At 40.9% G+C, this 144,179-nt stretch overlaps 8 protein-coding genes across 19 annotated transcripts in view; 5 read left to right on the forward strand and 3 right to left on the reverse strand.

Moving 5' to 3' along the window:
• Positions 1-18,137: 18,137 nt before the first annotated feature.
• Positions 18,138-20,049, forward strand: LOC133157806 (POU domain, class 3, transcription factor 4-like). The gene has a single exon (XM_061284372.1). The coding sequence runs from the start codon at positions 18,141-18,143 to the stop codon at positions 19,230-19,232; it is 1,092 nt and encodes a 363-aa protein (XP_061140356.1). The 5' UTR covers positions 18,138-18,140; the 3' UTR covers positions 19,233-20,049.
• A 5,092-nt stretch (positions 20,050-25,141) lies between these two features.
• rps6kal (ribosomal protein S6 kinase a, like) lies at positions 25,142-40,168 on the reverse strand. Its single transcript, XM_061274960.1, has 22 exons — positions 39,851-40,168; positions 37,635-37,694; positions 37,445-37,561; positions 37,276-37,357; positions 37,101-37,181; positions 36,132-36,211; positions 35,470-35,576; positions 35,198-35,235; positions 34,789-34,931; positions 34,399-34,469; positions 32,310-32,398; positions 32,013-32,077; positions 31,131-31,233; positions 30,861-30,985; positions 29,577-29,696; positions 28,663-28,752; positions 28,409-28,567; positions 28,162-28,323; positions 27,950-28,026; positions 27,699-27,816; positions 27,386-27,526; positions 25,142-26,593 (listed from the first exon to the last, which is right to left on the reverse strand). The coding sequence occupies exons 1-22, from the start codon at positions 40,079-40,081 to the stop codon at positions 26,468-26,470; spliced, it is 2,385 nt and encodes a 794-aa protein (XP_061130944.1). The 5' UTR covers positions 40,082-40,168; the 3' UTR covers positions 25,142-26,467.
• A 480-nt stretch (positions 40,169-40,648) lies between these two features.
• On the reverse strand, positions 40,649-51,437 carry hdx (highly divergent homeobox). 5 transcript variants are annotated; one of them, XM_061275008.1, is made up of 12 exons: positions 51,280-51,437; positions 50,471-50,620; positions 49,406-49,552; positions 48,731-49,300; positions 48,164-48,655; positions 48,045-48,095; positions 42,897-43,043; positions 42,541-42,742; positions 42,380-42,456; positions 41,736-41,834; positions 41,190-41,312; positions 40,649-41,101 (listed from the first exon to the last, which is right to left on the reverse strand). In XM_061275008.1, exons 2-12 carry the CDS (start codon positions 50,534-50,536, stop codon positions 40,853-40,855), a joined length of 2,223 nt encoding a protein of 740 aa, XP_061130992.1. In that variant the 5' UTR covers positions 50,537-50,620; positions 51,280-51,437; the 3' UTR covers positions 40,649-40,852. The 5 variants fall into 5 exon arrangements, with proteins under 5 accessions (XP_061130992.1, XP_061130984.1, XP_061130976.1 ...); XM_061275000.1 differs by having other exon boundaries at positions 42,383-42,456; positions 48,173-49,300; XM_061274992.1 differs by having other exon boundaries at positions 48,173-49,300.
• Positions 51,438-53,006: 1,569 nt separating this feature from the next.
• si:ch211-26b3.4 (connector enhancer of kinase suppressor of ras 2) lies at positions 53,007-107,659 on the forward strand. 5 transcript variants are annotated; one of them, XM_061288645.1, is made up of 24 exons: positions 53,007-53,418; positions 65,234-65,397; positions 70,654-70,856; positions 71,304-71,391; positions 73,462-73,503; positions 80,030-80,149; positions 84,907-84,966; positions 85,070-85,138; positions 89,766-89,912; positions 93,176-93,294; positions 93,369-93,580; positions 95,229-95,315; positions 96,073-96,281; positions 97,246-97,283; positions 97,368-97,404; positions 98,561-98,609; positions 98,904-99,076; positions 99,467-99,540; positions 99,657-99,728; positions 100,785-100,855; positions 100,938-101,038; positions 101,747-102,509; positions 103,392-103,654; positions 104,915-107,659. In XM_061288645.1, the coding sequence occupies exons 1-24, from the start codon at positions 53,355-53,357 to the stop codon at positions 105,122-105,124; spliced, it is 3,435 nt and encodes a 1,144-aa protein (XP_061144629.1). In that variant the 5' UTR covers positions 53,007-53,354; the 3' UTR covers positions 105,125-107,659. The 5 variants fall into 5 exon arrangements, with proteins under 5 accessions (XP_061144629.1, XP_061144639.1, XP_061144659.1 ...); XM_061288655.1 differs by having other exon boundaries at positions 53,008-53,418; positions 101,747-102,500; XM_061288675.1 differs by having other exon boundaries at positions 53,008-53,418; positions 101,903-102,509.
• Positions 107,660-108,121: 462 nt separating this feature from the next.
• apool (apolipoprotein O-like) lies at positions 108,122-119,219 on the forward strand. Of its 2 annotated transcripts, none has more exons than XM_061284406.1 (11): positions 108,122-108,192; positions 108,890-108,988; positions 109,080-109,199; positions 110,195-110,249; positions 111,069-111,167; positions 112,522-112,613; positions 112,708-112,812; positions 113,923-114,142; positions 114,277-114,534; positions 118,281-118,379; positions 118,699-119,219. In XM_061284406.1, exons 1-11 carry the CDS (start codon positions 108,181-108,183, stop codon positions 118,782-118,784), a joined length of 1,245 nt encoding a protein of 414 aa, XP_061140390.1. In that variant the 5' UTR covers positions 108,122-108,180; the 3' UTR covers positions 118,785-119,219. The 2 variants fall into 2 exon arrangements, with proteins under 2 accessions (XP_061140390.1, XP_061140400.1); XM_061284416.1 differs by having other exon boundaries at positions 108,160-108,238.
• Positions 119,220-133,094: 13,875 nt separating this feature from the next.
• Positions 133,095-137,164, forward strand: agtr2 (angiotensin II receptor, type 2). 2 transcript variants are annotated; one of them, XM_061286370.1, is made up of 3 exons: positions 133,095-133,250; positions 133,734-134,899; positions 136,994-137,164. In XM_061286370.1, exons 2-3 carry the CDS (start codon positions 133,778-133,780, stop codon positions 137,012-137,014), a joined length of 1,143 nt encoding a protein of 380 aa, XP_061142354.1. In that variant the 5' UTR covers positions 133,095-133,250; positions 133,734-133,777; the 3' UTR covers positions 137,015-137,164. The 2 variants fall into 2 exon arrangements, with proteins under 2 accessions (XP_061142354.1, XP_061142346.1); XM_061286362.1 differs by lacking the exon at positions 136,994-137,164 and having other exon boundaries at positions 133,734-136,451.
• A 1,906-nt stretch (positions 137,165-139,070) lies between these two features.
• Positions 139,071-142,395, forward strand: LOC133161231 (SH2 domain-containing protein 1A-like). Of its 2 annotated transcripts, none has more exons than XM_061289586.1 (3): positions 139,071-139,590; positions 139,721-139,784; positions 141,585-142,395. In XM_061289586.1, the coding sequence occupies exons 1-3, from the start codon at positions 139,569-139,571 to the stop codon at positions 141,805-141,807; spliced, it is 309 nt and encodes a 102-aa protein (XP_061145570.1). In that variant the 5' UTR covers positions 139,071-139,568; the 3' UTR covers positions 141,808-142,395. The 2 variants fall into 2 exon arrangements, with proteins under 2 accessions (XP_061145570.1, XP_061145564.1); XM_061289580.1 differs by having other exon boundaries at positions 139,094-139,590; positions 141,655-142,395.
• A 972-nt stretch (positions 142,396-143,367) lies between these two features.
• Positions 143,368-144,179, reverse strand: part of tenm1 (teneurin transmembrane protein 1) — a 166,236-nt gene continuing 165,424 nt past the window's right edge. Inside the window, exon 37 of the mRNA XM_061286297.1 lies at positions 143,368-144,179. This exon is cut by the window's right edge and continues 716 nt beyond it. Coding sequence (XP_061142281.1) covers positions 144,140-144,179 — 40 coding nt within the window. The 3' untranslated portion in view covers positions 143,368-144,139.

Consider the following 144,179-nt stretch of genomic DNA (forward strand, 5'->3'; position numbering starts at 1 on the left):
CTGACTCTTTTGTCATTAAAAACAAGATATTTTGCAGGTTAATATCCAGTATTTTCATTAGAAATGACTTGTGGTATATTTTATATTTTGTACAAAATCCCACCAAGCAGGCTGCCTGTCATACTTTTTTTTTTTTTTTATCTCTCATGAGAGATTTATTTAGCTCGTGATCCAATTTATATATGCGCATGTGCATCCAGCATACAACCACGTTGGAGACACAAAGTGGGGGATGGTCTGCGTGATCAGCAGCACACTAAGCAGATAAAAGAGAAAGCAAGTGTCGAATTGACAGCTGCAGTGTGGGCAGAGGTAGGACTGAAAATAGTGTAAAGAACACAGCTCAAATTTGAAGAAGAATTTGTTTGGAGGCGAAGGGCACAGACGGAGCTGTAATGTATACAAATAAGCAAAGCAAAAGCAAAAACAAAATCCAGACACTGGGCCTGCTGGGGCCCATTTCTCTCCACACACCAGCTCAATCCTCTTCATCGGCGTCACACTAATTTGAGAGATTAGACAGTGCGGATTAGACATCGCAAGCTTGCCTCTCTGAAGCGTCGCTTGTCTTTGTGCTCCATTCTTTCCACTTCTTTCATTTCATAAAAACATTATGATATGGAGTTGTGGTAAGACTCTCACGTTCACAATAACAGCGTCTCACTTGATTCACTCGATATGGCATATGTTCAAGTAATTATGTAAGAAGTAAACACTCGCAGTCAGTCACTGGCTGCTCCTCCACCTTGTGCCGGTATTTGCGTACATTGGTTGGCCTTATTCGATTCCTGATGCAACTACCACTGCTCTGATTAATGTACATAAACACACACATATACACACACTTGGCACGTGCTCGGAACACCGTCTTCCTTCTCACCAACTTAGCAGCGCTATTAGTAATGATTGAACCCTATCCAGTGGATGTAATATATTAGCAGGAAGATTATTCTGACGTTAAAACATGTTCCCTGTGCTGACAGCATCATCAATCACCCTCACCCTGCCTGTAGAAGACTCACTGGACATAATTGCTTCAGCGTGGTGCAAGAGAAGGAAGGTGGGGGGAGGGGGGGGCAAGGAGCACTGAGAGATTGAGTTTGGATTTTCTTGTCAGTGCACAGCTGACAATTAGGGAAACTGAGGTGAACTTGACCGTCTCGAAACTAAGCAAGAAAAGAAATAAATAATACAATTCTATTAATATATCGGATTTTTCAATATTTTACGTATATTTATTCCATTCATATTTCCGTGAAAGACACACCTTCTGGTTCAGAGGGGCTATCCATCTATTGGTATTTTTATTTTTGTATTTATTGCAGCAGCAATTCATATATTGCTCACGTCACATGGTAACACTGCCTTTTTTTTAGACTTAGTTAATAAATAATCTTCATACTGTATAGTTCATACAATGTGAATTCAGTGCAACATATCAAATATTGCTACACCCGCCGTTAAACATTAGCAAGCCTTTGTGAATGAACACAAAGGAAGGAAGGAAGGAAGGAAGGAAGGAAGGAAGGAAGATAGGAAGGAAGGAAGGAAGGAAGGAAGGAAGGAAGGAAGGAAGGAAGGAAGGAAGGAAGGAAGGAAGGAAGGAAGGAAGGAAGGAAGGAAGGAAGAAAGAAAGAAAGAAAGAAAGAAAGAAAGAAAGAAAGAAAGAAAGAAAGAAAGAAAGAAAGAAAGAAAGAAAGGAAGGAAGGAAGGAAGGAAGGAAGGAAGGAAGGAAGGAAGGAAGGAAGGAAGGAAGGAAGGAAGGAAGGAAGGAAGGAAGGAGCCAACGAACTAGCGAACAGGTGAACGAACGAGCTAACAAACGAGCGAATGAACAATCGACCAAACGAACAAACTAATAAATAAAAGTAATGCCCTGAAATTAACATTGAGGGCATTACTTGGCATTATTAATTGTTTAGGGTAGCAGTGGCTCATCCGTAACATTGGAAACAGAAGGTCATGGATTCAGTCCTGCTGCAAAGAAGAGACATTGCAACTAGAAAAGCTTTTCTGGCATGTGGAGGTTCCCTTGCAAAAGGAGGGTGTCATAAGTCAAGAAAGAGCTTGTTAGAGTTTAGCATTGACAACTTTTTATGTTGCACCAGCAGTGATTTGGCTTTTAGTCAGAAATATTCCTGACTTGTGCATTTGTAGTATGTGGCTTCTCAAAAAAGACCTGGTTCTGCTATTTACTGCCTCGGATTTTAAAAGTGAATGCTCCTGATTTCCAAAATTGCTTTTTTGTTGTTTTTGTTTTTTTGCATAAGTGCTTGATTAATATGCAGTATAAACTATTCACAAAAGTATTTTTTCATGTCTGTTGCTGGCTGAGATTAAGCTCGTTTACACTGACAGGTTAATTATTGGATTACGCCACCTTGGCCAGCGCCCAAAAAGCACAAGTGTATTTCTGAATTGTCGATGAAAAAGAAACCAAATGCATTATAGATTATTGACATTTGAACTGGACTGTCTTGTAACGGTTTCTATCCAAGCCATTTGGTATTGTGGACCTAAAGTGCAAAACACAACAGTAAATAACAAACACAAGGGCGAAATTGAAAAACGTATGAGTCTGATTTCCCGCTCTAGTACTTAGCTACCTCTCCTAGTAGGCATGCATTCAGGGGCCACCGTAAAACACAACAACATTAATCTACCAGAAGCGGCAGGTAAATGGTGGCGACAAAGAGATAAATAACCACGAGAAGAAGCCTTGGCTGGTTGAGGACATGCAGACTAAGCCGCCATTTTTAACTGGGACTCCCACACCATCTCACCAGCATTTCTAGCATCTATTTATATTGACGTAATTTTGAGTTTCTTCTATATATTAATCACATGTCAAGGAATTTCAACACTGATTTGCTTGTTACTACACCAGGCATGTAGTTGTAATACACAACACGCGGGTGATATTATAATCGGGGCTTTCATAACACATTCGGTTCATGTTTACAGTCAAGCACCTTTGAGGTATAAAGACACTACAGTCGTGTGGGTTTTGGTTGTACCCCAACACATTTGCATTGCCTGTGTTGGTCATAGTCAGAGAGGACATTGAGGATGTGTTTCTGTAGGTGGATAATATTGAAAACACAACTACCCTTTTATATTACTTTTATTGGTTGCTTTTTATATAACCTGTAACAGTGTGACAGGCGAGCAGTGAAGTAACAAGAGAAAAAAAACATTGACACACTATCCAGCTGGGCTCAGTTGTCTGCATAGAGTCATTGCCATGGTGTCTGAAGCGACAGACTAGTTCAGAAAAAAAATAAACATGATTTATGTTGTCACTGGCTACTTTTATGTAATAATCCTCCTCACAACATTAGAAGGATGCGGGATTTGTTAGTAGAAAGCAGGTTTTCACCTGAACTGCACCTCAAGTTGAAATTTCAGAGGACTAGGGTGAACGTGTGTAGTTAGCGGTTATCATATTGTATTTGTTTGTAGAAGCAGGAAGTTATCGGGTATCGTATCTGCAGTAGAAAAACGACTGTATTTTGGGCATGACCGAACCCACCAAACACTTGAAGACTGTGGGCTGGGCTGAAAACCCTATATTTTCATGGGAGAAAGTGGATTTAGTTCATTAAGATTTCAGAATATGTTTCTGACTACATCACGAGGTTTTGTACAAATCCTTCTCTTGTGTCGCGTCTTAATTTTAATCATCTTAGCAACTCTTCACTCAGAATTTGGGCTGTTTATAAGAAGGCAAAAGAAACACTGCCTTGAACCCCTACTGTAATTCTTCTGTTATTTAATAGATTATCAGATATTCTGCGATGTGTCTTCTTATTGCAGAGCAGTGACCATCGCCTGCCCTCTCATCTCTCCCTCCCTGGCTATAATGTTATCCAGTGATTAGTATTCTGCTCAGGCGTTAGGATGGAAAGCAGAGTGGCTGCCGAGAGGTGTCCTGAATCACATCACTCATATTCCACTAAGTGTGCGCAAGTGCGCGCGCGTGTGCGTGTGTCCTTATGTGTGAGCGCACACGGGTTTTGAAGAGTGAGTAGGGATTGAAGCAAATCAATCTCATATCAGCACCCAGTCCCTAAGTGTTATGTGTGTGTAAGTGTCACTGTGCATTGTTTAAACACACATTTGCCACCTAACAGAACTGCTGCACTGCCATTTGTCAGTTTCTCCCTGAGGGGAGTGTGTGTGTGTTGCTTTTGTGTGCTTGTGTTTGCACACACATGTCAAGGTCACCCGCGCCATTCTCTCTCCTGGCTGGTAGAAAGAAGATGTGCATGTGCATACCTGAAATGCATCTTTGTCATTCACTATGGAGACCAAATCAAGGTAAATCATTTTTAAAATTCTTCCTTCAAGCATCATTTGAACAGTTTTTTGTGGGGGTAATTTGAGTGGTGTATTAATAGTATTCCTACTGAGCAGAGGTGGGCAATGGACCATATGCACGGCAGCTCATTCCATACAGTATTTCCGAGGGAAAGATTTAGAGGTATACGAGGTTCGAGTCACCTAGGATCTGTTTGCCACGAGTGATCCTGCCAAAACCAAGTTCCTAAAATCATTGCGCCACAAAACCCCCTCCACCACAATAAGTTAAATACTTTTTGGGGATAATACTTGTTGCTGTCTGGGGAACTCACTTTTGAAAAGAAAATGACATCAGAAGTACAAACACACAACTATATTTTATTGTAGTACGGCCAAAAAAAAGCATTGCACCTGACCAGAGGCGTAGCCAGGAATTTTTCCAGTAGGGGTGCACGCCCACAGGAAAAAAAATCGAACATCACCCACGCCGTTCGCTGATCGCTAAAACAACATCCGGGTCCGGGAGGCAAACGGTGAATGGATAACATCGCGCACATAGAATGGCGCAAGCACATTCGCGCAAGACCGAAAGAAAAAAGCGCCATGAAAATGAAGAATCGAAAGAGCTCGATTTTTTTCAGCTGGGGCGCAGGGAGTCCTAACCGGGGCGCCGCCCCGGCTTGCCCCGGTTCGGCTACGCCTCTGCACCTGACCCCAACAGGGAGCGTTATAAAAATGCAAGATAGCCTGTCACTTGGTCAGGAAGGGATACTTTTGAACTAAAGCAGCTTGATTAGCTTTATGTGCACACTGGGCCTCAGGAAGGTATCTCAAAAAGAACCCCAACTCTGTGTGGCGATCATCGCTTTTGGATGAAGTGATCAAGTCGAGCAGGCATGTCCAAAGTCCGGCCCGCAGGTCAAATCCAACCCCTGCTCAGATTTCATACGGCCCGCAGCTTCGGTCTTATAATGTATTATCTATGGTCTGCCTGCACTGTCAAACTGAATAAAAAAAAAATCATGAAACTTGAAACTGTAAATCCTCCGATTACCAAAAGGTGGCTGCACCACCCCTCTCCCCTCATTTCTGCCATGGCGACTGCAAAGAAAACGAGGAAAGTTGACGTTGAGGGCCGTCGCTTTCAAGAGAAATGGGAATTACAATACTTCTTCACTGAAAATCAAGGCAATTGTGTTTGTCTAATTTCTAAAGAGACACACGGTTGCCTTGTTTAAGGATTTCAACCTAAAGAGACACTATCAGACTAAACATACTAACACATATGACAAGCTAACAGGGAGTGACCACGCTGATAAAGTGAAGCAGCTGCAAGCTAAACTGGCATCACCACAGCGATTCTTCACGCGGGGCTGTGAGTCAAAAGTAAATCAGAATTAAATATTACTTAATATTAAATATTAAGAAGTGGCCATGTTAATACTGTTGATATTATGAACCTGTAGACGTGACACAAACTATTACTTTCTGAAAGATATTGTAAATGACAAGAGCAAAATTCACTTGTTTTAAGTTTTAACAATAACAGACAACTTTGCATTACTTATAATTCCTGTTTAAAATGTTCATGAGGCAAAAATAATTTTAAACTCATGTAAATTTAAGGTATTTCATACAGTTTGTTCAGTGTTATCTGACTCTTCAGATATGAATGAAAGGCAGAAGTTCTGTTTTTCGAGTTGTTCACATCTGCCTGAGTGGCTTATATTTGGGTATTTTGTCATTTGAAAAATAAAGACAATTGGGACAACGAAATTTGTTTTATAACAGTGTGTATTTGCATGAAAGTTTTGTAGTTAAAAAATGTCTGAAAAAACTATTGGCCCCGGGCCCCTTCACTTTATTAAATCTGGCTCTCCTTGCAAAAGGTTTGGAAACCCCTGAAGTAGAGGCACAAAGTATCAGTTGAAATAGACAAGGAGGGAGGGAAGAAAGAACAATGGGCACGACAAAAGCCATATCAATGCCAGCAACAGTAGGTGACACTTGTCCACTGCCAACACCATCGTCTCCCGCCTCACCACCGCTGATGACAAGCAAATAAATGTAAATGACCACCTCCAGAAGCATAGAGCACTACTCAAAAAGGTGATAGACAAAAAAAAACAGGTAACATTCGACATGAATGGTGAGATACGGATCCTTGACTGGTCACCAGTAAGTCACAGGGTACAAATAGAGAAGGATAGCCATTCACAATGTCGCTTAATGGGAACTGAACCCACTTCTGTATTTGACCCATCTCAGTAATGGACACAGCAGAGGGTTACTTAAGCACTTGGGGCACAGGTCTGTCTGATATCTGTCCCTTGCTCAAGGGCAGCACAGCCGTGTGTTTGGGGGGTGGAAGCGGGTGGTCCCCACAGTGGCAGATGATCATTTTTACTTTATTTTCATGAGCATAGATTGATTCATTTGAATTAATTTACTTTTTCTAATTGTTATTGTTTCGAGATATTAGTCTTTCAATTGGGCAGGTGAGCCCAATTTGATTGGTTAATGTGTCAGAGAATGTAGTGTAAATATTAGCTATAAACACCCTGAAGCTACTGTACAATAGAGCTAACTGAGGTGAAACACAGCAGCTCAGAGTGCACATTTTAATTAGCCTTTGCAAAAAGGTTTGAACTTGCCACTGTTTAGTCGGCACATTACCCTGCTAAATGGGACTAGCGGTGAATCCAATATGTGTGGTAAGTGAATGATTTACAGTTTTAAAAAGAAAAGAAAAAATTCACCATCCTTTCCTGGAACTGTCACTGCACAGTACATTTACATGCAGTCAATAATCCTTTAAAAAGCCAAATATTGGCAGTATTCAGGTTTTTAAAGTTTATTTAAACATGCGCGTACACCCTTAATCAGGTTTTTAAATTTTTGAATAACGCCCCTGGGTTATCTCTCTCCTAACCTGAATATCCCGGCTTGTCGCCCCGATCAGGTTACTTCCTTCTAACTGCACATGTAGTACAGAAAATACTTGTGTGTGCAATTTCCTTGAGCCACACTTAAAAACATTAATTTCTCTGTGGCGTTTTTAAATTATTTTCTGTTGCATTTTGACGTGATTTTCTGTATATTTATGTGTGTATGGGTTATTGCAAATGTTTCAGAAACTGTAATTTTTACCCCAACCCGAGTATTGACTGCATGTAAACATACTAACGGATGTTCAAGAGGAAAGAAGATGCTGTGCACAGGTACACAGCAAATATGTAAGAAAAGATAATGTGGACGTGACTATGGGTGGGAGTTCGAGGGAAGGTTCGTGTGTACGTCGGGGACAGAGTGTGTGTGCATGCATTAAAATAGGGGATTTTCTTGTCAGAGTGGCAGAGGTGGGGATTAGTTTAGGATCTGACTGAGACAGAGAAGAGGCCTGATGACTTTCACTTCATAAAGAGATGACGGCGCAGATATGGGCGCATATATACATCAATATCACCACCAAACACATTATAGCTGCACCCAAAAAAACAAAACACATACAGTAAAAAGCCATGCTAGATTTTTTTTTTTGTTTAATGCATGACTGAGAGGAGGAAATTAATATCAGTGAATTGAATCCGCTCCTATGGAAGATCTTCATGCTTGCCCAAACCTCAGGCTAACATGCCCAAATAGATGCATATGTGCACGCATATACACACACACGCACGCCCACACACACACACATACACACACCACTGACAGACAGGCACTAAAATAACCTCTGTTCCAGCTAGTGGACTGCTGAGGCTCCTGCTGGGCTCTTTTAATAGGGAAAATTAGCCAAGCAGAAAGGTGGATCCTGTTTGTTATGCTCCAGTGTCCCCCTTCCACACAGTGGGCCAAGGAGGCATCCTCTGTTGTCTTTCTCTCTTTCTCTTTCTCTCTCTCTCTCTCTCTCTCTCTCTCTCTCTCTCTCTCTCTCTCTCTCTCTCTCTCTCTCTCTCTCTCTCTCTCTCTCTCTCTCTCTCTCTCTCTCTCTCTCTCTCTCTCTCTCTCTCTCTCTCTCAGATCTCTTGACACTTTGTCTTCACCAGCTGCTGCTTCCTCCATACATCCCTATTCTGCTCTTATGCCAGGTATATAGACACGCACGCATCTGCTTTGTCCATACACGTCCTTGTTTGTCAGTGTTTGAAAACTCTGTTATTTACATCACACCCTATCTACAAGCTCCTTAAATGAGACGAGATGCTCCTAAGGTGAGAGAATGTCAAAGCATAACAGTGAGTTAAGGTAGGCAAGGTAGGCTCGTTTGCATGAGACACCAGTCAGGATGAGGTGAAGGATGGGAGAGGATGCAAAAGAGTGAAAAGAATCTTTGTTCTGGTTGCCCTTGAGACAGCTGACATCACCAAAATAAGACCTTCTTTCAGGGGGAAAGAGTGAGAGGGAGACAGCAGGATTTGGCATACTAAACTAATTGCAATGCAAGAGACGTGTGCGAGTGTGTGTGTGTGTGTGTGTGTGTGTGTGCGTGTGTTTGCGTGTGTGTGTGTGAATTTGTCAAATTCCAAATTCCTTAAAATGAAAGACAACACAGCTTTTCCTTTATTGTGTGTGTGTGTGTGCGCGCGCGCGTGTGTGTGTATGTTTTAATCTCACACCAAAATATCCACTACAAATGCATATGTGAGAGTCTGTCTTTTATGTTCTTTACATTTTTTCTCTCAGAATATTTATGTATAGATCATCGCACATCTACAAAGTGCACCAATGTGGTAGCTCACCAATGCTACAGTCGTTTTTTGGAGCCATCAGAATGACTAAACATGTCACAAACATCCATTAAATATCAGACAGTGGGATCTCCCATCTATCCAAGACATGTACCTGTCCAGGACCAAGAAACATGAAAGTGACATTTCTACAGACCCTTCTCACCCAGGTCACAGTCTGTTCGCACTACTCCCCTCCAGACGCCGTTACAGAGCGCTGTACGTCAAAACCAGCAGACACAGCTTCTTCCCCCAAGCTGCAGCTCTGATGAACTCACACCACTCATAGAGTGTCAGAGACATCACTGGGCAATAACATCCTGCTCTTGCTACTTAAATGTTGTCAGTCACCTGAATGTTGCTAGTCGCTTAAATGTTGTAGAGAGGCTGACATCAACCGGAGTCAAATTCCTTGTTTGGCATGCACAAACTTGGCCAATAAAGCTGATTCTGATTCGGAATGTCAGCATGCACAGTACTTACGTGCTAAATTATTCATATTGACACTATAAAGACAAACAGCACTGTGTCTGATGTGAGGACACATGCCAACTGCCATCGTCAGCAGTTAATGCAAAGGTTTTTCCAATGAGTGCCACATACATAAACATATAGGAGGGAGTGGGCCACTTCCCACATATTAGGTATTCTGCCTGAACTTTAGTGTATTCAAGTTAGAAAAATCAAATGAAAGTGGTCAAATATTTTATATGGTTGAATATAATTAAAGACAACACAGCTTTCCTTAAATTAATCTTTATTGATTTATTCATTAAAAAAAAAAGTTTGGTAGGTCCTTCTCGGAACAGCAGCCTCAGATGGTGTTACAATTAAAAAGTGCAATGCACTCAGGCAAAAGTTGAAGTGCCAAATTCTATTCTATTTATAAAATTTCTTGCGGGCCACTTGAAAACGAATGTCCCGCGGGCCGTAGTTTAGACACCACTAAATTAATGTGTCGCTGGAGGCACTGAAAGTAGAATGCCTGTGTTCCCTTCTCGCCCATGTATGCAAACAGGATATACACAGGCTCTGCCTCCTCTGCCTGCCCTAACCGCACGTCCCAGCACAATGGATTTGTACAAACCAGGTGCAGGAATTACAACAATCTGAAAATGTGAGCCCCCAAAAGTAATGAGACAAACTAATGATGGTTGATCAATAGGGATGGGACGGAACACAAATCCCATGAAACATAATGCCTTTCAAGATTGAGTCCACGAGATGAGGCAAGATTTTTGTAAGATTTCTAATGTACAATAATTATGAATAAAAAAAATTCAATTTTTTATCTTTTTATTAAGCAGGCTGTAAGAAAAGTATCTCACTCTGAATTGCAAATGTTAACATAAACTGGAAACACATGAACAAGTGTTTCACTTTTGTTACTGGCTCATTTTTCAAATTCTCTTTCAATAAGTTAAAAGTTGAACCAAAAAAAATACTTTATTTTAAAGTTCCTAACCAGAGGCGTAACAAGTTGTCTTGTTGGCCAGACATTTCATTACTCCCTTATAGTCTGGTAATCACAGAAGACAAAGGTCCTCTGTAAATTGGTGTTTTTTAAGATGAAATGCCAAAAAAATGATGTTTAGCAATTAGACCATGTGACGTAATCAAATTGATTTAACTGGTTATACCACAAATAGGTAAGTAGAGAGATACCAATCAGGATTTAATAAAAAAAAAAAAAAAGTTCACCCAATGTGGTAAAAATGTGGATATTTCTTTATTTGTTTTGTCCAAATTTCCTTAACAGACAAATGGAGTATGTGGTCAATGATGCAAAACTTTGTGAAAAGAGAGACTGGACTGTATCATTTGCATTCTGGAGGTACGGGGAACACATCGTAGCTCAAGCGGCAAAAATGAGTGTAAGCTTCTCATACGTATTTTTAGCAACACGGTATTTTCAATTGCACCAAAACTTCCTTTACAACCAAGTTTTACACAACATTTATCGTGATAAGACAGTAAATGTAAGAAACTTTTAAAGTAGCCCTATTAAAAAAAGAATGTAAAAGTAATAATAATTATGACAAAAATGTAAATGAATTAATAAATAAATCTTATTAGTATATTGGTATATATATAGTATATATATAGTATATATTAAAAAAATATGATTCGTCATTGGTCCACTTCAATTTTAAAATGTCAATGTTGAGTCGTAAAGTTGACTCACTGAATAATCAACGTGTTGGTTCAGTCCTAGTAGGGAGGTATGAAGAAAATGTTTCCTCTAAAATATTTGAAGAGATTTGCTGTGTAGTGTGCTCTTCTTTTTCATTTTGAGGCTCCATAAAAATAAATTATAACTATCTATTACTATTACCGTATTTTCCGGACTATAAGGCGCACCTAAAAACCTAAAAGTTTCTCAAAAGCCGACAGTGCGCCTTATAGTCCGGTGCGCTTTATATATGGACCAAATTCCTAAATTTAAACTGGCCCGAAGCATTGTGTCATGAAATCAATCATAAGTGGCCCACTGAAGACTATGAATCATCAATCAAAAAGACTATGGATCATTATTTTGTGATTATAAAGTAATTTGTTGCGTCTGAAGTTGAAATAAAAAAAATAAAATGGAGAATGATTTGATTTGGGTTAAAAATCTGACATGATGCATTAATGGTGCGCCTTATAGTCCGGTGCATCTTATATAAGGACAAAGTTTTAAAATGGGCCATTCATTGAAGGTGCGCCTTATAGTCCGGTGCGCCTTATAGTCCGGAAAATACGGTACTTGGTCTTTGGAGACCAAACCCAGGGTCACCTTTACCTACTCATAGGCCTCGGGGCTAAGCATCAAATATACAGTTACACCCCCCAACTCTAACTGGGACGCTCAACTCATTTTTAAACATTGAAAACAAATCAGCACACATATTTTTTCTGCCATTCTGATGGGCCTTTGACTGTGTGGCCCCCTGGGCCTGATCAGGCTTATAATTAAGAAATTGTTATTAAAGATTACCAAGTCAAACACAAGTTTTGGAGAATAAAAAGGTTTTCATGAATGCAGACAGAACATTCGAATCATGTTTTGCAAGCAGCCCACTATAATTGCTGCTGTTGGGTTTGTCACGTCCTAGACCTAGACACACCCGGGCTAGCACATAAATACAAATGTGATACGTAATGAGAAATGAGAGTGTTGGACGTCTTTCCCTTTCCACCCAGAGTTCCTGCCTACAGGGGGTATAAGGTCTCTTCACCCGTCTCATGCGTCCAACCCAAACATGAAAACCCACACATCACAACGTGCATGACCGCAATCGCAAAGAGCTCCACGCACTGGCAGCACAGCACATCAGAGGGGGTCCATTCATCCGAAAACCGCGTATCTGAATAAACATATTCTTCTGTATTAAATGTTTCCGATATTTGTTGTTCTTCCCTTTTGAGACCCCAGGTAGAATTGCTATGAAACCAAAAATCATGTGTGCCTTCCTTTGAACGAAAGAGTGGACTGAGGAAACATCTCGGATAGGGAACGAGAATTCCCTTTCGAAACTTGGAACAACATTTCTGCGGCTTCTTCCCTCGGCCTCTTCATCTAACAAAGAGCGCGTTGTGCTGGAGAGAAGTGGTCTGTTCCCCCAGTGCAAATCCCACCGCTACCCAGCATGCCCTGCAACATCAGGAAGCGCATGTGCTCAGCGGAGGTCCACCACTGGCACTGAATCGCACCTGATTGGTTCAAGAGGCGCCGAGGCTTGCAGGAGATGTCGCAGCCGGTATGTGTTGCTTCTCTGCAGTTTGACCAGAGACGGACGAGGACATCTGAACAGCAGACTCCGCCTCCGGGAGGCCTGGAGGAGAAGGTGCTGATGCTTCGTTCCTGCTCAATTATGCAATTAAATACAGACTTTGTCACCCTATCACATTCCAGATTATAGCCTGGAGCTAGCCAACCATGTGAGAAGTGTTATGTTGTAGTGAGAGCGCAAAGAGGCCATCTTGCAAGTCACCGTTGTAACATCATCTGAGCCGTAAAGGATAGGTGGAATTTTACCTGGGATCAGTTTATGACACGTTTTAGTACATCACAAATTAATGACCTAACTCACTTCAAGAGCAAAAGAGGCTCCTTTCAGGCTTGAGATGCTGCACTCTAAATATTAGCAGTCAACGCACCATCATGTCTGAGAATCCTGTGCAATCTGATACTCTTCGATGAGCTCTGCGTCTGCCCCCTTGCATGCTAATGCAGAGACGCACAATAGGATACATTGCTGTGTGTTTATTTTAGTAAAGTGTGAGGCCCAAACTTTGTGCAGCAGTAGGATGTGTTGTGGACAGTGTTTTTGCTGCTGTGTGTTTGACTCGTGCGTGTGCGTGCGTGTGGGCCCAGGAGACGTTGCTCATGCATAATCGCTGGATGTCCTTCTCATCTGCCTCTACCACCGGTACCCACAAAAATACACGATGAAGCAATTGTTAGAGAAAGCATAACAGTAAGGTTGCAGTGACTCAAGCAAACAAAGGCCATGGAGGTGTGTAGTTGACTTTATTGGTGTCAAATGGAGAACCAATACTTTTTTTCATCTCACATGGGTTGAGCTGCATTCACATGCAGTCTTTTACTACATACAGACAACTTTCAATACAATGCATTGGCACTTGGGCAAGATACCCATCCAGTCCATTAATTCATCAGTCTTTATCATTCACTAGCTCGGGAATCAAGAATAGATCAGATGTTGGAATGGTGCAATGCCACACTCACGCGTGCTCGTGTGTGTGTGCGTGTGTGTGTGTGCATGTGTGTATTCAGGCCTCCAGGGCTCAGTGGGCTAATTAATAATGAATCCCAGAGAGTCTGTGTTTGAAATGCAGATGTGCAACTGTCGACTCCGCCTGCTCCTTCAGAGGGACCTGTGTGTGTTTGTGTGCATTTGAGGAGAGGGGTTGATTTGTTTGGTGATGGTGGGGGGGGGGGGGGGGGGGGGGTTAGGTAGGTCGGTATGGGTGTTAGTTGTTTAGCCATGGCAGCAAGCTACCTGGTTTGTTTTTTGTTTTATTACCGAATAAAGTTGACCAAATATGTTTTTGTAATTTTTTTTCTTATTCAGAAAGCAATTTATTACAATTTTTCTTCATCAAATACACTTGCACACACCTTCATTGGTCCCAGCCCAGACCAGTGTTCTTTTCAGCTTTCAATGCAGGCAAAGAGAGGAGTAGATATATGGAAGAGGAGTTGAAGAGCTGCTGAAGAGCAGACATTATATGATTATATAGACTCTCTATTTTTCTTCATTGCTCTACGTGTGAGTGAAGTGATTTGGATTTTAACAGATGGTAATGTTATGTAGATTTTAACCAACAGAGGCTCCTTCACTCACACAGTAACAATAAACGTACAGCCACTTTGCAAACAGCACATGTAGCAAATGCACACACACACACACACACACACACACACACACACACACGCACACACACATATGCAGAATAATCTTATAATTTTATGATTAAAATTCTCACAGATGGGGAATATTGTTGTGACATACTCTTTTCTAAGCAACGGAAAGACAGTTTCAGTGAGAATAATAATAAAAAAGGAGTCCCTGACCTAGGGCAGTCTATTGTTTTCACTCAATTCAATTTCTAATTAACCACAAAGTCAAATAATTTTATGCTCGACTTTGCATCATATTGGAATACTAATGGAAAATACAAATGCAGTTTGAAGGCCTTGACGCTCTCTTTGAAGCTTCTCTTTGCAATTGTTTGAGGAAAAACATAATTACATTTTGTGAGAACTTCAATTATTCAAAACAACATTATCTAATGATTGGTTGTGTTTACTGTCACAACAATGCTACAAAATGTCACTTTGTTTACACCTGCATCCCTCACGTTAATTTAAATATCTCTAAGATCCTCAATCCTAACCTCGCCTCTGTTTTTATGTTCAACCTTTTAAATGTGTAACAACAGAATGGAACAGCCAATAACCAGTCAGTTGGAATTAACACTTGGTGAGTCATTTGGTGTGAGAATGTTACTAAATCACTGAGTTAAAAATACAGCTTGTGGTCCACATTTGACAACAATATCATTGCTATGCAATAATCTTTTTTAAAACAGTCTTAATCTAAAAAAGTAATATCAGGATTCAAATTATTAAACGTACTATTGATCGACATAAACCCAATTTCAAATTTTAATTCGGGAAACAAAAACAAAAATCTGCGGAAAAGCTATACATTTTATGCAGACATGATCAAACACAAGAAAAACTATAAACATGCACTTCAATTATTCTTGTTGGGAACAAAATGAAGAAATAATAAACATTTATGTTCTAAATTCGTAATGAAAACAAACACTGTATCAGCAGCGTCATGCAGATGACAATAGTTTGTATTTAGGGCTGAACTGTTTAAACAAAATTTCACTGTTCTCGACATCATGCGCTGATGGGGGGTTTTGATTATTAGTATTTTGTGGTCTGTCTGTATAAAGTATTATTATGTAATGTATATTAGCCTCTGCCACTTTAATAAAACACATACTTGCACACATATTTTGTTATTGCCTTCCAGTGTTCATTAACATAAAAAATAATAATTTCCATAATTAGCAGATACAATCTTTTCATCTTGTCCAGAGCTGCTGGGCTAAACTGAGTGCATTGAGATATTTCTCGTTCAACACATTAACACATATATGGGTTTGACTCAAAGAATCGAGGGGGTCAGTGCTCATGCGTGGGGAAAGTTTACAGAGGTCATGACACTCAGTGACAGGGTGAAGCCTGAGGCCCAGTGCTGTCTCAATAGCAGTCTGAACCTTTTTAATCTGATAGAAGTAAATCGAAAATTGTACCGCAATACATAAATAAATACACACATTCCGTCCTGTGGTGCACCATATTCATTTAGAACATTTAAAAGATTTTAATATCACCAATTATGCTGGAAATGTATTCTTGTAGGTGTCATGACGCTGTGACAGAGAAAATACATAAACCCTTTGTGGAAGATTTCGTGCAAAAAATAAATAAAAAATCAACACCACGGTGATTTCACGCCGCAGAAAACGGCCAGTCCGATTTCAACAACACTCCTACTAATGCAGCCCATAGTTCTGTTTTGAAAACACAAATATCTAATGTGGCATTCATTTCGAGAATTGTTGTTACGTCCCTGTTTGTTTTATTCATGCGGCGGTAAAAGTTACCACAAACGTCGCTTAAAACCACAAAACAAACAAACAGCAAACTCTAAACAAACTATTAATTCCGAAAGAGCAAATGAGAGAAATTATGAGTCATTAGCTTGTCTTATTGAGCAGTAATGTGCACCTCGGTAGGAGAGAGGCAGTGAGTGTAGCAGGGCTGTGTCGGGTTATCTGTGAATGGGCTCTTTATTGGAGGCGCGGAGCGGGGATTTGCCTTTTATTCGCCTCACTATGGAAACGAGCTCGACGGCAGAAAAATGTTGATGGGAATAAAAGGAATCAGCACGCGGAGCGTTTCTAGAGAAGCATCTGTTACACTTAGAAACTTAGACTATCGAGAGCAATACAGCCCCCTCTCTCAAAGCAGCACTCTTGTCCACTTTAAGCGCACCAAAATACGTGCTTTAAAATCATGGAGGCAGGTGCTATACGATTTATTAAAAACCGTCGAAATAAAACGTTTCTTTTTGCTTTGCAATATATCCCGAAGTAGGCTATTGTATAGGTAAAATAATGCATGCAATTTTATAACAGGATAATTGCTTTTTTTTTCTAAATTCATATTCGTAGCTTTTCTTTTAATAGCACGAGTTAAACTGAACTCCAACTGCATGCATTTTCGGGAGAAAAGAAAAACTTACATGGACTAAATTTCTCACATCTTCCACCGAACAATACCACCGGAGCAAACACGCGCGCGCGCGCACGCATGCGGACACATACACGCAAAAAAATTATAATAATAATAATTAGTAGTAGCAGCCTAATGTTATTTCACTTGAGTTCTAACGCATCTTACTCGGTCATCATCAGTCTTTGGTGCATGCCAGTTTCCGGTCACCGAGGTCGGTTGATGTCCAGCGGTCCTGCCAACACATCCTCCGCCGTTCGATCACCTGCTCCGGCCTCCAGCTTGGCTCCTCCACGGCTCGACGCTACCTAATGACTTTCTGCCGGCTCGAGGCTGCTTTTTATTTCTCCTAAATGTATGAAAATGTATGCAAATTTAAATCAAGCTTAACCTGGGAGCCCCACAATATATTTAATGGAATTGGAAAGCAATAAGGATGCTGGCACACATTCTTCAACTGGAAATTATAGTGAGCAGTAGTTAGATATGAGTAGAAATATCTTGATGAATTGTAACGAGAATGTTACGAGTCGAGAATAAATGTACTTGCATCAGAACATGCGCAATGTGAGAAGTCGATGACTTCCATATAGTAGCAGCAGAAGTGAGTTTTTCAGGGCTAATTTTTGCATTTTTGACAGATTTTTTCTTAAGGTGTTTTATCAGTTACATTCGTGTGTGTTGTGTGTGTGTGCGCGTGTTGTGTTGTGTGGAGTGTTCCACGCGCAAAAGTGCAAGATCTTGACGTGCAGGAACAGTCCAGAGGAAGTGTTTACAGAAAGTTAATGATTATCTCCTAGAAGCGGACCAGGTTTGATTGTATCCTTCTAAATTAAGTGTTGGCACGTCTGACAAATGCCACTGGAGCTTAAACCTCCTTCGCAGGCGCTCAGGGGTGACAGGAGCGTCATTAAACTTGCGCGTAAAGCAGTTGGAAACTTCGATTAATAAAGAGGAACTGCGCTCCACGCGCACATTGTTCCACATACAGACTCAATGGACCAGCACTCGGACTCACTTCCGGTTCGATCACCCTTAACCCTCTCTCTGGTCCCGCGCCCGGAGGTGGTCATGGTGCGTGTGCGCGCGCGTGTATGTGTGTGTGTGTGTGGGGGGGGGGGGGGCGTTGTCATTGGTGGAGAGGTGTCGCGGCTGCGGCGTTCTCGGCCGGTGAGTGGCGGTTGTTGCCGTCAGTCAACGCCTCACTCCAGAGAGAGGGAGATGTCAGAGGCTGAGCTGAAGCTCACTTTAGTATCGCCAGTGGGGTTCAGCAGCCAGCCAGCATGGCCACAGCTGCCTCCAGCCCCTACACCTTGCTCGGATCCAGTCCCATGATCCACCCGGACAGTCAGGCCATGCAGCCTGCTAGCCCCTTCAGAGGCCACCAGAAACTTCTGCACAGTGACTACCTGCAGAACGTCCAGAGCAACGGGCACCCCCTCGGGCACCAGTGGGCGAGCAATCTGTCGGATAGCAGCCCGTGGTCGGCCTCGATGGAGCAGCAGGACGTCAAACCGGGCAGAGAAGACTTGCAGCTCGGCATCATTCATCACCGTTCGCCGCACGTCGCTCATCATTCCCCACACCACAACAATCATGGGAACCACCCGGCGGCGTGGGGGACTCCGGTGTCCCACAACTCCTCCATCAGCAGCGGGCAGCAGATCAATATCTACTCCCAGTCGGGCTTCACCGTCAACGGCATGCTGGAGCACGGCGGGCTCACCCCTCCGCCCAACCCGCAGGGCCAAGCCATGCACCCGGGCCTCAGGGATACGCTCAGCCCCGAGCACAGCGACCTGGGTGGCCACCACTGCCACGACCACTCCGATGAGGAGACGCCGACGTCGGACGAGCTGGAACACTTTGCCAAGCAATTCAAGCAGCGGAGGATCAAGCTGGGCTTCACGCAGGCCGACGTGGGACTGGCGCTGGGCACACTCTACGGTAACGTCTTTTCCCAAACGACCATCTGCAGGTTCGAGGCTCTACAGCTGAGCTTTAAAAACATGTGCAAACTCAAGCCGCTGCTAAACAAGTGGTTGGAGGAGGCAGATTCGTCCACGGGCAGCTCCAGCAGTATAGACAAGATCGCAGCTCAGGGGAGGAAGAGGAAGAAGAGGACGTCCATTGAGGTCAGCGTTAAGGGGGTCCTGGAGACGCACTTTCTCAAGTGTCCCAAACCATCCGCGCAGGAAATCACGTCGCTGGCGGACACGCTGCAGCTGGAGAAAGAAGTTGTCCGCGTGTGGTTCTGCAACCGGAGGCAGAAAGAGAAGCGCATGACGCCGCCCGGGGAGCCGCCGCCGCCCCACGAAGCTCCTTATTCCCACGGCGGGAGCGCGGGGGACGCGTCGTCGTGCCACGACCTCTGACCGCCGCACCGCTCCGGAAGGGCTGGACTCTCGCGGTACGGCTCCCACCGGAACAGACTGCTCCAGACTCACGAGATCCAGCGCCGGAGATACGCGCTCAGCCTTCGCCTCTTTCGAAGCGCCACGAGGTCACTATTCCATCATTTCACCGCACTCTGTGGAGCCGGTCAAAATGTTTGGATATAAATACAAATATGTGCCTATAATCTACCAGCGCCTTTAGTTTTTTCTCACCATAATCCAACAAATGGGACTGCTGTTATAATTTTCCTCCTCTTTTTTTTTTTTTTTTCGGAACACAAATGATTCTTGTTTTCTGAGCTGATTTGATATTTCAGTGTTTGGGCACCACGTGTAATTTTATTGTCCACTCAGCTCACTCAATCCTCCCGTGTTATTATTTTGTAACACACTCGTACAACATCTGTAATTGCTGTTATTATTTTTTTGCTTATAAGCAAATACATTTGTTTATAAATATATTTGCCTATAGGCCCTCATTCCAGTGGTATGTTCTACCAACACAATAGCACTTGAAAACTTATTTTTTAATCCTTCCGTCGTGGCCTGTAGTTTACACGGCCACTCACAAGAGCAGTTATTTATAAACGTATTTTGTTTGATTTCATCCATCTTCGACCATTTAAACTGTGTAGACTCTGAAGAGGAGCCGTGAATAGAAAAAATGGGTTTGACGCTATTCACCTGCCTATAATTCTATCGTACGTTCACTATCCAAATTTTATAATATTAAATACTCCTGTTTTTTGGTTTATTTCACAAGTATTTTTTCGAATATTGTACAGTTTTATATATTACCATTTTGAAGTCATTAATTTAAACAAATGCTCTTAGTTATTCCTGCACTTAATTACCAATGTAAAAAAAAATATTTTCAGTATAAGATTGAACTGTTTCGGCGGTTTTATTCCAAATTTCGATGACAGCTCAAGTAATTATTTATTTTCAGTATAAAGCTTGTATTATGTTTCGAAATAAACTATGTATGTTGTAATAAACAGTTTCTTGTTACAATTGTTCACTGTAATAATTAAAGTTCGGCAATATTATTATTATTATTAACGTATTATTACGTTAAAGTTCTATTTAAACACCTCAAACATGAGACTATAACCCAATCTAGACTAACAAATTAAATAAATGATTCTAGTGTAATGTGTATTTGATACAGACTCCCCTTCAAAAGCAGCGTCTCCTTTTGCTTGCCATGTCCGAAATGAACCCCCCCCCCCCCCAATAGGTTTTGGTGTCCCCAACAGCTGTAAAAAGCCTACCGAGTGGCTCGATAGTCTTGGCTGTAGGCTGATCACTGAAAAAAGCCCGAGACGCATTCTGTATGCAGTTCCTCTGAAATGTTATTGTCGGGGCCCTATGCCCTCCTTGATCAGACATGCGTGATGTATCGCCTGGGCCAATGGGCCTGACAGCCCGCGCGTGCACACGCGTTGACACACGCACAAGCACGCACACACAGAGAAGCATGAATCTCATTTCAAAGACTACAGTTCCGTATAATTGGCGATGCAAAAGCAAACTAGAACTTGATTCCTGAAAAAAAAAAAATTTGTGAAGCTTGAAAATAAATGAGCGGTGGTTTTGAAATAACTAAATGCAGCACTGTTTAAATGATTCAAAAATAGAGCTGGAGAGGGCGAGTGAAGGAGGGGGTGTGGGGGGAGGGTGTTAGGGCCTTGCCTTGAAAACAGAGAGCCTGACTGGAATACTAATGTGTCTTGAATTTATGCATCTCCTCAGTCTGCGGCCCTGGGAGGGGGTTGGGAGAGACAGAAAGAGAGGATGAAGAAGGAGTGAGGATGGAGGTAAAAGGGGACGCCTACGACAATATGGAAGGAAGTAAAACAAAATATATAGCCATCCAACCTTCTTAGTTGCAAATGATGGGCGTTGAATGCGTCTGATGGAGGAGAGCTAGCAAATGAACAAAAATGTAGAGTTCAGATTAGCACACAAATTGAAGCGCTTTACTACTTTAGTGGCCCTAAAACATGTGGAGTCTGAGAGGAAGCACATTTTTAAAGATTAACTAATACTTGAATAACTTACTGGTGCAGAAATGATTGACTCTCGAAACACGTCAAGGGGCAAAAAAGAAACAGGTGAAAGTCAGCAAAATATATACAGTATATTGGAATTGTGTCCTCTAAAATGTTTGAGATTTGATGACTCTTGCAAGGTTACTGAGGCTCCGAATCAGATCCTGAGTCAGAGAGATGTGGTGGCTTCATGATGAGATAGAAAGACTCACTGCTCATCACAGACGCACACACACACGCATGCGCACACACACACACACACACACACATACACACACGTGTGTGTAAAGACTGTTTTTTCTGTTTCTATGGAATGAAATATTTTAAGTGATGCTTTGGGTTGTTCCCACACTTGTTGCACATGAATTATTGACCCATTTAGACAGGGTGTTCTCTTGTGGTCTGTGAGGCAGACAAGCATTGTTATATGCTTAATTAGAGAACTCCAAGAAGAAGCAAGAGTGCAAGAATGTGTAACACGCATCAGAAATCAGTTTTAAATGGCATCAAATTGGTCCCCGTATCTCTTTAAAAATCATAATCACATCATATATTTAGACAATTTGAGGGGAAAGCTCTGCTGCTCGTACAATAAAATGAAGAGGTATTTTCCCCCCTTTTAATTATTTCCTCTTCTGTACCTTCTTGGATCAATGCCAGCTCTTCGCGAGGAAGTCTCTTTTTATTCTCTCTCGTCGTTGCAATGATTTTAGAAAATAGTGGCGCTAAACCAGCCTCTTTGGTATTTTGGTTCTTTCACTTTGAAGTCTGAACAAATGCTTTGACACTTGAATTTGGCCACATGACACCTCGGCTGTGTGTAATCCAAATTATTGAACCACACTGTTCAACTAATGAGCTGTTTGTCGGCAATGTGGTCACTCTTTTGTGTACAAAGCGACAGCAGCCACATGATAAAGGGTGGGGGACAACAAATGGACAGAGGTGAATACACAAAGCAGTAAGAAATGGCTGAAAATGTGCTTGACAATATAGCAGAAAGTTATGGATGTGTGAATTTGTCTTTTCATTCAGAACAACATTGAAGTCCCTCTAAAAGTTAATATCAAAAGATATTTTAAATATAAATTTAAGGTAAGGGAGTGTTCCTCTACACCACATGTATCCAAACATCCTCATTGATTAGTTAATTGATTTAAAAAGCTCCAATGACATTATTGAGTCCCCAGTAACCTTGATTTGAAATAGATCAATGTTTTTTCAAAATACGGTACGTCTCTATAGTTGTTAGTTTTGAATCTAGACAGCTTCCAAATTTTAACGTTACTTTTCAGTCACACCGCAGCAGTGGCAAATACGAGGTCTTATTTCAAAACCTAGAGTCAAGCAGTATCTCCGCACTTCGAGGGGTGTTTTTGCCATCCCACTTACCCTAACAGCATGTCTAATGAATACACACAAGACACAGATAAGTAAGGGTAGGATGGCCTGTTTATAGCTGTGGGAGGGTAAATCACAGTGTGTGATATCTTCATTTGAGACTGATCACTGCTTGTCCTGCTTGTTCCACATTAACTCATTATCACACACGCCCGCTCCATTAATTCGCTTGCTTTTATTAGCAGCAAGAGTGAATGCAGACGCACACACGCACACACAGCGGACCAATGACAAGTATTGCCTCTACCTCATGCGACAGCTAATGGCTTCATTTGGAGCAGCGTGCTAATTGGCTGACTTGGGGGAGATTCTTGTTAATGAGGATAAATAGATCCACACCTGAATGGGGCGCTACCGAGTCACGGCGGCACCGTGGGAAATGCAGCTGACGTATACAAATGCGGGCTGCAACACAAGATCATGGAGACCAACTCACACACACCCTGTCCCTTTATACTTCCTCCCAGTCTGGACACAGTTATGTTTCCTTGCCAGGCAGACTTATTAGCAGACTGCTTGATTAGCACCAGGAGGCCAAAACAAAGAGCAGCATGTCAAAGCAATTAGCCTCAGTGTTTACCTCTCAGCTCCCAGGCTGCAGATGCATTATCCAGGAGAGAGAGGGGGGACATGGAGTCAACTCAGACAGCCACAAAGACAGAGGACAACAGCTGGTCCATAGGCAAGTGCGTGTGTGTGTGTAAAGATGGTAGCATTTCCTCATATCCATCTGCTTTTCAGCCAAGATTCCCAATCTTCTGCTGTCACACAAACACACAAAAGCTTTGTCAGACAAAAGAAGATCAAGAAAAAGTGGGAAAAAAAAGTGGAAAGAGTGGAAAAAGTTGACACAACACACTGGATCCAGAATAGAATGTGAGCGGCTGTCGGGGACATAATTTAGGATTATCACATGACAGAGACGCTCACACATACACAAGGCAGAAAACAGCTAAATTACAATTTCAACTGTAACACTTCCACACTACTGAAAATGTATTGATTGATTGATTGATTGATTGATATCTTTATTTCGAACATATTTTATACAAAGATAAAAAAAAAACAAATAACACTTTAAAGTGCCATATATAAGTCCATACAACAAACAAAATAAACAAACTAACAAATAATAAACCAACAAACTGAAAAAAAAAATCAATAAAGAATGCTCGAAAAGGAGTAGGAGGAAGGATAGCTTTTTAGAGTCCTACCCCTTCCTCACTTTACCCATTAAACTAATAATGCAACATAAATCTACAACAGAACACTACGGAAGAGGATTAGGGCCAGTGAAGAAGAAAAAAACGAGGGGTGACAGGATTCTGACTTTTTTCCTCAGAATTCTGACTTTATAGTCAGAATTCTGAGAATAAAGTCAGAAAGTCGGAATTCTGACTTTATTCTCAGAATTCGGAGAAAGTCGGAATTCTGAGAATAAAGTCAATTTTTGTGTAGCCATTTGGTATATTTTTGTACGTTTTTTTTAAACTGGTGGATATTTTGATACACCATTAATACGCTCTTTCAGTAATATGAAGGAATTGAGTAAACCGAGGGTATGGATTAACAAACTGGGGTAACAGACTATAGTAGATTGTTATATGGTTATGGATTGGTAATCTGAGGGAATGGCATATACACTCAGAATGTATTGCGAGCATTCAGTAGTGCGCGTGAGAAAATAATCTTGTGAATTGTATCCCTCCTGGGACCTCGTAGTAGAATGTGCCACAAAAGTCATACACTGATCAGTGTTACCACCCAGTGGCGTCTTTAGATCCGTGCACCGGTTGAGGATACAACATCAAATGGCAGACGTTTCGCTGTACTTTATTCGTCCATTTTCTATACCGCTCATCCTCAGGAGTCAATCGCACCTGGATTTGGAAAGAGGTTGGGCACTTCCGTGGGCTGATCGGAAGCCATTCACAGTGACACATACAAACGACCAGTGACGCTCACATTCACGCCTATGGACACTTTTGAATCTCCATTGAGCCTAATGTAATGTTTTACAGACCTGGGCGAAATTAGTACCCCCCCCCCCCCCCCCCCCCCAAAAAAAGACACCAGTACTCGGAGAACATAAAGACTTTGTTCAAGGATGGTCTGAAAAGAGATTTAAACCTCTGAACTTAAAGGCAGCGACTTTGTCTCCGAATGTAGATTTGACTGTGATTTAAAAATGTTTTTACTCTTAAGCACATCCGATTTTTTTATTAGCTATTATAATTTTTGTTTGTTTTTAAGTTTGAATTATATAGCTTGCACAATATAGATTTTTTAAAAATCCACCTGTTGCTGAACCCTTAATTTATAAATTTTACGAGGAAATAAAAGCATAAACTGATTTCAAAATGACTACGGATTGGTCTTTAAAACGTTTGTCATAATTCCACCTACAATACAAAAAGGTATGGTCAGAGTGAATGAATGTCAATAATGATCTTTAATGTCAATATATACAGAACTTGAAAGAAAAATAGAATCTTAAAAATCAAACAAAATAAATACAATATCATACAATTTCCACAATGTCTTTAAAAGAGATATCTATGGAATTTATGTTTTTTGATTCAGCCTCTCTGGTTTAACAGGTGCATTCCATTCCCCCAGAGAATTCCCAATACAGCTCCCACACGTGCTCTTCATCTTCAGAATCTTCACTGCATATATTAAGATACAATGGATGCAATCAATTGCAACTGTACTAGGTACAAACAGATCAAACGAATGTCAATAAATATTTTTAAGGACTATTTTGATCAGTTTTTCAGTCTCATTTTCAAAGGTAGAGGTTGACTTGCCGAAATTTGGTGCTGATATTTTGTCCATTTATAAAAAAATATAGATCATTGAGCATTTAAAGAAAACACAACCTCTCTGAAACAGATGCAGTCATAACCTTATGAGCAGAGGCCACTGTAGTAGTTTAATCCAGGTGTACCCAAATAAATTAGCAAGTTAATATGTATATGTGCAACTAAGAACTTCTCTTGTCACCACACTGTTTCACATTCAGTTCAAGATACTTTGTCCACCTGCAGCCATTTTGTAACCTCTTTAGATACATTGTAAGCATCACAAACATGAATTAAAGGTTAACAAAATACAGCATCTTTCCACACATGCATTTATACTGCCAAAAGTCCTAGAGCATGATTTTGATCTGTACGATTTAGCAGTATGTCAAAAAGAAGCATTTTGCTTGTGGTAAGCTTCCAGTCAGCAAACAATTTGTGGTCGTCTCTCAGTCAACATCATCTTGCCAGCACTCTCGCGCATGGACCTTTTACTCCATATTGTGGAGAAAAGAAGAGAGCGAATGCAATCAAGGAAGGAGAAAGAACCGAGGCAGATAGTATGGCAGAACATAGATGAAGAGCAGTGGGAGGGGGTCGGGGCACAGTTTAGCGAAGCAGCATTGTATCAACCAATCACAGTGAAGGAAAACATCAGCTGGTGCATTTCTTCCTGGAGAAGAAAGAATGAAAGGCGAGGAGGGCAAGTGCATATGAAAGCTGTGGAAATAAATACAAGTCTGTCTCCCCAGCAGTAACAGATACAAGTTTCTCGTCTTGCTTTTGAGCCCATGTCTTCGCATAGGAGCCTCATCAAGTGGGCATATGCACGGAGTCGTGCGTGTGTTTTGTCAAATAAATACGTTAAAAAGGGAGACGGTAGCTTTGACTGGCCACTTCTTCAGTCCGTATGAGTGAGGTCAAAATGGTAGCATAGGCTCCATGTGATGTGGTTCTACATGTCTGTTGAGGTGAGTTTCTTCATGCTGCGTCGCTGGGCTAAACTGGATGCGGCCACAGGTTCTAGCACGGGCTGGCTTGTCTTCTGGCTCAGCGCTGAATAAGTGGCAGCCATGGCTCCCTGTAAGGAAAGGACACTAGACATTAGCTACTACTCACAAACACTTCTCTATATTTTGGAAAACACGTATCCAACTGCTCAATGCAGCTCGATAGATTATGAATAAAAAGCACAGACTTCCACAAAAATACATATGCAGGAGCGGTGGGTTCATTTAGGTGAGGATCTGTATAGAGTTGCAGATAAATCATTTTTATTTTCACCACTCGAGTCACTATGGCTCTGATAAAACTGTTCAGCCCCTGATAAGAACGGTACCTGCCCTGTTAGTTTATTATCATGAATGAGAGAGAAGACTGCTTACCAACAAATAGATGAACATGCCATAAAAATGTTAATAATTTAGAGTTGGCAGAGGTGTGGGTTGAATTTAAGGAGCCGAATTACTAAGTTATAAATGGTCATTATGGCACACAACATCTCTAATGTCATGGTTATAGAGACCTTCACAGCCTACTTCACAATGATGTCACAATGTTAGCTGGAGGCAAAAGAAACTGACGCTGGAGGCAAGTGAACGGTAGCCAGGAGCAAACACTGCTACTGTTGTGTAGAAAATATATATGCCGTCGCGGCGGGCGGGGGAATGCTCGCGAGTCGCCGAGACTAACGTTGCCCGGCCAGCTGGCCGGCCGTTTCCCCCATATATAAAAAAATAATTTTCCAACGGATTTACACGAATCACAAAAATAATACTTTCGACGGAAAAAAACACAGAAATCCGCGGAGCCGTGGAAAATTCTCATCCCTGAGGAGGCTTGGCCTAGATCAGTGAGAGGATGTCCCCCTCACCTTGACGAGGTGTGGTGCATCATGGCGTGTAAGCTGGAAGTGTGGAAGTGCATCTCTGCAGGAAATCCAGGAATGCTTTAGAACTTGCTCTGCTGTGTATCGCTGATGGGGATCCACATGGAGCATGTGAGACAGGAGGTCCTGCAACACGTAAGCACACCCAGCTGCTCAAACAATCAGCCTTTAGAAAATGTTAGCACAAATAATACTAATAATAGAAACACACTGAATCCCTTACAGTTTTAACTTGACCCGTAAATGACACAAAGGGACATATTTACCAATGTAGTAGATGACAGAGAGACCATGTTACCTTTGAGGTGTCTGACACAGTATCCCAGTTTCCGCCTGTCAAAGAAAACTTTCCAGAGCCTATTCGAAGCAGAATCTCCTCTGGTGTGTCATTTGGCCCATTTGCAAACGGTGTGTACCTGACAAAAGGATTAATAAAGCATTAAGAACTTAATAAAAGCTATATTTAGAATCACAACTATTGTTCTTGTTGATGGGTTCTGTATGAGTGTCTTCAAATGGAGAACACTATGTATCCTGTTTCGGCCTTACCCAGCCAACATTGTATATAATAGAACTCCAAGACTCCATATATCACAGGCTGCATCATAACCTTGCCGCATTAGTACCTTAACACAAACACATGTAAAGACAATCAGAGACTGAAGTATTTCAGATGTAAATGACTGACTTCCTCATACACTGCATCCCATTAGACTACATTCTGAACAGCTCAAGTGGTAGTTCTCCTCTATCTGGCTCACCTCTGGAGCCACAAAGTTGGCGGTATAGCAAGGTGTGAGGAGTAGGCCGTTGCCCCCTCGAAGCTGCTTTGCAAAACCAAAGTCACAGATCCTGATTGAGTCTGGATTCCCAGAGTCGTCCATATACAGAATGTTGCTGGGCTTCAGGTCTCGGTGCACTACCTGACAAAGATGACTTGAAAAGATTAGATGATTGGTGAGCTTGTCACAGCTTGATGTGTGTGTGTGTGTGTGTGTGTTTCCTCACCCCTTGACAGTGGAGGTAATCAACTGTCTTAGTGATGGTGTAAAGCACGGCACTGGCCTCTCTCTCAGAGAAAAACTTCTGCCTGAGGATTTTGTCAAGCAGTTCTCCCCCCTTCATCAGCTCCGTCACCAGGTAAACATACCTGCCCTCATCGTACACCTAACACAATCACACGTAGCAAGTCCCTGTCACCATGTATGGCTAAGTATGACTTGTGTATGATGAAATACTAATACAACAAATATTGTACTGACATCCTTGAGAGTAATGATGTTAGGGTGTTGGCCGTATCTCATCAGGATTTCAATCTCCTCGGAGGGGTCCCTCTTACTTTTGTCTATAATCTGTGACATAGAAAAACAATCAAATAGTTTGCATTTCTATTATTGTTTCACGGGTGCCTGATGAGATAATTTGAACAGTTGTGCTGCCCTCTGCTGGAAAGCTGGCCTTGTTCATCAGATTTACAAAAACAACAGAGCGCAACATAAACCAAAACTGAACTTTAAGGGCCGGTTTAACCGAGGATACTTGAGGGTGAAAATGGCTAAATGTTCTAACGAATGTACCTTTTGCGGCACGTTGTACATGTGCTCCTTTTCATTTCATGCACGAAGCGCGTTGCAACACTCGCATTGAATTTTGTGCTATGTGCCTGCATTGAACCACTGGAGAAGATTCGCTGGGTGAATGCCACAATAACTTGGGTATTGTTTGTAGGCGAGTGGGACTAGTAATTATCGCGTTCTGAAATTATTAAAAGGATCGCTGCAATATTTTGCATTTTACGGACAGTAACTAATATGTTTTGTCAAGCTGTAGAGTGGCAAGGAAGATGTTTTGCTAATAGAATTCAATATATTGAAGCCGACCGACTGTTGTAATATTTGCTGCGGGCGTTTGAAGTTGACATAAGTAGAGATGTTCACAAACTTTTGCAATTTTATGGGGAAAGTATTAATGAATCATTAATGAAATGAGTATTAATGAAAATATCCCATTCAATTGTGTTTAGCCATGGCAGTGAATCTCCCAACTACTTACTGTAGGAGCACAAAACATGCAATGGAAAAAGATAAAAATGGATCTTAACATCTTATATGACTAAAGTTGATGTCTGGCTGCAAAATATATTTTGGCAGTAGTTTAAATGTCCGTGAATGGTCACCTTCACAGCATAGTCCATGGCAGAGACTCGGTGTACACAGCGTTTACAAATGGAGTAGGAGCCAACTCCGATGTCCTCCTGCAGCTCGTATAGATCCAAAAACTTGGACCCCGCATGCATCTGAAAGAAGAAAAAAAAAAAGAAAAGAGGTATTTACATCTCATTGGTTGGTGTACATGTGTTATCTAACTGTGATCAAAGGAGAATACTTTTTAGTGTCTTGTATCTAAACATGTCTGGAGTGCCTGCCCACTCAAAGTTTTGTGTCTTTCTTTGGCTTGTCTCTGGTCCAAAAGTATTTTTTATTCACCACAAAATATTTTTTCATAAAAAAAAAAAAAAAAAAAAAAAAAGGAAAAGTAAACAAAAATCTGTACTTTTCACTGCAACAGTAACTTTGTCAACACCAGGCACACAACTGACAGCGAGGCATTGAGGAATATATGCCTAAAGAAAAATAAATCGAAACTGGAAATGCATTGTGCCCGCGCATTTGTATATCCATTCACATCGGTTTACCTTCCTTTCCAGCATGTGTAAAAAAAATGGAGCAATGTTGCATTGTACACCTCTTAAAAACTTTACAAATAAAAAAATGAAACCAAAATAGATCATTCTCGATCATTGAAATCATGGCACAAACGTGTTATTACGACATCTGGGAACTTAGGAATTGTGAAAAAATGCAAAGCATGTCTACCGCAACACAATATTTTAATTTTGTAACTACAAGCAGTACAAGTGCTATTCATTTTGATAAGAAACACAGTTTGATCAAATGTTAAATTTATTGTATTGGTGTACATTCACTGTCGAGTATTTAAATCCAAAACGCATTCATCAAAGCTGAATGGATTTATCATGCTTTATAATATACCTTATTTGGTTTTGTATTACGTATACATGACCTGTATCTAATTTTAATTATTGTTTTACTTATGTTTTTTTATGGAGCGGCATGGTGGAGCACTGGTTAGCAAGTTCGTTTCACAGTTCAGAGGTTGCGTGTTCGATTCCACCACCCTGTGTGGAACTTGCATGTTCTCCCTGTGCCTATGTGGGCTTTCTCAAGGTACTCTGGTTTCCTCCCACATTCCAAAAACATGCTGGTAGGCCGATTGAGCACTGCAAAATTGGCCATAGGTGTGAGTGGGAGTGCGGACGCTTGTTCGTCTGTGTGCCCTGCGATTTGGCTGGCAACCAGTTCAGGGTGTCCCACGCCTTTGTGGTGTTCTCAAACCTCAAGACCCTTTTACGCAGCTATACAAGTGGGATTGAGTTTACCTGAACTATCGGGAGTATACTAAAGAGTGGGGAACTCTTGTTTTCATCCATCGGCGTTGGAGCAACAAAACTGAAGCCTTTGAAGAGCTGGTGGGCGTTTGCACTGGGAGGGATACCTGGGGAGTCTAAAAGAAAGAAGTTGCATAAAAAAAAAAAAAAAGACTACGAATACTAACACAATAAATTATGTAGTGACAAGTATAAACACAAAGCAGGACAGTTTTCAACCTAACAAGCTTAGACTGAGCGAGAGTGTATTTGTATATTTACCTTTAGGTGTCTTTGCAGTGAACTCTGGGTCGAAACAGAACGTGTCATCCGGTTTACCTGCCGCCGGCTTGAAGGGGGGCTGTAGCTCTCTCCTGTACAGTTTCTGATGGGGGCCACATTTGTCCATTTTAGATATTAGGGATCAAACCCTTCCCATAGACTGTTTGTAATGTGCGGCCATACGTGAATTAGAAAAATTACGTTTGGTTATTCGGAATGCACCAAAAATATACTGCCGGAGCAGGGGCTTCAGAGTGAATTTCCAAACATACTGTTGTTTTAAATCAACGCCCTCACGTGTTCATACGTGTGGAAGTGTACCCTTTAATTGACATGCTTATTAAATGATCATCCTGGAAATAAATCATTAGATGGTTCAATTTTTTTTCCATACCCCTGCCCCTTATTGAAAAATACTGGTCTTATGCATCATACAATTCTGTTTTGTAGATGTGCTGGTTTATTGTCTGGTCCATATTAAAGGTGAAATCTTGCCATTTTGGTTTAAAATATATATTTTGCTACACCAGTCCTGGAACCTTTCTGACACATCTGATACATAAAAGAAAGGCCAATATCCCTCATTATTGAACTTGCTCCCATTCCTCTACAATGGTGTCCAGCCACCAGCAGCCTGTTGGCTAATGAACACTCATGCAGAGCTATTAGTTCACACACAGCTAGAACTGGCCAAATGCCCAGATGCACACATACAGTGCTGGCACGGCCAAAATGAATGACAAAACTGAACGTTTGTGAAGTGTGAATCTTCAACAGAAGCTGCAGTTACATGTGTATTAGTGCGGGTAGGTGGGAAATGAAAAATGATTGTGTGTGTGTGTGTGTGTGTGTGTGTGTGTGTGTGTGTGTGTGTGTGCCCACATTCCAGTCGATGGTGGAGAAAAAAGCATGCCGTTTGATCTCCTCCACACCGTCAGGTCCGGCCCCTTAAGACAAAGCTCATATAAGCCTTCCGTAAAGCGGGCACGATGTAGCGGTACTCTTTAAACAGTATCAATCCTTTCACAAGTTGTTCTTTGTGCAATATTCTGCACATAACTGAAGTAAATGCCAGCAGTTAAGTTCATGTTTGAAAAGAAGATTTTTCTCCATGAGCGCAAAAAATAGTCAGGTGTGGTAGTTTTATAGGTTGATTGATTAAATTGCAAGATTACTTACCTAATCTGTTTGTTGGGTTACGTTTAAACAGCATCCTCAGCAAACTCTGGGCTTCTATACTAAGGAACTGAGGCATTCCTAACTTTGCTCTAAAGGGGGGGAAAAAAGAAAAAAGTAAATATGCCACCACTACACCACTGTCCAACAAAAACGGTTGACCTTTTGTCACCTAATTTTCCCTTAGGGTCGGGTGAAGCGCTACCATGTGTGATGTCTCCCCTCTAGTGGTGAATGGCATTATGACAACTTAAAACTGGTCTGGCACTGGCATTTTTACAAATGATCTAGGGGCCACTCTGATTGTGGCCAGGGCCACTAATTGCCCACTTAATAAGACTAATCTTTTACTAAAGATTTCAAATAATGGAAGCGACATTGCCTATCCACTATAATGGACTGTTCGTAACGTCGTCAACAGGTATAAAGTAGGGGTGTAACGATACATCGATACACATCGATTAATCGATATAATGCTCTACGATTTATTGGCATCGATGCTAAAGGTAAACATCGATTTATATCGCCGTGTTTGACCTCGGACATTAGACGCGACTTTATTTTGAAATCCAGTTCATTGTTGCTTGCTTCCTCTTTCTGGGAGCAGTGCGCCCGGCGTTGTTGTGTTGTGAGAAGAGCACGCGCGTAAAAGGGGAGGCGACAACTAGTACGCGGCTCCTGGGCTGGTGCTATGGCTAGTGTCCAAAAAGACGAGGAAATTTGCTCCCCTTTAGGCTTCAAGTCATTCGTTTGGAAGCACTTTGGATTCCAAAGAAAAGATGGCTCAACGGACAAGACACGTGCAGTTTGTAAATCCTGCCATGCGGTGATCAAATATTCAGGGAGCACAAATCTCGCCGCACATTTAAAGAAAAAACACGACATCAAAGTTCAGTGTTAAAGTAAGCAATTTGTATACTACAATACTCTTGTCATTTCCTAAATAAAGAGTTTGCAGTACCTTGTTGATTTTGCGTAAGAATTGTTATAAATCAGGATATTGTTCTATATTTTTTATTAAAAAAAAAAAATCGATCGTAGAGCACTATATCGCGATATATCGTGAATGAATCGCAGCAGGCTTTAAGATATCGGCAAATATCGTATCGTAGTTCTTTATATCGATATTAAATCGTATCGTGACAAAACCCTCGATTTACACCCCTAGTATAAAGGTGTTGGAGACCGCCATATGGAAAAGAGGATTTTGCACTTTAGGGCAGTTCTGATGATTTTTACCATTGAAAATCTGGAAGGGCAGCACAAATGAAGTTTAAATTGATGGAATTAGAAAGTAACAAAAATAAAATCTCTCTGATCATTTGGGGTAAACCAATAACTGCTGTTGTTTGATTCAATTAGTCACTCATGCATGCAATATGCCCATCTTGGGTAACACTGCATTTGAAACTTGGGATAACACGCCCAAACAAGTGCTCTGGGAGAGGCTGGTGCGCTGAATGACCCATAGACAAAGTAATGCTAAATTGATAGGAGTTTTATCTTAAGGGATATCGCAAGATTCCGTGACTGGCTTCAAATCAGATGATTCCATTTAGAACCTCAAAAATTGCATTGCTTTATAAACAATGTCATGATGATTTTTGTTTTAAATGAGTGGAAAAGGTTCTTGCCGCTCCCTCTCATTTTTTGCTTGCAGAACATTGGCATAATTCCTCGTGGCGGTGAGCACCTGTCTTTCAAAAGCGGCACTAGAAAATGCTAAGTTAGTCATCGCAATTTGTCGCAAGCAGTTTTCTCTATTTTTGGACCCATACAGAGGGCTAATTCAGAGCAAAATACAAAAATGCCTGCAATGTGTGAGGCAATGATTACTGTTAACTGCATCTGTAATGTTATCAAAGATTGGTCAAGATACCACTGCGTTAATATTGGGGGTGTTCAGAAAATGAGAATTTGCGGCCACTTGACGTTCAGGATCAATTCTTTTCCATTTATTGTGAATTAAGATCTGGTAGAAGTTATGCAACACTTCTGTTGGGAACACTAAATAGAACTGACATCATCTTATCATTGTTCATTGTTCATTGTTAGAGTTCTATTTGAGCAGTTGCATTAGTGTGTAACTCACTTGAGAATCATGTTCATGGTTTCATTGCGGTCTTTCCCTTGAAACGGTAACGTCCCCGTCAGCATCTCAAACTGCAAAAATAAGAGAAAGCAAAAGCAATAAAATAAGTGTAGAATAACTCAATGAGTAAAAACAAGTTAACTCTGCAAAACATCTTCGTTTTAAAGGCAGAACTGTGATTTTATTGTTCTTTTTTTGGTTTTGAAAAAGGGCATTTTGAGTCATTTGCTATTTGAGATTATCTTCTGTTGTGTGCTTTCACACTATTCAATGTTCAATATTTGATGCTTTGGCAATTAATGACGACATGTTCTTGGGCCCTGGTTAGGAATTGACAAGTCTAGTCAAAGATCATGAGCTCATGTTTGCGTATTGAGGGAGCCCCCATACCATTAGTACACCCAGTGACCACCAGTCGGCACTCTGTGTGTGTCCTCTCCTGTTGACCACCTCAGGGGCCATATACTCCACCGTACCACAGAAAGAATACGCCTTCTTGTCAGCATCCACTGACTCTTTGCTCAGGCCAAAGTCTGTACACAATGACATTCGATTATGTCTCATCGAAAAAAACTCAATCATGACAGCCCCCACATAAAAGTGTACAGGTTGTGACTATTTCCTTTTAAGAGCATTAAAAAATATTTGTTAAGGTAAAAGGGAAAAAACAGTGCACTAAATGACATTTTGACCATTTCTGTAAACAAGAATGTTTTCAAACTATTCTTATTTTGCGACATCCTACATACTAAATTCGAAGAGGATGCTTTGTTACACGGCTACACAGTGAAAAACATACCTGTTAACTTTACATGTCCAGCTTCATCAAGTAAGATACTGGGGGAAAGAGCACATTTTCCCATGATGGAAAGATACGAAACATTATTTTAACACAGTGAAAAGTGTTCATGACTGAAAATCCCCAGGTGAGGTTTTTGTCCAAATCTTACTCTTGAATTTTGGGGCTTGCGGTTATGAGGTTCTAATGCAACAAAAACACTCTGTGAATCTTTATGAAATAAAGGATAGGGTAAAAGTGCTTGTGTGTGAGAGTTCAGTGAGGTCTCGTACTTCTCTGGCTTGAGATCTCTGTAAACTATGCCCAAGTTGTGCAGGTGGTCAAGGGCCAGGGCCAGCTCTGCAAGGTAGAATTTCACATCTTCCTCTGTAAACATAACCTGTTAAGAACTAGACAGGTTTACTTTCAGAAATCAGATGAGGACAATTGTGTGGCAAACAGATACATATGAGTAAGTACCAACAAGGCGAGGAGTATTATTGTCACAGACTGAACATTTGAAGAAGGTAATTGCATTCTTTTACATTGCCGGCAGCTCTAGCTTTATTTCTGAGTGATGCTTTTACAAAAGCTCTGTCAGGAGAACAACCGTACGTCACTTAAGTTCCAATAGTGAAACCCCTTGAAAAGAGTTGATCAGGGCCATGAGCTGACAAGCAATTCATATTTGAAAAGCTGAAAGAACTTGTGTGTTTCACCAGGAATCCCACTCAAACAATGATTAAATGTGAAGACGACAAACCAAGGAGACATGACTTGGCAGTTGATGAATATTAAACGTACGCCAATTTCACATTAGCAACCTTAGCAATTCTTTAGGGTTTGAAGAATATTTGTATTGTTCTATGTGGCTCTTCAAATAGAAATAAAAACATCAAATAGTAGAGCTTAAAGTAAAATAAGACGTAGAGCAACAGGACATACGTGTGCTTACCTCTTTGGATAAGCGAGTGAATACATCTCCTCCCCTGAGAAAGTCCAATATTAAATACAGTTTCCCTTCCGTCTGAAAGGCTGCAGAGGCAAGGAAACACTCTAAATCACAAGCACACTATTGAACTATTACTTTGCACATACGCGCAGCAAACACGTGTGCACTTACGTACATCAACGTAAACATGGTGATAAGGTTATAGACAATTAAAACCTAATTTCTAAGTCCCAAAAGTAGCGTATTTTTCGGACTATAAATCACTTTGGAGTATAAGTCACACCAGCCATAAAATGCATAATAAAGAGGGAAAAAAACAAAAAAGCATTTAAGTCGCACAGGGATATAAATTGCATTTTTGGGGGATATTCATTTGACATAATCCAACACCAAGACATTTCGGCATAATCTTGACAAAAACTGACAGATTTCATTCAAAAACTATTCCTCAATCAAATGCACATTGTACACTGCTTACTGCAGGGCTATTGAAACCACTCTCCCTACATGCACTGTACATTGTATTACATGCAGAAATGATTCCTAGAAAATAGATTTTATTTCATTTTTATTACATACGATTATTTTATTTTTTATATTTTGAAAAAGAGGTTCTCTTTTCACTTACAATTTTGAATGGGGCTTGGGTTGGTCTTTTCGGATGGGTATGCCTTTATTTATTTTTTTGAATAGGTAGTGGTAGAGGAATGAATAATATTTCACACAACATTGTGCTATTGTTCTTCAATGCAAGTATTGAATGTTCAAAAACATACTTCAACGAAACAAAATATTTCTATTTTTACTTGGATATCACAACCTTCCAAAATTCCTCATTTTAACTGCCCATTACAATTACCAGACCTTTTGGAAAGAAAACGAAACTACACAAAATAAAATATCAGAAAATGTCAGATTTGCACATCTTGAGACTAAAATGTTAACCCATGAACAGGTTTTCCATTTTCTTACCGTAGTGCAATTTCACTATGAAGGGATGATTGACCTCCACTAAGATGTCTCTCTCCATCTTGGTGCGAACTCTGTCCCTGACTGTACACAGGAGTGCAGTCACAGATTAAACTTAACACTGACAACAAGAGAACACACATTTTTGTGCTATAGGCTTTGTAAAATGTCACATTACCTTTCAATGATGCCTTTTTTAGAACTTTCATTGCATATAATTGACTAGCATCTGGACCCACAATTTTTCTCACCAAAAATACCTGGTTTGGGAAGAACAATTTAGGATGATGAACAGAGCAACAGAGAGAGCGCGAGTGAGCTAGAGATTTGACTTGATGTGTTCTCACCTTGCCAAAAGAGCCCTGACCCAGGACCTTGAGGAGCTCAAACTGTGATGGATCTGCTTTCTCACAGCCCTCCTTCACGTGGTGAGTGATAGGAATCTCCTTGTATGTCCCTTCATCCTGCACACACAGGAACAAGTGAGCGAAACCAGTTTCACATATGCCAGTCTACATACATTGAGACCTTACTTACACAGTGCGTGTAACACTCTCCCTCCTCCATGGGCTCATCCATGATCTGATGTCCATTGACCTGCAGCCGCAAAAACAAATTAGATCATAGGAGTCAGAAAAAAAGCTAAACTCGAGGAAAGCTTGTGAATCCGTGCTTTCAACTGAACAGAACTGCGGCTCCAACACACCCACGTGAATGATGAGCAAATCAACTGATGAGAACGATGAGTCACATGCAATAACAGAGCTTTTTCACCAACATGAAGTTCTGTTTGTTGACAAACAGTATGGAATCTGTGCTCGAAAAGTGCACATCCTATACAGCAGCATGGCTCTCTTGTAATTAGCAGTCTATAATTCCTGACCAGAGTGGACACAGCATGGCTCTTGTCATGCCTGGCATTTACTATGTGGCCTCTTTCTAATGATGTCGCTCTGATACATGGTAATAACAACAAATGTATTATTACTGACTGACACCAGAGAACTCCGCTTTGTTTTTCTCAGATAAATATGTCAAACATAATGCAATGTAAATAACTTAAAAGCCAATCAAATGTGTACGCAAATTTATAAACGTGTACATGTAAATGAAATTATTGTCAAGAGACAAGTGCTGCAGAGATTTTGCAGGTTTCACTTATGAAATGAAGCTTAGTGCATGATGTATTCAGTCTAATGTGTTTGTGTGTGTTGAATTCCATCAAGCCTCTGAAGAGAGAGGATGAGTCATACCACTACGCAAGACCACTCAGTGGGTGGAGCCACTGACATACACTCACTGACATCCACAGAACGGAGGCCAACAAATCACTTTCCAATTGGATTGAACTACAGAATGTTGTACTAGCTTTAACCTTTAAAATACACGAGATGAAAGAACTTGGAAGCAATCTATAACGCTGCAATATTAAAATGCAAGCCTTGGTGCATCTGTGGAGCCTGAAGTGTGACATGCTGGCTACAGCTAAAGCCAGGACATCATTCACACATGCATCTTCACTCCCACATCTGATGTGGCTCATCACAGCTTGTAACAAGAATGCAGCCTACACTTGCAGCATGGCAGGCCTTTTCCTGCCATTTTCAAACATGGAATTGATCATTTTTGAAAAGACCAAGTCTTTTTGAACACGTTTGAATGTCTTCCACCATCCAAAACTGATGCAAAGTGGATTAAAAGGCTACCCTAGTTAAAGTGGCTAATCTACATGTTTACTTCATTGCTTTAGTCAGCTGTCAGTGTGCCTCATTTACAATACATTGCATCAGTGCCGTTTGTGAAAGGTATGCACAACTAACAATCAGTGGTTACACACATTTTGTGTTGTCAATATGCATCAAGACAGTGACTAGCTATTCTGTAAACAAAAACAGTGGAGTTCTGAAAATGCGTTTAGGTTTGACATATTGTATGTGTTTTCAGAGCCTTTTTTTAAAATTATTATTTAAATCTCTAACTCCTATAAAATCTGTCGCGTCTTTGTAACAGGAGGAAGCCGTGGGTCCCAGGGTGACAACAATTGAGAATCACCCACGTTTTTTTACGTTATACTGGTTCCCAGTTTAGAAAAGCAGCTTGAAACGGGTTAAAAGCACGCGACATATGGTTTTAATAATGCATACTTAGTAAATAATGTTAAGAAAAATCAACAACATGCGTAAAAGTATGGTGTAAAATATTTTGTAAATTTACACCGGGAAGTTTATATGCAACAGCATCACTCTTTTTACTCGTGCTGGGAGCAACCCTGAGCGGTAACTTCAAAAATATTAACTTGCAAATATGTAAAAACACATTATTATTTTTTTATTGGATACAATAAGAGAGAAGAGAAAGTTACCTGATAGGGGAACTGTCACTTGGCACACGAACTACAAGCTAATGCTACATGCGGTAAGCTAGCACAGCAGCAAACTCCTCTTGAGAAGTATGACAACAAACGATACAAGAAAACTGCGCGTCATTGTACTACGAGTCTGACATTGTCTCAAAATGCTAGGTTTTTTTGGGGAGGGGGGCAGACGGGACATTTTTGCAACACAGAACGCCAGACGGCGGTGCAACAAAATAAACATATTCCCAGCTGTTAGCATTAGCTAGCGTGTTAGCATGCATCGCGATGCGCTGCAGATCGTGACACGAATTGAACGTAACCTTTAACCAGGGCAAGCTACCTCAACTCGGCCACAAAGCCGAAACAATCTTGAGCAAGTAAAAATAAATAAACCCACCTCACTACTTCCGTTGTTTATCTCCATGTTGTGCCAGGATTCCTCTCCAAATCTAAGGCATCGTAGTCCACCTAGACTCACGCTCCAAAGTACATGTTGCCCCCACTGTAAAATCCCGGCTACTGAGCTCGGTCGTTGACGGGGGTGGGCGGGATGCGTGGCTGACCGTGGACCACTATCAGGGTGAGATTTTGGTGTCACTGCGTGGGTAGATGTCAATGATGGGACCATGCGCTCCGCAACGACACCGTTACCCCGCCATAGCCGCGAATATGGCGGCTACTGTGGTAACTGCCTGGTCGGTGAATGAGTTTCTTGACGTACTTGTGACGCAACTCAGTTAAGGATTTCCCCAATCCACCGCAAAGCACCGGATCGACATGACAGGCTTCGCAAGCAAGGCTTAATGATCGACGCAAAACGTATCCCATCTGCTTTCTGTTGACAACAATCCATGATGATTCGGATCCCTGGGAGTTAACGCTGAATGTTGAAGCCTGACCATCTCATGTCCTGGTGGAAAAAAAGAAGAAGCTTAAAGCTCATCCACTTTCACTCGAGCTGTTTTTCTCCCAGATAACAGTCAAGGCAAAAGGATACGTCTCTTTCGGACTGCTCACAGCAACCTCTTAGCCACATAGACAATTTATCCCTGAAAATAATGTTCCCCCCTCAATGCTTGTAATTTCACCAGTGAATTTCACGATTGAGATGTCAGCGCTCTTTTGTGCTACACTGACATGAACAAATTACGATATATAGTACAACTCTACTGTATATTTGTAAGAAACAATCACGTCAGGTGGAAGTTCTTTTATTTTTTTTTGTGACTTGGCCAGAGAAAGGGAAATGATGTGCAATAAAAAATGAATTGAATGAGCCAAGCTTCAATCCACAGGCACTGAACACCGAGGATGTGTTTGTAATGATGAATGGCTAGCAACTCCAGTTTAAAATAAATGTCCGTGTAGCATCTACGAATAATTTTTTGTGTAGAAGTTCTCATTGGCCATTTTCTTGCACTCCTTGCATTTTCTCCTCTGATGCAGAGGGCTCTGTAACGTTATTGTCTTTAATGTTCCTCAATGGGGAGCCTTTATTTGCCAGGTCCTGCGTGTGTTCAACACCACTTGTCATGGAAATACAATGGTTGGAGGACTTTTCTTCAGACACAACATCAGGCAATGTTCCTCTGTCCTTGGTCATGTCCCACACCTGGTCCGAAAGCTGAGGTAGACTGGCGATGAGTTCCTGAACAAAACAATCAGTAAAATCATCAAGAAAACACTTGACACATTCAGGTTGGTATTGCAATTGAACCTACTACTATTGAATGTACCTGCTGTTTCTCCACATCTTTACTTCTCACAGCACAAAGCAGCCTCTTGGTGAAGCTTGCAAGGTCCAGGTATTTTTGTTTTTGGTTCTCTAGCTCATTCTCCAAGAACTGCACTTCCTCATGCTGAAAAGTTTAAAAAAACAACACTATTTCAGCTGAAGTTACGCCAGTTACCAACCGAGGCACTTTCATCGGCTAGACCAGGGGTATCGAACTAATTTTTGTCGCGGGCCGCATTGTCGTCAGTTTCCTTCGGAAGGCCATTAAGACTGTCAACCCTAATCAATGTATGAATGTCTCCTGTTATGTACAGTATAAGCACAACAAACTGAATAGTAAGAACTGTTCAAAGAGAGTAGTAAGAACTGTTCACATTTTTAAAAAGATAATACAAATTGCGAGAAACCTCTTTTTTTCCAAGTGAAGACAATTTGCAGTTTTAGTAGAATACACAAAGTCAATGCACGATTTGTCTTTACGGGCCAAATATACTTACACTGCGCGCCAGAGAATAACAAGGCACATGCATGCAATGTGTGTCCTCACCTTGAATTCAAGTAGGCTTTGCATCTGCTCTAAATCTAAGGGCATCATTTCCCCCTCGTCGCAGTCTTCCTCTTCATCCCCATCAGTCACTTCAACTTTCTATTAAACAAATGTACGTATGTCATCAGCACATTGTGCTATAATGATTTACTATGCATCAACAATATTATAAAAGTTTTCGCACCTATGAATAATGACGGAATTTAGTTATTCATCGTTTCAACAAAAATACCATACAAGAACATTAAAGCACAAAACATAAGTCAACAATAACTTCCCACATAAAACGGCCCTTGGCCCTATATAAACAAAATTGTTGACGGAAGAAAACCCCCACAGTGGTCAGTGAAATAACTTGAAACTGACCAACAATTTTGCCCTTGTGTGTATCTGCCGGTATTTATTAACTAACAAGTAACGGGCCTAATTGTATAACTTTAACAGACCAATCTAGCTTGCCTTAACTTGTACTCTGGCAAGATGAAAATGAATGTAGTTATTCAAAAGTGAATATATTGTCATCAGCATGCTTACGATAAAACTGACTCAAGAAGCACACCAAGTCTGCATATGAAGATCGAACCAAGATAATGTAAAAATTACAGAATTGATAAAGAGTCGCTATGGAGCAAGAATTGGAGTACCACATTATTAGCCAGTAGCGCAGCACCAGTCACATTTGTTCCGTTTTCATCTCTCTGGTGGGAGTCAATGGTGCTATCTGGAGGTGAGAGCTTTGCATTAAGACTGAGTTCCACAATTCAAAGAGAGATAAACCATGCGAGTGTTGCATCCGAGTCCCCACCTTCAGAGAGGCAGAGAGATACCCCATCATTCAAGTCATCTCTGAGGTCGGGTGTTCCGAGGCAATCTTCTTCAGGGCTAAACGCCACCGGAGAGTCACCTCTGGGGGAGTTTGTGTTCGTGAATACAGCAGGCCCACCTTTAGGCGGTGGTATTTCAATACCCATGAGACGGAATTTCCTTCGTCTGTTGCTGATCCATGTCTGCCAGCCAGGGACAAAGTAAAGATACGGTGGTATGCGACAAAGATGTATTTGCAGTACGTATGTATTTATCTCAAATTGCGATTGTCTCAAGTACCAGACATCAGGAAAAGAAAGACACCTTACATTTAGGTTTAACCAGAATTGTTTTTACCTTAACGATTTCAGTGTCTACATTGAGCTGGTTTGCTGCGGCAGTGATCTTTTCCTTGCACACTGAGCCCAGGCTGGTCATGCCTCTTTCCCAGAAGCGTTTCAGCTGAATGATATCCCCATCACTGAATTGGGTGCGATCCTGCAACTGAACACACAATGTGCACAAAGATGCTGAGGACAATCCGTTACTAGACAAGAGCCCAGAAAACATCCTGAGGAGATCAACCATTGAACCACCATGCTTTACATCAGGGTAGTTCAATAAAAAAGAGGAGGTTAGTATAATGCTACATCTTTTTAAAGCACACCAAAAAGTTTTCTTTTCTATCTTGATGAGAACTGACACAAACGATGTAAAAAAGAAAAAAAAAAAGCATTTTCCATACATGGGCAGTGAAAGGAAAGCGAGAAACTCAACATGTACAGGGGAGAGAAGAAACATGTTTCAGCAAGGATGAAATTGAAACATTGACAAAAATTAAACACTGGTCAACAAATATTTTCCAAAAATTTTAATCAGTAATGCAAGAAAACTTTTCAACATGTGCTACTTCAGAAAATACCTTCGTTTTTTTGTCTACCACATCAGGTTTTCATAGTACCAACAATAATAATATGTGAATAGTAATATATTTATTAGTAATATTTATTAGGTGTAGCCCTGGTAAATTTAATTTGTGAGTAAAATGTGGATTATTTTCCCTGTCATTAGCTACAAATTTACTGCATGGTAAAATTCATATTGTGCAAGCTTTTATAAATAACTTAAAACCATGCAAATAATATCTCAATATCCTGAAAAAAGTAAGCGTTTTTTAAACCCATCCATCCATCTATCCATCCATTTTCTATACTGCTTGTCCCCACGGGGGTCGTGGGTGTGCTGGAGCCTATCCCAGCAGTCATTGGGCAGTAGGCGGGGGACACCCTGAACTGGTTGCCAGCCAATTGCAGGGCAGGTTTTTTAAACCCGTGTGAAAAATGCATTCTAGGACACATTAAGCCATACCTGATTAAAAGTCACTGTTGATCAGTGAAGTTTTAACTCCATTGCAAACAAAGAAAAAAGAATTTACCGCATCTCTGTGCAAAAAGTGTGGTTATTGTTGACAAGTATTACCGAGAAGCAGTGTTGAATACGTGTTCATTGACTTGTTTCTTGATCAGAGTAGGTACAGTAAATACTTCTCCCTTCATGGAAAATGTTGAAAAACAATTACACTATTCTCAACAGTATAGTTTCCTTTCACATAGATAGAGATGACCGGTCATGTGAATCAAACCTGAACAGCAGAGTTGTACATGTAAGAAAATCTGTCTTTACAAAAAATAATGCTCAGTTTGCTTGATATTGTTAATGAGGTTAAGAATGTAGAAGGACTTGTTAGCAACAGCGTAGATCTTCCAATTATTAAGATACTTGTGGTGTATTGCTACTTCTGTGACAACTAGGTGGTGCTGCTGCAATGTAGTAGGTAATAGGTCGTGAGCAAAGTCAAGAGATAATCGAACCTAAGATGCCGTCTCAGCCTCTTACTACACAAGTGAGTTGTTAAACCACAGTACAGCAAGACCAAAATAAGGTATAGGGCCAAGACAAAACTAACAGTTCGGTACAATTCAACCTTATTACAACCACAACACATTTTTCAGGCAATACATACGTATCTCTTAAACTGACAATCAAACTTGAGCATTATTGTTTTTGTTAAGGACATTTTTTTGTATTAGACAGCTCATAGATTACTGTACTCCTACAAATAGTGACCAAAGTTGCTACTCAAATGCAGATAAAGGAAGGTATCAATTACAGCAGGGATGGGGTGGGCGTTATTTGATAGCCTTAATGAGAGTGCTTTTAAATCTGTCAAATAGACAATGTGAAATTGGATCATTTTGCTCCAAACCCCTGATAATCTTGCCATGACACCCGAGTTGGGAATCACTGATCTATTGTACAATGGTTTAAGAAATGTATTGAACACTGTAGGTTTGGACCTAAATTCTACAACCCAGTAACTGAGTAATATCACACAATTATAGTCTAGTGGTGCTCCGATCGAAGAGCCATTGCCGATTATAGAAAATGAGCACCCCGTAGTTTAATGTGTTTCAAAGCTTGCAGTCAATTAGAGACCAGCTAGTGCAAAGTCTCGCATTGTCTCCCCCTTTCCTTAACTCTGCACATTAAAGACCAAACCACTAATTGAATGGTAATATATTTTTGTGCATTTTCTGCAAAGTCAATTTGAGATAATGTATTGTTTTTGTATAATACAGGGATGAAAATTTTGAATAGAATGGGGTTTTTTTCAGTTTGATTCATCAATGACCAAAAAAAAAAAGATGAATCAATATTAAAAAAATGACCATTAGTGAGCAGCTTTGATTTTTTTTTTTTAAATGTGCTAGTGCAAAGTCTCGCATTGTCTCCCCCTTTCCTTAACTCTGCACATTAAATCAATTTGAGATAATGTATTGTTTTTGTATAATGCAGGGATGAAATTTTTGAATAGAATGATTTTTTTTCAGTTTGATTCATCAATGACCCCAAAAAAAAAGATGAATCAATATTAAAAAATGACCATTAGTGAGCAGCTTTAATTATTGTTATTTTTTTAATGTACAGATAATTCACATGATTGGTATTTCTATCGGGTGATCTCACTCATGGATAATTGGTATCTGACTCCTCAGCATAAAACACTAACCCACCCTTCATGGTATACAGTATACGCAGTCGTGTTCAGAATAATAGACAATTGACATATCATGGAAAATCCACTTTTTTAGCTTTTAAATACATTTTATTGTGCACTTGGAGTCTCTAGGATTGTAAAATATTTAATCTAATCCAGGTGCTGCAGAGATACTTTCATAATCTGTTATGATATATGTTTTACTCCGTTCAGTTGTATCGATTTTCTATTACGTCAGAGTTTTTGGGGCGGCACTACCAAACAAGGTAATGAGTGTGGCCAAAGGTTTTTGCAAATTCACCATCTTTATTACTGGGAAAGACTTTTGTAGTCCAAACAACTCAAGGATGCCCAAGTAGAGAGATCAAAATGTTTCATTCTTGGATGCATTCATTCACACAACTCATTACACCATCCCTTAGCATCAGAACCTCAAAGAATTGCCTGGTTAAGTTTCATTTTTTAGGATGAAGTTCCCACATCTGTGGGCAAAGTCCTGCCCGTCTGAACAAAGCACTTCAAGAATGAGTGTTTAAGAAATCTCGTCAGTATAGAGGACAAAATGGTTTTGACTTTGTTTCATTGACAGTTCTATTCCTTCAATCAATGGAAACGACGGATACAGTAATGCGGTTTGAGATGACACAAAAATAAACAATATTTCACTTTCATATTATTGAGTGTCTGTTATGCCCTCGTTTTCATAGCATTATCAGTCTTTCTGCTGATTTTAGCGCTAAGCGCTCTGTTTTCACTTCTTGTAGCTGTATTTTGAGTACCGTATTTTCTGCACTATTAGACACACCTAAAAACTTACATTTGACTAAAAAACACAGTGCGCCTTATAATGCCTTATATATGGATCAATTGATGAATTTGTTGATCCATACTGGTTGTACACAGTGCTCTGCCAAAATGTTTCAGTACGTTTTAGTACGACTAGTAAATTACAAGGTCGCATCGCTTCCCAACATTACGGCAACTGTAGTCAGGGGGCGTCACCGAATAGCTGTTGTACCCGCGAGGCTCTTTCATTTCAAAATAGGCTGCTCCTGTAATGTTTCGAGTAAATTTACGGATTGATATGGAAAGGAAACATAAGCAGTACCAATGTGTTAGATCGAACTTTAGTTAGTTCCGATCATTTTATAGGAGATCATTTGAGAAACGCGATTGTTTACACTTTGCTGAGGCTCATGGGAGATTGCGAGCTGAGGCTCATGGGAATTTGCGGATGGCTAATGCTATAACGATAGCTGCTATACGCACCAGGCTATTTCATGTCAAAATAGGCTGCTCTGTTAATGTTTCGAGTAAATCTACGGATCGATATGGAAGGGAAACATAGGTAAGTAGTACCAATGCGTTAGATCGAACTTTAGTCAGTTCCGATCATTTTATAGGAGATCATTTGAGAAACGCGATTGTTTACAGAGGGCTCGTTGGTTATTGGCTAGTGGATGCATACCGCAACCCTAATCAACCTCAGTTTGTTGCAGTATAGCTTCTATTTTATGCGCCTTATAATCCGGTGTGCCTTATATATGGACAAAGTTTTAAAATGGGCCGTTCATTGAAGGTGCGCCTTATAATCCGGTGCGCCTAATAGTGCGGAAAATACGGTAGTTGTATCAGATAAATTGCATCGAAGGTGCTGTTTTATTCTTGGGAAACACAATAATGTGTTAAATGCATTTGTTAGCTTCTTGCTAACGCTAGCTCTGACATTAGTTTACTTCTTGACTCCAGTGCTTGTTTACAAGACGTGTTCATAAACATTGTGAGGGGATTTATTTTGTTACGTGTTATGTATAGCGGTATAAACAAGTCTTCTGCTGTTGACATCTTTTAATCAATCAAAAGGTTTGCGGTGCAAGTAAATGTTACTTCCGCTAAAAAAAAACTACAAATATGTCCGACCGGAAAGGGAGGCGTACATTTGCGGCCTGGAGGGAGCAAGGTGTTAAGTACCTCAATTGCATTTAAGACCGCACCAAAATGACTAGGGGTAAAAGAGGGGCCTATAATGCTACGATGATTTTCAATTGGATTTAGGTCCAGGGAACGGTAGGCCACTCCAAAATGTGAATTTTGCTGGTTTGGAACTAGGGCCAGACAATAATTCAATTTCGATATACATATATTGCAATAGACACCAGGTCAATAACAATATAAATTGTATTCAATATAATATAGATTAAAAAATTCAGGAAACAAACTCAGACAGAAAAATACTCAAAACATGGATTCATCTTTTGAGTCACATCACATTTCTATTATTCTGAACACGACTGTGTTTGTGTGTATGTGTGTGTATATATACGTACATACACGCACACATACACACAATATGTAGTCACTATTTGAGGAACTATGCTATACCCAATTAAGTGTCCATTGAGTGCATGTTGCACTCTTTGCACTGAATTTGGCACAATAGAACTCACTGTTCTTTTTCTGGAGTTGCTGACAACCCAAGTGGCGGCACTGACTGAAGTCTAAAAACAAAGAAAAACCCAATCAGAGTCAGGCTTTCAAGTCACACAGCTTGACGACGTCATCGAACCTTTCCTACCTGAGAGCTGTCATCCCCAGACAGCGAGGTTTGTGTGAAGGAGTAGCTGCCTTGATGAGTTGAGTTGCTCTTGAGCAGCATATTTTGGGAGTGGGCAATGGTCAAAGCAGGGCTCCCTTTTAGCAAAGACATCGTCTGCTCCTGATGAATGTTATTCTGAGCAGCCATATTGGCCAGTTCTTCTTCCCTCTGCCACTCATCTTCTTCATCTGCGGTTTCCATGGCAATGGAGATGTTATGACTGGTATCCAAAGTGCGTAAAACTGGCCTCTGCATCTCCTGGGCACTTAAAGTACAACCTAGTCCAGCCTTAATTCTGCTGCCCTCACCCTTGTCCGCATAAGAGAACACCTGCTGGATGCAGGGTGTGTGCTCTGAGGTAGGACTTTTTTGGAGAGGAAGGGACAGACGGGTCTTGTGTGGAGCAAGGGGTGGTGGTGGTTGCGGATTGGTCTCAGATCTGGGCTGAAGCAGAGCCTGGGACTGAGGGGAAGAGGACCATGTCTGAGTCTGTGCAGTACCAAATGTTCGAGTCCAATTGGGAGGTAGGCTTCCTACCTCTGCAGTCAATCCTACGTCCCTGACGGGCACACTTGATTTCATGTCCCTTGCAGCAGTATAGACCAGAGATGTAGAAGAAGACGTGAGGGAAGGCAAATTCTGAGAGAGTGACACAAGCTTGGAGTGAAGAGATGAGGAGTTGCTGTTGGTTCTGCTCTGCATAGCCTGGCTGACTAAAGAGCAAGGAGGGAGTACTGAGAGCTCAGTCTCTGACTGTATGGGGCCTGTGGGTTTTGGCCGAGAGCGAGGGTTGCAGTTCTGGGAGTAGAGACTTGTGTGAAGGACGTCATTATTATTGTTGTTCCCACTGCTCAGAGAAGAGGGAGAAGAAGCAGAGGCGGAGGATGTGCGGAGAAGGTGTCCGCGATTATGTATATTCCGCACAGCAGCAAGTTCTGCTGGGAGCAATGTTGCTGCAGAGAGACCATGATTGGACATAGCTCCATGAGCCAGCGGATGATTGGACAACAGTCCCCCAGCAAGTCCATGACTAGGTAAGGTATGAGACAAGCCTTCATTTTGGTCTCCCTTGGAGGCAAGTTTCCTTCTTTTGTTACCGACCCATGTCTGTAGGGAGAAGTACAATTCAATCAGTAATATGAAACACCATTGCAGAAACTAAGTTACATGAAGGCACTCAAAGAAAACTGGTTGCCATCTCAATATCCTTACCCGAACAACACTGAAGTCTAGTTTGGCCTCCTGAGCACATTGCAGTATTAGCTGGAAGCAAGCCTTGCTTTGATTGGTCATTCCATTATCATAGTAACGCTCCAGGATCATCTGCTGTTCCACTGTGAATACCGACCGCAGGTTCATCTAGGAAGCAATCACAGACAGTGATGTCGCAAAGCAACCAGTCCATCCATCTAGGAAACCCGAGTCCATAGTAAAACCCACACATGCACAGGGAGAACATTGAAACTCCTCACAGGAAGGCTGGAGCCTAGATTCGAACCCACAACCTCTGCACTGTGAAGCGTCCATGCTAATTAATCAACCACCATGCTGTCCACTGGTACACTTAATGGGTAATTCACTTTCACTTTTTTGTGTACTCCATTTTATAGCCAACAAGACATTTTTATACCTGCCATTCTAACATGGGCCATATTTGCCAACACCCCCAATACAGGCGGAAGACTCCCAAATTTCAACCCTATCCCTCGCGTAACTCCCGCTCAGTCGTTTCACCCGCTAATCTCCCGATTTTACATTAAAGTAAACAGTTTAGATTGCAGGGGATGTGACATTACACAGCTCCTCTGTCAAGAGAGAGACTGCCCGTATGGTCGTCAGACAGCTCTTTCGCTTTTTTCTTTGTTCAAAATTTTACATGCCTTTAATGATTTTTTTTTTTACAGTAAACTGCGTAATAAATACTGCATAGTAAATGCACTGCACATTGATCTCATTATTTCTTTTGCCTGATCTGGTACTCATTTCATAACATAAAACTACTCAGTTGTCAACAGTAAACAGAGTCATTTATTATGTTCCTTCCTGTGGTAAATACAAGGCCAAAAAAATCGGAAACCTGGCAAAGAAACTTTGGGCTGATACGCAAAAAAAAAAAAAAAGTCTCCCTTTTTCCACAATAACGTTGGCAAGTATGAAATGCTAATTTAGACAAATGAACGTTGGTTTCTCATAGGTAGGTGCCAGTAACCTCTGTAAAAGGGGTTTGTGTTAAGAACATTATTATTGCATGAAAGGAGCAAAATCATTAATACTTACAGCCTGGAGGCCACGTCTGTGTGGCCATGAATCCATGCTGCTGTTGGAGGGGAAAGGAGCTGCCATGCCGATCACAGCAAAAACATCCGAAGCTTTATGTTGTCACCATCTCATCTCTCCACATCTTCTCCTCTCAGTGCACCCGACGCACTGTTGAGCAATGGGATGGGACCAAAGTAGAGAACTTGAAAAGTTTTATCGCTAAATTACCCCCCCTCAACAAAAAGTAGTCCCCGCCCATCCCTTACTCCCAACAGAACAAAATGCGGTTATGACTGATGCTTTCCAGAGTACCAGCAGAAAGGTACTGCACAACAACAGAACTTCAGTAAACCCATCTCAGGCGGTTAAACGAACACACGCACCAAAAGCCACATGGACTGTTGCACGACCAATAAGCATCCAGCGGCTTTATTTTGCCAGGCGATCTGCGAATAGGGAAACGTAACAGAGATAACTAGCAACGCCACTTGGCACTTGCGCGAGGATTAAGAAACAAACCTCCCACCCAGGGAGCGTGTATCTTTAGTTTGCCACGTCCGGGCACATAGAAAACAGATCCAGTAACCGGCACGCAGGCACGGGATCATTAAACGTAGCCTGAAGGCCCGAGCGGCCATGTCTGTACCAGCAGACGCCAGCTAGCATTAGCAAAGCTTTCCCAAAAGGACAGCTGCAGCTCAACTTTTCCTTCAAAGCCGAGATTTCCTGTGCCTCACCGCTGCCATTTGACTGACCCTGGCTTCGAGCAAATAGCAACAAAAGCCTGGCGGGAAACAACTAAGCCAAAAGTAAAATTATGTGCATACTTGCTGTGTCGAATTCAGACGAAGCTCCTAAATTCAAGCAGATTTCTTTCCCACGGAGCCCGTTGCTAGACAATGAAATCAGACCGTCCGATCATCAATTCTAATCATGATTGTGACGTATCGACGTAAGGGGGCCAATGGGAACGCGAGATCATCGTTGACATCCGGAGAGGGCTGAAAACTGAGCAGCGACGCCCCGCCCCTCGTTGACTTTGTGGAGAAAGGAGCCTTGGAAGGAGGACGAGCAGCAGCTTATCATTTCTTTCAATGTCCATATTAACATATTATTTTGAAGACAGTGTAAGGTCCAAGTTTGGAGCAGGTTGAAATCATTAATGCATTATTGTTTGTCGTAACGTCTCGTGTATTTGGCAATGCTTTTAACAACTTGTACTTTTATAACATATCTGAGTTTGTTTTCATAAAACATTAGACATATTTAGCCTTTTCCAGAGGAGTGGCCATTTTTGAGGAGATTTATTTCACTTCTTTTGGCCGTTCCCGTTAGGGATCGCCACAGCAGATCAATCGTTTCCATCTCACTCTGTCCCCTGTATCTTGCTCTGGCACACCAACATCCTGCATGTCATCCCTCACCACATCTTTAAACTTGCTCTTTGGCCTCCCTCTTCTCCTTCTGCCTGGTGGCTCCATCCTCAGCATCCTTCTCCCGATGTACCCCGCATTCCTCCTCCGCATGTGCAAGCCATCTCATTCTCACCCTCTGAGTTTGTCTCCAAACCGTCCCACCTGAGCTGTCCCTCTGATATGTTCATTCCTGACCCTGTCCATCCTTGTCACTTCCAAAGAGAATCGCAACATCAAAATGCAACAATTTAAATTGATCATTTATTTATTACTTTTAATAAACCCTAACCACACACCCAAGTCCAGGGAATGGATATGCATGCGTCGAAAGCTTTATTTTACATCTTAAATGTATTCGACATTTCTGCAGAAAAGTAAAAACTTGTCAATCTAAAAACATTGCATATTTGATTTTACTAAGATATTACATTATGTCTTTGCTTTAGCAAGTCAAATGCATTCATAAAGCGTCGTTTTACTGGAAAAAAAATATCTCAAGCCACGTATTGAGAGGGGAGTGATTGCAGGTCAGATATATTTGGAGCAAATTTGGAACCACTCCTCGCATAAAGACAACTAAAAGTACCCCACTGATAGGAAAATATTGTGTAAGAATATGTGAAGAAGACACATCTCTGGATGTTTTGATTGATGATAAATCTGACTTTTAGGCCCCTTTGAACGTGTGCGTGTGTGCGTCTGTGTTGGACGGTGACGCGTTATTCCATTACGTCACTCATGTCTCAGGTGCACAATAGGGGGCGCTGTCCCTCACAGCTGATCGCATAGTCTTGATGTAAAGATGCAGACGACTGTTGCGGATTTCCCCTTTGCATAGATAGAGTATCTTGATCTGAGTCATCCACATAACACTTTTTGTTGTTGTTGAAGCAAACATAACAAGAAAGCACAAACAGTTCCCTCACCCTGTTAACACACACTTGATGCCTTTTATTGTAATGTTCATATTCTCCATTTAGAATCATTTTAAAACATCCCCTAAACGTTATTTGACTTTGTGTTTCTAAAATGTGTGGCTGGAAGGAGGAGGGGGCGCGGAACGAGGTCCTCCTCTGTATGATGTGCGTTGCACCATTCCCCGGTCTGTATTGTGAGAGGTGGCCCTCATGATGCTGCAGCGAGGTAGGCTGGGGGAGAGGGGAGGGGTCCCTCCCTCCCATCGAATCCCCTTCTCACATCGCGCGAGCTGCTGGCGGGAAGGCACGAGAAGGCGAGGGAGAGGGGAGGGTAAAGCGGCAGGGAGCGCGTGTGCGCGCGTGAGTCTGTGCGTGCGCGTAGATTGCACCACCGCATCCCGTTCACCGTTTCTGCGGGCGGCCATGCTCTGATGGAGGGAATAAAACCGACAACCGTCTTTTTACACTCCGAGTGATCCGGCACCATGTCATTCCAGATGTGACAGACAAGTCGTTTTATGAAGCCTGCTTTCACTCCTTTGCTGTTTAACGCACAGAGGCTGTGACATCATGGCTTTGGTTATGGAACCTATAAGTAAATGGACACCAAAGCAAGTGCTGGACTGGATGAAAGGTAAGTTAGGATCCCTCTCTGCATCCTGCATCACGTCAAAGTCCGGGCTTGTATGTGATCTGACTGAGGATTATGGGGTGGTGGTGGTGGTGGTGAAGTGAGCAGCAGCGGCCACACACTGCATGCATGGAGCTTCTCCTTCCTGAATGAGTGAATGGTTTCAATGCAAAACCAGATGTGTTGGATCTGCTGCAGTGGTTTCCTAAAACAAAATGTGAGGACACTCAGCATTTATTTGTGTCATAGCTGTGAGCCTTGCAAGTCAAACCTACAGGCTGCTGCTGATGATGCGGTTGGAGTAAGCACCATGCAGTGGTCCCATCAATGAATGTGGTGGATCTGTCATCTGCTCCTTTCACTGACACACACTTGGAGCTCATATCATCACTCAGTGTGTGTGTGTTTGCGTCTATGTGAGTGTGTGTTGTATGTACTCGTGCGTGCAATTAATGCTGTTAGCTGCATCACCACCATCACACAAGTGCACACACAGACACACGCACGCACATACCAAAGCAAACCTGAATGTCAGCCTGTTCAGTTAAGATTCACAAAGACATGATATTTCCTAATTGGGTGAGCCCTTCAAAATGCCATTAATTACTGGATATGAATATGTCTGCCTGCATGAGCGATGTTCAAGCTGGTGGGAAAGGGGGGTGGGGGGTGTATGGATACTCACACACTGATCAGCTAGGGAGCAGTGTGACACAAACTGTGGCAGCTCTATTGACAGACAGTAGAGATAGAGAAGGGAGGAAATGGGAATGTCCGCAATCGTGTGTGTGATCAACCAGCTTAATGGTTTATTTATTGTATTTGTGCAGGTAGTATAACATTATTACCTGTATTTTTAATGGTCGATCACAGTTCTGTACGATTATATGCTAAGGTAGTTACGAAGAACCCCCAGAGGACAAGGCAGCGAGGAAACATGGATGCCTAAGGTCCTTGAATTTGTAAGTGACCTCATCAGCTGGCTTCATCCTCTACATTGATGAATGGTCGGGAGGAAAGCCGGAATGAGAGGAAAACTGTTTTAATTTGTATTTTTCACATTTTGAAATAGTATGCTTGCTCAATGCTTGCAAAGAGGCTTCACTGTTACCTCACAGAAAGAAGGTTTGAATCTATGTTTTAATGGGTCTTTCTGTGTGGATGTTCTCGCTGTCATTGTGTGCGACCTCTCTGGGTTGTAAGACGTCTTGCCATGTTCTCAAATGTATGTTAGGTAAAACGAATAAATTAGCCATCAAGTGCCTTTGGTGGCAATCTAAAGTGTGAATAGTTGTCTTATTTCAGCTGTGTCAGCTTTCTGTTTAATAAGATCAAAATGATCAGTTAGTTTGTTTTGCTTTGTTTCATTGACTTGGAGGGTACAATTATGATTTGATCACATTTGATTGTGTAAATCACTTTAGACGATAAAAGGTTTAATAGAAGAATGAAGAACAAGGCTGATTATGGCAAGGAATTGATATTAATTGGAAATTCATGTTAAACAACAAGTTCAGGGTGTCCTCCGCCTACTGCTCAAAGTCAGCTGGGATTGGCCTGCCTGCGACCCTCGTGAGGTAAACCGGTTCAGAAAATGGATGGATGGATGTTATACTATGATGGATCCATAGATGGATGGATGTTATACTATGAGAAGGGTTGCCCATGAAGGATGGCTACAGCAGGGCTTTGTGCCCAACGAAAATGAGTTTTTGGTGCCTTGCTCAAGAACAGTGGATCTCAGTATTGAACAGAGAGCTAACTTTCCTTTTCTTATCCATAGTTTCAAGTGTGTCTCAAATGTTTTCATTTTGTCGAGTACTGCTTTGATATGTCATCCGTTCTGATTCACCTACCCCCCGCCCCCCCATATCGCCTCCCTAAAGCGAATGGTCTCAGAGATTGATTGTCATCCAAAACATGTTGTCCCATGAAGTTAATTCTCAGGCTCAGAATCCTATGTTGACCTTTTGTTTCATTGCCCATCAGCTTTCTTATACTGCATACCCACTTAAAAATGCTGGGTTAAAAACAACCCAATTTGGATTAAAAATTCTGGTTAAAAATTGCTGACCCGAGGAAGTTGGGTCAAACTGCACAACATTTTTTTTTGTACAAAACAAATCAACAAATTGGATCTGTTTTTTTTTGTTTTTTTGCAAAGCAACATGCAATTGACCCAATATCCTGGGTCGGTCCGATTTTTAACCCAAATTGGGTTGTTTTTAAACCCAGCATTTTTTAAGCGTATGCCATTGAGGCCAATTTTATAAATGCTTAAGCAAGGTCTCTGCCATATCCAGTGACAGCTCAAATCTTTAGATGCATGATTTGTTCTTTGAATCAGTGAAGCAATTTCATGTGTAATGAGTAGGGGTGTAACGATTCATCGATACACATCGATTAATCGATATAATGCTCTATGATTTATTGGCATCGATACTAAACGTAAGCATCGATTTATATCGCCGTGTTTGACCTCGGACATTAGACGCGACTTTATTTTGAAATCCAGTTCATTGTTGCTCGCTTCCTCTTTCCGGGAGCAGTGCGCGGCGTTGTGTTGTGAGCAGAGCAGAGCAGGCACGTGAAAGGGGAGTCGACAACTAGTACGCGGCTCCTGGGCTGGTGCTATGGCTAGTGTCCAAAAAGACGAGGAAATTTGCTCCCCTCTAGGCTTCAAGTCAATTGTTTGGAAGCACTTTGGATTCCAAAGAAAAGATGGCTCAACGGACGAGACACGTGCAGTTTGTAAATCCTGCCATGCGGTGATCAAATATTCAGGGAGCACAAATCTCGCCGCACATTTAAAGAAACAACATGACATCAAAGTTCAGTGTTAAAATAAGCACTTTGTATACTACAATACTCTTGTAATTTCCTAAATAAAGAGTTTGCAGTACCTTGTTGATTTTGCGTATGAATTGTTATAAATCAGGATATTGTTCTATATTTTTTATTTAAATAAAAAAAAATCGATCGTAGACCACTATATCGTGATATATCGTGAATGAATCGCAGCAGGCTTTAAGATATCGGCAAATATCGTATCGTAGTTCTTTGTATCAATATGATATCGTATCGTGACAAAACCCGCGATTTACACCCTTAGTTTTCAGCATTCCATTATTAATGGCGTTTTTAACAAATGGTTAATTGCAAGTGCCAATATTGTAGTCATAATAAGGCAAAATGAATGACTTTTTGGACCAAATCACAAAATAATTTACCCTTAACCGCAGCCACATGTTCTTAATGTATTGTTGTCTATTGTTGTTGTTTTTTTCATAAATGATACATGCATTGCTTGGTTTAAATCAATATCAGACAACAACATACATATTCCTGGGAGATTCCCGAGGTGCATTTTTAGGAATCTTTTCTTCTGCAAGGTCAATCTATTTGAGCAGGAGACTAGACTTTGTGTGCTGGTGAAAGACTTCAAGCAGAACAACAAGGCTCATAGAAAGATGAGTCATCAGCATTTATTTTGAACACTCACACTGGAGGAGTTTCCTCTACGTGCGTATTTGTATTTGACAGACACGGAATGTGGCTTCTAAAAACACTCAATGTACTGAAACTGCTGATTGTTCTTTAAAATTCTAAAATGCTATTTTTAATAAGACTTTGGCATTGCAAATTTTCTTAAGTATACAGAACATCATTTTAAAAAAATAAAAATTTGTGAAAACATGGTTTAGAAAAGTACTTGAACAGTTGAGCACTTAAATACAGGTCGGCAAGATAGCACCTTTTGTTTTCGTTTTGTTGGTCAGTTTAAAAAAAGATACAACCAAATAGATAGGGAGATCATTCGTCATATAGCAAGATAATGACGCAAGACGCCAAATCTCAAAGGAATTCATCAGCAGAAAGAAGTGAAAGGGTTTTGAAAATAAATAAATCCTATCAGGCATGCATTGTCGAAGAGGAAAATGACCCCAAACAAACAATCACTAAAAGAGGCTGTTGGGAAAGTACGGTATTGACAGTATCATAAAGGTTCAGGGTTCTACTTTTTTTTAGTGCATGGTACAAGTCTAGCACACCAAGCTGTCAAACTGTATGGAGGTGGCCTAGACAATGTTTTGATAACTTGCTTTCAAATTGACATGTGAGAGGCATGACGGTAGAAGAAACTGTTTTTCTATGTGTATGCAGAAGGTTGAAGCGCAATAAGTACATTTATAAGGAACAACAAGCAGACTTAAATGGGTGGATAATGTAAAGTTGCTCAAAGAAATGACAGATGTGTGATTGCACGTGTCTGTGTGTGACCCTCCCATGCTATCAATGAAGTGATTTCTGCAATGATTCAGACGGTTTTATGCACGCTGTTTTTATATTTATGAATGGAATATGATGACAGCCACCACACGTCCTCCAGACTGCAAAAATCCATGGCTTGGCCGGCCAGTGTCATACTTCTGTGGCAACTGAAATTTTTATCATCATTATTATTATTTATTATTAAAGTGGTTCAAAAAATGCATGCACTGATGGAGTTTGGCCCTTTAGAGCTTTTTTATAGTATTGCTTTATATTCTGCAAAGCCAAAGTGTGTCATACACAAACAAGTCAGAATATAGTGTCCAGTCCCCATCACTTGAGGCAGAAAAAAACATGCCTGTTGAAAAAGTTGTGAATAATCCACGAATGATCAGTTTTAAACTGTCACATGAAGACTGAGCAAATCCGCATATCCATATACATACGCAGGTGTACAGATGTACTTGGATGTCTAAAATGCAGTCATGTTTTATTCCTACGAAAGCAAACAAACAAACAAACAAACAAACAAACAAACAAACAAACTAGCTAAACTAAATAATAAGAGTATTTTATTTAGTCCATGACAAAAGACAGCACATTCTTCTTCTAATTATGTTTGCTCCAAAAACAGTACGATAGTATAATAATTGAACGGGCAGACCATCTGCAAGAAGTGCAGTAGTGTATCGGGTTAATCAGATTTGATCTATTCAAGGAAGTATGCCAACAAATATATTTACAATGATGGCTCGTGCAGCGCAGTTGTTTTCCTATTCAAAGTCAAAGAAGGGATACAAAACCCTTAAAATGCTTGGTTAAAACCAACCTAATTTGGGTTAAAAGGAAGTTGGGTCAATTTGAATGAGACCAATCTGGGGCCGATGAACCTTTTGACAGAGAATCTATTTCTACTGCCGACCAAGTAGAATTATGGACTGATTCTTGTACAGAAATCTCCCAGATGTTCTTTTTCTGTTTGAATTTGCTAGCAAATGGGTGAAAGACAACCAGGCCCTCTTATGTTGGGCGCTCAAGACTTTCCCTGGCTGTGTATTCTCAATTTAAATGGCTTTAACTCTAACACTGTGTCAGCATATCAGCCGCCCAATTTGTACATTAGGCAGAAGCCCGTCTGTGACGTGTGTAAATCCTTCCTATATGAAATGGCTCGAAGCCAATAATTAAAAACACAAGTCTGAATATCAGTAGGGTGCTGCCATGAGGAGACAGAAATTAAATAATAAAAACAAAATACTGTACTATTATGAACACTTTTACAAATATAGGTGTTTGTTTTACATGAGCAGTGAAAGCCTTGTTAAAAATGTGACATACGAAGGTCATAGTGATTAATAAAATACATTAATCATTGATTTCAAAACGTTGTATTTATTCCCAAAAGTAACTACCAAAAGTCAATTACTCAAAACTACCGTCGTGCCCATTCATCCTTGCAAATTGAACACTGAGAGCCATATCCACAAAGAATGACCTGTGGCCGCTCTATACCTTTATTTGTTCTTCATTTCCAACTGTGGTTTGCTACTTCCTCTACACAAATGTTTTGACGATGGACGGATGGATGGATGGATGTTTTATATTTGTCGGACGCGGAGCGTTCCTTTACATCGCCTTGGTAACTGTGTGAAGAGGCTTCCACTTAGTAGTCGCCAACTTTCAGTAGGCAGTGTTTACACCCCCAAAATTCAGTTTGGCTAAAGAACTCACCAGCTCAGTGGCCTAGTGGCAGAGTGTCCGGCCTGAGACTGGAAGGTTGTGGGTTCAAACCCCAGCCGAGTCATACCAAAGACTATAAAAATGGGACCCATTGCCTCCCTGCGTGGCACTCCGCATTAAGGGTTGGAATTGGGGGGTTAGATCACCAAATGATTCCCGAGCGCGGCACTACTGCTGCTTACTGCTCCCCTCTCCCCCAGGGGATGGATTAAGATCATACGGGGATGGGTTAAATGCAGAGGACAAATTTCACCACACCCAGATGTGTGTGTGGCGATTATTGGGACTTTAACTTTAACCTCTTTACGGCCTACATCATGGTGACGTCACATTGTTAGCTGGAAGCAAAAGAAGGGAAGCCAGCATTAAACACTGCTACCTATATGTAGAAAAAATTTTTTTTCATGGTTTTGGGTTACCAAAACCATAAAAAAAACAAAAACTTGAAACTACATCACATCCCAACCTCTGCCAGTCAGGAAATGTGGAAATTGATCATCGCCAGCTAAATATGCACCTGCTTTTTCATACAAGCGCGCTAGATATTTTTGGCTCCAGCTAAGCCACGGCCCCCAAATAACACCACATTGTTTACAAACTTTAAAGGAGTCCATATTGTAGCTCCAAAATAATTACAAAACATATTCTGTTGGTTTAAATAAAAAAAATGAGGTTTTGTCTGTTTACTGTAGGTGAACGCCATGTACACATTTATGGACGCGCACGCACGTACAATTACACACAAACTTGGGAGCTGGAGCTTAAAGTGGGGCATTGGTAACCATGGAAACCAGATCTGATGTGTCGGAGTCACAACACATGTCATAAGATGGGGAGGCAGAACCCACACACAGATGCCCGCTACACACATATGCCCGCTACACATGCCGGGATCACATGTATGTGCACAGAGTGAGACACATATGTATGCTGTATGTATGCGCGCACAAACACATGCACACGAGTGTCCTTCATGTGTAATGACTCACAGTGGCGAGAGTGGAGCAGGAAATTTAGAAATAGGAAAGCGTGCTGCAAAACGGACAAAACGCTTCCCTCAGATGGGGGGAGGAAATGAGGCCATGATGGAGAAACGCGAGCTGTGCATAGAATGAGAGATGCAGTGGGCATCTTATCAAAGTACTAGCTCTAGCCGGACACGCAGACAAAGGATCCTGTGTGAGTGTCCGTGTGCATGCATGGATGCGTGTGTGTCTTTTTGCACCTGTTGTTCCATCAGCAACAGTTTCATAAGGGTGATTACATTTTTGTTGTGAACTCAAAAGAGCGAGGGGGAAAAAAAGACATTTTCTCCTTTTTTGTGGTTCGTTTGGTCAGGTGTTAAGTAACAAAGTAACCAAATTCAGGTGAACTAACCAATACAAGAGAGGGCTGCTTAGACCGTTTCAGGTATGGCGAGAAAGGAATCCAACTTTCAGCAACTCCAACTGGGAAATGAAAGAGCTCAAATTCACCGAGCTAGAGATTGAGATGGAGATGACAGAAATCATTATCAATTGTCATAAATGAAAAAAAAAAACAACCTCCAAATAAAAGTTGAACTAAACTTAAATGACCAGATACCAAGAATGTAGTTTGCATGGAAATTGATGGGAGATGCAAAAAAAAGTATCGTAGATAAATATAGCCTATACAGGCATAGTACCTTAACTACTAGCTTTCCGCATACCGGCACTAATGTGCATCTAACGTAAAAAAATGCATGTCGTCAGCAACATTTTCTGCCTACTTTTCACTGTATTGCTTTGAGGTCAGACATCGTTGGCTCCACGTTTTATATTTCTTACTTGCAGCAATCTGAAACTCAGCAATAATAGAACAGCTGAACCAGTGGCAAACATATTTTTTTCTAATCATGTGTAGGCAAATAATCTGCTTGTGACATTTCCTATTTCCCTCTATTTGCTTCTGTACTGTAGCCTGGTAGACCAATTTGTATTTATTTGCCATTCACTCGCAAATAATAAAAAAAGAGAACACTGCCTCTTGATGTGTTTTGTTTGTGGTTATTGTTTTATTTGGAGCGTGTTCAAATTTTGTGAAGTCATAAAAATACTATCAGCATGAACATTTTGTTGGAGCCAACTCTGACATCTTGATGAAAATTGTTGTCATAAACATTACGCGAGGTTATTTTGGCACGGTGAATGTTCGGATAATATAATATCCTAACACTGATGATGGCAAAAAGATCTTTTTCCAGACAAAATGTGCAATTTCTGTGGAACAATATCACGTTTCACTTAAAAGGGAAGTCAAGCCCAAAAATGTCTTTGTAATAATATGTTCTGTGCCGCTCAACTAGTCGAAACATGATTACACACTTAATTACTGTTTCATTTGTGTAATATGAATTAAATAGGCACCTATTTTCATCTATCTCAGCAGGTGGCAAAATGGCTGCCCCCTGAGATGGATCAAAACAGGTGGATGTTGCTGCTTAACTCATATTCCACAAACGCAATATTAATCAGAATGCAGTGTTTAGACCAGTGGCGGCACATACAACATATTATTGAAAAGAACATTTTAGGGTTGACCTCGTCTTTAACAAATATAATATTGTGTTTATTTCCCCAATGATGGGCCAGTAAATTATTTTGAAAGCATTATACCAAATATTTAAAATACATACGAGTTGCACTGTTTGTTCATTGCTATTACATTTTGCTGAAACAGCTCTAATCTCTTTTAGAAATTGTATGCAATAGCAGCAATATTCACTCCTGGCATGTAAGCTTGTGTAAAGATGAATATTTCCCGTAGAAGTGCCATCAGTCCAAATTGCCTCCACATTGAGCAAGCTGTGTTTCGGAGTGGAGGCTGGGGTGCACTTGAAAGCTTACATACAGGAGAGGTAAAATGCCACCTTCTTAAGACTATTCTGTCATGATGTAATGAATATTTCACAGTAGGAATATTTTAGTGAGTTTTGAGTCTTCTTTTTTACTTGGACTTTTTCCAACTGGAAACTCAAAGATAGGAGCCGAGGCATTAAGACAGAATTCTGCATCACATGTCAGTGCTCTTTGCACGAGTTCCCCTCTGACCCACGCATGGTCTCGATGGAAATGCTAAAAACAGATTTTACTGTCTGATTTACGTTAATGTCAATGGACAAGCGAGAAAGACACAGCTGAGAAGCTTTTTCATCCCGAGCTATATTCAACAACGAAATCAATTTAATGAGGTTTCTCTTGCTGTTGGTTGCTTGGCAACCCTTATCTTTTGCTGATAAACTTCGAAAATATTAGAGGGGCTTACATGGAATGTAAATGAAGAAGCTGCATACTGTATATGATATTGACAATATGAATCAAGTTAAAAGACTGCAGCGAATTCTTTTGGATAACCATCTAGTAAAACTCTAAATAAATTCCACACCAACCACACTTTGCATTACGATGAACAAAGAAACACTCTTCTCTCCTCATGACTCCAGTCTTCTGTGTGGATGCTTGCAGTGTGCAGAGAAAACATTTTATTTCCGGCAAATAGCTTCAAGGGAAAAGCACCACAAGTTGATAACTAGATTGCACAGAATGACATTTCTGACATTATGTCATGAAAAATTGCGTTTATTTTAGCCGCACTGGGGCTAATTTTTGTTTGACTTGTATTATACTGCATGACCAACTTTAGGGAAGGGGGGCCACTATTTGTTAGTCCTGCAGTTCAAAATGCAGTGAACCGCTTACTGCATGATGAATGAAATGAACCTTGCAAATCGTGTATTGATTGATTAGCATTCAATGATTATAATTCAAATTGTTGTTTAGGTACTGGTGTATGGAAAACAGATGTTTACAAATACAAAAGATCGGTGACGAACAACCTGAATTGTAACTATACAATGAAAGGATGGTTTCCCAAATAAATAGCTCTATTTACCCAGAACGGACTTCATAATATGGCACATTGGCCACAATTCATAAATGCCTCCTTGCCTCGGAAGCTAAGGTACAAATGAGAGGAGCAAATGTGTCTCTCTCATATGGTAATGTTTGGAGTCATGAATTCATATTCCTCGTTACTTGCTGCAGGGTTTGCTCTGCCTCCATCATTTCAGCGTGGCTGTATCTGCTCCTCTTGCTGCCGGCTGCATGAAGAAATCTGCTCATGCACTCAACTTGCAGATATCTCTGTCAAGACTGGCCATGATTTATGTGAATGTATTCTACTAGGAAATATCTTAAAGGGAAGGCAATTTTAAACTGCAGGAATGCGGATTTGCACATTTTATTTTGAGCAGCAATGTACGTAAGTCATCGGATGTATGATAATCATTTCTATGTATTCTAATTTTTAGTATCATTTTTTAGTATTGGCATTTTAGAGGGTCAATTGATTTTAACTGTCAGTTCAAAATGTTAAAACGTCTATTAAAATTGTTCTTCCTATTTTTATTTTGTGTTACTGTTCTATGAAAACATACCAGAGTGCACATGAAATTTTAAAGTTTTCCCCCTAATATTTATGGGAATAAAATTACCTAAAATGTTTTGGAAATGTGAACATTTTGAGGAAAACAAACAAACAAACAAAATGTTGCCTCATTATAATAAAACAGCTACAATCACGTTGGTTTTCAGTTCCTGTATATCTAACCTATAGCATATACATAGACCTGCTGCCTCTTCTTTTTTTCAAAGGATGCCCCGTCATCAAAAATATAATCAGTTTGTAGCTTGAAAGATGAATCTTTGGGATAACATGCATATAATATTGGCAAGATGAATGAGCAATGTCATCAGGCATTATTACATTTTTTTATTGACATTTGTTATATTGCAATCACAATCGGATGAAGGTCGTAAAATGCTGTTTCTGCATTTTGAATGAGCTATGCTGCTTTTATGTGCAAAATAGATTTTCATGATCTTGCATGAGATAATATCAAGAGTGTAATTGTCACATCTGAAGCAAACAAAACCAGCCACTGTCAATAATTTTTTTCCGCTTGGGGAGTAACAGTCCATAGAAATGTGTTAGACTTAAAGTTGCTCACTTTGCCGTATGTAACAAGATTGTGAGTCTCTCGGAATAACACTGGGCTGATGTTCTTCCATCTGTGTCCCATGACATACTGAGTGCAAGATTTCGCTCACTCTTTCTTTGCGATTAGTGTGCGTGTGTGTGTTGACCGTGTTAAGGTGCTACCACACTGTCTCTCTGTTTTCCTCGCTTCCCTCGGGCCTCAGTGTTTTCCTTACGGCTTCACTCAGCTTTATCAACAGCAATCGTCCTTGTTTTGTATGTGTGATGTGTTTGAAACAAACATTCACAGGCAGACTTTAGCGCAATGTTGGGTGCTCTCATGCCCATTTTGCTTCATGCGTTCTCATTTTCTATTGGGCTTGTTCATTAGGTCTGTGGAGAGCTTTTTGCTGCCTTTTTTTTTTTTATCCATAGCCTGAAGCTCTTAACTGATCAATAATATCCCAGACCGCCACATCTATATGCTGCATGGCAGATCAAAAGCCAATACGTTGCTTGCGTCTCTTGGGGTGTACTGTGTGTTTGACACAATTTCAATTGGGAAATGTGCCAGCCTTGCAAAAGCACAAAATAACCATTGCACAGAAATTAGAGGTATCAAAGGAACGTCCAATCCCAGCTAGCAATACCAGCAAACCTTTGGTGTTATTAATAAAAGGAACATTGGATGTTCTCACTGAGTCTTTATTGATTTCTTTGTTTTTTACAATCACCCAAAAATGTCATAATAGTTTGTCAACTATGATGCAATTTTGATGCATGTGTTTATTGTCCTATTTTCTCTTAGGTCTGGATGACTGTCTCCAGCAGTACGTGAAGAGTTTCGAGAGGGAGCAAATGGGCGGGGAGCAGCTTCTGCACATCACTCATCAGGAGCTGGAGGAGTTGGGGGTTACGAGGATAGGACATCAGGAGCTCATCCTAGAAGCGGTTGATCTCCTCTGCGCCCTGGTCAGTTACTCTCCTCACCTTGAAACTGGTTTTCCATATCGGAAAGGCCCTGAGTTGTCACTTTTCCATGACAGTTTTTGGGGGTTCATGGGGTTATGATGAAAGCGATTTTCTGAGCTTCCTCCAGGGTGTTTCTAAAATGCAGGCTGACTGGGGCCATGACCTCATTTGATTGGCTGGCAGGTCTTGCGTACTGTATATACTGTATTTTATACTTCATGGCCGGCTGGCTGTATCCCGCTAGCTTAAAGGGTATTGAATTTTCTTTAATTTATGTTCGTATTTTGAATTACAGCAAAAGAACAGTGGCCCAAACTCCCAACTACTGAAATTTTATGGCAGAACTCCGCACACCACAAGTGTGCCCTGTACAATGGAGGCTTTCACAGTTTAGATGATGTTGCCCCAATTGATGGAAATGCAACAAAGCCCAGGCCGGACCAAGTGAAGCCGTTGTGTTGTCGTGTTGGGCCGTTCTGGAATGGAAAAGAAGCTTCTGTCCTGTACGTGCACAGGGAGGTTGCAATTTATGTTGCATACAACTCACTTTTCTGGGCACATTTTAACTTCTCTTAACTTCTTATTGTAGAGTTGTTTAGCCTCACCACCTTCTGAAGTCTGGGTACACAAATGCCTATATGGGATGTCGCTTCAGGCCCCTCTTAACCGAATATGCTTGGGTGTATGTAGAGTGATTTTTCTGAAAATGACTGGACCAACAATTACATATCCGGTTGAACCTGTTCAATATTTATGACGCAAATCCATCCTGGATGTGTCTGGTCAACACTGAGTTTGGCCAAGTCGTGGACTCCTTAAGTGGGAAACAATCTAAAGCCCTCACTACTAGACACAAACAGAAGAGGCGAGTGTTGAGTGCTTGTATTTGTCTCCCAAGTCATTCACAAAAGTAAAACTAATAGAGGTGCAACCCTAGTTGCGCTGTTCCGCGCCAAGCTGAATGTTCTGGCGTAACAAGGATGTGTCCTTTGACATGCGCCCAGCGCATCATATAATGGTTGCAGAAAGTCATCTAAACTCTCCGCCTGCTCAGACCACATCTAAGTCTGGCACAGTTGGTAATGTGATTTTGGTAAATTTGATCAGGGCACAGGCAGACATCTGAAGGCATGTGGTGGATGTCATTGTATTTCATGCATAATTATGACAACAGCAGCACCTGCAATGATAATAATAATAGTTTTGTGTTTTTATTTTTGTATTTAAATGAGCAGCACGATAGTTTACTGGTTAGCACGTCCACCTCACAATTCAGAGGCGCTGGCCTCCCTGTGTGGAGTTTGCATGTTCTCCCCGTGCCTGTGTGGGTTTCTTCCGGGTACTCCGGTTTCCTCCTAATTTTTCCGAAGACATGCATGGTAGGTGAATTGAGCAATCTAAGTTGTACTTCGGTGTGAGCGCGTGCCTGAATGGTTGTTTGTCTCTGTGTGCCCTGCGATTGGCTCGCAACCAGTTCAGGGTGTATCCCGTCTACCGTCTAAAGACCGCTGGGATAGGCTCACGTGAGGATAAAGCGCTTAGGAAAATGGATGGGTGGATGATATGATTATTGTAATTTTAAAGTCATCCCACTGGCTGACACAACTGCGAGTAGGGCCACACAAACAATTGGTGGTAGAGATGAGGTCATACACTCTAAGTTGCCAGCGGTTATCATCAGATCATTCTGTATATAATGAGGGTACCTGTTTACATTGGTCACACAAGAATTGCTGTGTTCTTTTCCACACAGAGGTATTTCCATGCGAGACTGACAATGCACTGGAATTGAGAGGAGCTGCTCTGATTTGCAGTGAATCCAGTCAGTTGTGTATATGCACACAGCAGCACAAATTACCAACATCCAGTTGATGCTAAATTTTTAGATTTTGGAGCCGATCACCGACCACCAATGTGATCAAAAGATGGACTTGATTTACTGTACAGCTGACACTCGCTATTTGTGGAAGATTGGCACCAAAACTTGATGTCCGTTCAAATGCATTGGAAAAAAAAAGATATTTAAACCCTAAACCCGGAGCGTGAATTACGAACTAGCCTATGTCCACATTGAAAAAGAAGAAAAAGAAAGTGAAGTTGGAGTGCTTGCTCTTGCCAGCTGGACACTCGTCGCTCGCGGCTATCAAACGGTAGAGACTTGTGCCATATCATACAGTTATGGCACGGTTCTAAAAACAACAATTTGATTTCCTGATGGTGTTGCGGTGATGTTAGTAGCTATGTACTATGTAAAGGCAATAAAAACTGGGATATAGGAAGCCAAAATATTCAAAAAACAGGTAGAGGTCATATCGTCATGTGGCCTAAATTCAAAATCAAACCCAACTAAGGTTATTGCATTGATGTTCGTTCCCAATACCCACATACGGGATGGGATTATTTTCCTCATCCTGTTTTTGTTTGTATATTCGCTCTGAAATGGTTAACTCATTTTAGGCCTGTTTTTGTATATCTTGACAGCCAGCCTGTGTGGTGGCCCTGCTCCGGATTAGAGAATTAGGGGGAATTAGGTGCTACCCTCCAAGAGAGAGAATGAGAAAGAGAAGACAGGAGGTGTGAGAGGGGAAGTGAAATAGAGAGAGTATGTGGAAAAAAATACACGATGCACCTTATCTCTCAAGCACACACTGCTGGATTAGCCGACGTTGTTTGCATGTGTGCGTATGCGCGTGTGTGTGCAGACGCATGTGTACATGCTTGTGACTGTTAATCAGCCTCTTTTGCCATTTAAAGTTTACAACACGGGAATAAGTGGCACATGGTGACATTCATTATACGTCCTGGGACAGGACAAACCAATTCATTCTCAAAATGTCTCATGTCTCAGTACAGCCTCATGTCTCGGTAGCAAACAGCCAGTTCTATATCAGGGTAGGGCAATTTAAATGATGGAGGGGCCCCAATTTTGTATTAGTGCTACTGAGGGGCCACAAAGAACCACACAACTCCTAATCAGATACATGACAAAAATTGTAAATTGGGACATATAGCAAAATGTATACCTCTGCCACAATGCCATTATAAACATTATTTTTGGAAATGTTATAAAATGCCATGAATTTACTTTTAGAATGCACTTGGTTATGACACTCTCCCAGCTGATTCCGTTCTCTCCCTTTGTGGTGTCCTTCAAGTCTTTGCTTTTAGCAACATTTCTGTTTATTGGTCCACATTATCTTTCATTGTAGCTTTTTTTGTTTTTTACTTGAAGGCACCTTATTTTCATAAACTGTGATTCAGCAGTCCTCAAAGACCGTTTTTGTTCATAGACAATAATGAATTCCTACAGTTCCCTTTTCCTAACGAATTTGCATACAATAGTTTAGTTATCGGTAGAACTGTGGCGCATATTGCCTGACTTTCATTTGAATCTTGGGTTCACATTTCGACTCAGGCCCTTCTTGTATGTTTCCTCTGTGCTTGCCTGTTTTTTTTTGGTTCCGTGTACTCCTGTTTCCTCCTACATGAAAACACAACATTTCCTGCAAGTATGAATGTGCATGTGAATGGTTGTTTGGTTTGCTAGTGATCTTAACTTTTTATTTATTAATTTTAATTATTTTTATTTATCGACCGTTTATTTTGCTCACTACTATTTAGATGATTTTACCAACATTTAGTGGCTATTATTCATTTTTGGGAAATATGGAAATGCTGCATCAATATGTACAACTTTTGAGAACGCTGCGTAAACGTACCATTAGATGTTTCGGAGAAAGACAAAAAAGTTGCGAGGCCCAATTTTCACATCATAAACGAAGTTTGATTGTGATTATTTGTGTCTGGGAACGATTGAGATTTCAGCATAGAAGAGCTTTTACCTCACACCGCTGCTATGGCAACCGGATCGACATGAAGGTAGTGGAGGCCTGCTCTAATGTCATTGTCCTTGTACTGTATTGATTGACACACAGCCTCATATGCAAGCTTAAATTATTCCTTTTAGTACACACACAGATGCAAACACACACAAATTCGTACCCCATAAACCGTGATCAGATTATTATTCCCCCCCCCCCCCCCTTGTCATTTGTACACTCAAGTGCCATACTGAATCACTGGGGGAACCTAATTGTAGCATGTGCAAATAGGAGTTTCAGGTTCACATGTACAGTACATCACATGCCCATACATTAGATCAGAAAGAACATACTGTAATTTATGCATGGCCTAGTTTCGCCAAGATGCGTAGCTCTCTGTTCATCTTGTTTTTTTGTCTCTCTAGCTTCTCTAATTTGGTCTCTCACTCCTCTCGCCATTGTAGTCGCTGCTGTCGTGACTGTACTAAATAGAACTTGAGGCAGAGAGGAATAGAGTCTAGATCTGTGTATGTGTGCGCGTGCAGTCGTCGTGTCAGCAGAAATAAGCCTCTTTCCGGCAAGATATTTCCAGAGGTGCCGTGGTTGGCTATGCACAATGTAGCTCAGTGGGTCTGAGTGTTTCTTTTGAAGGGTCACAGGGTTGAGCAGTAATGATCTGTGTAACGGTGTAGTCCAGAGAGTTTTTTCATAAAAGATGCAATGTGAATACACGGTAGAATGGTTGAATATACACAACCGATAAATAGACATCATTTTCCTATTTACATTGGCACTGCGAAAGAGGTATACATTTCTCAATATGTTAGATTATTGTAGTTAAAGTGCAACACAGTGAATTATTGGTTTGAATGTTTGCCTCATGGTTGCAGTTATTTTTTTAACCTCAAACAACAAAGTATGATCGTTAAGGGAGAACCAAATTTGCCCTGACCGTGGATTGGCCTGGCGGCTGTATGCTATAATAATGCAAAGAAAGAAAGAAATTAGAAATAAAGAGTGTTGATACTTTTGAGGCTGTTGCTTTCATTCATGTATTCATCCACAGGTTCATTATAATTCATTATAAATATGGTTAAATATAGTTGCAAAACAAACTTTACAGGTTGCCAATGTGCTGTGGTTGAATCTCACTCATACCTGAAATATTGCATATTGGTTTTTAAAGCTTACATGGCATTTTCACGTCTGCAATGTTATGGTGCCTTTCATCTGTGATTCAAATTCCCAGTGCCGCAAAATAGGTCCCAGCAAAATTAGTGATTGATATTTGGCCACGTATGTAAACTAGTTGCCGATAATTCAGTCCGGTTTAACCATGTTGTGGTGGGCTTTAGGGTCAGTTACACACTGGCGTAAGAAAATGCCCCGTTTTCTCTACTTGTCAGTTAAAAAAGGAATCTCATTTTTCTTCCAGAACTACGGCCTAGAGACAGAAAACCTCCGGACTCTGTCACATAAGTTGAATGCTTCAGCCAAGAACCTTCAGAACTTCATCCTGGGAAGGCGAAGGGGAGGACACTATGATGGAAGAGCTTCCCGAAGGCTACCCAATGATTTCCTCACCTCAGTGGTGGATTTGATTGGTGCGGCAAAAAACCTGCTAGCCTGGCTTGACAGGTAGGAACTACATACACAATTTAATTTGGACAGTGATTTTATTTTATGTTCATCTTTTTTGCCCAGGAAAACAGTGACATTTGTTAAATTAACTCAAATAAGTATACACGCATAAGCTAAAACACCTGCGCAATCTATATATAAAGACGAGCTGAATGAGAAGCTGCATAAGAAGTAATTAGGCATTACAGTGAAATGGTGTTTGGCAGTAACAGAGTCAAAAGGGTCCAATATACACGTACAGTACACACACACGCACGCACGCTCGCACGCACACACACACACACAGCATGATTTGTATTGATTCTATCGATACTTGGATTGATCTGCACAGCACTACTGCAGACCTTAAGAAGTTGAGGGAATACGTAATATGACAAAAATGTGTTTAACTTGTGTTACTTTGTTCAGAATGTTACACCATACTGTTCTTGTCCTTTATTCCAGGTCTCCGTTTGCCAGTGTGACAGAGTATTCATTACTGAAGAACAATATTGTGCAGCTCTGCCTCGAATTAACTACCATTGTACAGCAGGTAACATGTGCGCTTAGGGTCAAATTACTGCTACAAATTACTGTTGGCGGGGGCGATCTACGAGAAAAATCTTTATCTATTTACATCTTATATTTATTTATACACAAAATTACTTGAAACACACACTGCAAGTGGCGTACACTGGAGAGGGGACTACGTAGTAAATGCCCAGTGTACAATTTGGGGTATCAGTGTCTTGCTCAAGAACGCCACTGCAGTTTTGCCCAGGCCACTTAACGGTCTTGTTATACCGAAACAGCAATTCTCAAAGTGTGGGCTCCTACTGAATTCAGTGTTCAGGTGCATCATGTTACAGTGAATTCGTTTTTTTCACTCCACTACAGAACATTTTTTATTTGCAGTTCAGTTGTATTTAAGTTAAAGTTAAAGTCCCAATGATCGTCACACACACATCTGGGTGTGGTGAAATTTGTCCTCTGCATTTAACCCATCCCCATGTGATTTTGATCCATCCCCTGGGGGAGAGGGGAGCGGTGAGCAGCAGCGGTGCCGCGCTCGGGAATCATTTGGTGATCCAACCCCCCCAATTCCAACCCTTAATGCTGAGTGCTAAGCAGGGAGGCAATGGGTCCCATTTTTATCGTCTTTGGTATGACCCGGCTGGGGTTTGAACCCACAACCTTCCAGCCTCAGGGCGGACACTCTACCACTAGGCCACTGAAGTTTAATGTTGTTTTTAAATATATTTGTGTACAATTTGTATTTACCTTATGTGCAATACTTGTTAATCAAATCACTATTTATGTATTTATTTTAAATCTATATTTGAGCGCAAAGATAATGTTTGATGACTAACACTGTTGCTACAACATTGTACTGATCAGCCAGCACAGGTATACGCATAAATTTCCCAAATTTAGCTAACTAAATCTTTTTTTTTGCCATCTAAAGCAGTGTTTCCCAACCAGTGTCAATCGTGAGAATTGAACGGAATTGGCCCTTGAATTTATATTGAACTAACAGAAATTGTATTTTTCTTTATCTACCTATGCCAATGACATGTATAGAGAAAAAACAAATACCGTATCTATTGGATGGCACAAAGTGTATAATTGACAGGAGTGTCCACTTTTTGTGACATTCTTCTATGGTGGTATGCGATGAGAACTTTCTTTAACGTAAAATATGTGCCTTGCTTTGCTCAATAGCGCTTAGGATTCACTTCCCTCCAAAAATGGCCTAACAAAACTAAAGACCAATTGACCTAGCTCAGGTCTACACTAGATCCCGTTTTTGTAGATTTGACTATGAGTGGAACATCTGCCAAGGGCTGTTTGCAGCTGATGGGATAAGAGTGCTCTATCACAACTGCTCCCAGCAGTTTCATTGATTGACTGTCAACCACAATCCTCAGCTTCACTTAAATGCCTTTATGGACAATGAACAACTCGTTTCTCATACTTTCATTTCCTGTCCTCCCTCTGCTCTCTGTAGTGCCTCCATGTAGATTACCTACATTTCTACTTTTGCCCCTTTTCTGTGAGTGATTGCTACTGGAGCAATCGTATTGACTGTAACTGCTTTATTGGACCCTTTCCATGGTCTGTATTTACTTTAAGATCCAGTTTGGAGTCAGTGCCCACAGTTAGTCCTGGAGCCTTACAGATAACACCCAAACGGTCTAACAAGGGCCAGAGTAGGGAAACACCACAATGGTCCAAATGGACTCATGGTTGCCAGAATGCAGCAAGACACACAATGAGGGTAAAACAGCCTGTACTAATGGATCAAGCAGATGTATTGTCTATTACTGTGTGCATCTGGTGGGCTCAGTTGGCTGCTTTCCAATAAATAGATTACCAAGTCACAGTCGTTAAATAACAATCTGTCAGGTTCACGTGTTGATAGGTTTCTAAAATCTGAGTAAACTGCTCCCTGTCTTATTAACTCATATGCATAATCATTGCTTCTTTTAATAGAAATGCTGACTTTTAGTGAAATAGCATCGTCCTACCAATCGGCCCTCTCGTTACTCCCAAATGTATTTTTTACAAAAGGAGACTCTCAGAGCAGAAGTTGACAGCAATATTTGTTCTGCTCTTTTCACAGGACTGCACTGTGTATGAGACAGAGAATAAGATTCTTCATGTGGTAAGTTTCTTCTCCATCTGTCTATGGAAATCTGATCATTTGAAGTGTGAGCCCTCTAAGCAAATACACATAAAATCAGCTATGCTTGCATTGAATATAGCATGATAAACTTGTTAATGATACAAATATACAAACAGCAAACACATTATTCATACAGTACTTGCAAACTTTGGGGTTTTCTTCATAGGTCCCTATTTCAGGTAGTTTAAAGAAGGCAGCCGTAATATTAGAAACAGGAGCATGCATTGTAGTTCAAAACTCCTGTATATTGACCTACTGTAATAATAATCATGACTAATGCTCTATGCATACAAAGGTTGTTCTCTTTTTAAGGGCAGGTCTTTTTTTGTAAACTCTTATCTTGGATAATGTTATGCACTGTACCTATTGTTGTGTTTGATGAATGTACGTACCGTATTTTCCGCACTATTAGGCGCACCTAAAAACTTACATTTTACTAAAAAAAACGCAGTGCGCCTTATAATGCAGAGCGCCTTATATATGGATCAATTGATGAATTTGTTGATCCATACTTGTTGTACACAGTGCTCTGCCAAAATGTTTCAGTACGTTTTAGTACGACTAGTAAATTACAAGGTCGCATCGCTTCCCAACATTACGGCAACTGTAATCAGGGGGCGCGAGGCTATTTCATTTCAAAATAGGCTGCTCCGTTAATGTTTCGAGTGAATTTACGGATTGATATGGAAGGGAAACATAGGTAAGCAGTACCAATGTGTTAGATCGAACTTTAGTCAGTTCCGATCATTTTATAGGAGATCGTTTGAGAAACGCGATTGTTACACTTTGCTGAGGCTCATGGGAGATTGCGAGCTGAGGCTCATGGGAATTTGCGGATGGCTAATGCTATAACGGTAGCTGCTATACGCACCAGGCTATTTCATGTCAAAATAGGCTGCTTCGTTAATGTTTCGAGCAAATCTACGGATCGATATGGAAGGGAAACATAGGTAAGTAGTACCAATGCGTTAGCTCGAACTTTAGTCAGTTCCGATCATTTTACAGGAGATCGTTTGAGAAACGCGATTGTTTACACTTTGTTGAGGCTCATGGGAGATTGCGAGCTGAGGTTCATGGGAATTTGCGGATGGCTAATGCTATAACGATAGCTGCTATACGCACCAGGCTATTTCATGTCAAAATAGGCTGCTCCGGTAATGTTTCGATCAAATCTACGGATCGATATGGAAGGGAAACATAGGTAAGTAGTACCAATGCGTTAGATCGAACTTTAGTCTGTTCCGATCATTTTAGAGGAGATCGTTTGAGAAACGCGATTGTTTACAGAGGGCTCGTTGGTTATTGGCTAGTGGATGCATACCGCAACCCTAGTCAACCTCGGTTTGTTGCAGTATAGCTTCTATTTTATGCGTCTTATAATCCGGTGCGCCTTATATATGGACAAAGTTTTAAAATGGGCCGTTCATTGAAGGTGCGCCTTATAATCCGGTGCGCCTAATAGTGCGGAAAATATGGTATGTCTGTAGGCACGTGTGTGTTGTGTACCAAACTTGTGCACTGTCTGATGTGGGCTGACAGTTGAATTTGGACACTTTCATACCATTTCATATCATTCAAGGTCAGGTTGAGGAAACCAAGTAAAAGGCTGTCAATTATGGATAGACCTACCCTTAAAAATGTGATTATTAAATTATATTGTGCCCATATTGGTTAGCACCACCGCATCACAGTTAAGAGGTTGTGGATTCGATTCCACCTCCGGCCTTCCCTGTGTGGAGCTTGCATGTTCTCCCTTGTGCCTGCATGGGTTTTCTCTGGGAATTCCGGTTTCTTCCCACATTCCCAAAACATGCGCGGTGGGCCAATTGAGCACTCCAAATTGCTCGTAGGTGTGAGTGCGGATGGTTGTTCATCTCTGTGTGCTCTGCTGGCAACCGGTTCAGGTGTCCCCCGCCTACTGCCCGATGACAGCTGGGATAGGCTCCTGCACGCCTGCGACCCCTGTGGGGACAAGTGGTATGGATAATGGATGGGTAGAATTGTATTGGGTGGAAGTTTCTGATGTGGTTCAATGTATTACCTCACACGATTTTTGCTTACGAACCCATGTAATTTATTGTAACTCTTTTGTAACAAAGTTGTAACAGAGATGTTAGAGACACACACACACGCACGCACACACACACACACACATGCACACCCACTTGTGTCAGACTAAAGGCTACGTGTGACTCTCGGTTGTGTGTGGGAGGTTGGACGTGTGAATTTGGAGCAAGCATAACAATATTAAAAGGAGGTGTTTTTAGACGCTGTTTGCTTGCTTGCTGATACTTATTACTAGTAATTAAATAAAGTGGAGGTGAAGTGACACGTTCCACTAAGCTGGTCACATGACATAAACCTGTAAAAAAACAAACACACACGTGATAGAAATACTACCGTAATTTTCGGACTGAAAGTCGCTCCGGAATGTAGGTCGCTTTAGCCATAAAATGCACAATAACGTGAAAAAAACCCATATATAAGTCGCTCCGGAGCACAAGTCGCATTTTGGGGGGAAATTTATTCGACAAAATCCAACACCAAGAACAGACATGAACGAGCAACAACAGGCTAAACGATAGGTATGCTAACGTGACATAAACACAAACGAAGAGCTGAGAACGGGCCTGATTCAGAGTTATTAAAAAAAAAACATTACATAAATAACACGTTTATAAAACCATCTGTGTCACTCCAATTCATTAAATCCATCAATCGTCCTTTGTCAATAATGGGTGCGCGCCGCTGACGGCGCTTGCACTTCAAAATATTCCACAGGCCCATATAACGATATATAAATTAGATATAAAATAACTATTGTATAAGCAATAATATTATCAAACCATCTGTGCACTCTAAATCATTAAATCCATCGATCAAATTCCTCGTCCTTTGTCAACAACACCGCGCGTGCGCCCTGACGTCAGCCTCGTCATAATTCCCCAGATCTAGTATATAACTGTATTGTAGCGTTAACAAAGTACAAGGAAAGACGTGGGTTTGGTAAACGGCTCTTTATTTCACAAAACAAACTTCCAGGCGTGTGGCAGCGTGGACTTCCAACCACGGAGATGGAAGAGAGATCCATAGAATAAAACCGGGCGTGCGTAAAAGCCATGACCGAGCCCCATCCACCGTCCCCGGACAGCCACCCGGCCGAGCGCCGGCCCCCGACTTCTATCCACGGAGGTGAAAGAGAGCTCTGTAGAGTAGGACTGGGCGTGTGTAAAAGCCATAATAGTTTTTCAAACCTTCTGTGTCACTCCAAATCCTTAAATCCTTCAAACTCTTCGTCCTCCATGTCACTTAGAAACAAAGCCGCTAATGATGGCGGTAGTACGTGGGGCCCTTCGTCATCTTCGTCATCCCGTGATCAATCTTTGTCCTTTTTGTAAACAACCTTGCTACATCGCGGTTCGTTTATCGCGGTTTCACCTTTTTTTTTTTTTTTGGAAAATGTTTGAAAAAAAAACACATATAAATCGCTCCTTATTATAAGTCGCCCCCCCACCCAAACTATGAAAAAACCTCGACTTAGAGTCCGAAAATTACGGTAAATAGGAATAGAAATCAATCAAGATTACGATTACAAATATAGAGCTCCTGGTGTCACTATTGTCCGTTCAAAACTTTCCATTCAGGCAGTATTTAAAATGGAGGCATACTAATAGAGTTTTGGAACAATGTTCTGTGTTGACCATTTTAACAGTGGCACATGTGACCTCACTGTAAAAGACCAAAAACAACAAAGTTAGTGACCCTAGATAATGGGCCACTTCACAACATTCAAATTATCAATCTGTTTTTGTAATCATGGCAATGAGCTAATTGTTCTTAAAGTGCCTTCAATCACAAGATGGCATTCCAACTGAGCAGCTTTCCGTGATGCGCAATGCGTTATATCTGATATCACAATTTCTCAAAAATGTTCCCAAGACCTTGTTGAATAGAGTCAAGGCATTTGTGAAGGCATCCCTGATCTTGTGTTAACTATATGAAAGCTAGTAACAAAAAAAAAAAACTTTCCGGTGCTTTTGGTCAAATACTCACTCCCACAGTCCAGACAGCTCAACTCTGTTGATAATGTACTTTTTGACACAATCAGCCCATTTTTTTATCCTGTGGGTGGCTATTGGGTCACTGACCAGGGAAATTAACCATGCAGAATCACAGCAGTCACATGTAACATACTATCAATGCATTTTAGCATTCACGCTGGTCTTATAACGAAATAAGAATAAATTAACAAGTACACAATCTTTCAACTCACATCTGTATTGATGAATGAGGATGTTTAGCAAAGATTGCTGCATTTTTGCCATATTTTATAAAAACTCACACAGTGTGTGTGTATGTTTGTGTGTGCAGTTGTGTGCCCGGACCTCATTGTCTTTTCAGCCTACCCATCTTAATTTGCTGCTCCTTTTGTTCACTTGCCTTTGTGAGTAGCGACGGGCAACTCGTGGTCAACATTGCATACTCAGTAACACTTTACCTGGATATGCTGGATGTCTCCCAGCTTTTGAATTTCAGTCTGAAAATGTCATGTAATTTCCATTTTTATAAAACATATTTGTACGATATTTGTTGATTTCCAAATTGATCAACCATATTTTGAGTTTTTAGTGTCAAAACAATCAAATCTTCAATGTAAAGTGTATGAGCTACAAATGGAAGTGATTCAGTATGCGATAGTGAGCTTCCGGCATGTGGTTCACTCTGGTCAGCTCTAGTGTCGTGGGACTTGTACGTTTGTCAGCTTCTGCTCAATAATGCAAAACACCCTGCTACTTTGCTCTGCTCTAGACGACAGCCTGCAGCAATCAGATGGACAGAGATATTGTGTGTGCATGGGGGGGGGGGGCATGTGTGTGTCTATGTTTTTGTGTGTGAGCGAGAGCGTAGTGCACGGGTTTGTGTGCCTGATGGAGCGTGAAGTGTGTATAAGTGTATGTGTTTTTATGTGCGTTCATGCATAAGGATGAGCACTATTACATAACGCCGTCCTAGTTGTGTGTTTCCCCCCTCTAACTCCCCTTCATTTCTGCACTGGACCTGCACTTCTTACCTATTGTCCTCCCTGCTTCTCTCTTCTAGCTCTGCCAATCCTTTTTTTGTTCATAAGTTATTGCAGCAAAGCAAATACTAGTCCTGTATACACTGGTGGCGCTGTATGCTTGATGCAAGTAGGAAAGGGGTAAGAGAATGAGAGGGGGAGGTTTGAAGCATGAAGCCAGATTCTAATCCATTTGGCAGTGTACTATGTCTGGCTTTCTGTTTTACTGCTCTTAAATCTCACGCCAGCCAACTACATAAGTGAATTTCTCCCTAATCTGTGCTCTGATTGTCCAGAGGCATGTCAGACCAAGGCTGGGTGTGTCAGTAGAAGAGAAGTAGCATCTCGACTCTGGTGACTTGCCTTTTTGTGTCTTGTTCCGTGTTAATCCCAGGTCAGAACTGTTAGTCCGATGATCAGACAGAAGGACAAGTAGAGCCGTGACCTCATTGCAGCTTGGAGATGGAGGCTATTTTTGGCTCTATAATGATAAGTTTGCGTTCTTACACGTTTTTGCTTTATTCCCAAATCGAGATTTAAAGTTCCCTCTGAACATTCGTAGCTCAGATAGTGTAGAGAAAACTTTCAGAACATTTTACATTTGACTCATGCAAAATAGGGTGCGACTCACTCGGATATAGCCAAAGTTAGCCAGAGCATGACAATAAATTGTCTCCACCTTTTTTTTCCGTTACACTGAGCGATTCAGATGATCAGATATCAAACGTGTATGAGTGGTTGAGCGCCTGTGCATGTGTGTATCTGGGTGTGTTTAAAAGCGGCTCTCTTCCTTTCCAGACCTATAATCCTGTAATTGCCCATTAAGATTGAGATCAGATTATTTTATGGATGGTTTATCAGTGTGTGCACCATAAGGCATCATGCCACACCACTTGATGTGAATAACAGTAATGTGAGATTTTTTTTCTCTCTGTTGGTTCCTGGCATATGTGTTTGCATGTGTGCAATTTTGGAATTAAGTTTATAAGGAATGATAACCGCATGTGTTAATTAAAGTGAAATAGCTGACCAATTGCTGGTAAAAAGTGAGTAAGCGAGTGTAATTTTTTTTGAGGGATACACTGTGGTCACTGTGTTTAAGAATGTATTGTTGGGGTGGATTTTTTTTATGTAAACCATCAGCCTGGTAATAATTATAATCAGTATTAATTTGATTGCATATCAGAAATTGTCATTAGTGTAACTTGGGTCGGCTGGTACGACTGATGTGTTACTCAGCGTGTGACAAGAATCATTCTGGTATGCCTGTGGACAGACAAGAAGTCAAAGTGGTGAAAAGCGGTGGTGATGTGCAACAATCTTAACAATTGAGTTTGCTTTTACGTGTTCCAGCAAAGTCACAATTGTATCCATCTTCGATATAAAGCAATCTCAATAACTTCAACCCTCTGTCATTCTCTCCTCCTTCTCTCCCACGACCTCCAGTGTAAGACTTTAGCAGGGATATGCGACCACATCATCTCTCTGTCATCGGACTCTCTGGTCTCTCAGTCAGCCCATCTGGAGGTTGTCCACCTGACAAGCATCATGCCCAGTGAAGGCTTGGTAAAGAAAAACACACACACACGGATGATTATGGCTTCAAGCCCATCAAAGACACGTCTATCCATCGTCATTGACATTTCACCTCACATTTGTTCTTTCATGATAATTGTAAATTTGGAGCCGCTAAGTGGATACCAACCATATTTTCATTTATTTTCACATCCGGTACGTGTATATTGGCTCATGTAAAAATGTGTACATTTCAGATATAAATACGGTATGAAAATTCTTAAACAGTCAACATCTTCCAAAACTCTGATAACAGTTTTGAGATGAATTTATTATTCAAAGGTGATTGTTGAGTTGAACAACAGTAACTAAAAGGGGAAAGCAACCACCAAATTTTCTTAATACCGTAATTTTCGGACTATAAGTCGCACCGGAGTATAAGTCGCACCAGCCATAAAATGCCCAAAAAAGTGAAAAAAACATATATAAGTCGCTCCGGAGTATAAGTCGCATTTTGGGGGGCAATTTATCCAACACCAAGAACAGTCATGAACGAGCAACAACAGACTAAACGATAGGTATGCTAACGTGACATAAACACAAACTGAGAGCTGAGAACGGCCCTGACGTAAACCTTAGAGTTATTCAAAAAACTATTACATAATAGATTGAAATGCCCGATTTCAATCCACGGAAGTGAAAGAGAGCTTCGTTGAGTGACGCGCGACGTCGCGCTGCTGACGTCAGCAGCGCGACATCGCGTCAGCAGCGCGACATCGCGTCAGCAGCGCGGCGGTTGTTTACATAAAGGACAAAGATCGACTCGACGGAGCTCTCTTTCACTTCCGTGAATTGAAGTCGGGGGCCGGCGCTCGGCCGGGTGGCTGTCCAGGGACGGTGGATGGGGCTCGGACAATGATTTACGCACGCCCGGTCCTACTCTACCGAGCTGTCTTTCACCTCCGTGGATGGAAGTCCACGCCGCCACACGCCTGTAGGTTTGTTTTGTTAAATAAAGAGCCGTTTACCAAACCCACGTCTTTCCTTGAACTTTGTTAAGGCACCGCGACGCTGCGTCAGCAGCGCGGCGGTTGTTTACATAAAGGACAAAGATTGACTCGACGAGCTGCTGCTGACGCGACGTCGCGCTGCTGTCGTCACTTGAAATCCAAATTACAGTAATCCCATGCTACATTGCGGTTCGTTTATCGCGGTTTCACTTTTTATTTTTATTTTTTAACATTTTTGAAAAGAACAACATATATAAGTCGCTCCTGAGTATAAGTCGCCCCCCCACCCAAACTATGAAAAGAAATGCGATTTATAGTCCGAAAATTACGGTAATCAATAATATATTCTGTGCAGCCAAACTAGTCGAAACACAGTGTTATGATTAATGTTTTGGTTGTGGAATATGAATTTTGCCACTTTCTGTCAAGAAAAAATGAAGTTACAATTGCCAAGTCTCAGGGCACAACCAATCGCGGCTAACCAGTTTTCAGATCCTGAGCCGTGATTGGTTGTGACCCAGCAACTGTAATATCCTCTTCAGTTGATAGTAAGTGGCAAAATGGCTCCCCCTGAGATGGATGAAAATGACTGGATTACACTGATTAACTCGTACTCCACAAACGCAATATTAATCGGAAGACTAGTGGGGGCAGACACAAAATATTGCAAACAAAATTTGGGGCTTAACTTCTCCTTTAAAGGAATATGCCTGGTGTGGGATAAATTTAGATAATCAGAAACCATGTATTTGTAGTTTATGATGCTCTCACGGGCTCTCTTTTTGAAATGACAATAAAGACCACATGGTAGATGGGAAACACTGTCGATATTGACAAAGGATATGTAGTCAGGCCTCAGAAAACAAGGCAGACAAAGAGCTCGATCTTTGTAGGTATTATTTCTATGTCATGTCAGCATTGTAAAAAAGAGAGAATGTTGCATTTTGTCTACTCTGACAAAATTCCAACAACTTAGCTGCTTCCGCTGCCCCTAAGAGTCGAATACCCTTTTTATTTCAATCGAAACGATTGTAGATGGGAGCATGTAGTCCTAATGAAGCACCGATAAGCACTGAAGGAAGCAAATGAAACTACTTGACTACTGAGTAGCGAGCTGAAGACATTGGTATAAATATTGACGGTGCAACCGGTGCAGCACACCGGGGTCCAGATGGTGTTAGGGGCCGATGGAAAACAACTGTTCAGAATTCCCACATACTTTTTTTTTTTTTTTTAATTGAATAGCTCAGGACAGATCAGTCACACTGAGTGGCTGGTATGGGAAGACGAAATGATAAATTGTCCAAACACGTGTCTCGATGAGCTAACATGTAGCGCGCAAAAAAAGAAAGGGCAAAAAGTAGCAAGATGAGGTTAACACTAAAATGGCTTAGGTCCGCTTGTTTTTTCTAATCAAAGTCAGGGGAAAAGGATGTCCTGCTGGAGTTGAGCAATAACTTAAATAACTCCGTCACTGAAGCGGCATTGAGCCGACTGTTGCGTTCTGCTTCTTCGGGCGGTCAAAAGACTTTCCCGCCACTGCAGTCTCAAAGGATGAATTCGACCAATTCGACTGTGCCCACCTGTGGACCTTTTTTTAAAGACTATTCTCTCCAGACAGCGAGGACTCTATGATGTCAATGCAAAACGTTTGTGTACTGAAGGCCATTCCCCAGAGCCAAAAAACAAGAAAACAGACTCGTAAATTACTTTGCTGAGCACACAACCCGTGAGATGAGTTTGTAATGTGTGATTACAGCTTCCACCGGAATATTTTTGGGTGATATTCACTAAAAATATTACAGTATTGAAATTAGAGGCCCTGCAAAAATATGTGATGACAATAGGAGTTCTCTTGATTGCCGTGTGCTTGAATTTAGAGCACGGGTCTGGGCACTTTTTTTTTTTTGCTCCCGGGCCTATCACCATGACGTAATGTGCCTCCGGTTGAAGAATACATGTACAACATAGTATGTCTTCCGAAACCATAACTGCATAACATAAAATATAAAATACACAGTACTGACCCCCGTGAAGACAAGCGGTATGGAAGTTGGATGAATGGATGTATACGAGTGCCATTTATTTATTTATTTATTTATTTATTTATTTATTTATTTATTTATTTATTTATTTATTTATTTATTTATTTATTTATTTATTTATTTATTTATTTATTTATTTATTTATTCATTCATTCATTCATTCTTTCTTTCTTTCTTTCTTTCTTTCTTTCTTTCTTTCTTTCTTTCTTTCTTTCTTTCTTTCTTTCTTTCTTTCTTTCTTTCTTTCTTTCTTTCTTTCTTTCTTTCTTTCTTTCTTTCTTTCTCTCTTTCTTACTTTCTTTCTTTCTTTCTTTCTCTCTTTCTTACTTTCTTTCTCTCTTTCTTACTTTCTTTCTTTCTTTCTTTCTTTCTTTCTTTCTTTCTTTCTTTCTTTCTTTCTTTCTTTCTTTCTTTCCTTCTTTCTTTCTTTCTTTCTTTCTTTCTTTCTTTCTTTCTTTCTTTCTTTCTTTCTTTCTTTCTTTCTTTCTTTCTGAGGAGACTAATTGGTGAAACATTTTCAGTGGTAAAGCTTACCATTCTTGTTTGATGTATAAATTGGGTAACCTGACCCAGAGGCGTAGCCAGGAATTTTTCCAGTAGGGGCGCACGCCCACAGGAAAAAAAAACGAACATCACCCACGCCGTTCGCTGATCGCTAAAACAACATCCGGGTCCGGGTGGCAAACGGTGAATGAATAACATCGCGCACATAGAATAGCGCAAGCACATTCGCGCAAGATTGAAAGAAAAAAACGGCATGAAAATGAAGAATCGAAAAAGCTCGATTTTCTTCAACCGGGGCGCAGGGAGTCCTAACCGGGGCGCCGCCCCGGCTCGCCCCGGCTTGGCTACGCCTCTGACCTGACCGCTCTGTGTCTCAGTTTTCATATTTTGTGTTTCATAATATGCCACACATTTTCAATGGGAAATATATCTGGACTGTTAGTATGCCAGTCCATTATTCCACCCTGTTGTAACACGTGCAGATCATGGTTTAGCATCGTCACCACTTAAAAAACATCACGTGGATGGCAGCATATATTGCTCCAAAACCTGTGTGTGACTTTAAGCTTCAATGGTGCTTTTACAGATGTACAAGTCTCCCATGCCTTGGACACTAATACACCACCCCATCACAGATGCTGGCTTCGGAGCCATCATAGTCCGGCTGTTTTATTTTTGTGTTTTGTCCTGGAGAACACAACACCGATGATTTCTGTTCTTATTTACATTTTCCATAAGGTCTCAACTTTGTTGAAATAAAATTTTGTAGACCCGATATACTGAACACAACCTTTGGAAGGACAACACAGCTAAGACAGTTTGTTCACTAATGGCTCAGGGAAAAATGCTTTGTAATGGATGTAATTTATTACTTTGAAGGCTTATTGGACAGATATTTATAGTCAAGGCAGTGAAGCAGTCCTTCAAGAAAAACGGTAATGAGTCAGAAGGACTTGTATTATTGGCATTGGGACTGGGTCAAACTTTGAGATTTGAATGTTTCTTTTTTCTTTTCAAGCAAGTCCGAGATAAATGGATGACAATTTAAAGGAGATCCCAAAATAGGTGACAGGAAGCGTGAAACAAATGCAAATCAAATCCAGTTGGGACAAAGTCCAAAGACAAGACAGTAGAAAAAGACCATTATGGAAAAAGACACACAAAAGCAAATGAAGTTCTATCGACAGACGAGAAATTACTGTAGTGCGTCTTGCTTTGACAATTACCCTCGGTCTTTCTTGTCTTTCAGGGGATGTACATCAAATCTACATATGATGGACTTCATGTAATAACTGGGACAACAGAGAATGCAAGTTTGATAGACACTCAAACACATCGTATATTCTCATTTGATTTATTAGGACTATTCAACCTAAATTAGATTCCCTTGCCTATAATTTCTTCTTTTGCAGTCTCCAGCAGATCAGTGCAAAAAGATTCATGCTGGTGATGAAGTCATCCAAGTAAACCATCAGACAGTGGTAAGTGTCCGATTTAATCCACGTCCTTGAAACGCTCAAGAAAATGAAAATGTTTCTCCCGGTGAATTCATACTCAACACGTTTTTGTTACCATGGCACTTGGTGCACTCATCTTTTAGCAATGGAGGCTAAATTAGTTTTGCAACATCAGATTTTTGGATACATTCTTTAAAACGTTTATTCACACCAGTCTGATTTTAGGTCGTCTTTGGAATGTGTTTCCATTGGGGACTCATGTTGCTCTTTCACAACTGAATCTGCATCCATTTTAAATGGTTGTTACTCTGTGAAAGCCTGTGACATTGTAATATGTTGTCAACTCTTCTACAATAGATCTGTTTAATGATTTTGTTGATATTTCTAGAGAGGATGGACTTTTTTTTTTCAAATCTAGTCTCTGTGTTGTGCCGTCTTGCTGGCACGCTCCTCTCTAATGCTTTCCTTTAGCTTCTGGTGTTTTCCATAATTCTTGTGAGGGAGCTACAAACTACAACTCCACCTGACTTTCCCCCAGGTGGTGGTGCGTACCGCTCCCTGCCGGGCGCTTAGTTCCAACCGCTCGTTTCTCTCTCTTGGAGACCCTCATCTCTCTGATCCCTCACCCCGGGGGGTGGAGATAAGCACATGGAAGAGGAGCAGGTCAGGGGAAGAACGTGATGAGGCAGTCAGGGCATACTGGTGTGAGGCAAAGCTCGGACGTATAGAAAGGAGGAGGTAAAGAGGAACTCGAAGAAACAAGGTGGAAAGGACACAGAGGGGGAGGAAAGTGACAGGACAGTTATGAGAGGAACAGAGAGCAATTAAGAAAAGATGACCACTGATTATTTTGACACAATGTTCTTTATGTGTACGAAGGTGGGTTTTAATGAGGCACACATTCCATTTCATGATAGGGCTTTTTTGTATAGAATGGCCCATACATTCATGATCGTTGTTGTGTGAAACCTGCTTCAAGAAAAGACCGCTGGTTTTGTTTATCAGGTCAGATTTAGAAGTTGCTCCCAAACCAAAATGATTGTTTGAAGAGGCAACATAATTATGTGTTGGTAATCGCATTTGGGAAAATAATGAAGACTCCTGGGATTAGAAAAAACACCCCAGCAGCAATATTTGTGATGCTGTTATCCTGGTGAGTCTCTCCTTGTTATCCATCTGTTCTGTGCAAATTTGCAAAGTGAACATTTTCTAACTGGCCTGGTTAACATGCTTTGTGTATTTTTGGAGTGTCTATGTGGTTGCTGTCTAAGATTTATAGACAGGTGAGGTTTAGCTCCCAGGAGATGTGAGCGAATGAAGCACATGAGCAGAAATTTGGACTAATCATGTTTGCGAAGTTACTTGTCAAAAGGTTTTAGACAGATTGAACAAAAATACAATACTGTGTAAGATTCGGGACGGCCATTTGTTATTTCCGTCTGTTTTTTAATCCAGTTAGCAACTACAAAGAAGAAATGTGTTATTATTATTATTATTATTATTATTATTATCCATCTATCCATCCATTCATCCATTTTCTGTACTGCTTTGTCCCCACGGGCGTGCTGGTGCCTATCCCAGCAGTCATCGTGGAGTAGGCGGGGGACACCCTGAATTGGTTGCCAGCCAATCGCAGGGCATACAGAGACAAACAACCATCCACACTAACACCTAAGGGCAATTTGGAGTGCTCAATTGGCCTACCAAGCATGTTTTTGGGATGTGGGAGGAAACCGGAGTGCTCTGAGAAAACCCACACGGGCACGGGGAGAACATGCAAAGTCCACACAGGGAGGGTCGGAGGTGCAATCGAATCGGCACCCTCCTAACTGTGAGGTGGACGTGCTAACCAACGAGCCGCCCTATTATTATTATTGTTCTTTTTTTTATGAATTAGAAGTATTCCTGTTTATCTAAATGTGACAGTGACGTATAGTGACAGGAAGAACCGACGGACAATGTCACATGCACAGCCAACTATGTCCTCCAAAAGGGGAGATGTTGCAGTTTACCTGCCAATGTCATGGACGGTCCCCAGCGAGTCTAATTTTTGTTTCTGCAATTTCAAGCACGGTGTACCCATCCGTACTGCGCCACCAACCATCCTCATTTTGATGCAAATGAGTGATCCCGGGAGGATTTAACGGAAAAACAGTATTTCCATCCCACAAGGGCGCACAAAGGCACATTTACGTCCAATTCTTACATTGCTACATCTAGCAAAATACCAAAAAGGAAAAAAACTTCACTCATGCATGGATTAAACTTCGCTTTGCCCTAGACTGGCGCTTGGAACAAAAATAGGACCCTTTTTCTTTATGTTAACACTCATGACTTTAACAATTGTTAACATCGTTAAAGCATTTCAAACCAACTAGCAAGCAAAGTGTCCATTTTTACTATTAGTTGGGGATTGTAATCTTTCATACTGTTTTGTTGTCAGTGTCTGTGCAATGGCATTGGTACATATACTAAAGCGACCGGTCATTCAAATGAGTGGAAGCTCAGCTCCGCCTCAGACAGATCATCCAATCATTATGAAGAAATCAAGGATCCCGGGTCAGCCCACCGGCCCATAGACCCCCAGAGACACCGAGCGTCCGATGCAGTGTAGGATGAACCGCAGCATTTATCTAATGATCGTCCAGTTTTGCGCAGTGGAACAACCCACTCTACAAAGCAGCAAGCCGACTGTGTAAAAGCACCAGTCATTCAGAACAAAAGATTCATGTGTTCTAGCGTGTATTTAGTCAATAAAATGTACAGATAGCAGTACATATTTCACCACTTTTATTTTTTGTTAGCTAAAACTGAACTCTTTCAGTCTCAGAGCAGTTTCCACTGCATCAAGCATGCGCAGCATAAATTGCCGAAGCAAATATTTCTGTGATCCTGATGCGCTTTCTTGGTCATATGCTCCCGTTCGCACATAAGTATGTTTTTTTCTGCGCACCTTTCTAACACACCCAGCTTTTAACCTGGGAATTTGTGTGCAAGCCACCAAAGGGGTGACTCATTGACGTTGGAGGCTGCTCTAAATCACGGAGCATGGAGTTTTTCTTGGACTTGTCACAGAACTCTGTTTGATAAACAGAGCATGCATGAACATATTTTATCGTAGTTGATATACATGTCATTGCCAGTGGGACCTGCCCAATACTCCATCGAATACACTACACTTGGAAAGAGTCTGTATGAAATAAATTCAACAAATTTAATTCAAATTCTGTGCTTATGACTGAATGCATACCCTGCATGTGTGGAGGTCCATCCATACTTTTTTATAGATAATCGTTGCCCACCCTTTGTTATGCAATAGACTGGGAAATGTAATTTAACATATAAAATAAAATTCATATCCAACTCACCATCGTGCCGAACTCCAAGCCACAAGCAAAATATGTTTGATGCGGAAAAGCTCCTCGCAAAGGTCAGCTGGTGGCGATATTTTCACCACTTAATATGAAATGTGATCACGTTGGCATAATGTGATAAGGATATTAGATCGGGTAGGCAGTTGCTGAGCCAGGTGTGTGATGCCGTCGCCGGGCAGTTGCCGGGCAGTTAAATGAATCAAAATGTGCTTGTGATCAATGCTGGATGAACTTTTTGTCAAAATTTTCATTAGCTTCTCATTTAGCTACATGAATAGCCGTTCTGGAACAGCTCTCAGTACAGCACAGTGTGTTTATGCCTCACAACAAATGACAATGCTTTGATATATACTTTATGTTAATAGAGTCTCTGATACTGTCGATCAAAGGTGATCATAGTTATGTTTGGCAAAATGTATATTTTTAAATACAGTTCTTGTTTGATTTGTGTTTCGCTGAATCGCATTATAACACATTTTGTACATGCAAAGTTTGGGAAAAGTATTCCAATGAAGTAAGCAGAAATGCCACTACAGGCACAAAGGAGTCAGCCATTTAATGATCACATTATACTGTACCAAAAATACACAATCTCCAAGTCCAAAGATAAAGCTTGTCATATTTATAAATTGCTTCACGATTTTAGCGACTCATAAACCAGATCTGTGGTCAAGCTAGCAACAAGCATGTAATCAATTTGTGATGAATTCTTAAGGTACAAATCTTAATCAATCCAGCAATGTGTGGACAAGACCCCTTCATTTTAGGCAATTCTATGCTTCCAATCTTTTGAATATTTTACTGAAGTCCCCATAGATCAATAAATTTACTGAAGGACAATATTTGGACGATCTTGACAACTTTGACCTCAACCTCGTTTTTTGTCCACTAGAACTAGAAAGAAATAATTTAATTATATTCAGAACAATTTAATTAGATTAATTCCTGTTCTACTCAGGTGGTTCTTCATTTAATTTTTAGTCATGTAAATTGATTTAATTTTAACAGATGAAGCACTTTTTTGTGTTATGATCAGTGAATTTGTTTTATCACGCTAATATAAATTGTGACTGGCCACATCACCTGACTTACGACTTGCTTGAACCAAGGAATGACTTGACTCCACTTGCTTAAAACTTTTATAGTAACTCGACTTGACTTTTTTCTACAGCAATTTGGGACTTGCTTGAGACTTCAAGGTGACGAAATGAGGCGACCTTGCAACTTGCGCATATTTGATTGACTTACGCCTATCCTTGTGTTTTGTGCTCCCCCAGGTGGGCTGGCAGTTGAAGAACCTGGTCAATGCTTTAAGAGAAGACCCATGTGGAGTTATCCTAACACTGAAGAAGAGGCCACAGAATACCTTGAGTTCCACTCCAGCACTGCTGAGGAACGTGCGATGGAAACCACTAGGCTTGCAGGTACACACCACCAGCACTGTTATCGCATATGGTTGAATTCATTCTGCTTCCTTATTTTTACACTTCATGTTAACCTTTCAAATGATTTATGTCCGGTTTGTGGTTGTGTAGCGGTTCACACTGCTGACTTTGATGTAGCCAGCGAGGAATTAATCCTTGCTCAGTGACTGTAGGTGTCACTTGCTGTGTGAATCCGTTTCCCGTGATTGACGACGACCAATACAGGTTGTCTGTTTTCAAACAGCTGGGAAATGCTCCATCTTATCTGTGACCCTGAACATGATCAAAATCAAAATGGATGGATGGATGGATGGATGGATGGATGGATGGATGGATGGATGGATGGCACATCCAGACACTGCTTTCTTTTCCCCACAGATATTGCTAAGATTTGTCCGCCATTACAAAGACTTAAGCTCTTAATTTATTCATGAGGAACTACAGGATCTGAAACAAGATCTCCTACTCAGCAGTTTCTGGAGATAATTCACTGACTCCAGAAAATCTTACTGTGTCTTCACACGTTTTGGTTGTCCGGGCAGTGCAATGTTTTCTGTAATGACACCTTTTGCTCTCATTTTACATTTTAAAGTGTTTGGGTAGACACTGTACAAAAAGTATATGCTTCATATTGAACACATAAGCCTTGTTTTATAGGAAGGATTGTGCAGCTTTATAGTAGTTCATCCCAAATGTGTCAAATATTCCAATGGATTATGACTAAATACAAAAAAGAAACAATTTGTCTCAGCATGATCATGTGCTGGTGCCTTCTACCGCACCTCGGTATCTCTTCGGATCGGATATTTTGTATTATTATTTTTTCTTCCTGGGACCGGGATCATCGGTCGAGACCGGCGTAACTCTACGGCGGCTTCCTGCTTATCCGGCCAGTGATGACCGGGTCCCTCGCCTTGGCCTTGCAACCGCAACCCCTGTGGGGACTCCGCTCCCTCGTGCTCGTCGGAACCAACGACTTTCGCCATGCTAGCCCCGTGGTGACCATCTGCACGTGCATCCGACTGGGTGCCCAGGACGCTGCTCACACGTTTGCCTGCTTTGTGATGTTTTTCACCGATTCACGACCACGGTCCATTGGGCGCCGTTGAACTGGACTGCCGTTACACCTGTCTATGGACCCCGTGGAGGCTATTTTGTGTGTTTTGGGGTGTTCTCTTGTATTGAGGGGTGCTGGTTGGCCACAGTTATTTTTTTTTCCTTTGTCTTTTAGCTTTGTTTTGCTTTGATGGCTTTTATCTTGAGCACTTTCTGGCTTTCTTTGTGGCGCCGTTGTGTGGCAGCCTTATGAAAGCCTATTGAGTTGCGCTCATGCCATCTGTGTGTCTTTTGTATACCCACTCTGTGGTATGAATACTGCTGGGGCCTGAATTTCCCCACCCCTGGGGATCAATAAATATTCAATCAATCAATCAATCAATCAATCAATCAATCAATCAATCAATCAATCAATCAATCAATCAATCAATCAATCAATTCAAGGCCCAAATCCCTCTGTGGCTGTCTTTTCCATTTCTGCGTCTGTCTCCCTCTTTTTGTGCTTTTGCTTTTGCCTTTGCCTGCGTTGTGTATGAAGAGCTAGAGGAAGAGCAGTGTTAACATCACCCGGCAATTTTTTTTTGCCAACACTGAGCACATTTGTCATATTGGTCACGTGTGCCGCTCATTGTCGGAGACCCCTTTTTCATAAATCTGTAATATGTGTAGGTGTATAAATAATTACTGTTTGTAAATGCCTGCTATTTTGGGACACATAGATTTGTGAGTTATGTATTGTTAATAAGAAGGCTGAATAGGTAAAAACTTATGGCTTCTTTGACATCGTCGTCAAAGTTTTTTTTCTTTTTTCCGTGCCACTGGACAAAATGACAGATACACACTTCAATCCTCGACAGCTTTATCTGTGTGTCTTTTATATACCCACTCTGCGGTATGAATGCTGCTGGACCTAGATTTTCCTGAAGGAGAAATCCCAAGGGATGAATAAAGTTAAGTCTATGTCAATGTCTAATGATTCATAACCCGGTTTTGGCGGAATAATAGAATGGAAGAAAATGAAAAATTCACATTTATGTTGATAAATGTGTTTGCACGCTCCTTTATGCAACTCAATTGTAATGTTAGCGTACCCTTTTGCTGTGCCTATTTTGCTCTCGACGCGGCAGTGTTTTATACTCCACAGTCTGTACTTGGATGCAATAGATGCTTTTAATGCCTCAGTTACAGCTTGAATAAAATGCATGATGATATTTAAAAAAATAATAATAATTCTAACCTGACACTGAAATACATAGCAGTCTGATAATTTATTAAAGTGCAAGGAAAGATGTTAACATTGTTATATGGGTAACATCATTCTGTGAAGGTTCAAGCATAAGATTTGTCAAGTTAGTTTGTAGTGAATGCGGCTGAACTCAAATGGTTTAAGTGATGTTTTAACATGTTGGAATGTCACCTGCTGTGAAGTTCCATCCTGCTCATTGTGCACCCCCGGCACCATTTTTCTTTTCCCTAATGCTGGACTGTAATCACTAAATTACTATTTGCACTCTCACAGCACAGCTCTCTCTCCTCTCCATCACCACCCCCTCTTTTTGACCTATTTCCTTGTTTCTGCTTCATTGCATCCCGTTTTTTTTTTTTTTTTTATTCCAACCAGTTCTCTTTTTTTTTTTTTTTCGAGAAGCTGTTTGACTATAAACAGAGGAAGACTCCAAATGAAAGTACAGAAACAATGCCTGCATATGACGGAATGGAAGGTTTTCAAATGATAAGAGACGCTCTGAAAGAGCACTATAGTCACATGTATGTAACCCTTGTCATGTATTTTTTAAAATTCACATGTGAGCTACCATGACATCAGCAAGGCATCCTTGCTCACATGGCAGGGCCCAATGACAAATGACGTGTCCTTGAGCCATGCCGAGGTACTCGGCCATGCTAGCTTTCCGCTGCCCTCAGTGAGAGCAGCGGTTGTCATAGAAACAGACACGGAGAACCCGGTGAGTAAAGAGGCTTGTAACAAAACGACAGAATAGTGAATGCACAGTCAGAGCCTATGCAACATGGCAGCTTCTGTGTGTGTGTGGAAATGTATTCCTTCTTTGTAATGACCCTCCTAGGTTCTGTTTTTTGTATCAATCAATGCTCTTTTGTACACTATAAAGTTGGAAAATATCTAACACTTTCTTTATACAACTTGTACTTGAAGAGACTAAATTACAACACAATTTATTTCTATTCAGCCGGTCCCCACCAGCCCAACCAGCACCTCGCCGACACCAGGTGGAACTTTAGGCATGTCCAAAATGGATGCTCAGGATGTCTACATCCTTTCCCCTGTTTCTGGACTCTACAGCCCCAGGTGAGGGTCTGGGAACAGATCGCTGGGCTGACCTCCACCTCCTGGCTAGGACTAAAATTGTGTTGCGCTTTTAGGGAGGAGTTGGGTTTGATTTCATGTGACGACATCACCCGGTACAGTCTGACCTCCCAGTCTGGTTCTAAAGGGTCAGAAGCTGTCAGCTACTACCTGGACCAGGACAGTGGTCAGTACTTCTCACTTTTGGAGGGAGACGGACCACCAGGTTCAGAATATGACAGAAGCCGTAATACGGGCGTGCGGAGGCGCGACAAGACCCCCACACACGGTAAGAAAGAGATTTGATGTTTGTGTTAATTGCCTGGTTCCAAACCTGTGTTTCTTCAGTCGAACAGCATGTTTTCTACCACAAATGTTCTCACCTTTTTGTTATCAACATTTTGTCATTATGTGTTCATCATTTGCGCTAATGGCTGTTTATCACCTCTGCCAACAAGATTTCTGATGCTCTTTGCCCGTCAGCATGATGCAGCATTGCACAAAATGTCTGCGTCAATGAACTGGTTGGAAGGGTGTTGCATGGACCTAATAACCTAAGCCTAAAGCATAAGCATAATGTTCACTTCCTGCCTTCTTTCTCACACTGGAGATACACTTTATTTTGCTCTCAATTGAGAAGCATCCCGACACTGAGCTGTCATGCCCTAGAATCAAACAGAAATTCATAAGCACAGTTATCTCTCCCTTGCCACCTAGGGCCCACTCCCACTGTCCCAGACAGCCTTCAAGACATCCTCTTCCTTCATGAGACAATCTCAAGAGGCCGTCATGATGTGAAAGGCCAGGGTCACACGACAAACAGCTGCATTGATATGCATTCACAGGAGTTGTGTGTCTGGACTCTGTCCGGACTATCAATGAAAGCAGGGACCTGTTTCGGATTCTGCTATACAGAGATTGATGCAACAGTCAATGAAAAAACAATAATACGGAAACTGATAAATGGGAATGAAAGAAACAGCAACAAGTGTCACTACAAATATGTATATAAAATAAAATTAATAATAATTTGACTGAATGATCTTGAGGTTTGTGAATATCCTGGCATTACAATAACCTGTTTAGTCAGAATACTATACTATACATAGTATCTCATTCTGTTTCTCATGCCAGAAAATCACAATCACACACTTTTCATTTTAAATGATCAGATTAGCTTTCTTGCCCATTGCTGTGCTGGACTTTTGCAGTGGTACCAGACTGCTGAATCTTATCGTTGAAATGATGCTGAGCCCTCCAAATCGCCAAAGTGCTGAGCTCATTGGTTTTCTTGGCAACAGCAACCAAGTCTAAATGCGCTGTATAAAAAAGAAGGATGTTTAAAATCAAGGCAGCAGTTGTGATGATGACTTAACTGCTGAATTGTACAGTGGTCGAGTGCCTCTGTCATCCAATTCACAATTCTTCTGAATGCAAGTGAGGAAAATGTAATAAGACCTTACATAAGCAAAATACGTAAGCTAGTGGGAATTGGTATCAATATTACATTCTGAAAAGTACTTTACATTTGTCTTTGTTTATTTTGTAGTGACATACCAGGGCTGCCTAGTGGCAGCTTATTAACACAAGACAATTTATGTTTTTATGAAAAGACATTAAATTCAGTCATCACAGTCACTGCCAAATGAGAGTCAAGTCGTCAATTAACCTACCGTATGTGGTTTTACACTACGAGGACGAGTACTTGGAGAGAGCCCCCCTAAGAACAGGGGGGACATGGAATATCTACACAGAAAGATAATCTAAAATGTGGCTCCTGTGGCCCTTGTCTTGCATGACATTCAAGTCCCTCACCTGCGCACACCTTGTCCACCTCTCCCTTGTCCACACACTAGCTCAATTGTTGCTTGCCAACACCCCAAATACCCACGCTCCCCCTTTATCCGACTCTCTCATCGCTGGTTGGATTGTTCCAGGTGACCTCAGACCTGTGTCCATGCCTCCTGAATATAACTGGATGGCCGAGGCCAAGGAACCCAGCACGGGCAAGAGAGGGAGCCGAGGTACACGCATACTAACACATATACTACATGCAAACGCAGCCCCTCACACTGTGATAAAAAGTTGGGACTAGTGCTTGCTTTGCTTCCTACTTGGCTCAAAACATTCCATCCTCAAGTTGGTCATTGTGTGTGGTTTTGTACGGATACATATCCGAAAATGATGTATCCAACATAGTGACAAACGAGCATGAATGGAAGGGCATTGCATTCATGCCACTGCTGAAGAAATGAAGGTATTTCAATGTGACTAACAGTTTGCATGACAATTGATCTGTATTCACCTCGACTCTACTGCCAAAAATTCTATGAATAACATTAAAATACTATAATATGGACTGGTTCGGGTGCAATTCTTTCTTCAATTTCTCATTGTTTTGTCAGATTTAGCTTTTCACGTCTAAATATATGAACAATGAACAAATGATCAGATTCAAACTTTCTGTGACAGTCGACATTTTAGCGGTGGTTTCTTCTAAATCTGCATAATTATTGTATCAGATAAGCAGGATGTCCCCAGCCGTGGAGTCATGCACAGTCTACCAGATAATGCAGCTTTGCCAAACTTTTATCAGTTTCTGTTGTTGTTTTTATCTAAGACTCTCTCTCAATGCCAATGGTCCCATGTCCCTTTCCAACATGCAGTTCTCTCTCAGCTCTATCCTATCTGCAGGCCTCTTTCATTTTTCTCCCTCTCCCATTCATTCTGTTGAGCCTGTCTAATAATCTAACTTCTGCCATCCCTCCTCTACACGTACAGATTCAGACAACTCTCTACTACGTTACCTCAGCGATGACAAAATCCTGGTCATTGAGGAGGAGCCCGAGGGTCCGGGTAGAGAGAGCCGAAGGGACTCCACTAGACGCTCTCGGCGCAAGAGCCGCAATCCCAGCAGCCCTAGCTTTCCCCTCAGCCCATCTATGCTGTCCTCTACTCTCCGCTTAGACCAGCCGCCAGATCCTTTGCCTGTATGTACACATTTAATTTACGTGTTTGTGTGTGCATCTGCACGTAGCATGCACATAGCAGGTGTGCATCTACACGTTCAAGCTCACATAAATGAATTTGTATGCAGGGACTATCTGGTGATTCATCCTAACATCCCCATCACCTTAGACACATCGGATTCTAAATAGGAATTTATTCTGGGCAAACACACACATTTGAGTACACGCACACGAGCACATCGTTCTAGGTGTGGAGATGTATGACTCAGCATCAGCTCGACCAATTATGAATGTGCTACACCAGACTCCAGCATATTAGTACACACTGTCCTCTCTGACATTCTTAGCCGTGTACTTGTTTTGGTGACTCAAATCCAAGCAAGGCACATGTACAATTAGAAATACTACACTGATAAACATCACGATTCTTTCCGCTCTCCTACAATTAGCATGTATGTGTTGTGTGTGCGTGTGTGTGTGTGCGCTTACGTGCGTGCGTGCATGCGTGTGTATGTGTGTGTGTGTGTGTGTGCGTAGTATATTCTTTTGATATGTTACTATTTTGTAGTTGATTGACTAAAGACTACGTTACATATTTCTCATGTCAAGTCACCGAAAGGGCTTTGGGAAAAAAATCTTTCCTCTGCACTGCCTGAGACAAAACTGCCTTCATCAGTTGGTGTGTATTTTAACACTCCCTTATTGTGACAGGTTTTGGGGAAAAAAAAGAAAAAAAATCTTTCAGAGGACCTGCAGGGCTCCACTGCTCACCATTCCTACAAGGAACAATGTGCAATGTAGTATCATACGAAAAGCCAGTTTATTTAGAAAAGCTAATTTTTTGCTGCTTGTAAGATATTTGCTTTTTACAGCACATGAGAGGTCACAAAACAATTGGTCACTGAAAATAACTCTGTGTGAGGGGGGGGGGGGGTCATAGAGACTTTTGACAGATCATTAAGAAGTGTCCTTCTCTATCTTTTAGCGAGGTGCGGACACACTACGAGCAGACACAACAGACAGGTAAGCTTTTAGTTTTTGTATATAAGATACATGTATATAATTAAAGACAGTATTTATCAATCTCAATCTTGTTTTTTTTTACAGGTACTCTGGAAGCTCCGGAGCAGCCTCCATGAAGAAAGTAATAAGACTTTATCACTTTACTTTTGTGTTTTGTGAATACTATCTCATAATTATTTTTTAAACAATATCCAATGACTCTTGTTCTCAAACAAGCCATAGAGGCTTCAGCGATAGGTCAACAACCCCATCCGCTATGGTAGCAAGCTTAGCACGTTGCAATTCCACATACATGAGAATAGGAGTGATTTGAACCATTCACTACGCCACAGGTGTCAAACTCAAGGCCCGGGGGCCAGATCCGGCCCGCCACTTCATTTTATGTGGCCCGCAAAGACAAATTGTGCATCAAATTTGTGTTCGAATTGCAAATTGTCTTCACTTTTAATATCTATTTTTTTAAAATATTTGACCAGTTTTTATTTGTCTGATTTGAAAATTATTTATTTGTCAGTTTGTTTTATAGCTTTTACTGTATATAATATGAGGTGCTCATACATTTATTTGGGTCATAATGGCCCTCCCAAAGAAGCTATGACTACAATGCGGCCCGTGAAAAAAAAGAGTTTGACACCCCTGCACTACACTAACAATTGGATTCTAAATTAATTAAAATAAAGTGGCCTTCCACCAGAGGGTCACTGTTTGTTCTAGCATACAGTTACTCAGCCTAGTTCTCTATAAATCAATGTTAATTCATTTATTTTCATTAAAAAACGCCCAGCTTGTTCTATAAAAGTTTGACATTATTAGTTACTCCATGACATTTTATTATAATTTTTAGGAGATCTCAAATGTATTTATTAAATCTACATCCTGGGTCACCAACACTGGTCCTCAAGGGCTCCTTTCCACAATGTTCTGGAGGACCGGAGTTGGTGACCCCATGATCTACATATAATTAAGAATGAATGGTTTATGATTAATTCCATTTAGAGCGACACTACATTTCATAGGACCCCTTTTACTACAATTTTTTGTTTTAGTTAATACTCGTAATAAATGATATCATGGAGTACAATGCTCCTTATCAGTCCAGTGAAAATGTGGCGGTAGAAGTATTACATTTATACTTTTTAAGAAGAAAGAAGAAGACATTCATAGTATTGTACTCTGTGTTTTGAATTATGAGAAATAATATGAATGATTAATTTTTTTTCTGGCATTGTTTCCTCTATTAGGAATTCTAATTATGTTCATCTCTCACTGTCTTGCAGTCTTTCCATTACACCTCACTGAGAACGAAAACCAAAAAGAGAAGTAAAGGTAGCCATCCATATCTTTTTTCTTTTTTTTTTAGACTTTTATGTAAGACAAGGATGCTACTTGTGTAATGTGTTTTGTACATTGGTATTCTTATCATTGTTACTGTGTTGATACGTAACTGGTTCGTCCATTTTGTATTTGAGTGCACAGCTAGGTTGATGATGGAAATGAACCAGGGCGATAGTTCCCCATTTTTAGAATTAGGAAAGGTTATATGTGGACTGAGCCATTTGGCTCTACTGGACTAACTGGGTTCCAAAAGCACTGTAAAATTATTTCTCCTCACCACCTCAGGTTCCCTCACTAGTGCCAGTCGAAGGAGAATTTCCTGTAAGGATCTCGGCCATGGTGACTGTGAAGGCTGGCTGTGGAAGAAGAAGGACGCTAAAGGATACTTTACACAAAAATGGCGAAAGTATTGGTTTATTCTGAAAGAATCTTGCCTCTATTGGTACACCAATCAGAATGTAAGTTGATCTCAAAATGTGAACCCCAAACCCGTGTCGCTAATTTGTCCCATGTATTGACAAAAAGAAAGGTAAACAGTCTAAAAAAAAAATGCAAAAGAAAATTTTAAAATGAAAGCAAAGTAACTATATGTGACTAATGCATTAGCATAGTAAGTTTGTAACAAGCCTAAGGTTGTAGCGGTTCTCCCATTGATTTTGCAGGTGACGCTGAGTGCTTTTCTTTTAATGGAAAGTGAACAATAAAAAGCTTGACCCGGCCAAAGCAAACAACACATTTAGTTTAAAGAACAAGTCAAGAGTGAAATTGGTGTATGGGTTTGTGTAACAGTATGTTCCCTGATGGTGATGATAATAATGCACCAACTCTCCATCTGTCTCCGCCTGCAGGATGAGAAAGCTGAGGGCTTCATCAGCCTCCCTGAGTTCAGAATAGACCGGGCCATAGAGTGCAGACGGAAATTGTGAGTGCTGAAATTATTAATCAAGCCCATTTGCTCTCGCCTGAACAACACGGGTTCACACAAAAACTGCACGCACAGAAGCACTAATCAGCATTCTTCTATCTGGCTAACTGCAGTGCCTTCAAAGCCTGCCATCCCAAAATCAAGAGCTTCTTCTTCGCCACAGATTGTCTTGAGGAAATGAATAGGTGAGTGTGTGTGTTTGTGCGTATGCGTGGTGCATGTGCGTGTGTGTGCACACCTGTGTTTCACTAAAGTTTTAACTCAGCCAACCAACTTTACACAAGGAGAGCCCATAAAATCCAGCTGGGTTCTTAAAGTGTCTTTCTTTGCATCAGCAGTTATCCGGCGCAAGTGTGAGTTACTTAGTTATAAATACTTGCACCATTTGTAAAATGGAAGGATTGATTTCTACCAATATGGTGTACAGATTCTAGCCAGCTATGCTTAAATCTAAAAAAATGCATCTTCCATATGTAATAATCCTTCTTTTATCACAGTGGATATGTTCCAGACAGTCACTGCAATGGACAAAATATGTGACTTTATTGTATTATGTATATGTATTTTATAATATCCTGCATGCATATGAGGTGAAGATATTGTATTTGTTGGGGGCACCAACATGCTCGGGGCTTCACATTAGACCCAAAACCTCCCAACCCCTCAAGAGTGACATCCAACTTGCCAACTTTTTTAGGGTTTTTTTGGTCACTGAATTTATTGACATGAAAACCGCACTTGGAAAATGATGAGTTTCCTGGTCTTGTTATTCAGTTGAGGTTTCCATTCTTAGTCGCGGCGTGATTATTCAGAGACTGCAGGGACACATTACAAGCTTGAATCTGCCGTGGAGGCAGACAGACAGGCAGAGCTGAGAGACAGACAGGGAATCTGGATGAGGACAGGATGGATGTGTGGCTGTAGATAAAAAAACATCTGAGAATCCTCGTTTCAAAGACTGGGAAAGGAGTGAGCATTCTCTTTCTGCATCCATCGCTCCAATTTACTCTCTGCTTTCGTCTCGTCATCACGGAGACAAAGTCAGTTTTAAAAATCTGGCCGGTTAAAAGACATGATTTTAATTATTTAAACACAATCTTTTTTTATTCATCACCTTCCAGTAGTTACCCAGTATAACCCTACATTTCCCCGCTTTCCTTTTTTTATTTCACAGTTTCTTGTTTTGAATCTTTGCTAGTTTCTTATTTGAAATGATGATTTGACGTTTTAATATCTTAAAGGTGGATGAACCGGCTTGGGTTGGCTGCTATTGGCTACACACCGGATGACAAAATGCCACGTCCAGATGAAGGTGAGGCAAACAGGCTTGGATGTAAATTGCAGTCTGTTTCTTCTAAACTTAAAAATTGTATTCCTACTTTTCTCATTTTTAGACTACTGGAGTGAGAGTGATCAAGATGAGGTTGATGGCTCCATGACACTCAAACAAGAGGGAACATCCTCTCTCTGCGATACTTACCACCGCACACCATCAGTGAGTACAAACTTAACAACGTCTTTGCTGTGTCCCATTCTGGTTAAATATTTTATTCAACCCCCCCCCCCCCCCCCCCCCCCCGAGTTTTAAGTGCTCTCCACATTAATAAAACACACAAGATTATCTGTTTCGGGAAGCAGCTAAGCCCATGACGTGTTTTGTTGCCAAGTCACAGTCTCACCAATAGAATGCAGCAAGTAGACCACATTCAACTGTGACATTGTTCCACCTTAAATCAAATTTCTATCAGGCATTACAGTGTAAAGTTTGTTTGGTCAGGACTGAGAGGGCAAAGAAACCTTTTCACACACTATAGCTGGGGTACTAACAGCGGTGATACTGGAACTTGTTAATGTGTTCATTACTTAAGTATAACATTAAAAATGGAATGGGAAGAACATTAAACATGTCACTTCTTATCATAAATTACCACATTGAAAAGAAAGGAACATGAGTACAGAATATCGCCCCATTGTATTGTTGCCATTCTCAGTTAAGCCACATAACAGCCATGTCCAGCATTTTTGGAGGTACTCATCTAACGACATCTCATTGCTTTTCTGCTCTCATTTTTTTGGTCTCTTTACGCTCTGCTTTTTTTCTGTTCCCTCCTCTCACTGCCCACCTTTATATACATCTTGTCTAAAAAACACTTTTCCTGACGTTCCTCACCCACCTGTCCCACACATCCTACTGCCCACAAAGTCTAACCTCCTCCACACTTATGACCAATTACCCCGTTCTGTCAGCTCCATGAGCCTCATGCGCTCCACCCCGTCTCCCCATCCACTACCGATGAGTGCCTCCACCTCCCCCATCCCTCCACAGATGGTTTGTTCCACTTCCCCTCTTCCTCTGCAGGTCAATTCTTCTAGCCCCTTTCCAGAGCCAAAGCATGGGCGACATTTTTCCAGCGAGTCCACGCACTCCCACTCATCTGCTGAAGACCAGCGTGGAGAAGGATTGGCCATGGGCACCGGAACAGGCAGTACCAGTACCCACTCCTCAGGTTGCCGGTCTTCACATCGTGAGCGTCGCTCCTGGCAGGACCTCATTGAGACCCCTTTAACCAGCGCAGGGCTGCATTTCCTGCAGACAGCACCAGGAGAAAACGATTATGGTGGCCTGATGGGGAGCATGGCCGGTGAGATGGGACAGTATGGAGGATTTGGGAGGCAGGGCATGTCCCCGGACAGCCGCAGGCAGGCTACGCTTCCGGTACGAAGACATCATGCTGCAGAGAGGGACAGGGATCGGGATGGGCCTTTCCCTCTGGAGCGGGGTCCATACACACACAGCTACACACACAGACGCTCCCATAAGCAGCGCAGTCAGAGTCTACCCAGGAATAGGGACCCATTTGGAGGAAAGATGATACATTCATCACCTCACATGGAGGAGAGAAGTGAAGATGAGGAGGCAGAGAGGCAGGCTGCAGATCTTCTCGAGGGTGAGGAGGGTAAGAAAGGTATACCTTGTCTTTAAAAAATCAACAACAACGAATGATACAGTATATACACAAGAATAGGTGTACTGGTATATTAATTTGACTGAACGATATAAAATCTATCTATCTATCTATCTATCTATCTATCTATCTATCTATCTATCTATCTATCTATCTATCTATCTATCTATCTATCTATCTATCTATCTATCTATCTATCTATCTATCTATCTATCTATCTATCTATCTATCTATCTATCTATCTATCTATCTATCTATCTATCTATCTATCTATCTATCTATCTATCTATCTATCTATCTATCTATCTATCTATCTATCTATCTATCTATCTATCTATCTATCTATCTATCTATCTATCTATCTATCTATCTATCTATCTATCTATCTATCTATCTATCTATCTATCTCTCTATCTCTCTCTCTCTCTCTCTCTCTCTCTCTCTCTCTCTCTCTCTCTCTCTCTCTCTCTCTCTCTCTCTCTCTCTCTCTATATATATATATATAAATTTTTGAGGCCAATGCCGATATTGAAAGAAAATAAAACCAATTACCGATTAATCAGCTGATTAAGTCTAAAAATACATATTGAATACAACTTTTGACTGTTTTAAAATACTGTCATGATTGTGCTACAATTATGTGCATTCACTGCATGAGTAGTGTGTCTCCAGTGTGAAATTACGTTCCAAAGTCTTTATTTACATGTTAAAGTGTATACCAAAATTATTCTAAAGTATTGTTAACTTTGGGAGGCCAAGCAGCTGTACAGGAGCGTAGTGTTGTGTTTCTTTACAAAGTGACAGCATCAAGTATCAACCTTATATGACATTGCAATAAACGTGAACATGCTATCTGTTGTCTGCTTGCCCCGGCTACCTCAGATTTGCCAGAGTTGAGAGTTGAGAGCAGAGAGAGGAGGGTCTCAGAGGGAAGGGAGCGACGGGTGTCAGACGGACGTGAGCCTGAGCCATTGGATGGGCTAGAGCAGCTGTACCGGACCCTGGAACAAGCCAACGTTACACCGCTAGGTGATCCAAGACCTTGTAGCAGACAGGAGCTTCGACGAGGTTTCACTCAGAGAGTCAGGGACCCCCTTCTGAACGACAGACTTCACCGCATCAGAGCACTACGTAGCACCTTGAAGGTAGCAAGCAGAGAATTCTTTTCCAGAAAAAGTAGAATCAGTTGCGCGTAAACGCTCACCAAAGAGGAGGAATCCTAATTTGCAACTGCACCAAAAATTTAATCATCTTACAACAGACGTGTTGGAAGAAAAGAAAAAAAACTACTCATATTTGTCTGGAACTGGCACTGTTTAGCACGTCGTCTCACAGTGCAGCGGTTGTAGCTTCGATTCCGGCTCCGGCCTTCCTGTGTGGAATTTGCATGTTCTCCCCTTGCCTGAGTGGGTTTCCTCCGGGTACGGCAGTTTCCTCCCACATTCCAAAGACATGCATGGTAGACTGATTGAGCACTCCAAATTGTCCTTAGGTGTGATTGTGATTTGGTGTTGGTCTATACGTGCCCTGCAATTGGCTGACAACCAGTTCAGGGTGTCCCATGCCTACTCCACGAAGCAGGCTGGGATAGGCTCCAGCGCTCTCGCGACCCTCGTGAGGAGAGGCGATTTAGAAATTGGATGGATGTTTGTCTGGATAAGAACCAAAATTAAATGGTTTCTTCCTCGGTTGATGTTCCAAGTCCTTTTTGCGTAATACCGCAACTTGACAAACTACAACGGCTATCATTAGATTGCAGACCTCGTTAAGGCCAAACAATCCAAATTATTGTATGCACCATAAGAAAGGACCATGACGCCTCCCAAATTGTCTATTCTGGTTTACAGGTTGACCTCCCTTTTGTTTATAATCTGCTATTTTTTACAGATAAAGGTATTATTCTTTATACATCAAATCTTTATTAAAACTTTTGCAATTTAAGCATAGTTTATAGTCAAACTTGGTAACTTGGTATTAATGATATAGGCTGCAGGAAGGATTATTGCTTTTCCACTTTTCCTCTTTTATTATATAGATGTATTTTGTTGTACTGGACATTTAGGTTTTTAAAAAATATATATAATATTAAGGTTAATTTGCAGTTCTATGTTTATCGTCACTTGACATTGTGCGATGATGGCTATAATAAAATAGTGTGCCAGGTTAGGCACATTCAAATTTGGAGGTTGTTCTGGCGTTGACGTGCCACCAACAAAACCGTCTTATTAATTGTAAAAATCAACACACATTTTTGCAGATCCATTTGATACTTTCATCGGTTCGTTTCGAAGCCTATGGCTGACTCCCCCACAATGTTTAGTGGAAAATTATTGAAAGTGTTTGTATAATCCTAATAGTAAAACATAAAATCCTTGCCCACCTAACTGTGGTGATTTCTCCTCCAGGCCAAAGAGTCTGAGCTGGCGGTAATCTGCGCCCTATTGGAGGACCCAGGCCTGTGCTCCCAGACCTTCAGAGAATGGAAACAGTGGCATAGTGAGCTCTATTCCGACATCTGTCAGGTCAGCCCCGGCACCAATGGTCAGGACGATCTCTCCCCGCTGAGTGCTCCCATCATGACCCACACACACTCCTTTATTGAAACCCATGTGTGACATAGAGGACAAGACTGAACTCTCGACCTATCTATCGCTCTCTCACACTCTGTCTCACACACACACACACACACACGCAAACACACACACATTCACGCACACAATCATGCACGTGCACACACACAAAGCTACACACTTTGTTAGTGTAAATATAGAGGGAACAGTCTGAGATGTGTATGAGTGTACTTTTGATAACTCCAAGGACCCAACAGGGTGCCCGTTGCATGCCTGAACCGAAACCATTAATCTTCTTTTGTCTGTGGAACTCAGCATAAAGTCCACATGCTTGTCAAGAAGAAAATGGGGGACAATGGATATGTTTGGACATGTTACTGTACATGTCCTTTGTACTCTATTTTGTTTTTGCTCTAATTCTGATTATTTTGAGGGTGGAGGGCCATCAATGTAGCAGCAATACAGCAGAATTCTTTTCACCACAGCACTGTACTTTTGTACTAATGAACTTGCACCCAGAGCCACCAATGTTCCCCCTTCACCGTTTCTTTTTTATTTCCTCCCTGCATATCATGCTGATAGCTCTGTTATTCCAAGTTGATCCGACAGGGCCGTGCAAGAAAAGTAAACTCAGTGACTTTATTTAAAGACTGTGAAAGGTTGCCATTAATGCTGGTTAATCTCTCTTTGCCAATGAACCAATGAAAACAACCACAACAGTCAAACAAGAACCATTTTCTGTATCCACAACTGTGAAGATGTTTATCTGCACAAGGAGATTAGACTCCTCTGTTTGTGAGCAAATTTACAGTTTTAATTTATAATATCATATAAACACCACTCCAATCTCTGTTCTCTGTTATATTCTCCTTCCATTCTAATGTGTCTTTTTCTTCTCTTTCTATGATTGTGTATACGTGTATACTACTGTGTATACAAATGTAAATGTTTGCGTTCCACTACCACTGTGATTTGCTTTTAGAGAGAGCACTGAGATGTATTTGAATGTGTGCTTTTTTTGTTAAACTGTGATAGTCATTTACAAAGAAGTCACTCACTACAAAGAATGCACTTTCTATGTATTTTCATCTCATCAGCAACATCACAGGATCCGTCTCATTGGCCTCTCATTGCTGTTCAAAATATCAGGTAAAGGCATCTCATTTTCTGAAGATTTATGTACAGTCGTCTAATATATTTAAACAAAGACAAATATATAACTATATTTATGTTTTGTGTCATGAATATAATGTAAAGTATGATGTATTCTATGCCAAGGTTTTGCATTGTACCCCTCTTCACACTGTTTCTGTCGATGCAGGTTAACTCAGAGCAAACCCTGTCACCAGTCTGCGCGACTTTTACTGTTTTTTTGCCAAAACATTAAAGCTGACCCATAGACATTCTCCGGGTTATGCGTTGCATGAGAAAAGGCCTAGGACTGATTTAATTGGACAGGGTAAAATATTGAAACTCATTTCTGTCAATTCTTTTATAGTCCTGAATCTTCATGATTGCAGGATTGATCACAACAGAGTATCATTGAAGAATGAGTTTTGACTTTTTCATTTAGAGATTTGAAAAATTCTTCTTCTATGTGTTTTAAGACATGTGCTATACAACAACTGGAAAGTGGGGGTGGACAGCATTGTATGATTTGCCTCTGTCCATACCCTAAAGAATGTGACAAAAATATAGATTATCCACCACAGAGTGAGTTACAAGTTACAAAGAAAATCTCATTTGATATTCTGTTTTTGAATACCAGTCAACTCTGCCCTCAGACTTATAGTACCTGTTGCATCAAGCACTATATTTTGGTGTGCTTCACTTTCTACTGTTATTATTTTAGGCTAGCCTTAGTTTGTATCATCGTGTTACACGCTTGTGAAATAACAAAGAAGACACAGAAATGCAGTTCTGTTTTTTGAAAGGTTCATTTGAGAGTATCACACAGAAACTAAATGATGCAAGCACTTCCCTGTGCCTCCCCGTCCCGACTCTCTCCTTGGCAACGTCAGACTTACTAAACTGGACTTCCTAAATACACATAGCTGTAGACGATTGGGAATGCAGTCTTGTTCTGCGGAGGTCTACACGTTACTCATCGTTTATTGGTTCTCCTGTTTTCCCCATCAGTTGCTCAGTGAAATAGCAACTTGACTGTAAACATGCAGAGGACAAGTTCGATTTGCGGCCACAGACTGTGTAATCATCTCCTCATCTTTGTGTAGACCACTAGACCTACAGAACCAGGTCGAAAAGGGAGATTCACTGTGTGTCCTTTCAGGGGTGTACACCTCATGGTACATTGCACAGGTGTGTAAGATGTAAGTTGCACTGCGACATAAAAAAGGAACATATTGCTCTTTTTCAAGGATGATATTCGCTTACTGTAATTCTGTACAATAAACGGACTAAAGATGATATTTAAAAAGAAAAGAGAGACAAGTACATTTATTCTTCCTAAAATAGCCTTTTTTGGTTTCATATACGTATATGAATATATATATATTACAAAAATACAGATTGTAAGTTGTTAAACTTTGACTCCAATAAACTGAATCCTCTGCACTACAAGCTTGCTTTATGCCTCGATCTTATGCAAATTCAGGAAAAAACATGTATATAAAAATACGTCTATCTATCTATCTATCTATCTATCTGTCTGTCTGTCTGTCTGTCTGTCTGTCTGTCTGTCTGTCTGTCTGTCTGTCTGTCTGTCTGTCTGTCTGTCTGTCTGTCTGTCTGTCTGTCTGTCTGTCTGTCTGCCTGCCTGCCTGCCTGTCTGTCTGTCTGTCTGTCTGTCTGTCTGTCTGTCTCTCTCTCTCTGTCTCTCTCTCTCTCTCTCTCTCTCTCTCTCTCTCTCTCTCTCTCTCTCTCTCTCTCTCTTTTTGTTGTTATTTTAGAAGGTTAATGTATCATTAGAAAACTCATATATATGTATATATAGATATATTTTAAAGACAGACAGACATACTCCATGCGAGAAATTCCAATGAGATGCAGTAATATTTCTTACTGATAGATGGCAGTAGCTAGTCGTGAGCTGGAAAACTCAAAGCTGCAGTCCCAGAAGAAGAAGAAAGAGGAGAGGTGCCATGGCGGCCAAGGTGAATATGAAGCGAACATAATGTTTTCCACCTGAAAGTGTACACGGTGCGCTTATGTCTGACATTACAGTGTTGTTGGTTGTCCGATATAACTTAAACCCAGGTTTTCAGTATCTGGGAGTGCCTAGCAGAATGAAAGCAAGGCTAACGATTCATCGTTGTAGCCCTTTGCACCGGCAGAGTGGCTTAATTTTCAAGTTCAACTGCATTGGCACCTCTAAGACACGATCAAAAGCTATACTGTCTGCTTCAACACACAAACAGTTCTATGTCTTATTGTTTTAAAATTGTTTTTGCATTCACTCAGCTTTGAGCCAACGTGAGTGCCATGTATTCACTGTATGCATTTCTTGCATCAGTAACATAAGGCATTCAAGTAAAAAAGGCATGAATAACAGCTAGGATTTTTGCATACGACATAATGCAGTAGGTTCACGGCTGTGTATTTCTGAGCTCAAACTAACTGACTGCACACAAGACAAATAAAATACAGTACAGCTTTATGTAGCGCATTTAGCTGCAGCAGTAATGTAAATAACAATGCGGCAACCACAAAGAAAGAGAAAACAGTCAATTGAAACACAAATTAACAGCAATAGTTCCAAGTCAGTTGGATGCCAGAGAATAAAAATGGGCCTTCAAACGACATTTACCATATAGAAAGTCAGACTCAGCATTGCATTGTTTATTTCCCTAGGTGGCTATGGTGGCCGTCCCGGCGGTGCTGGGGATAGCCTCCATTAGAGTGTACACCATTAGTGAAATGCCCACTGAAGGCCTCATTAGTCGAGACAAGGTACCTCCATCCGTGTTGAAGGAAGCCAATCCATTCTCTATCTTGTATGTGACAGTTGAAGCATAATAACATGATACCGTCTTATCCCCAGATTAACATCTACACCCCAGTAACAAAGTCTGCTCAGGTCCAGCCTGATCAGCCAGGGCTGATTGAGAGTGGCTTAGCTAGAGCAAGAGGACGCTTCCTCCCCTTTGTCCATGTGGTGAAGGTACTGAGATCTTTTCTGGAATTATGTAGTTAACCATTATGTTTTAGCTCAATTTGATTTATTGTCAAGTCTGATTTATGAATCAATAGTAGTGATAATCTGTCATTGTTTTGGGAAGGGAATTTTATGTATCAAAAGTATCAGTGGTATCGATACTTGGTATCGATATCGGTGAGTAAAGAATTGAGTAGTACTCAATACTGGTATTGGTTTGAGAAAAAGTGGTACCAAACTTATCTAGTAATAATACCAATAGTCACTAGTAAAGTTCAATATCCGAGATAGCTTTATAACTGTATTTTTGATGCTTCTTTAATAAAAAGTAATTACTTTTTTCTAACAGCTTTTATAGCTATGACGTTTCAGAATTTCTTTTACCGATTGCCAAATGTAACCCATAATTAAGGCTGCCACAAATGATTTAGTATTACTTTGCTAGTCAACAAACGCACACACATTTTTAAAACTCTTACCTTATGTATTGTACATACCGTGTGGCGGCCGTGGCTCAGGCAGTAGAGCAGGTTGATTAGTAACCGGGTTGGCGGTTCGACCCTAGCTCTGTCACAGTCACATGTCGTTGTGTCCTTCGGCTAGACACTTCGCACACCTTGCCTCCAGGTCGCCATTGTAAATGAGTAAAAATGTTCTCAATTGACTTGCCCGGTAAAACATTGAAGAAGAAGAAGAAAAAAGTATTGTACATATGTATGGTCATCATGTATGCCGGTATGCCATCAGGCTAGGCTACATTTAAAACCCTGATTTATGTTGCTCTTGTATACGGTTGCAGAGCACAATCCCACATTTTGCAAATGACTTTGCTAGAAGAAGACTTCACAATTCACAAAAAAAATAGTGTTATTGACATGACATAATACACTAAGGGTATAAGATGGAGAGGAAAAAAAAACACCTTCTAGAGCCACACTTGCATTTGTACGTTGTTCAGTGAAGTTGCCTTCCTTGATGGTTGTCTTCCATTTTACCCACAGGGAGCCTGTGTCTCTGTAAAAACAGGAAGTGTAAATCTATACCACGCTGGAGAGGGTGAGTTCACTGTAGGTACATATAATTTGCACAAGCTGTACTTACATCAATGTGACATCATTAACATTTATCGCAGGTTTTTCTTTTATTCCAAAACACATGCTTTTAGTCCAAATCCATCGTGACTGACTCTCAGGGTTTCTACTTAAGTATGAAAATGTGTGGAATTAGATTTTATAACTTTCCAAGTGTGGAAAGTATGGAAAATAGAAACTATTGTATGGAAAACTACTCATGGTCCCAGCTCTATTTCCTAAAACCAACATAGGTTGTCTTTTGTCACTGCAATGTTTTTTGTGAGCACACATTATATCCCTCAATCTTGGTGAATACTTGATTCTGATTGGCTCCGAAATTGACATCTACAATATTGTCATACGGTCATTTACACCCTTTAAATGACTTAAGCACCTTAGTTCCTCTCGAAATGTCATTACATTGTTCCAAATTAATGACCAACAGCCTTGGCAACAAGCAGCCCCTAAGAACCCACACAAAATATGTGTCAAGGTTTTCTTGCGAACAGATATTGGAAAAAGACAATTTCTGTAACTTGAGATTGATTCAAATTTGCACCAAGCTGGGTTGAGCTATAGCTTGGCACATAGGCCACCTTTCCACTAAGCATGGAAGTTGGGTGTATGATTTCTGTTAATCGCTAAGTAAAGATCAACCAAACCAACCAACATGGGTTAAAACTATGTCTTCTACAGAGCTAATTAATACCGCTGTCACAGTCCCACTCCAAAGTGTCAGTTTTGTGAAAATTACTGTTGGAAAAAAGAGGGACAGCTCATTTACACTGTCTGTTTTTCTTAGATGTATACTATTACTTGAAAGATCCTCCCCCGGGTTTCCTACCTAGGTGTGGCACCATCACCATGGCTGGCCTACTTGGCATGTTCTTGGCACGCAAAGGTAAGATGATCACACTCGCGCACACACCCACACACGCCTATGAGGAGAGCCTTTTGGATATCTGCTGATATTCACAAGATCCTTTATTCTTATCTGCTGATTCTATTGTTTTCTACTATTTTTTGTCATTTGAACACTGCACTTAGGATCAAAGAAGCGCTCTGCCAAGAATGGAAGGCATCTACCGTACTAGTCACACATTTACCAGTTACACAAACAGTGCTCCACATGATTCCTTGCTTTTTTTTGTTTGTGTTGCCTTTTTTCGTTTGTTAGTTTTATTGTTATATTGCTTTTTCTTGTTCTTGAGTGTCGCTTGTTTGCAATTCCTATTGCTTGTTTTTTTATTACGATTTCTTTTGTTTGCTTGCTTTTTTTCGTTTGCCATCCTTTTTTCCTTGCTTACTTGCATTTGTCTTTGTGGTTTCTTTTTCTTTGCTGATTTTTTTTCTTTGCAATTTCTTTTTTGTCGAATTTTTTGTCTGCGATTTTTTTTTTCTTGTTTGCTTGTTTTACACTAAATAGCGTGAGAAGCGCAGAGCTGTTTCATCTGCTCTGCCATGCAGAGACCATTGGCATAATGAAACGTGTACGCAACTAGAAACAGGTTTTCTGCAAAAACGTAGTGCGGAACTTGAAAAGTTTGTAACTTGACATTCCACTGTATACTTACTGTATATAAATTACACCTTAATAGGCCTGTAATAGGATGAACATGGATGGAATTCAAAAGAGAAGAACACTCTTGTCAGGCACACAAGGCGTGAATGGGGACGGCAATGAGCTTCAAATGCGCCTAAGCCAGTGCTTCTCAATTATTTTCTGTTACGCCCCCCCTTAGCAAGAAGAAAACTATTCGCGCCCCCCCCTCCCCACCGTGACTATCCTAACTTGTCTTGTAAGTCGTAAAATGTTGCACTGTCGCAAACGTCACAGAAGTAACAATGAGAGCGCCACTGCCCCCTGCTGGGAAGATGCGCAATTACACTTTATTCTAGTACTGCAAAAAAAAAGCCTGTTCCCCAGGGTCACACGCGCCCCCCCAGGGTCACACGCGCCCCCCCAGGTATAGCACGGCGCCCCCCAAGGGGGGCGCGCCCCACTATTTGAGAAGCACTGGCCTAAGCATATCAGTATAAACGTAGTCTATCAGCCATGCATGTCATTTATGTCCCAATGGTAGAACAGCCACAAGAGGGCGCCAGTGACTGGTAACGGTGACATGCTGTCAGTGACTACTTTGAAATAAAGCCGGTATCACCTGGTGCTTGTACAAACCTTCGCAGTGGTGAATTGAAACATACAACCTACTGCTGTGTTGAAGTTTCAAAAATTGGAATGATTTATGTTTTAGGCTCTCGTTTGAAGAGGATTGTAGTCCCGTTGGGTCTTGTGACTGCTGGGGCATCAGTGTGCTACCCAGCCCAGGCAGTGGCTGTCTTTAAGGTGAAGATTTTAACCTTGTAACCAACCATTAACAACACACCCATATGGTATTGTTTACGTGGCAATAATACACTGATTTTCTTTTGTTACTAAGGTGACAGGCAAGAAGATGTATGCTGTAGGCCAGTGGAGCCGCGCTGCTGTGTCTTCACTGCTCACATCGAAAGCCCCTGAGCTTGATGCTGCTCTACAACCACAGGTTGGTTATTTATACCCCTTAAACATTCAAGCAGAGTCATTATGGTCATGCTTATTAATGGGTGTTTGCAGTGTTGTCAGAGTATACCAGGGGGCTATTTTGTCTTTTTCCCTCCATATTCATGATATATTCGTCCGTCTGTCCTCGTTATTTCTTAGGCGTTTCGATCCTTGCTTCCGTCTGTCCTCAGTTCGCCCCCCCCCCCCCTGCCTTTTTTTTTTTTCTTTTTTTTTTAACTTTCATGTCCCTCGTCCTTCGTCTGCGAAATGGCCTTTTGTCTGTAACTGAGGACAAACCACTGGGTAATACACCAGTATGCAGAAGCTGTTTGACCAAACACGTGTTTACAAAACAATACAATACAGTACAACGTTAAAATATAATTATAATTGTGAGAATGAATTTAAAAACGGAAGCAATAATAATGCACATTATACCATAGTGTTAAGTAGTTACATTTATTTACATGCATTCATGAACAGCACATTTTGATTTCATAGTAGGATGTTATGCTTGATTAAGTCATGTGCTTTGCTAGACTTTTCATTGCAATACTTAAGAAATGTATTTATAAAAAATGCTTTTTCATCAGTGCCCATTTATAAGCCAATAAGGGCTGATTCCAATTTGGGTATAAATAGGTGAATTCAGCTGGAAATTCCTCATCCTGTACAAAGTAGTGAAAAGATGAGAGCTCACTGGAACTGGAAGAGTCCATGTTAAAGGTTTTCATGATGCTTGATGGTCTCTTCATATGTATCTTTATTTTATGAATGCAGTTTACACTACAATGGTTTTAGCCACTTAAACATTACTATAATATTCAATAGGGGGAAAACAAAATAGCAGACAAAAAGACAGTCAAGCTTTAGTGACAACTTTATTTTCAGCATTTATTTATTTCATTTCATGATTTTATTTAGTATTTTGTTTCCGATCCTTAAGGACAACCAGTTGTGGTGTTCAATGAGCTGTGTTGGCATTGTCAAACAAAACATTAATTCTGTTGCTTTCATGAAGTTATCGCTGCCATTTTGAATCGGGGCTAGTGGTTAGTTGAACAGATGAGCTTCCCATTTTAATTGCATTCCTTTGACGTGCTCATCACAGGCAACTCCTGTGCCGCCTCCAGAGGCTGCAGTGGTTGACGAGCCTCGTCACGCCTCAGAGCCAGGCTCAGCGCAGAGTGTTGCCATCTCAGACTCCGAGGTGGGATCAGCGGAGTGTGTTCAAGACACTGATAAACTCATCATTGCTATCGCAGCCACAGAGGCGTCAGTCACACGCACAGAGATTTCAGCCGAGCAGGCGCCTGCAGAGATAGACTCAGGTACAATAGATATTGATCTCTGTCTTCTTGTATCTCTGTCTTTATTTCTCAATGTCACATCAGTCACATGAGGCATCTACTGTCATTCACGCCTGTGTTCTAATTTTGTGATCTGTCCTCTCGGGTTTGTAAAGAATCACTCGACACTGTTCAAAGCGAGGTCCCTAGAGCCTCAAAAGAAGCACCAGAGGGCGCCCTTGCTGTATCTGAAGATGCCATCGCCTCATCAGCGGTCATCTCTCTGGATTCTGATGGCATCCCTGCTGAGGCCCTGGCTGCTGAGCCCACACTAAGTTCAGAATCAGAGACCAAAGAGTCTGCTCAAGTTGAATCGGCTCCAGCTGAGGTTTCTGCTTCCAGAGAGGACCTGCCTACTCTAAACACCTCAGCAGGTATTCTCTCATGTCAGTGTGAATAGTGTGTACCCTTAATCTAAGAACAGAAATTGATTAGAACATGTAATAGGCCAATTAATGCTAGCTGCCTGCATAAATTATTACTGTAAGTAACATCCACTACAAACAGGTAGAGCAATGCAAGTCCCTGCCACTTTCTTCTGTTACAATTGAGACAAGAATGTTGGAATTTCCTCAAAATAGTAAAAAGAATTCCCATGGAATTTATTGCAGAACGACTTTTACTTCGGCAAGATTTGCATTGTAAATCACATTCATACAGAGATGACAAACATCCGGAGGGACAAAAAACTCAAATATGTTATTTAATAGAAAACATACTTTTTTTTTTTTTCTCATCAAAACATTCAGTCCAGAAAAACAGCTGCGGCTCCTGGCCAGGCAATTGTGAAGTCTGCCTAGTGAAGCATTCATGCTTTACTTTGTGGAAATGATTGCTCACTTTGGGACATCTCAGATAAGACTTCATGTCTGAGGCGTTTGTCTTTAAATCAATAATGTCATCCTTGAGTCAGTAAGTCTATATTGATTCTAGGTCTTAAGCCCGTATGTCACTGTGCCGCGAGTATTTGCGTACTATGTAGTGTTGGCATTTCATTCGGGTTCCGGAAAGGCTGCAAAGATTTGCAAATTGTTTTTCTTGTTCAAAATTTGTTTGCGACAAGGCAAACTGTTGGTGAAGGTCTTTGCGACTGTTTGCATCCTTGAATGAACCCTGATGAAAAATCAGCATTCAGGTTGTGCGCCTACCCACGGTAAACTTTGCTACTTACTTACATGCTCTACACTGGAGTTCACTCACATTTTTTTCTAGACCAGGCCTTGACATTGATTTTTTTTACTCACATCCCCCTGTGGCTTGTGTTTTCACAATGTTACTAGCAACTCAGTATTCTTACTACTACATCTTTTTTGTTGGATAATAATGTTATACGCATTACAACCAACTTGGACATTCGGTTAAACAGGTCCAAGCATCAAACTGTGAGCAGCACTTTGTAAAAGAAATGAAACAGGCACTCAGAGAATTCCAAAGTGAATACATAACAGTCAGGGCTGTCAACTATGGCCAAAGCAAATCAGTCGGTCCCCGATCAGGTCGACCAGTTTACGGTGTGAAGCTTTTAAGGACTTTGGGTGATAGTAAAAAACACAAATTAAACCCCACAGAGACTAATAAGCCATGTAGACTTTGAGCGGCTGACTCAGCACACCATGAACAGAGGTAAAAGCAGTGCTTCTCAATTATTTTCTGTTACGCCCCCCCCTAGCAAGAAGAAATCTATTCGCGCCCCCCCTCCCCACCGTGACTATCCTAACTTGTCTCGTAAGTCGTAAAATGTTGCACTGTCGAAAACGTGACAGAAGTAACAATGAGAGCGCCACTGCCCCCTGCTGTAGTAAACGCGCAATTACACTTTATTCTAGTACTGCCAAAAAAAAAGCCTGTTCACGCGCCCCCCCCCAGGAATAGCACCGCGCCCCCCTTGGGGGGCGCGCCCCACTATTTGAGAAGCACTGGGTAAAAGCAATACTTTGGCAGCCAATCTGCAATTTGCAATCTGTGTGAGTGTGTGTGTGTGTGTGTCATTATTCCAACTGTCAGGATTTTCAATCATGATACGGAATACAGGACGCAGATCAGACTGAAGCAGTTGGCCATCAGTTGGACAACTTGTTGTCTGGAGCCGAGAATTGAACTCCTTGTGGGTGTTGCTCTTGGTAAGCGCCTTCTTGTGGGCGTTGCTCTTGGTGAGCGCCGGTTCACAACATCATCCAGTAAGTGGACTTGCTCAAAAATGACTAGTCCTGCAATACTCCCAAGACATACGTAGCTACAGCAGGGGCTGGTCTATCATCACTCACGTCATCGAATCCCAAAAAAGCCTCCTTCACTTTACAGTCCAATTCACTTTTAGCTACATAATGCAAAATATCAGAGATTTGTGCTTTGTTTGTGACATACGTTGTCTCGTCAGCCTCTACCGTCAGCCTCTACAGCAGGGGTGGCCAACCAGGCACATTTTTTACTGTGTACCGCAAAGAGCCACATCATACACATGAGCACACATAAACTACCCCCCCCCCCAGCTGCTCGGTTTTAAATGGGCCACATTTAGCTGTGCATCTTTTCCCTGCCATTTTGAGAACGAAATTGACACTGTTTCCTCGAATGGGTTTGCCCCTCCTCCTTTGCGGGATTTCACCTCATACGCATGCGCGTTTCACGAAAAAAACAAGCGACGCGAACACGCAGTGTTTGACGAAGATACCATATTGAACTCAAGCGAAGCGAACACGCACAAAAACAAACAAACAAATAAACCCACAAATGTTAATATGAACGTAAAGGAGCCGCATGCGGCTCGCGAGCCGCGGGTTGGCCACCCCTGCTCTACAGCAACAAATGGGGCCGCATTAGTCTCCCTTGTAATATTGTTCAAATCACCAACTGCTTCAATTAGATCATTCTTTCAGTCATTTATTGGACAAGCCATAAAACACAGTGGATGTCTCCAAATTTCTAGCTAACCTTTCATCTTTCTCAGCAAAAGCATGTAATAGTTCTACATGATTTCCGCAATTAGTTTGCCCGCTCGTTGTTACCACAAAATGCCAATTCTTGTTTAGCTAGGAAGCAGGTTGCATTAATGAGGTCTTTCAAAATCTCTCGGACCTTACTGTTGTGGATGCTAATATTGAGTCTCCGCTGTTCTGGCTTTGAACAAACAGCCTAGCCCTAATCCAAAAGTTTTTAAAGCAATCTGGCTTTGAATGTGAGTAGTCCATCTCTCGTGTTTGCCAAGGCTTCGTGGTCATTTTTTCAGCTCACAATATCCTGTGTTTGTCCAGACATTGTCACAAGTTGAGAACAAAAGGCAGGGAAAGCGGTAAAGGCGGTTTTTCGAAGGGCAGCCGTTTGGAAAGAGCAAGTTATCTTCTGTCCCATAGTTTGAAGCAAACCTTTTAGCTCTGGCGTAGGTCTTCCATTGTTAATAACTTCGCTTTTTGACTGAAAGTCCAGTTTCGAGAAATTTATAAGCTTTGATAGATAATCCTCTTCCATTTTGGCAGTCCAACTGAGCAAAACATAAAAATAAACAACTTGCAGCAGTGCACTTGACTCAAACTTGGCGCCTCTGTAGCATCAAGCACGTACACAACCCCCCTCATACACACACACACACACACACACACACACACACACACACACACACACACACACACACACACACACAGTGTGGTAGTGTACTATCTGCTGCAATCTGTGCCTTTTTACTGCGGTTTTATGTCCTGTCAGCAAAACCAAACGTTTCACCGAAATATGCAATTTCAGCAATTTTGATCATAAAAATGTGCAAAATTACTCATATGTAAAGTTCGGTGGAAAAATATAAATATTCATTTTGTTATTATTATTTTTCCTTACTTGTCTCAATTATATGGTTACCACACGTCCCTGATGGGTATGCCACTCACGGGGGATCGGGACTAAAAGAACACATGCGAGTTGGTGTGATTTTCAGCAAAGACTTTATGTTCTACAAAAATATTGGAGAGTTGGCTATTTTGTAACTATGAATGAGCAAATTGATTTTGTTACTTTGAAAAGTTTATTTAAATAAATTGACCAACTTTAGTTGTAGTTCAACTCGGCAAACACAGTACAGGAAACCAAACTGACCATTGTATTGACCCTGTGTATGTATTGCCACCACCAGAACCAGATGTGGAGCCAAAAAGATCGGCAGCCACTGGATTGGTTGAGGAAGGATCACAGGCGCCCATACCCACTGAACAGCCTTCTGAAAATGGCAAAGGTAGGTCATTAGGTAGATGTGGTACAACTTCACTTGAATGAGAGTGCTTGAAGCAATCCCAACTTTCTACATCTAAAGAAGACACGATGACATGCTCATTCATAAGACAAGTTATGGAACTGGCCTTCTAGCAAAAAAATGTCTGAGTGAAATCGGTTTGTCATCTTGAGTTTATGTATATTTTCTTTCTTACGCAGTCAGTATGAAAAAAATTAGAGTTTTCAACACCAATTTAACCACTGCCAGAGAATATCTTATGAAATGAATCCAGAATGTATTTTTTTTCTCTCTGTCATTGCATTGGTTTCCTGGCCACTAGGCGGCGCTGGGTTGCCACTAGATCCTGCACTCCTGGACTTTGGGCAGTCCAGTCCTGAGGATGAAGACTTGTACAGCACTCGCTAACAAAACTGGCTATCACACCATCTCATCCGGATTGACACACACTTTTGTCACATAGCATAAAATATAAGATGCATTTCTTTTACCATCTGAAAACAGACTAATTCCTGCCGCAACATTTTACTTGAGTAAAAAAAAAGAAAAACATTCTTTTTTAGGTATTCTTGTGAAAGAACAGCTGTGTGTGCATGTGTCCTACAGATGACCGACTAACTAATCGTCACACTATGTGATGGTTAACAACAATTTGCTGATACGTTGCAGTCCCCAGTGTCCTGAATGCACAATGCCGTGGGTAACCATGTTGAGCAGTTGGGACGCTGTATGCCATGTAATGATACTAGAAAACAAAAATGGATGTAAAGTTGTGCAATTTTGTTGTTGCCAAAATTTTCCTCTATGATTAAAGAAGCCAAATAAAGATATATTTTTAATGGAGTTGTGTTCAAGTGTGTTATCTCCTTCAATCACAATTACTCAACCATAATGTTTGCCAAGAGAAACCATTATTTTTCTTCAATTTGAATTATATAAGACAAAATGGGTGTGGAAGGCTTTGCGTGCCTGAACAAACACAATCATGGACAGTTCTTGCATCTTTATTTTTATTTGCACAATAAAACATAATTACAGAATACCAAGAGGGACAGAACAACCGTGCCCTTGAGCAAAAGAAACCCATGGGCTTACATAAGGTACTCCTCTTAAAAATAAAAACACTAAGTTTATGTCTAAGTCTAGAAAATGCTGTAGATGTATGAATTAATAACAGAATCACAAAATACAGTACCGCTCCGTTTGGGGTCACCCAGATAATTTTGTGTTTTCCATGAAAACTAACATAATTGCACAAGGGTTTTCTCATCATCCATTAGCCTAACGCAATAAGCAAACACAATGGACTATTAGAACACTGGAGGGATGGTTTCTGGAAATGGGTACATCTCTGTAGATATTGCATTAAAAAACAGACGTTTGAAAAAAAATAGCTATTTTATTGTAAAAATAAGGACAGAAGACACCTCATCAAACCAGACCTGAACATTTTGTATGTGGAAAGAGCATAGGAGACATGTCTAATGATTTTCAGTCTTTGGGAACCACAGAATTTGATGAAACATTGATGAGGTTCGAGGACTGAAGGTACGGCAGCAAGGTGATGGATAGTTCATTCTTAGTTGGGGTGAATATCAAATGATAACACCAAAAGGTTTTGAAAAGTGCCCGGCTGTGAAGAATGTATTCAAACATAACTGGGCATTTTCCCAGCATGTTGATATAATAGTCAATAGTAAATATGTCAAACTTAGAATTTATTAGTAAGGGTATTTGGTAAGGGTAAGGGTTATTAATTGAAATTCTAAAAAAATCAATACATTTAAAGTATCTGTTTCAGGCAATATGAATACTTATTAAGCACCCCAGACAATGTTACGTTACAGTACGTCAAATATGGATGAATTAAGTTTATAGATTGACTAGCTAAGTGAGAGACTCCTGATTATACCATGCTTTTGCATGCATGCTCAATATTTATTACCTTATTTTTAATAAACTAATATACCATGGATATTTAGTGCATGAGACTTGTTTGGTTTTAATTTTATTTACTAATTAGGAACTTTGTGTCCTGCTTAGGAAGAGTGTAGTTAGACTGTAGTTAGATTTGTTTGTAATTAAGAGAGCGCTTGTTCATCTGTAACCACCTACTGGTGAGTTCTAGCCAGAGTTGTGTTGACATAAACATTCATGGTCCAGGTGACACTGGTGGTATTTGTGTCCCCTAGAAATATAATAGGTAGAAGAACCAACTCAAATATTATAGCAAAGTCATAAAAAAACTGAAATAGGACAGGCACTGAGAGTGAACCTTAACTAACATCTTTGGTCATTTTTCTATAGGCTAAATTTTCAAGGACTTTGAAGAGACATAGTAAAATAGAAAATTGAGCTATCCTTCTTTGAAGACAGGTACACCCATTTTCATAAGTTCATATTAAATCATGTTCCTTTGTTGCATTAGCAGCCCCAAAGGCCTAAGAGATTGTCTGACCCAATATGGCTGAGTCAGCAAAGTTTAAAGGTCAGGGGACATTTTCTGTGTCAGCTCTCTCTGGGCTCCATTAAAATAAATGTGTTTTTTCTTTTCTATTGACATTTCATGGTAGATCACTGTTGAAAGCAAATCATGGAAAAGCGATACCTGTGCCTGAGGGAGAGAGAGCCGCTGTAAAAAGGACGCTGTGGTAGGTGTCAGACCTACATGTGTCATTACTAGAATTGCAAATGATCTTCACTTTTAATCATATATTTTTTTTCTTTTTAATATTTCACCAGTTTTTACTCGACTGATTTGAAAAAGGATTTATTTGTCTATCACACACGCACTGCCGACTTATCAGAACGGACACAATGAACGTGGCATGCGACCTTACTCAGTTTGCCTCTAATCTCTGCCAGGGGATGCGAAGATCCGCTTTCAGGTCCTTGCTCGGGATTTGCCATTCTCCTCCATCTCATCTCCTTTCCTGTCGCACTTTGGTATTGTCAGCTTGTGTGTGTGTGTGTGTGTGTGCGTGTGTGTGTGACCAAATAAAAAAAGTCGCACAGGTAGTGAACAGCAAGGGACCGCTATATATATATTTATATATATATATATATATATATATATATATCGATAGATAGATAGATAGATAGATAGATAGATAGATAGATAGATAGATAGATAGATAGATAGATAGATAGATAGATAGATAGATAGATAGATAGATAGATAGATAGATAGATAGATAGATAGATAGATAGATAGATAGATAGATAGATAGATAGATAGATATATATATAGATATATTACTTCAAAGTAAGTCAACAATGAATGTGTACAATTTTAATTCAAATGTTTTCTATATTGTGCTCGTGAGTTAATGTTGCTGATTACTTTGAATTGAATATTATTTATTGCTGTTATTTAATATTATGTATGTTTATTATTTTGTTGTATTTTTCTCACCATAAAATGGCAGTTGGTCAAGAATGTTTATAGTTTGAAAAATTATCATTTATTTTTTCATTTCAGGCAAAGTGATGCACTGTTCTGTTACAGACTAAAAAACAATGTTAATAATAAAGTTATTCTTGATTGTAAGTTGATCTTTCTTTTTTATTTCTCTTTTGTTTTTCTTTCATGTTAATAACATGGGGGGGGCACAAAATGTTTTCTTCTCCATGGGGGGGCATCACAGAAAATGATTGAGAAGCACTGGTCTAACAGAATATGTACACATTGCTGTTTCTCCCACTTCAGTGTTCAAAAAATGTCATTCAACCAAATCCATTGAGAGTTCATTTTAAAAATGTGCCTTTTGTTTTTAAATTTAGCAGCAAAAGTAAATTCAACCTCCGAATTTTGTTCGACAACCGAAGCAAACGACAAAAACAATCTAGAGTAATGAGTAAGGGAAAAAAGTGACATCTCCATTGTTTGTACAAACGACGACAATTCCACTCGCCATTTCTCATTGAAGCGAGAATGATGCCGTCGCAAACCTCTTTGGATTGTAAAACTCAACCTTCGTAAAGGGAGGGGACAAAAAGGAGACTGAGGGTATAAATTGCTGGAATGGGTGGCGGAATTAATCAGTTGGCCTCGTTCCCCAAATCCAATTTTTGTTTCAAGAAAAGAAAAGAAAATGAAACTTATCCCCTAAAACACTTTTAATGAAATATTCCACACAACATGACTAAACAATGATTACTTTAACAGTCCTTACTGACGTGAGAATACATTCACGTATGAATAAAACATCCATATTGAATACATGTTGATGATCCATCCATCCATCCATCCATCCATCCATCCATCCATCCATCCATCCATCCATCCATCCATCCATCCATCCATCCATCCATCCATCCATCCATCCATCCATCCATCCAACCTTGTGACATCAACAGCAATAAACCATGTTTGAAAATATTCAAGTGAAACGACGCAAAAAGGAAGAAAATGAACCCTAAGAACCTAATGAACCTAATGAAACGATGGTTATGGGTGGGTACCCTTACTTTAACAGATGCCATTGGAATGCGTCAGCTGTTAGTTATTTCATGGTAAAGCAAGAGAATGTCAAATGTACCCTTACTTGAACCGATGTCATTGTAAAACACAACTTCATCGAACACTCACTAACTTAACACATAATCAATTGTAGCTAACCTATGCTTATGGGCACTCCTTGTGTTAATAGATGGGAGGCATTTTATGACAGCAAAGCAAAACATCCTAAAATGATCCAAAAGTGAGTGTGTGTGTGCGTGTAATTCAAAACAATCAATCAGTCAATAACTTCGACTAATCTAACGACGGATTTACCATGTAACGTCAGTCTAAATTCGGCACCGTCTGCTGGTGAAATTTGGAACTGCAACAGCGCCAAACGGCCCTTTAATAAGTGTTGGTTTTGAGGAACTAACTTCCAACTACCGTTTTTTTCCATGTATAATGCGCCCCCATGTATAATACGCACCCTAAAAATGGCATGTTGATGCTGGAAAAAAGCCTGTACCCATGTATAATACGCACCCAAACTCTGACTCCTACTTAAGTCCGTAAACGTAAAATTATTTCAGAAAAAAGATCATCTTTGGGAACAACCGGATGTTATTCTGCCGGTCAGTATCACTGCGCATGCGCTAGCAAACTCGAACAGACTGAAACACAAAAAAAGATAAGAGCTCTCAAAGCCATGTAACGTCGCGAGCCCAGCGCTATTTCAGAAAAGAAGGACGCAGCTCCAAACGGCAGACTTTGTCGTCGAGTAAATTTGATTGATAAGGCGCCTTTCAAAGTACTCAAGGTCGCCGTACGGACATCCAATAGCATGCCCCCCCAAAAAAATAGGACTGAAGCAGAGTGATGGATAGGTAAGCTGACTCACGGCTCTGACGGGACGACGACCACAGACTCCAATGCTCCTTCGGACACGCCGACGTCAGTGGTCCCGGAACGGTCCTAGGGTCCATATGAGGGACGGACAAAGGTGTGAATTTAAATGGCGGAAGTTAGTCTATTTGCAGCCTTGTACTCTGTCTCTTCCAAAACAAGTGGTCATAGTAAAAGACGTCTGAAGACCTATTGACAGTATTGTCTACCTTGTTCCAAAAAGTCCTGAGAAAAGAGTCCTCAACAGGATGTTGACTTCTGCTATGGTGAATTGTGACCACTAGAGGTCCCCGGTTAACCAATGTTAACAACGCTACGTCGCATCTCTCAATGTTGCGCACGCGCACACTAACCGTTACACGTGAACGTTTCACGAACGTACAGACGTTGGTGACTAATATTGACATTTTCAAGATTGATACAATATTTTCTGCATGTTGTTTATACTATTATTGTATTATTTACATGTTTGAAACAATGACTTAATGTTCTAGTCATAAAATATGCACCAACTTGGGAGAAATGGAGTGCTTTGCTCATAACAAGTGACAGTTTTACAAAAATTGTTTGATTGCCATCATTTTTCTCCATTTGTTTGTTGATGCGCAACAAAAAAAGCTGTCTGATCTTCATTAGTTAATTTTCAGTCAAATCTGATCATTACTTATGTAATTTCAAAATTATTTCAGTGACTGCTTTACCCCCCCCCACCCCACCCCCACACCTTAGCTAGGCAACTATTCTCCTATTGCCTGTTTTCGAAGTTCTCCTATTACAACATACCTGATTCAAATGATCAGCTTATCAGAGAGCTGTGTAAAATTCCTGATAAGGAACCTGATCATTGTTGAAGAGTAATATTCCTAAAACAGGAAGGACAGTTAGATTCTGGGGGAATCCTTCATCCAATTCTTTTATCTTTGCTGCTCTCCATGCTGATGATATCTACCAGAAGACTGCATATTTTCAGCTGAACTATTTAATGGATGCCACAAAGATCAACACACAGCTGTGGAGCCTTTTCTGCGAAATTGCGGAAGGGGGGGCGACTCTCTCATGTGATTGCGTGTGGCTCTATGACCTTAACTGAACTCAACAAATCAGTGTGCCAAGGGTGTTATAGTAGATAAGAAGATGGCAAGACAGCAGGAAAGGTCTCAGCGACAGAACCGTCACCTATCTAATTATCAAGAGCCCCAATCTAACAACGTCTATATGTTTGCTTAGATGGTTGCAATTGTTCATCTGACATCTTTCAGCTTTAAGGAAATACAGCTCTTATACTGACCGCAAAGACACAAGATGGGTTGTTGGCTTTATTCTGTGGTATATTTTCTTTAAGGATCAGGTTTGTTCCAGCAACCTTCATGAGTGGCCGTCGAGCGTGCCTGTCTTCTTACAAGGAGTGGCATCAAGCTTATTAACTACACATTACACACAAAAACAAAAAAACTTGTCTTTTCTCTCTCTTGAATATGGATTTACAGTTTCAGGTGATTCCCATGCATGAAGCCCAATAGGTGACGAGCGGCTCTCCAATGAGTCGATGCCTGATTTGTCTACAAAGGTGCCTCGAAAGCATCATACTTGGTGGCTAACTGCATTAAATTGTTATTCAATATTGGTGACAAAACAAAAGAAATCAGTGGACTCGCATTTATTACCAAGTACCATTAACCCCTTCCCTCCACCCAACGCCCTTGTACGGACTTGTATAAGACTTGCACAACCTGGGATGTGGCAGAAAAAAAAAGGTTGGGGCCCACTGCTCTAGGGTCATTAACCCTTGTCTCCTATAGGCACAGATGGTCAAGTCATAATGTAGTTAACTTCCTCTCCTGCTCCTTTCCCGAGCTGATAACACCGTTTTAGAGTAGTCAGTGGAATGCAACCTTTCGTGCTTCTCCCCTTCACTATTTTCAGATTCTAACTTAAATCCGATGTTACGACAAAACTAGAGCAATGTCCACAGTTTTTAAATGATCGTATACCTCAATACCAAGAACAATTTTGTTAGGGATTATTTGTATTATGTAAAAGCTACAATGGATAGCATCCACAATGCACTTCTTTATTTTTATCAGTGTTGTAACAGTTGAAACATACAACATAATTAGTGGCACCCCACCCCCTAAGATTTTACTGTATGCAGTTTATTGGATCTTTGTTTCTGTCCTCGTGGATTAGTGCCAAAAATAATTCTTTCCTCATGCTCAAAGAATTCCTCTGCAAATAATCTCCCGTTGGACGCTTAAACACAGAGCTAATATTAGCCCCATCAATCAGCATCTTCATCTCAGTGACTGGAACGATGAGCGTTGGTACTAGCCTGATTCCGTGCCGCTCCTGTCCCGGCTGTCAGTTACATCAATCTTAAATGTCACTTATCAGCAACGAAGGAAGCGTTAACCGTCACAAAGATTGGAAATCTGTTAATTTTTTTGACATCTGGCTCTCTGCTATGTTTCTGACTGTGTGACTGTAAGTTTATAATTTATCATCAAGGCATTTTGCCTTGTACACTATAGTCTGTGTCAGGCATTATGAATGCGGCACAATAAATCTGCTACTGTTAAAATGAAAGTACCTTGTGCAATAGAGCTGCATTTAGGAGTTGACTCGCACTGACAAAACAAATACAATAATACACTGCGGACAAAACGAATGGGACAAGTAGGTAAACTGGACAGTGGTTTCGAATGACTAATGGACTTCCCTTGCCAAGCAAAATCGGAAGAAAAACTGTTTCTGCACCCAGCAGATAAAAATGCCCTGGTGACCCTGTTCCATCCATCCATCCATCCATCCATCCATCCATCCATCCATCCATCCATCCATCCATCCATCCATCCATCCATCCATCCATCCATCCATCCATCCATCCATCCATCCATCCATCCATCCATCCATCCATCCATCCATCCATCCATCCATCCATCCATCCATCCATTTTCTATACCGCTTGTCCCCACACTCATCTTTTGTCAAATCTTGAAGTCGCTAGGTTTCTTACTTTCACATAAGCAAAGTTTTATTATTCGGTAGCATGGTGGGTGGAGTGCTTACATAACAAAATAAATCATTTTTACAGGACTATTCCTGGTATTGTATTTAATCATTGGCTCATAGAGTAGTGTGTCGAAAAATGTTCTGAGTGTGTTTGCTATTTATAACCGAGGCTACAAACTGCCTTCTCTTGTGTTGTCAAGAAACTGACCCAAACACAGCTCATCACTTAACTGGATGCAGAGTTGGATCCTGAGTCACACAGTTGTTGTGCTTTTTCATTATTTCTACATGTGTGTATCACAAATGGATTAAATCCAGGGAACATGGAAATTGTGCAAGAAACAAACCCCATCGCCCATCTATGCTCTGGGAAACATTGTTGCTGCCACATATGCCATCAGTTAACATTTCAATAGCATCTTTACGGCTCTTCAGGGGAATTGAAGCTCCTAAAATCAGTTTGAGGTTAACCAGCGTAGTGACCCTTAGTCACTCTGTGCTTTCTCACATGTGAAAAATCAAGTACAAAAGATGTCAGATGAGACATCTTGCGATCTTATGTTCTCACCCTTTGGATAAACAAGCATCTGGAAAACCGAGCAGCCATCGGTTGACGAAATGCATCTTGTCTTTTTGGGAATGTAACAGTAGTTTTTCTTTCCCTTTTTAAAGACAATGTGATAACATTTTTCATTTACCTTAGTTTCACTTTGAGTTGTTGGCTTGAACTGAGGAGACGATTAGGAGACTGTTTTGTTTCTTTTTTTTTTAATCAAGTCTGGATGTTTATTCAATATGCGCCAACTACATCGATGGCCGCAGTCAAACCACATGCAACATATTCGTAGTTCAATACAAACCATTTATAGATATATCAAATCTTTGTCTTTTGCAGTATTGTAACATATCAATTCATACTCCTAGCTGATGTTGAGTGTGCGTTGTCGAGTTCACTTTGAAATTTAAAGCACACTATCCAATCGACATTACTTTGTTTTGTCTTGGATGATGATAGTAATGTTTTGAAAATGAAGGTCTAAATTATGCTGGACTGAGTTCACCATTACCGCGATTTACGGAGCCAAAAATTAAGCCTACAAAGAAAAATGTTGTATTCATGGTGAGGTAGTTCAGTTATGTTCTGGGACTGAGCATCTCAGGATAAAGACCTCGAACACACAGCTACAGACACCCAAGAATGGTTAAGAAAAAAACATTCCAGTATGCTGACTTGCCCTTCCATGAGCTCTGATCTAAATGTGGAATGTGATGGTTCCTTCAAACATGAACTGGCCATAGAAGTTCACTTATGAGGAGTGGGCCAAAAAGTCATATTAAGAGTTATCGATAGCACTCGCAGCGATATCTTTACCAGGTTGCGCAACAAAATATTAAGATAAGGATCCCATTGTTTGTGGTCATTCCATTTGCATTATTTAATTTTATAATTACATTAAAAATGTATATACAGATGGGGGTTAGTTGTTTGAAGGAAGTCGGCATGTTTACACTTTCACTGCTATTGATGCCTATAGATGTCCAACATCTATTGTAACTGGACTGGCACTGAATGAGTTAAGTGAAACCATCTCTCGCCTCTCTCTAGGGTCCCCTCTGCTTGTACACGCACCCCGCCATCCCCTCACCCCCTGCTTTCCTTCACCACACAAACAGGAGCTATAATAATATTCTGAGAACTTCATGTTCGACTGGACATTTTCATGTTGTCCGCTGTGCTCTTGGATTTGTCTTATGCTCAGAGGAAGTGGTTTTTACAATCCTGACCTCCCACCTCTCACCCCGAGAGCCACATTTTCCACAGGGAGATAGCCTGAAGGGTCCAGTTTGTGGTCACTGTCTTCTCAGGGTCTGACCAGAAAGGAAGGACCTCAAACATAAAGTAAACACGGAGTACACTTATCAGCAAAACATAGTGTAAACATACGAGTTTTAGCAAAATAAGGGTGTTTGGAAAAATAATGCACGTATATCTCTTTAGTCGTGCGCATGATTTCTTTGTTGATCCTTGATAGATTATATCAGACTCATACAAACAAACAAAAAGCAAATTAGTTTTGCAAATAACATTACAGTTGAATTGCAGCAACAGTCCTCAATAAATTTTAACGAGTGCAAAGAGTGGAAACAGAACTCTGATAAGCTGAAAAATGATAATAGTATGAGGGAAAAAATAATTGCCTGTTTGATCAATGTTCATTGAGGGTTTAAGTTTGAGTTCGGTGCTCTCTGCTCTGTTGCCCTCTTATCTGCAGCTCGTTACAGTGGCGGCATCTGCAACCGGAATGTCTGATCAGCAAACAGCAACAGAGTCACACCACACTGTTCATCACTGAGCCTCACCGTTGGAGCCCAAGCAAAACAAAGGCCCAATTACAATATGTGCTTGCTGGGGTAAACACATTCTTGGATGCTTTAAATTCCATAAAAGTTAAGCGTCTGCCAGTGCACTGATTTGCACAGATCGATTGTCTGCAGATAGGAGAAAGTCCGCAAATGTTGACAAAAGGTCAAAGTAGCACTTTAAGTGAAAAACAAGTGAAAGAGAAAAGAAGGAACGTGGACATGAGATGAAACACACTTTTAGTGTAAGAATTACCAACCAGCAGCATCATGATAACCATCCGCAAAAAACAATGATTGCCGATACGACACTGTTTCAAGTAACATGCCTTTATAAAGACAAAATTATTCACTTGTCAGCAAGGTCATTATTATGATGTCCAAATAGTCATAATTTTGGGGCTGGTTGGTGCACAATGATGTGCATAATAATGTGCATAAGTCAAAGGCCACCCCCAGCCTTTTTGTTTGATTGTTTAATGACATTTTTCCATATTTCTTATTTTGGCATTTTAAAGAAAAACATGAGAGATACAGCAAAATTTGACCAATACAAAAAAAATATACATCTAACTATGCTATAAATTAAAGTCGTCCAACCACTAAGAATGATAATTGCATATTTCACCATCTGTTGATCCTCTTTCCTGAACCAGGAAGTGCCCTGCCACCTTACAAATAGAAGGACAAATAAACACAAATTCTGTACAAAAGTCCAAAAAAGAGACTTGTTGGTGGTATTTGTGACTGGCATAAAAATGTTCCGTAAACATATAAAACTGTGGTGCTATAATAACACTGGTCAACAACAATTTTATTTTAACAGCGATGACTATGTGTTTCTGACACTGATTTAAAAAAAACTTTACTTTACATTTAACCCTTAATTCATAAATGTTATTACCGTTTTTTTCCGTGTATAATGCGCCCCCATGTATAATACGCACCCTAAAAATGGCATGTTGATGCTGGAAAAAAGCCTGTACCCATGTATAATACATATATACATACATATATATATATATATATATATATGTATATATATATATATATATATATATATATTTAGCACGTGTAAAGTTTTCATGACCATTCAGTATGCATGGAATCATGCAAATCTCGGTCAAGGATTATTAAGAAGAAATACTGCATAAAGGTATTTTATTTTTATTTTTAAAGTCTAATATGACAATATGACCATTTATGACCATATATAATTTCTGATCATTTGGAAAGGCAAATTTGTGCTCGATTCATCCATCCTCTCCAGTGTCAGCTTTCTCACAGCCATTAGGACACGTCACGTTCTGATAGATAGTCAATGGCGCAAAGCGCACACACATCTGAGCCGTCGCATAAACAGAGGCGTGAATAGCAGGGTTAGATTAAGTGTTTCAGCTTGACCAGGTACTGCATTGAAGCAGACACACACAGAAATGCTTACACCATTGATCATATAGGAGCTGTGATGTAATCGGTCATAGAGCTTTGCGTCATTAACTTGCACTCGAGGCTTTAATGAAAAAACATTGGAGAACATCTCGACAGTCACTGTTTTCGTCCCTCTTTTTTCTCCCTTTCTCCTGCCCGTCCTTACTTTCGCGCCACGCAGTATATGCTCGTCCTCCTCGTTTATCTAACGCCCACCCTCCCCCAAATGCCCCAGCGACTGGCTTGACTTCCGCTGAGACAAAGTACATATTTCCCATGGCTTATCTGACCGCTGGCAGAGTAAGACAGTGCGAGGATAATTCACAAGTAGCCTCTATATCAGGGGTGGGCAAACTTTTTGACTCGCGGGCCGAACTGGGTTCTAAATTTGGACCGGTGGGCCGAACCAGGAGCAGATGGACGTAGTGTTTGTGTGAAGTAATATAAGCGGCCTGTAAAGGTCATTGCATAAAAGGTTTTGGCCTTTAGTAGGTAGTAAAGCATGGATATTCCAAACTAGTTTTTTGAAAACAAATGCATTTATTAACAGCATTAAAAAAAAAAAAAAATTCACTAAAAAACTGCTGTCAGTGATTCTCATAAAATACGACACTGTTATTATGAATAAAAGTCTCCATCACTTCAGTGCCTGCAGGTCAGATTAATGAAAGATGTTTATTTGATGAGATCACATCAAACGGCAAACATTCTGACCAAATATATCATCTTGAAGAATCGGTAAAAGCATACATCCAAATAAAGTAATTAAAACGGCAACACGGTGAGGTGTATCTGAAAATCAGAGCAGAGTTTTAACTCACAAACACCTGGTAACAGAGGTGAGTAAACGGGAAACACTTCCTTAAAGTAAGCCACATCAACATCAACCCGTCACAGATCGAGGTAAACGGACCAACACCTCGGATCTCTCTTAAGAATTGCCACAACAAATTCTACTCCAGACTACTGTTCCCACTGAAAATGAAGGGGAGTCTCTCAAGTTTGTTGTAAAAAAATGCATTTTAAATATGATTTGTACCAGAGGCGTAGCCAAGCCGGGGCGAGCCGGGGCGGCGCCCCGGTTAGGACTCCCTGCGCCCCGGTTGAAAAAAATCGAGCTTTTTCGATTCTTCATTCTCATGCCGTCTTGCGCGAATGTGCTTGCGCTATTCTATGTGCGCGATGTTATCTATTCATTGTTTGCCTCCCGGACCTGGATGTTGTTTTAGCGATCAGCGAACGGCGTGGGTGATGTTCGATTTTTTTTCCTGTGGGCGCGCGCCCCTACTGGAAGAATTCCTGGCTACGCCTCTGATTTGTACACATAGGAGGGATTGAAACTAGCGACCATTCTCATTTTCAAACAATGCAGGATGCTGAAGGACACCTGTTTGCGACTAATCTTAAACACTCGGCGGCACTGTGTCCACCTTGCTTCTCCTTGGGTGACTCATTTTAAAAGAAGGATTCCAGGGGAAGGTTTGTGGGTGGCTTTAGCGTAAAACCGTATCGGAAAGCTCAGCGCGCGAATTACAAGAATGCTGTCGTCACAGCCCACGCTCTAAATTCGGGACTGATACAAATTGAGCGCGAGTGCGCCATGTCCGTACTACTGAGTACGTACACGCACTTGTGAGTGTGCACTGAGTTTTCTGACACGGCTTCCGGTAGTAAATGTTCAGGCGAGCGGTTCCCCATCTACTGGGGAAACGCAGTCATTGCCGGCAAAATGACCAAAAAAAAAGTTTAATAATACAATTTATTCAGGGTTGGCGGGCTGGATTAAACAGTCTCGTGGGTCAGATGTGGCCCGCGGGCCGTAGTTTGCCCACGCCTGCTCTATATCACAGGCCCTGGTTGGGGTTAAGGTCATTTGGTTACCTTAAAGTCCACCAGGGGTTCATCAGCTCAGGACCTCAAAAAATGTTTATTGTCTGAACAAAAGAATTTTCTTATATAATAGCTCAGGACTCAATTTAGAAATTCTGTTTCTTCTTGGGTCCTTCATGGCACCATGTTACATATGTATAACACCAAAAGGTTTCTCAACTCATGATGACTTATTTTGTGTTTTTTAATGTGTGATGATGATGAAATTATCCTATCTATCAGGCCTTTGACCAAGACTGGTGCAACATAATAATAAAATAATAATCATAATAATAGCAACATGAAAGCCAGCTATCTGTACCAATACAATTTGAAGTTTCATAACATTTTGCTGTCACTACAAATTACCACCGCAATAAGAAACACAGCATATAGGGATTAAATACAATATGCAAAAAATTGTGTCATTCTTTGAAGAGCAGTATATTAGCTCTAATAATAAGCAGCCCAATAAAAAGGCTATGCAACAGCATGCGTGCGAAACTCCCACCTTGACTTGATTATCTCGTTGTTGGACCTTTTCCTAGAAACCAAAAAGGAGGGGTAGAATGAAAATACCAACTACATTTGTGCAGATTGGCTTGAGTCCAGGTACAAGCCCGCCCCTCTGATGTTGAGAACGTGATGCGTGTGTACCTTCCCCTGTTGCGCAATCATCATGGGGGCTATAAGACCCCCCCGCAGCCTCATCTGGTTTCTCAGAGGTTCCAGACACCATGTTCACTGCTACATGGTTCAGGATTATTCATAGAGAGGGAGCTAACGCAGAAAGATGGACTTTAGACAAATGAGGCATTAAAACAACTCAACTCATCAGACTGGACAAACCACTTGAGGTAAAATATATTCTAGTTTAAAATAATGAAATTGTTGTTTGTTTTATAAGTCACAATATCTTTATTAATGAAGTTGAAAAGGTTTGGTGATGTTTTTCCTCGTGTTTATATCCTTGACAGCCTTCTTTGAATTGGACATTTTTTTCTATTATTAATGGGTTCTTCCAATGCAACCAAACCAGCTGCTTTCACTGACTAGATTCTCCATTCCATGACAAATTAAACTTGAGACATTTCCCATATATGGTATGAATATTTCAAAACCTGCTTTTAGGTATTAAAGTAAAAACCATGTTTCTGTGAAATCCTGTAGTCGGCCAACAGGCCTTTTGTTTTGGTTTTATTAGAAGCTGACCGCAAGAGTTGTTTCCACTCGTATTGCAGATCCAGTAAGATATTTGGGCCAAATGCTAAGTTAATCACTTAGAAAAACAAATTGTGATCCATAAAAGGCATCTGAATTTCCTTTTCGCTTCTTTCCAGTGGACCTTGGAGCACGAAAAGAAGGAAAGTGGAATTGTTCCATTATGGCAGTCCCAAATGACAGCTTGAGTTTTAACTCCACCATCTCTCCTTGTACGAGCAAAAACAGTGAGAATGCGTCTGTTTGCACCGACTGGCCACCGGTACCCATGACCACCATCATCCCCTCCATCTACAGCATTATCTGCGTACTGGGCATCGTTGCCAACACACTGGCCGTGTCCGTGTTGGCCCACACAAGCGCCTCGAGGAGAACTGTGGCCAACACCTTCATGCTGAACCTTTGCGTGTCGGACCTTTTGTTCCTGCTGTCCCTCCCACTCTGGGCTGTTTACTACTCGCAAGGGTACAGCTGGCTCTTCGGAAAAGTAGCCTGCAAGATCTCCGGAGGTCTTCATAATCTCAACCTGTATGCCTCCATATTCTTCATCACCTGCATGAGCGTGGACAGGTACCTTGCTCTGGTGCACCCACTGCGCTCTCAGAGTGTTCGAGACCTGAAACGTGCTAAGCTCATGTGCATCCTGGTGTGGGTTCTGGCACTGGCTTGCACAGCGCCAACCATAGCTTTGAGGGACACGCACTACATCGAGGAGTACGACGTGGAAGCTTGTGTGATTATCTATCCGGATCTCACCTGGTATCGCGGCCTAGCCTGGATGAAAATACTTCTGGGCTTTTTGCTGCCAATGATCATCATCTCTTGTTGCTACTGCGCCATTGGCAGACACTTCTTGGCTAGCCCTGGACTCATAAGCCTGCGGAGACCACCACACTCTGGCAGCGCATTTAAATCCTCAAGATCACAGGACAGCTGCGGTAAACCAGAGCGACCCTCGACCACATGTGTGAACCCCAGCTCCAGTGGAAGCAAACCCATGGAGGGAAGGGGGCTGGAAAGGGTCTTATGGACTGTGGCTGCTGTTGTCTTGGCCTTCTTCCTCTGCTGGTTCCCCTTCCATTGTGTGACCTTTATTGACATACTGAAGAGTTACAACTGGTTGGACAGTTGCTGGGCACAATGGGCTGTCCAGAATCTCACACCGCTCAGCCTCTGCTTGGGCTTCTCCAACTCTGCCATCAACCCTGTGCTGTACTGCTTCATCGGGAACCATTTCCGGGGCCGACTGGGCGCCCTCAGTAAGGGTCTGTGCGTACGTTTGAAGGCACGTGAGGAGGATCACAGTCAAAAGAGGGGCTCTTTCAGCACTAGGCTCAGTTCTTTCTCCCGAAAACTCAGTGACTTGAAAGATCTGGCAATTGTTGAAGCCTCTGCACATGCTTAGGTGACTGACGAACTAACCACACGGGGTTGATGCAGGAATAGTAAGGGGGGGAAAATACTGTCACCTGAAGATTGAGACTGGTTTTGCAATTGCCAACTGATTTTTCAAAGCAATGGAGATCGTATCTTTTGCTGTTTTTGAAATACAATTGCAAAGTTGTTACTGAACACAAACTTAGTCTACATTTTTCTCCATCCTTCATGCAGTGTGTGAATAGAAGGTCACCAGACTTCCGTAGAGTCCATTGTAGAACATGATAAGTTGATGCAGCATGTTTTTTCCCCAATATGACTTCTCTGCACATCCTTAATAATAAGAAGAACCGATCTATGTTCGGTTGTTGTTCCTTTAGGTATCCTCCATGAATGCACTGAAAGGATTCAGATGGTAAAGTAAAGCACCACCTTTGGAATGTCATATTAACCTGTGTTAGCTTGTTTTTTCGGGGTCAAGTTTGTATCAGCTATGCATGCTGTTCAAACAAACATTGCAGTAGCCTACAGTAAAGACCAACGGCAATTTAATTGATTTTATTTACATCTTAATCCTGCGATTACGTGTGTTTTCCTGGTTCTCTGATTTCCTTAGTCCATTATGACCACTCACACAAATGAACGGGATTTAGCATGAGTAACACACATACAGTGAATAAAAAAGTAAAAGGATAAACAGGGATTATGTTTTAATGTAAAGTACATTGTGATACACTATGGCCACATGCACAGCCCGAGTGCCAAGACAACTGCATATTCTGCTTCAGCAAAGATATAACAGCTCAGTTTTTATTGACACTGTCAGAGGTATTAATTTAACGACATGTTTATTAGGTTGTAAACCTGCACTTCACCACACTGAAGGCTGTCTAATATTATGACTATATACGATCTTTCCTTTCCTTTCAACTAATGCCATCTCACAAGATAACAAAAGGTGAGGTTTAAAATGTTTTGATTTGGTTTGCTCAACTTTAGGTTGTACAGTGTACAGTCGAATGGGAACTTCTAGGTCATGTTTGAAGTTACCACAATTTGTATACCCTCCAAATTATACATCGGTAATAATATCACTGATATGAATTTAAGGGATGGGGGGGGGTTGTAATATAAAGCGGCAAATACATTTGAAAATAGATACTTATGTATGTTCCAGTCAGGATATATCCAGCCAACAAATACCCACTTGATGTCAAAATCTGACTCGGGTATAATTTTCTTTGGAGTAAGTTCACTAAGTGTGATTAAAATGTATTGTTTCACTTTTTAGAACGTAAGGCACTTAAAACATTTATTAGACCGGGAGCCAGAGAAAGGTTTATGCCTCAGTTGTCGTAAATTATCAGTGTTGGTATTTACCACAATCATGGTTTATGGTTGTATAATGGCTATTACGCTTGTTTGTAGATCCTAATCATAATTAAAATGCTACAACATAACTGTTAATAAATGTATGATACACTAACACTTTTTAAGATGTTGATTTCCTACAGAAGAGCATAGTAGTAAGTTCAAATTTCGTTATTAAAATGGTGAATTCAGTTCCTCTTCAAAATAATGAAATGTTGAGCACTCACTGAACTCAACTGAAGTCAATTTAAAGCACTTTATGTGGCCATATATTCTCTTCATGACTGGTGGTCAAATACATTTGTCAAGAGTTGCATTCTGTATCGAAATAAATACAGATATTACATTATTTCCTAGCCCTACCGTCAAACAGTTAATCCAATCTCACTATTGTACAGTATTATTTAAAATATGTTGAGTAAAGCAATTCCTTTGCCTGAATTTCAAAAGAAAAACCGGACAGCAATATGTTTAGTCCCTCGTCCTCCTCGAATGACCTCGCAATGCATTGCACATATCAAGGCTGTCTAACATAGTCTCATACAGATGCTCTGATAATGCATTCCAGTCCAAACACTTGTGTTGTACTAATCAATGGACTATCTTTGTCTGCTACTTGTGTCTGCTATAGATCATCCACAAATCTGACTGACCCTGGCCTGCCTCTATGTGAGCTGGGAATTCATAGAGGGGATTTGTTTTCCCTGCTGAAAGCCACCCAACACCCCGAAATCTGACGAAATCTATTATATGATTGATCAAGTGTTAGACCTTGGTGTGTATTAAAGAAGTTCACATTTTTCATCACTGTCTGTTCTTTACTTGAGGATTCATCATCTTTAATCCCTAAATTCAAAAACAAATAAATTGTACTTTCTTTTCCTTCCTTTGTCAAAATAATGCTTTTTTTCACCAATATTCACAGATGATGACACAAAATTAATAGAAAGTAATAAAGTCAATCATATCTAAGATTTGAAGGAGCTCTTGGGAACAATGACAATGATGCAACAAAATAGGAAGAGCTAGATTGTGCTATTGGACAGTATAGTCCTTTTCCTTGGTATCTTTGTAACAATTAAGTTGATAACTTATTTTCATCAAATCCAACAATGCATTACATCAAGTCATCATTTACCAGAATGCATTACATTAAGTCAACACTCACAGTATGTTCCACTTTGTAGTAAGTGCATAATTTTTTATTCTATGCTTAAATTATTCCCTTGTTATTGCTAATAATCATCATCACAAACCATAAAGCAACATAATAATAATAATAATAATAATAATAATAATAATAATAATAATAGTAGTAATAGTAGTATTAGTAGTAATAGTAATAATAATAATAATAATAAATAATAATAATAATAGTAGAAGTAATAATAATAATAATAACAACAAACAGTAATAATTATAGTAATATCAATAATAACAGATTTCATCATTAGCCAGCTCAATCAAAAGTATATAACACCCGTTAAGAGTCAAGTACCCATTTCAACCTCTGATATTTGAGACTAATACGTAAGTCTGTTGTCCTTTTCCTGCAGTAATAATAATCACTACTACCCCAATAAGAGTGACTGTGATTAATGCTTCTCAATGTAGTAATTTACAGATTGACCATTGAGTGGCGCTAACATGCTGCAGATGTGTTAGGCAGCCAGACAGGACCCGTGCTCGCTGCTTACCCACACAGTCAGCCCAGAAGCCCCATGCTCATGATCTTTACAAGCTGAGGCAAAGAGACCCATGATACAGACCGATGACTCGGAGGCTACAGTTGTGACTGTAGGAACCTTCAAAGTCATTCAGACTGAAAGATTCTCAAAGTCAGAAATGTATTTTCTGTAGGAGTGTGTGGTCTCGTGAAGGACCCTTCACTGTCTCGGCATATGCGGCCTCCTAGCCTCTAATGATAATGTACATCTCAGAATGACACACCAGATGCTATGGCACGCGCTTAACAAAATGTGCTTACGACATTCAATATTTTAATCACCAGCTCCTGTTTACAGCTACACTGGGCACAACAGCAATTCTGCAAGTGACAGGACAGATTGCAAGCGGAGTTTGGAGTAGCACTGCAGAATGTTGAGACACACGCGGCTTCATTAGCCGCTTCCTCGCTGTTCGGTGGATGAAGTGTATGCGTCCTTGACACTCGATCAATAGAAGGCACTGGTGAACGAGAACTGAGAAAATGAAGTGTAGGCGACTCTTGGATGGGACATTTCTTGTTACCTAACCCTACAAATTTGTGAAAACAACAAAGTCTTATCACTCAAACATGTCCAAACTGTACAATGTCTTCATGTCTTGATGCTAATTGCGCTGTGGATGTTGACAATCTACGACGATCTGTACTACTACGAACAAATCCAATGTTTAGAACTGTGAAGAAGGTGCCTTTGTGCTTTTTTTAATTTGATTTGAATGAATGAGCTATTGACTGTAGTATACAAAATGGTGTCGGCCGTTTGTGGCAATTGATTGGCTGTTAGTTAGTGAGTTAGTGATGGAGGATAAGCGATAATTCAGTAGACTAAAGGAAAGCCACTGCAAAGAAAATGGCACTATCGCATAAATTAAGGTCAGCAAAATGTTGCCTTTCCCTTCAACTTTTTCTTGCTTGATTATGAGTAGGATGGGCATTGTTCTGGGTGAGTTCATTTTATTTTAAAAATCCCTGACTGTGGATGGTGAGAGGAAGAATGACACACACATGCATGCGCAGCCACCTCTCGCTGAAATAACGTGCCGCTTAGGCCACCTAACTCAAGTACTTGTATCCGCCCCAAGACATACAGCTGCATGGAGGAAGATTGCTGCGCAACGAGCCACGTGACTCAATGGATTCTTCCTGCCGCCAATGTTGAGTTGGAGGAGGAGAAGCTCAGAAAGCTCCTCAAGTCAAAGCTCCAGCTTGCAAGATGTCGCCATAACTGCATTCCAGCGTAGGGCTTATACAGTCTTGTAGTTAAAAAGCTGAAGTGAGTGAGAAGGAGAAAAAGGGGAAGTGTATTTGAAATAAAAACAACGACAAAGCAGTTGTGGTATGTAAACTGGCCTTGAGATAGGTAAGATGGAAAATTTGTCTGTCTACCACGGACCCATTGGTATCATGGAAGGTGAGAGGCGACTGGCTCTGGATGGACGGGATGGCTGCTATTTGATCCGAAACAGTGACTCGATACCCGATGTCTACTGCCTCTGTGTGCTGTGAGTAGAAGAGCAACTTTTACATCTTTTCAGTGGGCATCCATTAATCATTTCCACATAATTGATCATAATGTAGTATATATACTGTACTACAGTATATACGTATGTGTGTGTGTGTGTCTGTGTGTAGATACAGAGGAATTGTCTTTACATACAGACTTCACAAGCATGATGGAGGCTCATGGGCTGCAGAGGTAAGACAACCAAATGTTTGACATCAGTTAGAGGTCGGAATGTCAAGTTTTTGTATCGTACGAATCTTAATTATCAAGTATAGCAAGACACTTTGGATGACTGTAGGCATCTGTTTTTGTGGAAACACTTGGGTAGAGACTTTCTATTTGTTCCAGGATGAAAGGTAGTAGTGCAATTCTTAAACCAAGGCCCATAAATACTGTGCATGGTTGTTTGTGGATGAATATGACCTCCATGATCTCAGCCCCATTAAACCACCTTGCAGATAAACTACAATAGCCATCGTAAACCACTACAGTGGAAGGTAAAATCTCAAAAGAGCCTGAAGTGTTAAATTCAGCTTCCGAACAAAATCTTTCTGAAAAACGTGCCCACTTTATACTTAAGTGTATAATCATTTTTATTCGATGAGATGAGACCCCACCACTTTACTCTGAGGTGCCATGCATTCAGAGAATGTCATAAAAGGGTAAACAGCGTACGAATTGTGTTTACATGTTGTTAGGAGCGGTGGTGTGGTAATCAGGTTTGGGAGTGTGCCAATATGACCCTGGGGCAAAAATAATTCATTTTCTATAACTTCCTATGGGAATACTTTCCCCGTTGCCAAAAGTATACTGTGGGCCATCCACGATACAGAAGGGGCATCCAGCCTAACAGATGGCGTCAAGGTATCGACATTAACTTTCACAATCTAGCCGCACGAGCAGCCTTCCAACATTTTTTTAGGGAGCGTCTCCATCATTTTCTCGCCCCCAGCATTCACAGTGTTTTGCACGACACTGATAGTAGCTCTTCGGATGAGGAATGTGGAAGGTGAGATGAGTTCTATGATTGAGGCTGCAAATACAGCAACATATGGTACCAGAGTCGTCATTCTGGGAACATATAGTGACAACTTATTCTGTCTTTGCTGCATGGTCAAATAAAAATCCCTTGCCATCACGTAGCACACTGACACTATCAATCATACATCATTGACGAGGACAAACATGGACTGCGCTACAGACTCAATAATCATTTACATTATTCATAACCAATATCACTTTATTGAAATATTTTTCATGGCAATACTTGCAGCCAGAGAGAGCAAAGAATTGCATGGAGATTAGAAGAAAGCAATCTGTGCTTGGTTGAATGAATGTAAAATGCATCAAGGTTATTTTTTTGTCACCATGACTGATAGTACTGAATTGAATGCAATAAGAGCTGAATAAAAGTCTCTTACTTGACAAAGCCAAATTATTTTCATATGTTGAATTTAGCTCTCGCAAGTGGGCTTCGGTTTTGCCAGGTGGAGGGAATGACTTCCAAATATTTTTGGTTATTTTGAAGCGGCATACTGTATGTTTGTGCTATTTCATTTTTAATTGGCCACAACGGAAGCTCCAGAGATGATGGCACAAGGTTCAAAAATGGATTTGTGATCAACATGAATAAATGTTTTTCTTTGTTGTTGTTGCTAAACAAAATGTGAAAAAAGCCTAAGGGGAGTGAAGATCTCTCAGTCTGCATCTTCCTAATTTAGCCTCCAATACCCCTGTGTTTTATTTTCCCATCTGCTATTCTCGATTCTATTATCTTTAATGATAGTTCTCCTAAATTGATTGTGACATACATTAAACACGTTTTTTCATTTTTACACACACACACGCACACGCACACACACACACACGCACACACACGCACGCACACGCACACACACTTTTATTGCAACAGTGCATTTTTACCTTGGTCAGTCTTTGATGTATTGTGTTAAGTGCACCTGGTTCATTTAATTTCTCATCTTAATTCTTCAGCATGGTCAAGAAAGATGAAGACTTCTCCCTTGCTCCCCGTTTTACTTTCTCCTTTATTATCATCCCCCAGACTGTTCCTGGTGTGCCGAAACGGCATTTCCGTGAAATCAAGAACTTGATAGCAGCTTTTCAGCAGCCCGGACAAGGAATTCCCGTCCCTCTGCTTTACCCTGTCACTGTCCAGAGACGGCTGAAAACAACCAGTGGTGCAGATGCCCAGTAATAGCCTGTCACGATCGCATGGCAACTCGAGTACGCTCCACCAATAGTCGTGTGCTGCTCAGGGACAGAAAAATGAGGGAAGAAATGTGACGGGAACTCTTGGTTAGGGACAAACTCGGAATGGAAAACACATTTTAAATATTCATCTCAGCCACAACTTCTTATTGTCTTTTGACACTTTCTCAGGTTTTGTCCAAACAGAAGATATCTATGCACTCCCCAAAAATCACATTAAATGACAATACAATAAATGAATGTTTTTTAAGGTCACATTGTTCCCATTTTAAAACTTTCAAAACTGTGTATGTATGTATGTAAACGTGATTAATTTAAATCTTTTTTGCAGTCACACACTGAGCGGAAGCCATTATCAAGCTACAAGATAGTGATTCAGCTAATAAAATTGGATGAATATCAGTGGGCCAACCTGCGTACTTGCTGTTTATTCTCTTCTTTTGTGCCTCACAAAATGTCTCCTGACTTAATGGGAAGTGAGATGAAAAATATTCATCTCCTCAAACAGTACTGAAAACAAAAATAACTGTTTTATCTGAAAGACATGAAAAATAAAGCATTTAGGTGAAATATACTGCATAAATGAGTTCTCATTTACGACACCCACACATGTGCGCTCACATAGACATCCACATGACACATAATATGGAACAAAATTTAATTTGACATATTGAAGAGCTGATCTTCGCGAAGGGAGTACGATGGGGAGGGTGTGTGCTTCTGTCATTTTTGCGATTGACAATGCTGTCTATGCTAGATGGAAAAAAAAGTGTGAGCGTGAGACAGAGGAAGAGAGGAGTGAGCATCCATTCAGCCGGGACAGTGGTCTCCTAGCAACCGGACTTTCCCTGTTTTTAGCAGCGAGACGAGCTGGACAGTATCTAACGAAGCATAATTATGGTTTAAGAACAGAACGGAAGGCTCATCTCGATGAGCTTGTCGGGAATGTGTATCACCTGCTTGCAGTCACAACATATGCAGTGTGAGGCTCTGTCATCCTCAGCCCACCAGAGAAACACAAACAATTAATGGTGGGCAGATGGTGGAATGACGCAGGGAGGGGAGGCATGTGGCTGGGGGGAGGCAGATGGAAGAGGAGGTGGATTAGTGAAGGCGAGCTTAAAAGAAAAAAAATCTTGCATAAACTTTTTTTTTTTTTTTGGAAGTGGTTCAAATGTACTCTGATTGGCATTTCCTAATGAGACGAGACAAGCTGTAGAGTACGCTGTAGCCAACTCCAAGGCCCTGCCCCTTCTGCACTCGCCACCCACTCATTGAGCCTCAGCTGTCACATTTCTTCCTCCCGGTCACAGTGGCTTTCTCTTTCCTCCTCTTGGTTCTTCTTCGTTGCCCGTGACAGATGCAGGTTTCTCGTGCAAGGCTCAGTTTGAGCCATAAGGATGGGCGATAATGACAGCACAGATTTGAGAGCAACAATGTCCCCGTGATGAGAACAAAGAGGGCACGACAAATGTTGTGCGAGGGAGGCAAGTCGGGATACACATAAAAGCTCCAGAGACAAATGATGAGCCAGAACACCATCCCATGGCGTACTGGGATTACTCACATATAATAACTTTAATCAGCATTGGAACTCCATAAAATCAGATTTTTTTTCTTCAGCGAGAATATTTACTATAGCCATGTATAATTCTTTGCAAAAATGTAACTGCTCTTTCTATTGATTAACAATACTGACACTTATGAACAACAGAACTTCCAGTTGAGCACTTTTTTTTCCCTCAGTGTGAAAGCACTGGCTATTTACATTCTTGATTGAAGTATACACACTCATATAAACTACTGTTGGAGCACAGCAGAGGCAGCAAGCCACCATCGATTTGCTCCTCTCTTAGGGAAGTATCAGAGTCGACAAGGCCTCTCTTACACGTTATGTAAACGGGAGTATATCTGGAGTAATTGGCAACTAGAGAGCTCTTGATTTGAGTCATGAAGGAGATAATTCACTGGCAACCATAGAAGTCTTCATCTTGGGTGAATTAGAACAAAGTGAAGAAGAGCGTTCAGAACAGCAGAAGAGTCAGTTAACTCGCAGGCTAGCAGGGATACAAAAAGCAAAGCCACAACCAAACCACACTTGCTTGTGCCACTGTTAGAAACCAGACAATAATAATAAAATACCATCATTCTGTCACAGTTAAAGGCATTTTGGAAATACTTTCCCCTAATCTCTCTTCTTGTTCTTTTTTGATGACGTCATCTTTTTTTGGGATACAGTGTAGAAAGGGTAGAACAAATCAGAGTTGAGTAGAAACAGGCAGTCTTTGGTGGGCTGGGGTGGGAGAACCGCTTGAGTGTTACCTGCCTCCCACCTCGCTGAGAGTCATGAAGTGGATG

The sequence above is a fragment of the Syngnathus typhle genome, linkage group LG1 (genome assembly GCF_033458585.1).
Source record: "Syngnathus typhle isolate RoL2023-S1 ecotype Sweden linkage group LG1, RoL_Styp_1.0, whole genome shotgun sequence".
NCBI lineage: Eukaryota > Metazoa > Chordata > Actinopteri > Syngnathiformes > Syngnathidae > Syngnathus > Syngnathus typhle.

What these genes read in the sequence shown, in the direction of transcription:
- agtr2 (XM_061286362.1), top strand. Translation starts at nt 133,778, where the DNA reads ATGGCAGTCCCAAATGACAGCTTGAGTTTTAACTCCACCATCTCTCCT.
- hdx (XM_061274974.1), bottom strand. Translation starts at nt 50,536, where the DNA reads ATGGCAGCTCCTTTCCCCTCCAACAGCAGCATGGATTCATGGCCACAC. An exon ending in ACAGACGTGGCCTCCAGGCT is followed by an intron (nt 49,553 to 50,470) that starts GTAAGTATTAAT and finishes ATTGCTTCCTAG; the next exon opens with ATGAACCTGCGGTCGGTATT. An exon ending in ATCTCTCTGCCTCTCTGAAG is followed by an intron (nt 42,457 to 42,540) that starts GTGGGGACTCGG and finishes TCTCACCTCCAG; the next exon opens with ATAGCACCATTGACTCCCAC.
- apool (XM_061284406.1), top strand. An exon ending in GCCTCATTAGTCGAGACAAG is followed by an intron (nt 108,989 to 109,079) that starts GTACCTCCATCC and finishes TCTTATCCCCAG; the next exon opens with ATTAACATCTACACCCCAGT. An exon ending in TCTATACCACGCTGGAGAGG is followed by an intron (nt 110,250 to 111,068) that starts GTGAGTTCACTG and finishes TGTTTTTCTTAG; the next exon opens with ATGTATACTATTACTTGAAA.
- LOC133161231 (XM_061289580.1), top strand. Translation starts at nt 139,454, where the DNA reads ATGGAAAATTTGTCTGTCTACCACGGACCCATTGGTATCATGGAAGGT. An exon ending in GTCTACTGCCTCTGTGTGCT is followed by an intron (nt 139,591 to 139,720) that starts GTGAGTAGAAGA and finishes GTCTGTGTGTAG; the next exon opens with ATACAGAGGAATTGTCTTTA. An exon ending in GAGGCTCATGGGCTGCAGAG is followed by an intron (nt 139,785 to 141,654) that starts GTAAGACAACCA and finishes ATCATCCCCCAG; the next exon opens with ACTGTTCCTGGTGTGCCGAA.
- si:ch211-26b3.4 (XM_061288645.1), top strand. Translation starts at nt 53,355, where the DNA reads ATGGCTTTGGTTATGGAACCTATAAGTAAATGGACACCAAAGCAAGTG. An exon ending in CGACAAGACCCCCACACACG is followed by an intron (nt 93,581 to 95,228) that starts GTAAGAAAGAGA and finishes GGATTGTTCCAG; the next exon opens with GTGACCTCAGACCTGTGTCC. An exon ending in ATTGGTACACCAATCAGAAT is followed by an intron (nt 99,077 to 99,466) that starts GTAAGTTGATCT and finishes CTCCGCCTGCAG; the next exon opens with GATGAGAAAGCTGAGGGCTT.
- LOC133157806 (XM_061284372.1), top strand. Translation starts at nt 18,141, where the DNA reads ATGGCCACAGCTGCCTCCAGCCCCTACACCTTGCTCGGATCCAGTCCC.
- rps6kal (XM_061274960.1), bottom strand. Translation starts at nt 40,081, where the DNA reads ATGGTCCCATCATTGACATCTACCCACGCAGTGACACCAAAATCTCAC. An exon ending in TCACTCGCTTATCCAAAGAG is followed by an intron (nt 35,577 to 36,131) that starts GTAAGCACACGT and finishes AGTTCTTAACAG; the next exon opens with GTTATGTTTACAGAGGAAGA. An exon ending in GTATACTCCCGATAGTTCAG is followed by an intron (nt 29,697 to 30,860) that starts GTAAACTCAATC and finishes TTCTTCTTTCAG; the next exon opens with ATGCATGCGGGGTCCAAGTT.